The sequence below is a fragment of the Saccostrea echinata genome, unplaced genomic scaffold, assembly GCF_033153115.1.
Source record: "Saccostrea echinata isolate AGI-Se365-2 ecotype Australia unplaced genomic scaffold, CSIRO_AGI_Sech_v1 ptg000008l, whole genome shotgun sequence".
Taxonomy (NCBI): domain Eukaryota; kingdom Metazoa; phylum Mollusca; class Bivalvia; order Ostreida; family Ostreidae; genus Saccostrea; species Saccostrea echinata.
The window spans coordinates 682,641-823,119 of NW_026889757.1; the positions used below are offsets into that span (position 1 = coordinate 682,641).

Consider the following 140,479-nt stretch of genomic DNA (forward strand, 5'->3'; position numbering starts at 1 on the left):
AAGCCAAGTATTAACCAAGGATAATTCAGCCTAATACGTATGTCAGTTTACTAATTAAGGTTGTTCCTAAAGAAGCAAAGCTTTTAGAAACAAAAATTTACACTAATATCAACAACCCAGCTGTCATTGTCTTTGCAATTTTATTAACCAGGACAGGATTAACTTAATATATTTTATGGATCCCTGATATGGCGGTGCTCTGTTTGACACGAATGAAAACGCCAGGCATTCATATAAGAAAAATTACACATATTTCAATGACAACACGGATGACTCTGTATCAAACAGCAGAGGTGCTATTATGACATGAAACTCAAATCAGACAGATAACATTTTGTTTGATTATACGTGGGTCAATGTAAATAATCGTATCTTGAATCATATTATTAATGATCTGCTCTTTCAACTTTCGTTTTTTGATCAGAGTTGCTCAGCAAAAAAGGCCTATCTGAGTTACCTTACATAAAGAATACTTCCGGATTTGATCATTAGTGAATTTGGTATCATGGATCCTCGAGACGTCGCCTCGCGCGACTTAACTGGGGACAATACAGTGTTACAGAAAAAACTGATCGATGCAGTGAAAGAAGGAAGCGCCGAAAAAGTTACAGACATATGCGTTTCTCTCCCAAGGAATTTTGATATGAACAACGTTTTTGAAAAACCATTTTATGGAACCCGTAATGGGACACCTTTACTTCATCTTGCCTGTAGTACTAGAAATCCAGGGGAAATATTGAAAATTTTGGTCAAGTATGGAGGAAGTTTATGGTCGAACAAACTAGATGGTTTAAATTTATTTCATTATGCCTGCAAAAGGAGAAATGTGGAGGTTATACAATTCATTCTAGACAAGTGTCAGGATGTGTTATTCCTTCATAGTCTATCAGATGCTGGTTATGATGCACTCTTTTACGCAACAGAATCTTGGAAAAACGACCCAGAAGAAGGGAAAAATGTTATTGAACTCCTACTTTCCCAAGGAAATTTTAAGATTAATCGATTTCGAAAAGATGGATCGACTGAGGTGTTGAATGCTGTTATAGAAGGAAGATGCCAGTTAGTATCAATGCTCTGCAAGTTAGGGGCAGATGTGAATCTTGGATATCGTTCGTCTAAAAAGGCAATTCACTGGGCAAGCGAACGAAGTGGGTATCACGATATGATACAATTACTTATAGACCATGGAGCAAATAAAAACGAAGTTTGGCGCCACTGTCAGCGTCCTATACATTTGGCTCTCAAGCATAGTCTAACTAGAAATGCAGATGTTTTGCTGCGATCAGGAGTTGACATTTCTGGCTCAATAAAGCTTAATAACCCTAAGTACTTGTGGATTTCAACATTTTGTCTAGCCGCCATGCGATGCCCTTCACTAATTCCAGAGTTTCTAGCTCGCGGTGCCAACCCCCAAGAAATCCACTACACGAGTGGGTACTCAGTGATTGGATTTGCCATAGAAAATAGTGGTAGCCGAGAAGTGATAAAGTCCCTAATACAGAAAGGCGCTAACATCATGAAAGGATGTCATGGAAAATCTGCTATCAAATGCTGCAAAACATTAGGTAATTTCTAATTTAACTAGTGCTAATTGTAACGGGAACCGTTACAGATGTTCCCCAAACGGCTCCCCAATCCCTTATGATGCCCCATTCCCTACAAGCTTCAATAAATTAGACAATACTTTTGTAATATAGATGGACACTTTATTTTTCATGGTATTTCATTGGAAAACTACTCCGATATAGCCACATGGGTATTAGCCAATCAAATTTCAGCGCGTGTGCTTGCGCATGTTTTCTACATATTTCACATTAATTATCTTACAGTGTCTCACAATACATACATTTGTTTTAAATATTGAAGAATTTCATTGAAAAATAAGAGAGATATACCCTTTAAGTATTAGCCAATCAAAATTCAGCATACGCGCATGCATGGCCTTGCATTCAATTTTGATAGTATCATAATGTAGGAGCTCTATGTGCCTATCCATGTCATAAATTTCATCCTGTTTTGTTGAAAACCAAGGGAGTTATAGACATTTAAAGTTTCAACCAATCAGATTGCAGCACACCTGCATGCGCGTGTTTTCAAGAAATTTCCTATATAACATGTTGTAGCACCTTATAATATATACTTATATTCTAATTTTCAAAGTATTTTGTCAAAAAACAAGGAAATTATTGAGATTTTTGTATCAGCCAATCAGAGAAGAGCGCACGTGCATGTGCGTGAGGTCATGCTAATTTGACCATGTTATCTTGTCTAGACTACTAATATATCTTTATATTTTGAGTTTCAAAGCAATTCCTCAAGAAATATAAAAGTTACGGCTTCATCAAGTATATCAGTCATTTCACTCATTGCACGCGCGCGCACGTGCATGCATGTGCGCGCAAAATGACCTTCGTTCCGAACACCTACACAACATGCCTATTAACCCTAAAAAGGTTTCATGTCAATCAGATGAGTGGTTCTATGAGAACACTCCCGGACAAAAAAGTACCGGAGAAGAAAGTAGAAAAAAAGAATAATAATAATAATAATAAGAAGAAGAAGAAACAGAGTAAAAACAATATGTTCCCAAACTTCGTTTGGGGAACATAATAATCTGAAATGAAGAAACAGTTTATATTTGAAATCAAAAACGAAATGGCAAATATACGAGGAATATTAAATATCTGTCAATTATGCCAAAATGATTATATCTCTTTTAAATTTATACAATATTTTACTCCAAACGCAATGATAATTAAGTTTATGAGTACACATTGTGATAAAACGGAATAATTTAAATTTTTAACGTAAATCGTCGCTTTTTCAGCACAATTAAATTGGGCTTTAAGGTTTTCCATCCCTAAAAGGACCTAATTTGTTATCAATCACGTGCACGTATTTAATTATAACGCTCTGATATCAATTTTATAGCATTTTAAAGTAGAAAAGGATTTACCAAAAGTAATTTTCCAAAAATTTATTTATCTTTGCCCAATCAACGAAGATTACATTGATGTCTATGGGGACAAACGATATTTATACTTTGAAAATTCAAAAATAAGAATATCAATATATACATGTAAATGTTGTGGTGGAAAGATGCAATAAATCATTAAAAACAGAATAACATTTAAAACGATCCTTTTACCCGAACTAGAGAGTTCCAAGGAACGCGTGTGTCCATGCTTAAAAGCACCATTAAGGTTTTGCCAAAGGTCAACATGTCCAAAAATTTATTTTTACAATAGCTCCAAAACTATGTGGTTTATAAAATTAAAACTTTTACAGTTTATAAATATATCATTGATTAACGGATAGAAAGTATCACTTGATAACAAATACTTAAAGAAAGTATTTATCGAGAAAAATTCTTTTTAAAAAAATGCATATATTTTTAAAAAATACACCAAATTAATTCCATACTTTTAGTGAAAGCCATCATTGCAGAAACAATATGTGTTTATCAATGAAGGGCAAGTTGGACTCTAAAAAGTTGTTTTCCTTGTTTATTTTGTCCAAATGTTAAGATTTGAAACCGAAAGTACATTGCAAATGGCGGATTTTATAGGGGTCTTGTCTTTATACATGTCAAGCTTTCAATAACAGCCTTTCAGAGACCATTCACGTCCAACTTGCCCTTCATTGATAAACATATATTATTTTTTCAATGATGGTTATCACTAAAAGCACAGAATTAAGCAGGTGCATTTTTTTTAAAATATGCAAATTTTTTGGAATTTTTTTCCCTCAAAAAATATTTTTTTAAATATTTGTTTTTAATTGATACTTTTTATCTGTTAATCAATGATATATTTATAAACTGTAAAAGTTTTAACTTTATACCTCACATAGTTTTGGAGCTATTGTAAAACTAAATTTTTGGACATCTTGACCTTTGGAAAACCTTAAAGACGTAAATAAATCTAAGAGTGGTCATCTATTTATCTGTCGCTAATATTATAGTTCGTGCAAAGAAAAGATATCCACGGACAGAAAGACTTCGACAGAATATATGTGGTAGGTGAATAAAAATATGATTCCCCAACCCTGAAGAATAAAATGAATAATTGCATTGAAATTATTAGAAATACCAATTTGTCATTTAATTCATTGTTTAATCATTCAATACCCCAGATTCATGACTAGGGAGGTTTCAGTTTGTCTTTGCAATTGTCAGTCTACAACTTGATTTGAAGTACAGTCAATTTTGGTATGCCGATACCGATGTATTTTTATAGTATCTAAATTTCATTTTGTGTCGTAACTGTATATACAACAGTTTCAATGTACAGTACATGTATCACAAACTCATTAACATGTTGTGATATGTATGCTAGTTATCGAAATTTTGCCTCTCAAAATTCAAAAGGCGGGTTTTAAATTATAATATTAATAATAATAAAATTATTACATTGAACTTATTTTACAAAGTATAACTAATAATTTTTGGAAAGATACATTAATTGCCTTAAAAAATATAGAAGACAAAATGAAAATAGATTCCTGGGAAGATTTCATCTCTCAACCATTATGGCACAATAAAACAACCCTCAAAATTGACAATAAGCCCATTTTTTACTCTAAATGGTTTATCAATGGTGTACTATTTATTTCAGATTTGTTAGATGAGAAGGGAACTTTTCTAAAATTAAAAGAACTTCAAGCAAAATTTAATATAGAAACCAATATTTTAACCTATGCGAGTCTACAGAAAGTTATAGAAGTAGCTATGGCTGTAGAAAAAGTAAACAAAGAAAAATCAAACCCAAAGCCCATTCTACCTTCTTATTCAAAATTATTCTGTTTATCTAAAAAAGGAACAAAACCTATCTATAATATTTTGAACACAGAATATGCAGTACCTTTCTCAAAAGTGAAATGGAGTAAACATTTTGAAATTCAAGATTCCCTATGGGAAATGCTATACAAAATTCCTTTTCAATGCACAACAAGTTCTAAATTACAATGGCTACAATTCAGAATAAATCAACATATCTTAGTTACAAATAAAATTTTATATAAAATTGGTTTGAAAGATACTAAATTGTGTAGCTTCTGTCAGACATGTGATGAAACAGTTTTTCATATTATGTGGGAATCCGAATGTCAGAAGGTTCAGGAACTTATAAATAGTTTTACCATTCTTTGTGAAGCTCACAATTACATTTAAAGATACTCCTCTGTTATTTGATTATCTTCACTTTCTGAAATCGTCTTGAAATGTTACTTTGTAGCTCCGCTTTGACTCCAATTCTTAATATGTTCTTTAGATGGTTTACATTCATTCTTTATATCCTCTGAACCAGGTCACGGCACCAATGTGGTGACAGTTACAGTGAAGAAATACACTGCTACTCTACAGTGTTTATTCTAACTCATGAACTGTAAACTGTAAACAGTTGTGTACATGACATCATGGATACGTCCATTACGTCTTTCTATAATAAAGTCAAAATTGTGCATTGTATTCACTTAACATACAGTAAAAGGTATTTTGATACAAAGAAATATGGAGATAACGAACAGTATTCCAGCTCAAAAGTCCATTAAAACAATATAAATCGGGAGTAGAGCAAACACAGACCTCTGAAAATATCAGAGGTGGGATCAGGTGTCATGGAGGAGTAAGCATCCAATTCGGTATACTGATTCCGATTTAATTTCATACAACTCACCAATTTTTTTTTTTTAATTTCAGGTCTTGTGATAACATGTACATCATAAAGTTAAAAAAAAATACAGTTTAACATGCAACGCATAGAAATTAATTATCAAAGTACTGCTTCTCAAAATTCAAAAGACATCGTTAAATTAATTGTCTAGAAAAGTAGACCAAAGGTCAAAATAAAATGGACTGTAACACTGTTCTTTTATCAAAATGTTTGAGATAAACAGCGCACACGCTAAATAACAGGTACTTATTTCTCAGGGATCAAAGAATATGCTGTATATCAGCATTATGAATTTTTTGCAACATTGGTCAAAAGGTCAAGTTCAAAGGTACGAGATCGGTTACTTTAGCTTTTTACAAAGAAAAAACTTAATGCCAAACAATATTTGAGCATAATATATCAAATCAATACCTCTTGCAGTTCTCATGATATTAGGTGTGGCAGACATATGGACAGACAGACGTAAAATGATCCTTAAGTGTCTACAGGCCACACACAGGTTTTTTGTTTACCTCAGAATTTTTTGAATAGAGAGTACAATGCAATGATTGGCTTCAGAATAGGTGATACATGTATGTGTTGATTAAACTCATATCGGGTATTATGGACCAAAACACAGAGGGGGATAACCTCAACTTCATTTTTCTTTGCATGGGTCCTTGTAACCATATATTGACCCTGTTTTGAGTCCATAGATAAAAAGAACATAGTATTACATTAATCATTTATTACATGATTTTTAAAAAAGTATCCAATTTAATGATAACAACGAGACAGACAGTGCAGACATCTTACAGAGTTGACACAACTGATAAGGAATGCCTTTTCATAAGATTACGTCACAAATAACCAAATCTCTGAACAAGAATAGGTACGAATTCATAATTATTCTGCACACAGGGATATTCACGTCTGTGTGGTAATATTATCTAAACAATTTGATGAAAAACACATGACACTATCTCTAAAAGAATCTTTAAACTCACCGAAGTTCAGGAAAATATATATATCTATTATACCTCTATTAAGAATTCTCAAATTTGATTGGCTTGTTAGAAGGCTTTTAAACTCAATAATGACTCCAAAAAGTACCGTTTACAGCAATAATGACCTAGGAATCATTGCACGTGGGGTATAATGACCGGTCAATAAAATTAATGATCGCTAAAAATGACCTGTTAATCCAAATTCCATTCAAATTAAAAAAAAATATGCATACAGTAATGATTGTACATTACAAAAATTGCCGTTATAAAACTATGTATAGTATATTTAGGATACGGAACACGATTGGCCTTTAGATGCGTCATAACATTTATCGTTTTCATTGAAATTAACTTTCGTTACAATACAATGTCAAATTCAACGAACACAGACTCGGCTCTCTTGTACAGTAAAAGTCTGCACCAGATTGTCATTGTAGTCAGGAATGGTATCTGTGAATTTATAAAAATGCAATGTCACTGACAATCACAGAGTGTTTTAATAAATCGGCGGTGCAAAAACTTACAAGACTGGCAGCCGAAAAGTAAACAACTTCACTAGCAAATCCCGATCCCGATGGAACACTGATAACAGGTCTTATACATGTAATTGATTATTTTAGTAATTAAGCTTACAAAAATTGCCTTAACTTATATCGGTATAATAAAACAATTGATTACCCCTTATGAGTTCAACATGGTGAAATAAGGACCCTCGACCTGGCCCACTCGCTGACCTGACCTGACCTCGGCCGCTACGCGGCCTCGGTCAGGTCAGGTTACCTCGTGGGCCAGGTCTCGGATCCTTATTTTACCATGTTGACCTCATAAGGGGTAATTAATTGTATTATATATATATATATATATATATATATATATATATATATATATATATATATATATATATATATATATATATATATATATATATATATATATATATATATATATATATATTACATTTTCAATAGTGAAATACTGTGATTTATTTATAGAATAAAAGTGATATTCTCTCACAGTGTGAAAGAATACCAAAAATGATATTCTCTCACAGTGTGAAAGGATATCAAAGTAAGTAAAAAATAATTTCTGGCCTGTCATAAGATAGAGATAGTAACTAAGCATCTTGATAGAGCTGAAACTGCAAATTTCTTCCTAAATATGTTGCTAAAATCCATGCTATGTAATGTTTTCAATCTGACACACAATTTCTAAGCTATGACGTCTCAACCGCTCAACTATGACGTCAAGCTTATGACACTGTTAAGAAAAGACAGAGGCAAAGGGAAAATCATAGAAAATGTAATAAACAGAAAAGTCAATGTTTTGTAGATGAATATGGAATTTATTTCACTCGTGAGACAGGATTTTTTGATATTTTCACTCGTGCTTCGCACTCGTGAAAATATCAAAAACCCTGTCCCACTCGTGAAATAAATTCCATATTCATCTACAAAACATTGAATATCCTATATATATATATATATATATATATATATATATATATATATATATATATATATATATATATATATATATATATATATATATATATATATATATAACCTCTATTAAGAAATGAAGAATACTCAGATTTGATTAGAAGGCTTTTAAACTCAATAATGACTCCAAAAAGTACCATTTACAGTAATCATTGCACGTGGGATATAATGACCCGGTCATTATAAATAATGACCGCTAAAAATACCTGTTACTCTAAATTCCATTCAAATTTAAAACTTATTGCATACAGTAATGACTGTTCATTCCAAAAAATGCCGTTATAAAAATATGCATAGTCTTTTTATGATACGGAATACGATTGTCCTTTAGATGCGTCATAAAATTTATCGTTTTCATTGAAACTTTCGTTACAATGTCAAATTCAACGAATGCAGACTTGGCTCTTTTGTACAGTAGGCCTAAAAGTCTGCACGTTACTGACAATCACAGAGTGTTTTAATAAATCGGCGGTCCTAAAACTTACAAGACTTACAGGCATTGAAACATTTTATTTCACTTTATGGCCTCACTGCTCCTGGGTATTATTTAAACAAACAAAGTGCATGGTTATGATGCATAAGGATGCCTTTTAAAAAATTGTAAATTTCATGGCCCCAGGGTCAGGTTTTCTGGTGTTAGGGCGGGGCTCTATTGATTATATAGTGAAAATGCATTGATTCTTTGAAAATCTTCTTCTCTGCTACTGGAGATTATTTAAACAAACTAAGTGCATGGTTTTGATGCATAAGGATGCCTTTTCAAAAATTGTGAATTTCATGGCCCCAGGGCCAGGGGTTCTGGTGTTAGGGCGGGGTTCTATTGATTATATAGTGAAAATGCATTGATTCTTTGAAAATCTTCTTCTCTGCTACTGGAGATTATCTAAACAAACTAAGTGCATGATTATGATAGGCAAGGATGCCTCTTCCAAAATTTTTAAATATATGGCCTCAGTTTTTGGGGTTCTTGAGGAAAGGGGAGGGGGCTCTATTGATTATATAGTGAAAAAGCATTAATTCTATTAATTAATCAGTAATTAGTCCTGTCTGCTCCTTAGCGTTGTGCTGATAAATAAATTGCTTAGCTATGATGAAAATGGGAGTTTCGAACAGAATTTTTAAATCTTGTGGTCCTAGGGTCAGGGGTTCTGGCATAATGGGGGGGGGGGGGGGGCTTTTGATAATATAGTGGAAAAGTGTTAATACTTCGAAGTCCATAGTTATGATGATGAGGGTAACTCTTCCAAATTTGTAAATTTCTTGACCCTTGGTCTTGGGTTCTGGTGTTAGGGTAAGGCTTTGTTGAATCTGTAGTGAAAATGCATTGTCCCTGTGAAATTCTTCTCTGCTTCTGGGCATATCGGAAGAAAACTGAGTAAAAGTTTAAATGATATAAGTAAGCGTATTTTTACCAGATTTTTGAACATCTGGACCATTTGTCTAAGCATTCTAGTCCTGGGCAGGGCTCTATTAATTTGTATTCTACTGAGAGAAGTTATTCCCCTTTTCCGTTCACCTTTGATAATTAATCACTGTAAATAATGTATTTGAAAGGTTAATAGAATAAGATAATTATGCAAGAATGTTTATCATATAATTCAAAAAGTATTTTCTTAGTTTTAATAATCAGGTAGACCTGTAAGTAATAGATAAATAAAAATGGGACAAAAATAACTTATCTTATTAAAAGTTCTTCAAAGACCATAAGAGAGATCAATGCTAGAGGTCTTAATATGGGTTTAAAAATAGTACAGAAGCACTAATAGTTTGTTAATAGTCTGCATGGTGATAGTGTTAAGTGGGGGAAAGATTAGAACTTAAGTTATGAGTTGATACTGAATACTAGACTAATTATTTTGTTGATCCTGATCTTCCTACTTTTCTTGCTTTAGGGCAACAAAGCTTCATCTATCAGTGTATTTAACTTCTAAATTGTTGTATTATACTTAGGTGACCGTTAAGGCCCTTGGGCCTCTTGTTTTTTCTTTTGGGCAACAAAGTTTCACCTTTCAGTTCATTTTATACTCTATGCATCCTTTAAATTATTGTATCATACTCAGGTGACCGTTAAGGCCCTTGGACCTCTTGTTTTCTTTGGACTCTTTCTTGTGGAAATACTTTAAAATAATAAATATATTTTTGCGGCCGATTTGATGCTTTGCATCAATTTAACTTGTACATAAAATGTCACATGATCCATCGCTTCATGTGATTGAGAACATGGTGCAGTGGAAGTGAACCTTTTTGATCGAATTTCCTTCTATCTGCCTGGTAACTTTTCATTTTTAGCTCACCTGAGCTGAAAGCTGAAGTGAGCTTTTCTGATCATCCGTTGTTCGTCCGTCTGTCTGTCTGTCCGTCCGTCTGTAGACTTTTCACATTTTCAATCTCTTCTCAAGAACCACTGAGCCAATTTTAAGCAAATTTGTACAAAGCATCCCATGATTAAGGGGATGCTACATTCTTCAAATGAAGGGCAAAGCCCCCTTCCAAATGGAAATAATCAAGAAAAGACAAATATAGGGTGGGGTCATTAAAATCTTCTCAAGAACCACTGGGCCATAAAAGCTGGAACTTGTGTGGAACCATCCTGTGTTAGCGTAGATTCTAAACTGTTCAAATCATGGCCCCCGGGGATAGGGTGCTGCCACAATAGAAAATAGTATATAGGAAAAATCTTTTTAAAAATCTTCTTCTCAAGAACCACTTGGCCAGGAAAGCTGACACTTGAGTGGAAGCTTCCTAAGGTACTGTAGATTCTAAATTGTTTAGTTCATGGCCCCCAGGTGTTGGATGGGGCCACAAAAGGGAATCAAAGTTTTACATTATAATATATAGGAGAAATTTTTAACAATCTTATTTTCAAGAACCACTGGACCTGAAAAGCTGAGACTATATAATGTGAAAGTTTACTTAAGTAGTGTAAATTGTTCAAAAGCATGTCCCCTGGGGGCGGTTATGGTGGGGCCACAATACGGAAGTTATACATTGAAATATTAAGGAAAATTCTACTTCTCAAGAACCACTGGACCAGAACAGATGAAATTTAGATGACAGCTTCCTGAGGTATGTAGATTGTAAATTGTTCAGATACTAATCCCTGAGGTAGGGTGGGGCAACAATAGGGGATCAAAGTGTTAAATCGAAATTTATAGGAACAAATCTTAAAAAAAAATCTTTTTCACAAGAACCATTGGACCAGAAAAGATGAAACTTAGGTGAAAGCTTATTGAGGTAGTGTAGATTGTGAATTGTTTAGATCATGGTCCCTGGGGGTAGTGTAGGGCCAGAATATGGATTATGTAGGGAAAATTTTTTAAAACTCCTAAAACAGCAAAGCCATGATGAATCATATTAATGTGGAAGCATCCTCTTGTACCGTAGATTCATTTTTGTTCAAATCACAACCCCATTGTATAGGACCGGGTGGGACAAAAGAAAGGCGACAAATATTTTACATAAAAATTCCTGTTTATTGGGGAAAAATCTTATGCAGAACGGCAGGGCCTAATTGACCCAGGTGGGCATTGTGGTCTCTTGTTTTATTCACTTTAGATTTACATTTATTTGAAAGGCCAATTTTCCTTGAGCAGAGTTGGTTTATGAATGAGAAAACAAAGCTGGGTCATTTAAGAAACATTGAACCAAAGCAGACCTTAATACATCATCATAGTATAGATTCAAATTTCAAATCACAGTCCTTGGGTTTCATCAAAAGAAGGGGGCAAATTTGACAGAAATCTTTAGGAAAATATCTTCTTAAGAAATGGCAGGGCAATAGTTCATATTGATTATGTAGGTTTATTCGATATAACTTCTTTTTTTTTAATGCGATGTAACAATTTTTGAAATTTAAAATGGTTTCCTCTAATTTTGTCTGTGTTCACTAGGAAAAGAATAGAATCATTTTTTGATTGTGACGCAAATTGATTGCAAAAAATTACTTTGGGTTTGGATTACATCGCTTTTTTTCTAATTCTTGAAAGTTGAGATATAAGTAAGCGAGGATTATCATTCGGTTATGTCGTCAAAAGACACTTCTGTTGACGATATATGGATGATGATACATATTGGATGCACACTACCAGACTAGCTCCAGATACTGGACCTGACATAATTTTCCCGGAAGAGTGGCCAAAGTTAAAGTTTTAGTAGTAGGTTCATTCTTAAGTAACTATAAGCCCTATGTTGACCAATCTTGAGCAGATGGTCCATCTAAGAATGCACACTATCAGACTAGCTTCAGATGCTGGATCAGACCTACATTGTCCGGATGAATGATCAGGTTAAACTTTTTGGAGCAGGTCCATTCCCAAGTAACTATAAATATTTGGATCTAAACTTGTATGATTCATCTAGGTATGCTCACCACCAGACTTGCCTGGATGCTGGACCTGACCTACATTTTCCGAATGAGTGACCAGGCTTATGATTTTGGAACAGGTTCACTCCAGTGTTACTTTATGTCCTAGGTAGACCAAATTTGCAAGCATTGATGGTAAATCTAGGGATGCACACTACCAGACTTGATTGTGATTCTTGATTTGAGCTACATTTTCCAGATGAGTGATCAAGTTTTTGGACCAAGTTCATTCAGTTTAACTTAAGCCCTGCCTAAAACAAACTTGCGTTGATGATACATCTGGGAATGCACACAATCAGATTTGCTTGAGATGTTTGGTCTAACTAAATTTTCCGGATGAATGACCAGCTTAATGTTTTAGAGCGAGTCCAATACCAAGTAACTATAAGCCTATCTAGACAAACCTGCATGAATTATTCATCTAGGGATGAAAGCTATCAGACTTGCTTTGGATTCTGGATTTGACCTACATTTTGAGGATGAGTAACCAAATTAAAGCTGATTCGTTAAAGGCAGAGATCTATGTTTGTCCTCCATATTACTCTGCATTTTCCGTTAGCTGTATGGCCCTAATATAAGCTGTTCATTTGGTATAGGTTCAGTGTAAAAAGTTTTCATCGGTTTGGACGGACGTATTCTACATAGCTGTTACAAAACTCTCGGTAGCGACAAGAGTAAATGTGTGTTTTTTTTCACGACAGAAGGGAAAGTTACCAAAGAAACTTACATCAGTTGCACAGGTCAGTGCAGTACAAACAAACAGAAATACACCTTATCTGCTATTAAATGTAAGCAAATGTAATGTAATATAACCAATAAGAACACTTTTCGTCGATTCTACACAGGAATTCGACAAGAAAGCAGTCAGGTGTAAAAAATACGAAGGATTTACTTCAGTACTGATATCGGATATAGGAAAACTAATATGGCGTTTGTCTATTTACGTGTTTAGTTTTATATATTTTTTAAAAAAAGATTCATTCCAAGGTTAATAGAAGCCCTATTTCGAAACGTTTGAATGAATATTGCATCTAGGAATGCAGGCTACCAGAATATTTGCCTTCCTTAAGGAAACTAGAAAACCTACATTTTTATTTAAATAAAAGAAGTATCTGAAAGCATTAAAAATGCACATTTTTGGTAATCAGAAAGAAGATCACCTAAAAACTCATTCAAATGACATAGTTCTGAAATATAAATTTCCAAATAATTTGCAACTTTATAAATATGTTTAAATTTTGTTCATCAAGGAAACCATTTTACGATGGAAGCATGAAAAAGATCCAAAGTTGGAGTTTTCGTCCTTGCACAATTTTTAAAGAATAAATAATTATTTGATACAAAATAATAATTTTTTAGATTCTTTCCCTAAACAATATTTTTATTACATCTTTTGAAAAGCATTCTTCTAATCAATAAAGAAGATAGGCGAACAAGGCGAGTGCAATGTCTATAGTGCAACAAATAAAACATGAATGTGAAAAATAAATCTCAATTATAACAAAATTTTCCTTGATATTTTATCTAAAATTAAAGTATAATTCATGCAAAATCTCCATAATTTGCAAAAATCCCACTAGGATTGAAATTATTTGCCTTTGAAATATCATACACCAGTGTTTGAAATAACCGTGCGCCCGACCGACCGCCCGAGACGCACAAATTTTGCAGCGGGCGAAAAAATTTGCATGTATTGATGCCCGGCTAGACGAGTTAAAATTTTCAATAATTAAAATTCATATATTTGATAAATTTCTTTTATATCAATTAATAGTATTGGTAGTAAAATGAAACAAGCCAAGGGGAAGAATTTATCAATCTATAGTTTCTGGTTCGAAGTTATGGTGACTTGTTCCAGTCACATAATCAAATTTATAAAAGACAAGTATTTTCCCGGGCTAGTAGATCTTGGGCAGGACTGACAACTTTTACTAGTAGTCAGCCCTTAATGTCTGAGTTTTAAACACTGCATACACACACTAGAGAGGGCAAAAAAGATCATTTTCTCATACTATAACACAATTTTTCGATAAAGTGGATCCTCTGTCCTTATTTTTTAAAGTTTATCCTCAGAGTTTGCAAAAAAAATATCATAGTCTCCGTTTATAGAAGTGCAAAACCTGTAAAGCATCAGTTCTTGTATAAATTTTTGACAATTTTTTATCTTTAATTACCATCTTATACAAAAAAATAAAAAAAAGTTTTAACATTCTTGTAAACAATAACAAATTATGAAAAAGATTGATCCACTCCTCTGCTTCCCCAAACTGCGCGTACAGCAAGTCGGTGACGTCATACACGATCTGTTAGTACAGCAAGATCATACTCGGTGAATACAGGGGCGGCATTATTATGTTAAAAACAGGTCATTATCGGTATATGATGAAATATTTTTAGAAACGGGGAACACAAAAATTATTTTTGCATGGCTGATGACGGAAATCTTATGTAGGTATATCTTTTTTCGCTTTGTTAGCTTACGTGTGACGTCATAGTTGGTTTTTCCCGTACTCGAGAAATGTAAACATGACACGTTTTTGTCATGCTTATGTCCTCTTTAACGATGTCCTGTGCAATATTGAGGCCAGCTTCACCATTCAAAATTTTTACAGTTAATCAATATTTTGAAAAACTTGCATTTCAACGTAAATTTAAAAATATTGAATGATAGATTTACTTTGTAAATTACGTCTTTTGTTGTTGAACTTGTCTTAAAAAGCACGTAATTTACCCTATCCAGATGCAGTTTGATAGAAGAAACTTGCTTTTTCGAATTTTAAACCCTATTCATACTCTGGTATATTTTAAAAGAAACATATCCACTTACATATTTTTAATATATGCTTAAAAATCTTATTATGAACGGAGTAATGAGCCCGGAAACATGGAGAATTAAAACTCCACTTTGATACTGTAGGGCATAGTATTTGTCAATCAATATCTCTAAAATTAGGTAAGAAACCTAATGATATAACTGCTTTAAGATATGTAGGACATACTTATATAATAATTAGAAATATACAAAATATGAAAAAAATTGAATGACAAGTATTTTTTCAGCTCAAGGTCCTTCTTCCCCTTAATACTAAATTCACAAATTGATAATGATTTTTATATATCTGAAGCTATAGGCATTCTGCGCCACTTGTTCACCCATCTCCTTTATAATGAGCACAAAGTATAATTAATGAAAGATTTTGCAAAAACCTATGATGTCACATGAGGATGGAAAAACCTTAACTTAACATCTTTGATGGCTTATGTTTACAAATCAAATTAGTTATTTATAATCCAGTGCCTTTTGTTACAGAGGGGTGTCGTGTCCCCCTCTCATGGGTGCGGTTTCGGTGGGTCTCCCCGGAGAAAATTTTGTTTAAAAAGGCTCCAAGTGGTGTAATTTGAAGCTTTTTGGCCACTTTTCTTTTAAATGTTCTTCAAGACCGACCGATACAAACTTTCAAGAATTTTAAAAAAAAAAATGAAAATTTGGGAATTTTTTTTTAACTTAAACATAAAAAATGAGACGTTTCTAAAAACAAAAAGTTAAATATTATTATTTGAGAAAAACTATCATTTGATATATTAATTATTGTAAGTGGACGTTCAATGTGTAGCATCTCAAGCTCTGCCTACCAAAATACAACTGATGTCCAATTTTTTACACTTAAAAAAATTGGATTCCATGTAGAAACTCTTATTACTGCTTTTCCAACTCACATGACTATACTGTCAATATAATATGGAATGTAAACAAAAAATGCCATTTCATATTAAAGAATGAATATGAATAAGTTTGGAAAATTGTTGAAAAGGGATTTTGTGTAAATTCGTTGGGGGAGGGGGGGGGTGTTATTATAAATTCTTACATAAATGCACTCTTAAATTCTATTATTATTGTTTTACCGACCCAACTTTTTGGGGGTGGAGGGTGGTTTATAATATTAATCAATAAAAAGCGGTCAATTCTTGCTTTGGCAAGGCTTCTACTGGTCATATGCATGCAAGTTTTACCACAATTCATTATACAAAGTTGTAACCGTTAATTGGGTTTTATTTTTAAAAAAAATATTAGCAGATCATTTGCTTTTAAAAGGTTTGTTACATTGAAATTTCCATTCTACACAAGGAGGAACACTATGCAATACATTTTTTTAAAGAAACACCGTGAAGGAAAAAGGGGAAAATTGACAAAAGTAGAATTTTTGCATGACACATGCAAATTTTGTTCAATTCTTGAAGATATTAGGTTTCAGAAAATTACAAGTTTCAGAACCTAAAAAATTTACTTTGTGGAAAAAATAAAAGTAAAAATAATGTTAGTTTGCCCCAACACAAAAATATTGCTTCACTTCTTCCTCTTTATTGTACGCATGCGCAGAAAAGTTGAAGAATTTATCATGGTGTCAATTCCATAGATATAAATGTCGGATGACCGAGGATTTTGATACAATTTTCAATGATCAGAACTTATTCCTCACTTTTGCTTGCTCCAATTCAATGTTGTTTGCAAGTTTCACTCTATGAATATAAGTCGCGTGACCTTGACATTGTTGACATTGACGATAACAACTAAGCGATAGATACAACCTTTGCTTTTCGGCACTTACATTTTGCAGTTCTTTTCTTGCTTTACAGTGCAATTGAGTAGTTAAAACTTCGCTTTATTCATATTTTACATAAATTAAACAATTATCTTAAAAGAAATACATGATTTTGGCTCATTATGTAACTTTAATTACAGACTTTACCCTCTTGGTATAGGCCACAACGTAAACAACTGGTAAAACGTTACAACTGAGGGGTTTACTTTCCCAGTAATGAAGCCAATCTGATTGCGAAAATGTTGTATTAATTCAGTTAAAAAATGCTTGCAAGGATTTACTGTGAAGCAAATTATGAATACCAAAACAATATCGTAATTAACTATACGCAGTTTTGAATGCATTTTTGTGTCATATAGCTGCATATGATATAGTTATAGCATATGACTAGAAGTATTATGATCTTCTTACTACCCCATTACTGTTGATTACCTGTGTATTGTGTGCGTTCAAGCGGAAAAAATATACCGTTACGTGTAGTACATGATTATGTATAATTGTAGTCCATATGCTTTCATTTTTTTTTGCTGATATATTTTGCCATGTTTATAATTTAACTAAATTAAATTCAATGCTGAATTATGCATCATATTAAATTCATTCTTTCAGATCAAATGCTTGCGTTTGTGGACTGTGCAATATCACTGAAGACCCTCGAAAGTGAACTTGACACAAATCTCTTAAGAAAGGTGCTTTCAGAATACTTCTCATCTGAGGAAACTGTGGTTGAAAATGCTAAACTTTTGATATCGAAAGGTGCTGTTTTAGATGACCCACGAAATGCTAGTTCATTTTTGATTCATTACCTACAGAGAAGAAAGTACAAAGTTGCAGAATTTCTCATCGAAAATAGAATAAACCTGAATCAAAAGGATGAAGATGGAAACACAGCTTTACATATCATCTGTGAAATGGGTATGTTTGAATAGCATAAACCAGGTATTCTTCTTCAGATATATTTTTGCTCAAATGTTTAAAGCAAGTCTCATATTCAATTGGTTATTGCTTTTAAGGGTTGGATTGTAAGAGTATTGGCATTTGATTATAGTCTAACATATTGTCTATAATATAATTTTCTTCATAAAAGACTCTCGATATGTGAATAAAATGTTGAGATTATTTATATTTGTATAGAATCATATTTCCCAGAAGCACCTTTAACACTAGTTCAAAAACTACTAGCGGCGGGGAGTTTGGTCAAAGAAGTAAACAACGCAGGGGAATCGCCATTGCTCGTGGCACTTAGAACAAATTATCGTCATTCTTATAGACAACAAAAGAAAACTGACCTAATTAAATGTCTCCTCGACAATGGAGCTGACATAAATGTTCAGTTTCCTAAGGAACGAAAATCTACATTGGCCTTGGCTATCGAGTCCCAAGACATAGAGATGACGAAGTTATTGTTGAATGCTGGGTACGACGTCAACAAAAAGGAGGCTGATGGAGAATTGGCGATCTTTCATTGTTTCCCATTAGGTATATAATTTCTTTCATTTTTCAAATTATCAAGCTTCAACGTTTTACAAATATACATCTACATGGGAAACAATCACTAAAATTAATTAATTTATTAATTTATCTAATAACTTATCAGATATCCATTTTAAAAATACATTTTAAGCATCTCTTAAGTACAAAAAATAAGTCTTTGACCCTTATCGTATTGCTGTTTCCAAATAAGGGCGATGATTAACTGTCATATCAATTTTGTGAAACATATTTTCACATCGTTTATATTCAGTTGATTTAAAGTCACCAGTTAGCAATTTTGACATCATGCTGAAATTAGTCCTGCCACACAATTTTCTTTTTGTTAATGTACAAAATAAAAACTTGTTAAAAGACAGTACTATAGTACTCGGAGAAAAGGGTACTTTAATATACTGAAATATACTGAAACAATTGTCCGAAACAAATTTAATTTCCTTTAATAGACACACCAAAGAAAAGAGAGCTTTTTACTGTGATTTTGGAAGCAGGAAATGATTCAAATACCGTCGATAGCAAAGGAACCCGTCTCCTTGAACGCGTTTTTCAGGCTTTAGTCACTGTTCCTAGAAATATCAGAAGTAACTTTTACCAAGATGGCGAAACAAATGAGGCAAAAGTCAAAACAGAAACTGAAATAAAACAACTGTTCAGTTTGTTGTTGAACAAAAAAGCCGATCTAAACACAGCTGAAGAAGGCGAAGACTCATTGCTCATGAAGGCTATCAGATATGAAGCAGAAGAACTTGTTATCTTGCTTATCAAGGCTGGATCTAGCATAACTCATATTGGAGAAAATAAACTCACACCACTGGATGTATGTTGCAAGTTGTCAAAAAGAAAGGTCATGAACGGATCACAGGAAAAAAGTAAGTGAATCAAAGTTCAAATCGCCAACAAACTTTGCCAACCTAAAATGGCAAAGGGGGCTCTTACGAGGGTTGTTCGGAAAGTTCATGGACTGCCGTCATAAATTTTTTACTAAAAGTCATATTTTATCCAAATTTGGAATTATCATTTCAACAGTAAATTCAAATAAAGTGTATTAAAAATTTTTAAAATATCATGGTTTATTTCAAACTTATTTAGACTTAAAAAATGCGACAATCGGATCACGGAGCAGGTCAAAATTTTGCAATTTAAAGTCAAGACGCTAAATAATGTCTGAAGTCATATCTTCTGTAAAATGACACAAAAACGGAAAAATTCTACACATTCAAATTAAAAATTGCGTCATAGTTTCTGATTCCAAATTATGACTCAATATTTTGCTTCATTGAAAAAAAAAATCAGTTTCAGAAGATAGGTAGTCCTCATTGAAAAAGTCATAAAAGATTACATGTACGTCGTAGAACGTCACGGAGCAGCAGATAACCGTACAGTTTTGTGTTGTACTCTGGAAAACTCCAGATAAAACTCTAAAAATGCCAGAGGAAGTAGAAAATATGTCAAAAGCGAGCCATCCATGTGTGTGTACATGTTACAAGCGGTATTTGAATGATAGACTACTCTGCTTAGACGATGGTGATCTGTGAGAAAACGGATTATCTGTAAAAATCTTAATATAAAAAACATTGAAAAGTTAGTAACGTCATGCTAAGAGTTTGGCACTTCACAGATGCTGATCTTGTGAAAGCACACTTATGCAGTGAAAAAATATAACATTGACCAAGAAAATGATGCTACTGGAACAATTGTTAGCAATATAGATTTCAAGTGATAGAGAAAAAATTTTAATGAGTGCATTGGTATTGGGCAATACTGTGAAATGTATAGGGATAGTATTTTTTAGAATCTCATGTCGGTATGTTTTTGATGTTACAGTGTTGTTGAGTTTGCTCCGTAGTTACAAAACGTGCTTATTATAAAATTAAATAACATGAATTCTATCAGATCACATGGAATGAAACTTCACACTTAAACAAAATAAATATTTTTACATATGATAATGTGCTCGTTTTAAATTTCTTGAAGATAGTATAACGAAGATTGGCGTAGTCCACGAACTTTCCGAACAACCCTCGTATATACAGTTGCTGAATTTAATTACATGTATGACCATGAACTACATTTTAAGAAAACATTTTAAGATGAAACATTTCCTTGGCTTAAAGACGGCTTATAGGTGCTTAAAGTACGATAAAAGATCATCTTTAAGTTATCTTAAAATATATGTTGGTAATCTTTTCCTGAGCACCATGAGATCTGGTACCGAGCGAAGCGAGCTGGGGGCCTAAATCGAATGGTGAGAGAAAAGTTTAACAACATACTAAGTACATGTTTCACACGAAATTAAACCCTTTGTGTCTCTATTTCATTACAAATCTTTGTGTATTTCTTGTTATTAAATCAAGATAAAAATGATTTAATCATGACTGGTGCCATTTTGTTTAGGCCAAGATGTAATAATTATATCCTCAAGGGTTCATCTACCTGTCTGCAACAGGTCAGATGACGGTCTACAGTGAGTAGTTTTTGAACACAATAAGGTTTACGTTCATTTCTGCATATTCAAAATCTCTGTATGAAGATAGTCATTTCATTTTTAATGTATTTAATTTAGGACCTTAGGAATCTTGTGGACATTAGTAAAAAAATTGTTGTAGGAGGTAAAACGGATAAATTGTTCTTAAAAACCAAAGAATTTCACAGAAAACGAAAACAGAAAAAAAAAAGAAAAAAACCTGAATACGGTTGGATTGTCTCAGCTTACAACAATAACAGGGAAAGTTTGCACATAACTTGAGCAATTAATAGGACTTTCCCTGTGTATGTGTATTTGAATGGCAAATACGCATTTTCCATTATTCTAGTGATATTTGCCGCGATCGAAAGCCATGCGGTACAAACACGTATCTAGTTTTTGTGACAAAACAATTTGAACAGATTCAGAAAATATTCAAATCAAAGAGTTAATTCAATCAGATGTATTGGAGATTAACTGTCTCATGAAGAGAATAATAAACTCGTTTCATAATTAAGGAAACGTTTTTAATATCGGCCAATTCATAAAATGTTACGTTCGTCTTATATGATATGCATGTGAAAATGTTGAAATATCTAGCAAAAACAAACAAAACAAAACAAAACAAAACAAACAACTGAAATATACATATAAATCAACTTTTCGTTCCAATAAATTAATACTCTCAAAATAGATGGTTTCATTGACGAATTACAATTTTGTTCCAAAAAGCATTTACCAAAAAAAAAATTAAATAAAAACTCAATCGGGATCGGCATGAAGCCAATTACGGCTTCATGCAACGTTTCTTCATTCTCAGAATCATCAGATAAAGATTCAGAGAAAGAATTTGACGACGAGTCTTCTCATTCTGTGTCAGATTGTGACTAGGATGATTCGAACAGCTATTATACCTTTGGAAGTAAGACAGACAGCAATGATAATTGGAATACAGAGTTAATATTGCTTGACCTTGACAGCCAACCTAGCGATTTTAGAGATTCTGACTTCTTGAGTGAAGTTGTGGAAGACTTTGATGTTCTAGACTTTGTCGAGACTTCATCAGCTGAATTCAGATTCTCAGATTCCAATCTTTTGTTGTATTTTATGCTATTATTGGTTCTATTGACTCTTGAGGACAACTCAAACTTTTATTCTGCCCAGTGTGGAGCACAGGGGTGGATAGACACCACTATTGACGAGATGAAGGCTTTCTCGGTTTACAGTTTCTGAATGGAATTATTAAACTGCCTAGATACACTATGTATTGGCCATCAGATAAGTTTATTGGTAACATATCATATTTGCACATGTGATTTCTTCTTTAGACCACTTTCTGTTCATTAAAATATTCAAGTTTTCTATTTCTAAAAAAATGTATAAATACGTACCATCCTGTCCTTAAGAAGCTCAGCGGTATTCTTAAAAAGAGCCTGTCAATTCTTCACTCAGATAAAAAGAAATGGAAACCAGGAGTCATTCAGAAACCTCCATTGGCTGCCTAAAGGCCGAGGAACTTAAAGGTGCTTAGACACAGATTTGAAGTTTAAATTATATTTTCTCAAATTAATTGATTAACACATCCTTGCACTTTCACAATTTTTAACTCTATCCTTAATACTTAAGAAAAGTAGCAATTTTGTTGTGTATAAATGAATAATATTACATCTATAATCCAGAAAATTCAGAGTAAAAATGTGCGAAAGCAAAACCCACTCACTTAAGTATTGTCAGGCCGTGCTCAGTGTTGTGTAGTTGTCTACAGAGTTTAACAAATTGAATACACCCGTGAAGCGTAAACTGTTTTTATTAACAGGACACGAGCTCTGTTGTTAATGTTTACGTTTCACCGGGTGTGTTCAATTGTTAAACTCTGCACACACCACTGAGCACGGACTGACAGTACTGGTGAGAGGATTTTGCTTTCTACATTTCAACTCTGGAATTTCTGCATTATAGTTTTAATATTTTTCATTAATAAACAACAAAATTGCTACTTTTCTAAAGTACTAAGGATAAAGTTAAAATTTGTGAAAGTGCAAGGATGTGTCTATCAAACGAGTCCTGAAATTCGAAGTTTCAATAACTTTCAGATAAAATTAGATTTTTATCAAATTTTCTTATGAAATGCTATAGCAACATATAAGTCATGAAATTATACAGAAAATTTGAGTAAATATTAACTTCAAATCTGTGTCTAAGCACCTTTAAAGGATATGGTAGTAAGAACCAGATTGAACAACCCATTACCAACCTGGGGTTTAAAACTTGCGCTGACAGAAAATCACAGCTCTGACACAGACAGCTTTAACAGCCCCGTTACAGACCGCAGCTAAAGAATGCTACGGACTTTGTCATGTCGATCAGATCATCATTTTATCAGCTGTAAAGTTTTTTCTAAACAGTATGTTGGGGAGATCTACGCAGGAGAATTAATAATCACCGTTCAACCATTCAGACCAAGAATCTCAATGAACCAGTTGGGGAACATTTTGATGGGGAATTTGATTTTGTCATTAAGTTTCGTATAAAACGTTGGGCATACGTTTTAATTAATTTTTTAAGCACTAAAAATTCATTTAAGTAGATCAAAACTGTATAGGCGCTGGGACTGCACTGAGATAATACATGCCGTTTTATTGTGTTGAATATACCTCTCTAGTGAAAGAGCTGATAAACTTTGGCCATTTGTTCTCCTACACATTGTTGTAAGACCTGAATAAGGGAATAAGGCAGACAGTTGCGGGGGATAGACAGCTAAGTGTTTAGTAAGATCAAACACGTAAGAACTGAATAAGGCAGTCACTTGGTTTTGAGAAAGAGGTGGCATACCACAGAGGTGGGAGAAATGACAGGAAACTTGTACCCGTGAAGTGGCAGGACAAGAAGAAATTCTTTACGGGAGACACCTGTTGACCAAAGTTTGTGGTTAGCCAATCAAGAAGAAGCCCTTTGTATTAAAGTTGTATATGTATTATTTTTGGTCAACAAAAATCTGGGTTATAACAGATTAACGAACCTGAGTGTAACGCCTCGGTGATTCAAGACAAATCACCACACACCAGCTCGGCCGCGTTGCACGTTACAATTTCATCCTTGTAGGTAGCAAATGGGAGAACATGACAGTAGTGGTTATTGACCATAACCCAAAATGAGCCGATAATGAGAGAAAAAGCAAAGAAATATTCTGGATGCATACGCAAAAGTAATTCTGCCCTGATAGATTTAATAAACCGAATGTCGTTACCAGGATGAACTTGAATTAGGCGAAAATGTATGACAGTACCAAGCAAGACTATTTTCTCCACATAGTTAATCAAATCCTGGATAGAAATAATTCAATCATTACATGATATTTCGTACTGTGCTATGTACTATACATGTACTATGTACATGTATAAACATGCATTATATTCTCTTTCTATGTTTGTGTCTTTTCCTACCTCTTTTCTACAATGTGTGTTTGTACATTTAAGAGAATAAAGCCATGTTACTAACTACATTCCTATCTAAAGGAATTAGGCACTGTTTAGGCCTGAAAAACTCGTGGATTTCATGGAAGTATTGTTTATAGGCTTGTAAGTCTTGCCTTAGTTTGTGGAGAGCCGTGCGGCTTGCAAAAACGTAAGGTTTTAGACTTATAACAGGTCGGGTACACTGCCTTTTATTAAAGGCACTTTTCAACACGTGACGATGTTTTCGTCAAACATTATAAGATATTTTCGTTTTTTAAAAAAAACCCTTATATGTTTGTATTGTTATAAAATGATATGTAATTGAACGTTAAAAAATTACAGGTTTATCAAAATTGTTTATGATGGAACAGAAACTCTTGTTCAAGTTAATTAATTATACCCCCGCTCCAGAGGAGAGATGTATACTTTTTACCCTTAGCTTTTGTGTCTGTCTATCTGGCTGTGTGTTTGTGGGACTGTGTGTCTGTACGTAACAAATTTTTGTCGCAGTTTTTCTCAGCAACTACTCATCGCAGATGCTTCAAATTGTAGCACACTATTAGTGTAGGCATGTCATATGATGGGATTGATTTTTGTACAAATCCGATGTCAACTTCCTGTTTATCCATGCGTCTGTCCGTACCAAATTTTCGTCGCAGTAATCTCAGCAACTACTCATTGCTGATGCTTGAAATTTTAGCACTCTTTTTGTCTAGGCATGCAATATGGTGGGATTCATTTTTCTACAAGTCCGATATCAACTCCCTGTTTATCCGTGCACCTGTCCGTACCAAATTTTCGTCGCAGTTTTCTCATCAACCACTCATTGCAAATGCTTTAAATTTTAGCACACTGTTTTTGTAGGAATTCCATATGGTGGGATTCATTTTTTTTTTACGAATCTGATATCAACTTCCTGTTTATCCATGAGTCTGTCCGTACCAAATTTCCATCACAGTTTTCTCAGCAACTACTCAAGGCAGATGCTTGAACACACCTTTAGCACACTCTTTGTTTAGGCATGCCATATAGTGGGATTCATGAGAGCGTATATTCACAACAGAGCGGGGGTATTGCTAGTGAGCATTGGCTCACAGACTTCTTGTTTACTTTGATTTTTTATCTTAAAAACTGTTTGTACCAGCAGAAAAATGATCATAAAAATTAGTTATAGAGATAACAGTATTCATTGATGAAAGATAAAAAATAATCCAGTGGTATATGTATAAGTTTCAATCACAGAATTTTTAAAATCTCCATTAAAGAAAAGGACTCTGACCTTATTTGACTCCTAATGATTTCAGGAGAGGTTTGTGAATTTCTACATACGAAAAAAATGAACGTAAAATAAAATTAATATTGATTAATTCATAAAGTATACGTTTACGAGTTTGTAAAAAACAATTTGACATTATATTCAAACAGCATTGTAAATGTTGTTTTTATCCGAAGCAAAACGTCAAGGAAAACTGAGGGAGCAAATGTGTCCGCTTTACATTATATATCGTTTTCACAAAAATTAATCTGTTAATCTGTCATTAAGAACTGGCGAAACAAAATAGTTAAGAACGAATTCAAAAAATGACGAGCAAACTAAATTTTAAAAAAAAATCAACGCGTACATATATTGTATATACATTCTAGTTAAAATTTTACAGTTTTTAAGTTACAATAAAATTGACAATGCATAAAAAAGTTGCAGAATTTTTATCTGTATAACTTCATTTGAAAACAAAAGAAAATATAACTACATTCTAAAAGACTTTCTCATAATCAAAAGAAATTGCAGTCTTCTTTCGGGGATATTTATGTAAGATCTTAACCAAAACTGGGTTTCTTCTCTTGCATATGTGAAAAAAGGCTTTTAATTTGCTATTTTAAAACATTAATTGTCTCACTTTTGGTTTGAAAAGTTTTGATATGAAAAAACTTTAATGAAATAAATTCTCCAAAAATTACTTTTTTGTCAGTTTTGTCCATTCTTCAAATCTAAGCCAAAACAGAAGTTTGATATCGTAAGTTTTCTTATTTAAAAAGTTCGATTTTTAAAGTGATCGTATTTTACCTTATTTTGTTGCACTCCTGAAATCTGGTATGTTTTTTTTTATCAAGCATTGTTTAAAATATTTAACACAATATCTCATTCTAATTTTATATAGCAGTTCGTTGTTGATATTTCTTTTTATTTACAGAGAGTTTTTATATTTTCTTGACTTCAAAATTTGCTTACTAGTATTTGCTTATGTAATATATAAAATTTGCTTATGTAATATATATATATATATATATATATATATATATATATATATATATATATATATATATATATATATATATATATATATATATATATATATATATATATATATATATATATATTAAAAAATATATGTTTGATGATGAAAACTGTTCTGTGAATTGACTTAAAATTTCCAAAAATGTCTGTGATTTGTTGATATATACATAATGATTTCAGCTACAAATTGTATCAAGTATTTTCTATAATTTATTTTGTAGTAAAGAGAGGTGAACTTCATTGATAATTATAAAACAGTTTTGCTGCACTCCTGACTGGAGTAAAATTTAAAATCAAAACCACAAAGCACAAAAATTCATAGCGTTTTGGCAACATCAAGCTGTGATGAAACTGTGCAATGTCTTAAGTCCAATACGTCTTGGTTAAAAAATCATAAAATTGTTGCAAATTTTGCTTTATATCCAAAAATTATTCCCTATTTATATCGTAAAACTAGCTTGAAATAAGTAAGATAAAGGTTTATATTATAGACCATTTTACTTCATGGGACAAACACTGTTAGCAAATGAGATCAACCAAAAACATTCTACTCATCATTTTTTGTCTATATTTATTCAAATATGATCACTGATAATTCTAACATTTTTGTTGCACTTCTGACCAAGAGCATGTAAGACTTTAAAGTAGAATTGTGAAGCATAAAAACATCAGATCCATTGTATCAGTAAAACCATGGTGCAATTATCTGAATTTTATTACAAGTTTTTTTCAGCGTTGTTTTTAAAATTTCTTAGTTTTTTTTTTTTTTTTAAAAGATAAAAAAAACACAACTCTAATTAATTTAGTGCTAAATCATTCAAATAGATGCTTATTGATCAAACGATACTTGATAGTATGAATAGGAGTCTGTTCATCATTGAACTTGAATCGTTATATAAATGTGTTGCACTCCTGGCCGTGGAAATATGGATCCAAAACACGGACAGATCCTGTAAATGATAGATTAATTTGATAAAAATGTCCCTTTTGTCTTTATTTTCCATAAGGAATAAAGCAAAAGATTATATACTGATTAAAGTTTATCCGAGTTGGAGAGCAAAACATCAAATTATACATTCCTGACATGTGGACATGTTGTATCCAGAGATATTTGACTCCATTAGTGCTGTTTGTGATTCATACAACTTTTTAAGCCTTTAAATGGTCTATTGGATTTTGTTATACACTTTCTAAATTCCTTTTTGACTTAATTGTCATACAGATTTCTAAGTTCAGTATTTTTTGGCATCATTACATTTAATCTGTTGCTCTCCAGACATGGTATAAAAATTTTTTAGCATCAGCCGTGACCATACCTTGGTCAAGCAAAAGTTATTGCAGTCTTAATTTAAAGCTCAATACATTGAATTTAATCAGGAAAATCTTTATTTCCAACATAAACCATTATTATTTATTTAACAGATCTTCAAAAACTACGGAATTTTCAAAATGTCACAAAAAGGTGTTGCAATCTTGACATTTTAAGCATTACTTTTTTATTTCTTAAGATATCAATGAGATCTTTGCCAGGCATTTATCCAGTATTGAAAGGCATGTGTTGAGCTAAAGAAACTTATTCATATAGCCTGATTTTTTAGTGCAGGTTTATAATTATGTGTCTGGATTTTTTATTCGCCCGTCTTAAGACGGGACGTATTATGTTATAGCGTTCATGTACGTCCGTCCGTCCGTCTGTTAGCTTTTTCGTGTCCGGCTCATAACTTTAATACTATTAAGCCTAGAGTTATCAAACTTTGTCAGCTGATGCATCTTGGGTAGAAGGTGTGTCGCGCATTAAAAATAGGTCACTCTGACCTTTAATTAAGATGCTATGGCCAAATGGAAAAATCCTGTCCGGCTCATAGCTAGAAAACTGTTAAACTTAGAATCATCAAACTTGGCAAAGTTATGCATTTTAGGTAGAAGGTATGTCTCGACCTATTTCAAGGTCACTGTGACCTTTAATTTAAGTGAAATTAAAAAAAAACTGTATCTCTATACTATTAAAATACACAACCTCAAAAAATGTAAGAGTTTTGTTGGATCATTATTAAAAAAATGTTAAATCAAGAAAATACTCGAAGTCTGTGGGACCGAGGAAAAATTTCGAGAGATCAAGAGTTCGAGTTTTCAAGAGTCCGGAATTTTCTGGGTTTGTTGACAGGTTTTAAAATTAGTCTCACCGGATGTAATGATTTTCATGCAGTGCTAACCTCTTACATGTGGTTTTTATAAAACAACGATATTTTTTCATAATTTAGATGAATATTTCATTAAAGTGAGTAAAGGAAAAAATGTATATCGTCATTTCATATATATTTATTTATTCTTTGTAATACGGACATCATACTACACATTCGTTACATAAAAACGACATTTTACAGCGTCGTACATAGCATTGAATATTCCAAACATGATCATTGAACGCAATTCTGTATTTGTCTAATAATACTTGTCGTATTGACATTGAGGCTGTTTCTGCTTTTTCATATTTCGTTCAACTTTGACACTGACTCGAAATAAAAATTAAATTAGTATTTCGTCTTTGAACCGACTACTACTTTTCACTACACTGCGCCTCTAACTTATTGTAAGGCAGTCGTTGATAAATACTTAAACAGCATATAGGCTAAATATGATTAATTATAAACCAATTATCACCTCGCAGCATAAGTGTTACCTGAATAAACATCTCGTTCCTCGAGACCCGCGACTTCTGCCTGGGGCCATTGAAATGTCCAGGTAAAGGTGCTAATTATATAACCTTGTATACACATAGCCACTTCGAGTAATCAAGGGTAAATTCCAATAGAATATGCATAACAGGACCGCATTTTGACTTCGAGGGATCAAGGGTTTCGAGAGATCAAGAGTTCGAAAATCAAGAGTAAATTTGGTTATTATATAGGGGAAAAATTCGGGACCGGAGACTCACTTCGAGCGATCAAGAACTTCGAGAGATCGAAGTTCGAGCCATCAAGAGTTACCTGTATATATATATATATATATATATATATATATATATATATATATATATATATATATATATATATATATATATATATATATATATATATATATATATATATATTATTAAAATATTTTTCCTTAGTATTGGGGCAAAATAAAATCCAAATTTAAATGAAAAACTCAAACTTTCGAATCTACTAATGAGCCCGCATTGGGCGAAAGAGCTATATAATAAAGTTTGAGTTTTTCATTTAAATTGAAATATATATATAATAATCATAATAGAATAAACCAATTTTCTTCTGTTCCTTTTTTAAAATGATGATGATGATGATGATATATTCATTTTTCATTTTTTTCTCTTTCTCTTTTTGCAGGTTATAGGATGAAAGATGAAGGTTTGGGGATATTGAACATTCTACTTGACAACAATTTACCATTGGATGCTCCAAACTCGAAGGGAAAATATCCTTTAGAGGTTGTAATGGTTTTTGATAATGCAGAGACTGAAATTCAGAAAATGCTGTCTAAGGGTGCAGACCCAAACAAGTACGATGTCAGTGAAGAATGTCCACTGATCAAATCAGTATATGGAAGTCCGTCAGTAACATGGGCTTTATTAAAAGCCGGGGCCGATTCACAGACGACAGCAAAAGATGGGAGAAGTGTATACGATTTGTTCACTGGTGTGTTCTGTAATAAAAACTTTTTTGTAACTTAAAAAATATTTATATCCTGACGACTTTTACTAGTTCATTTGAATTTATCTGAGCAATTACTAAGGTGTTAGAAATTTAGAAATTCTCAATATGACTACTAGTATTTTTGGGCCATAGCGAGCGTCGGCATTTCGTACCTCCGATGGTAATGAAAGGGACAAATAAAAATGTCTTTTTTTAAATCTTAATATAATTATATATAATGAATATAAGCCTTTAACTAAAAGATTTATGAAAAAGATTAACCAGGAAAAAGCATAACTTATAACTTGATATTGTACTGTGTTATTGTTACTTTGCAGAAAGAGCCTTTTATGATGACAATTTATCTTGTCCTGGTAAGTATAATGTACTGTCCTTTTGTATTGGACTACTTGGATAAGATAAAAATCGAGAATGTCCATCATTATTTTTAAGGACAAATGATACTCAAAAAATGTCAAAGATAATGCCTTTGTAGGAGGAGTTTTGTAAATCCGTGAGACGAGCATCCAAAAATTCCGTATCAGAACTAATTGTACAAAGAGGTCTTTCTAAATTGTATGGAATATTACATGTATTCCTGGTGTGCCTAGGGTAACATGATTCAAATATTGGATATTTTATCCTAGAAAATTGATTCAAACCCGAATAAACGAAGCAAAATCTCACGAAAAAAGGTCTACTTATTGTTTAAAACAAGCCCATTAATAATGTCGTACCATACGTTTCAACAGTTCTATCCAAGAAATCCGGATAATTTTAACATAATTAGAAATAACCTTCCTATCTAAGAGAACGACCCAGACATGAAAAAGTATTAGGAACACACTTAAAGTAATATTTTGAGATAGCAGTTTAAATATACAGAGAAACAGTGCACTTTTTTGTGCACAATAAATATACATTTTTTTCAATCGGGGCACTGTAGCTCTCTGGTTATCCATCCAATTTATTAGGTCACCTGAGTCACTCAGGTGACCTATTGCTATCCGTTTTTGTCCGTCGTCGTCCGTTAATATTTAAACATTTTCAGCTTCTTCTCTGAAACCGCTTAACCAATTCCAACCAATTTTGGCCTATAGCATCTATGGGTAAAAGGGGACAAATATTGTGAATTTCATGGTCCCTACACCCCTGGGGCCTGAGGGGTGGGGCTAAAACCACCAAAATTAATGCAATCTTTAAAAATCTCCTTCTTTACTCCTGGACATCAAACAGTCAAATTGTTGGCATGATTGTAATAAGCATTGAACCCTCTACCAAAACTGTGAAATTCAAAGCCCCAGGGTCAGGGGTTCTAGTGCTAGGGTAGGGCTATCTAGATCATATAGTGAAACTGCATTATTTCTTTGAAAATCTTCTTCTCTGTTCCTGGGTATTAGATAAACTAAGTACATTTTTATGTTGAGCAAGACTGCCTCTTCCAAAATTGTGAATTTCATGGCCCCTGGGTCAGGGGTTCTGGCGTTAGGGCGGGGCTCTATTGATTATAAAGTGAAAATGCATTAAATCTTTGAAAATCTTCTCCTCTGCTCCTGGGTATGAAATAAACGAAGTACATAGTTATAATGAAAATGGCTGCCTCTTCCAAAATTGTGAATTTCATGGCCCCTGGGTCAGGGGTTTTGTTTAAGGGAGGGGAGAGGGGACTCTATTGACTATATAGTGAAAATTCATAATTTCTTTTATCTACTCCTGGTTATAAAGCAAAGAAACAAGTGTATAGTTATGATGAGCATGGATGCTTTTACAAAATTTTTAAAACTTGTGGTCCCAGGGGGTTCTCTTTTTTCTCTGAGGGGGGGGGGGGGGGGCTCTATTTGATGATATAGTGAAAATGTGTGAATTCTTTGAAAATGTTCAACTAATTGCATAGTTATGATGTTGAGGGTACCTCTTCCAAATTCCAAGGTCATGGGTTCAGGTGTTAGGGTAGGGCTGTGTTAAATAGGGAAAATGCATTATTTCTTCGAAAATCTCCTCTGCTGCTGGACATATTGGAAGCAAACAGAGTAAAAGTTTTAATAAGCAAAGGTATTTTTATCAGAATTTTGAACATCTGGACCATTTAGTCAAGTGTTCTGGTCCTGGCCTGGGCTCTATTAATTTGTATTCTATTGAGTGAAGTTATTCCACTTTGCCATTCACTTTTGATAATCGATCACTGTAGATAATGTATTTGAAAGGTTAATAGAGTAAGAAAATTATGCAAGAACATTTATTGTATAATACAAAAAGTACTTTCATAGTTTTAATAATCAGGTAGACTTGGAAATAATAGATGAATAAAAATGAAACAAAAATAACTTATCTTCTTAAATGTTTTTCAAAGGCCAAGGGAGGCCAATGTGAGAGGTAAATAATATAGACATATTGTTAAAAGTATGCATGGTAATAGTGATAAATGGGGGACAGATAGAAAGATACTAGACCAATTATTTTGTTGATCTTAGTCGTATTTTTTTCTTGCTATTGGGCAACAAAGCTTCATTTATCAGTTTATGAATCCTCTAAATAGTTGTACTCAGGTGACCGTTAAGGCCCTTGGGCCTCTTGTTTAGACCAGCGAATTACAGATCTGAAGCTAATAAGCTTTCTAAAATTTTCTTTTTTGATGCAATTTAGATGAAGGATTAGCAGCGGAAATTCAAATGAGAGCTCTAACAAGAAATCAAGTATCCCTCATAAAAATAGAGGACATCTCTAATACTTTCACCATATCAGAAAAAATTAGACCATTTTTGAAACAACTTCAAGTAAGAGGCTTTATTTGTAAAATCAATTTACATCTGGCCCATCAAATATTCCAGTTACGATTTGTACAGAAAGTAGTGTTAATTCACATATTTTTACAGCTAAAGAGTTTGAGGAAGCAACAATCTCTTTATCCCATATGATGTAATGCAAGCAAGACTCTATCCTTAAAGAAGTGTGTGTGTGATATACATAAATAAGTGTTCCATATTCAAAATATTTTAGAAAAGGCCAGCAACTAAAGTCTCTGGAAAATCAATGCTTGTTCAATTTGAAGATAGTCTTTCCTGTTGGAAAACAGTGCGATGGCTTGATAAAGTATGATTTTTATATTTGAGTACTTTGTTTAAGGAAGAATAATTTTCTGATCAACAAATCTCAAAGAGCGAATGATTTACTTCAAGACCTGTCTAAGGGTTTTACCTCTTGTCTTTGTCAACCCTCTAGATTTAAAAGACCATTCACTTCTTTAAAATAATATTCATTAGAAGAATTAAAAGCAACAGAGACTAGAATATATTTCCTCTAAATTAATTTTAGCATTGAGGTAAATATAAAATTTTAAAAAAGGTCTATACTTTCCAACAATTATACCTTTATTTATCCTTTACAGTTAGTAAAGAAAGGTGAAGTACGGAATTTGAAAGCCAAAGACGACCACATTTGTATGTAATATGCATTTCTTTGAACTTAAGTATGAAATCCAATTTTTGCTTAATTCTGTCAATGATGAAATTAACCCCAAAATAAACATGGTTGTATAGTTTTTGAAATGTTTCATCTGCCTTCTTCTGTTTAAATAACTTGGTCATTTGTAAACATTTTTAATTAATCAAATCACGAAGTGTTTAAATCCTAGCATTAGCCAACTCTATGTAGTGCAGATGAATATTACCATTGTATGACAATAAAATTGATCATAAAGGAATTTTGCTAGGAGAGAAATATTTTTTTTTTTAAAATCCAGTTTGATTTATAACTATTTTCCAATAAAGTGTTAAGTTAAACTACGGTTTCTATATATAAGCCTATAGTATTTTAAGCAGGTGGATCATATGAAAATTTTGTCTTTACAGTAGTTGTAAATATAAAATTTTGAAATAGTGAATTCATATCTGCATTTATATATCAAAGCTTATATTAAGTAATTCAGAATTTCTTGTCAGACTTCAAAAATCTAATCTATGGAACTGTTTAATTTTTTTGAGAAAAAATTAATTTGTTATAATTTTCCTATAGTTTGGAGAAATATTAAGCAGAAAGTGAAACTCCGAAGGTAGGTTATACGTATTCATGAGGAATCCATTGATAATCGTTTCCTTTCTTTTTCTAAATGTTTGTACTTCCAATCATCAAATCCTTTAAGTTTTTGATATAAAAAATTCAACATGCTTGCAGAAATAAAGTTTTCTTTATAATATTAGTATTTTGAGAGGGTACTTATGTAAATTTAATGTATGACTGAAAAATAATGTTTAAGAAATGTACTTCGAACGGGAAAAAATACCGTTTCAATGGTCATCTTTAACTTGATCTACTTGAATCCCTGCCCAATAGAGTTTCTCTAATTTAATTGAATATTGCTTTTCTTTTTTATAGAAGCATAAAAAAAGGTAAGGAAAAATCATTTTATGTATATTAAAAAAACCACATTTAACTTATTGTAAGTTTTACCGCTAAGCTCAATTTTAAGAATGTGAACTTTAATGTTAAGAAATAAATAATTACAAAATCCAGTAATTAAATGATGGGTGTAAAAAATTACCTCAAGGACGTCATGAGTCTATATACATGTAGGAATATACACTAACCAGTATATATATATATATATATATATATATATATATATATATATATATATATATATATATATATATATATATATATATATATATATATATATATATATATATATATATCCAAATATTTTTTCCTTAAAAGTCTGCAAATTGGAATACTGTTCATTTCCTCATGAACTACCATGGATGAGCATCAATATCTACATTGTTAGGTCATAATAACGTAATTGACGTCAAAACTATAGTGCAAACTGTTTTGCTTTAAAAATGACAGTTGAATGGCGTTATTTGTAGCAACTCATCAGAAAAATATTGTAAATATAATAAATGAATTTAATTTTTGAAGATTCACGAGCTACATGAACTACAACGCTTCGCGCCGGCGTGAAGCATCGTAGTTCATGTCCTCATGAATCTTCAAAAATTAAATTCATTTCTTATATATATATATATATATATATATATATATATATATATATATATATATATATATATATATATATATATATATATATATATATATATATATATAAAATATATATATATATATATGGAGATAACGAACAGTATTCAAGCTCAAAAGTCCATTAAACAATACAAAATAGGAGCAGAGCAAACACTGACCTCCAAACATCAGAGGTGGGATCAGGTGCCATGGAGGAGTGAGCATCCCCTGCCGACCGGACACACCCGCCGTGTGCTCCTTGTTATGATCGGGAAATAAGGAAAAATCCATCGACAATTCAGTGTGTAAATAATGGCCTAACAATGAGTATGAAAAACGTCAGGCAGCATTTGATTCAATGATAAATTTTATTTGCTTACAAGGTCATTGTATCCACCATAGAACTTACGAAATCAAAGTATCATTTCCAAAAAAAATAAAATAATGATCCAAGGTTTGAAAATCATAAAGATAAGATACATTTTTTTTTCTTTTATTAAAATCATAATAGGTCACAAACATATCATATATTAGTATATAGTAACAATATACAAAAAAGTATAGTAGTCAATTTTTTAAACCAAAAAAATCACCTAAATCATAAAATATTGCTTCTAATCTGACCATTCTTTTTGGAAATATCATTTTGAATATAAAACATAGACTTCAGTCTATGTAGGAGATTTCTCTCAGACATTTTCTCATTTTTTAATCTACATTTCATCTTATACATAGTGAAGCTAATAAAAGCTAACAAACTATTCTAAAGCAAAGGTTTTTCACTACTTTCATTATAAAATCCAAGTACAATTAATTTTTAAGTATATCAAATTTTAGAAAAAGGCTCACCTTTTCCCATATGGGTTCAAAAATTTTTAAAATCAAACAGGAGATGTTTTGTATCAAGCTACGGTTTCAATACAAATTTTGCCATGTATATATTTTTCTTAAATATGAAAGAGATGTAAAAAAAAAAAAAAATAAAACTCATGCCTTTTGAATCATTGCAATTTCATGCAGTAAGAAGATACAAATCGTTTTTGTCAATCACCTCCTAAGTGCTAATTGTGACGTTATGCATTTTCCCGTATCTTCTTAAAAAGTAGCAGAAAACATCAATTTTCAGTAGAATTTTCTATAAAGTAATATAGAGCACATGCATCGCCCACAAAGATTTTGATAAATGTGATTTTTTAAAGGATTTTACTCAACATATCCAAGAATTAATGTGGGTGACGGCTGTGGACGCCATTTTCTTAAGGGAAATAACCCCTGAAATGAGTCATTTTGTGGCTTTTTAGGTCACCTGAGTCACTCAGGTGACCTATTGCTATCCGTTTTTGTCCGTCGTCGTGCGACGTGCGTCGTGCGATGTGCGTTAACATTTGAACATTTTCAGCTTCTTCTCTGAAACCGCTTAACCAATTTCAACCAAATTTGGCATTTAGCATCTATGGGTAAAGGGGAATAAAAATTGTGAATCTCATGGTCCCTGCCCCCCTGGGGCCTGAGGGGTGGGGCTAAAACCACCAAAATTAATGCAATCTTTAAAAATCTTCTTTCTTACTCCTGGACATCACGCAGTCAAACTGTTGGCATGATTGTAATAAGCGTTGAGCCCTCTACCAAAATTGTGAAATTCATGGCCCCAGGGTCAGGGGTTCTGGTGCTAGGGCGGGGCTATATAGATCATATAGTGAAAATGCATTATTTCTTTGAAAATCTTCTTCTCTGCTCCTAGGTATTAAATAAACTAAGTACATAGTTATGATGAGCATGAATGCCTTTTCCAAAATTGTGAATTTCATGGTCCCAGGGTCAGGAGTTCTGGTGTTAGGGTGGGGCTATATAGATCATATAGTGAAAATGCATTATTTCTTTGAAAATCTTCTCTGCTCCTGGGTATTATTTAAACAAACTAAGTACATTGTGATGAAAAGCAAGGATGCTTTATCCAAAATTGTGAAATTCATGGCCCCAGGGACAGGGATTCTGGTGTGCTATGGCGGGGCTATATCGATCCTATAGTGAAGGTGATTTATTTCTTTGAAAATCATCTTCTCTGCCCCTGGGTACTATTTAAACAAACTAAGTACATGTTATGACTTGTTATGAATTTGTTATGATATGCCAGGATGCTTCTTCCAAAATTATGAATTTCATGGCCCCAGGGTCAAGGGCTCTGGTGAAAAGGGGGGGGGGGGCTCTATTGATTATATAGTGAAAAAGCGAAATTTCTTTGAAAATATTCTTTATTGCTTCTGGTTAAAAAGCAAAGAAGCTATGTGTATAGTTATGATGAGAAAGAGTGCTTCTTCCAGAGTAGTGAATTGCTTGAGCCCTGGGTCAGATGTGCTGGCGTAAGGGTGGGGCTCTTGATAATATAGTGAAAATGCATTAATTCTATTTAATAATCCTGTCTGCTCCTTAGTGTTAAGCAGATAAACAAAGTGGTTTCTTATTTTGAGCAAACTTCTGGTCCCAGGGTCAGAGGCTCTGGTGTTTCTCGGTGGGGAGGGAGGGCTCTATTGATAATATAGTGAATCTGTAGTAAAAATGCATTATTTACTTAAAAATCTTCTCTGCACCTGGGCATGTCAGAGGCAAAAAGAGTAAATGGTTTAATAAGGAAGGGTATTTTTTTTCCAGATTTTTGAACATCTGGACCTGGCCAGGGCTCTATTAATTTGTATTCTTCTGAGAGGATTTATTCCTCTTTGCCATGTACTTTTGATAATTAATCACTGTATATAATGTACTTGAAAGGTTAAAAGAATAAGAGAATTATGCAAGAATTTTTATTGTATAATGCAAAAAGTACTTTCATAGTTTTAATGATCAGTTAGACTTTTGAGTAATAGATAAATAAAAATGAGACAAAAATAACTTGTCTTATTAAATGTTCATCAAAGACCAAGAGAGGTCAATGTAAGAGTTTGCAACAAGGACTTAAATTTTGGCCACTTGCACATGTTTGGCTTAAGCCTGGATCAAGGTAATCTAGGCTTAAGTCAGGTTCAAAATTATCAAATCACTTGCAGACCTCTCTGATTTATCTGAGTAGAGCTCAGAATTGTGGTTTACTGTAAACCAGGTAATGGGCAGGTTTAAAGGAAGGTTTATATAAGGGATGGAGTATTATTTTTATGAGATAGAGCAAATTTATTTAGTGGAAAGATTTATCAGGCGAGAAAGAATGGTACGAGACAGGACAAATCCTTTTTAAAATTATTCCGAAGAGGAATTTATAGACAGATTTTGTATAAGAAAGGAATGAGTAATTGAATTATCAAATGAAATTGGGGAACACCTGGAGCCAAAACAAAAGAAGGTTTCATCAATATCACCTCTTGATTAACTACTAATAGCTTTACGGTTTTACGGAACTGGATTCTGGAGATCTCTTTGGAGTTCACGAAAGTTCAGCTTCTAGCATTGTGAAGAGAGTATCGTCTGCATTGGCATCGCTTTACACGAATTATATAGTATTTCCATCAGGAAATAAACTAACTGAAATCCAAAGAGGTTTTATGAACCATAGTGGTATTCCGGGAATAGTGGGTGCAATAGACTGTACCCATATCTCAATACAATCACCTGGAGGTGGCACCGCAGAAATTTTTCGTAACAGGAAAGGATTTTTCTCCATCAATGTGCAAGCAATTCATGACAATGATCTAATGCTTACAAACGTGGTTGCAAGATGGCCGGGAAGTACCCATGACAGTCGGATTTTTGAGAACAGTAGTGTCTGTGCTAGTTTTGAAAGAAGAAATATTCCTGGGATTTTGATTGCAGATAATGAATACCCTCTCAAACCTTTTTAGTAACATCCCTTCTTACTTGCCGGACACCACAAGAGAGACGCTTTAATTTTGCTTTGAGTAACAGTCGAGTTAAAATTTTAAAAATATGTATTTGGCATTTGGAAAAGACGCTTTCCTTGCCTTCGAAACCAGTTGTGATTTAAGTTTTCTACAACCTTGCACATTATTATTGCTTGCGCAGTATTGTACAATATTGCTAGGAAAGCTGCGATCCCGGTACCAGATGATGACGATGAAGGAGATATAGTTGTTCCAGTTCCGGTGCCAACAAATGCAAACCAAGGGGACAGGCTTTAAGAGCAGTTTTGATAAGACATTTTCAGTAAAAAACTGAACAAGTAAGTTTAATTGATTACAAATTTAATTTTTCAATTCTCAAATGTTTATCGTAAGCTTTATATTTGTTAATATGCAAAATACTATTCATTGTGCATATGGCTGCCAGAAATAGCCACTGTTGTTGTTAGAATCTTTACCCCCACATGTAGTGGTTGGAGGTACTGGCAAATTATGTTCACTTAATTTTATTTCGTTCTCTAGTTTCTGTTTCTTCAACTTTAGTATGTCCTCTTTCAACTGAAGGATTGTCACCTTTTTACTATGTTCTATTTCTGCAATTTCCAGAAGCCTATTCTTGACTTGGTCTTGACGTCCTCGACCAGCAGCTTTTCATTTAGTACCAGGAACTCTGGACGCTGGTTGTGGCGGTTTAGCGGATTCTTCCGACATTATCGGCACATCCTCCTGAATTGTGTTGGTTGTCAATATCTGTGAACAGTGAAGCATTGATTGTAATTATTATGAGTAAATAAAATATATTATTGATGTAATGGTTTTGTCAAAAAAAAAAAAAATACAATAAAGCATACATACAGTGGATTCCTCATGAAACGCGAGGAATTAATAACACTGTAAAATCGTGAGATTTTGTTTTCACGTATTTTAAAATCACGCTTTTATTTTAATAGCTGATTATTTATATAGAAATATTATAAATGTTGGGTGCGCCCGATTTTTTCATGCACTCGTAATTTGACAAAAATGGTAGGATCGCGGAATTATATGTACAGGTTGAAAAATAAGAAATCTACAGCGCATACATGTACATGTATGCAAAAAAATTTAATTAAAATTGTTTTAATGCAATAATGTTGACAAAATATACCTCGTCATTATCATCTGAATCTTCATTGTCATCTTCTGGTTCATCCCAATGGAGACTTGCATCATCGTCATATGGATTTGGCAAACTAAAAATTTGCTGTGGAAGCATTTCGGATATGGTGCTGGAAATTTTATCCAAGCTTTTCCCAGATGGTCCTCCGCCTGTCTTTTTCTTGTCTCTCCTCTCCTTAGGAACAGCAGACTTCGTTCTGGCTTTCAGATTTTTCCATAATGATTTCAACTGTCTTATGTTTCTCTTGTTTACACCGTGACTAGAATTAAATTCTTTCTCAATATTTATCCATTCTGTGTTCTTCTTACTAACCATTCTGCCATCATTCTGCTTATTTTCTATGATGTCCTTCCTACCATAGATAAGCTCTAACAAAATTTCTTTTTCTAATTCAGAAAAATTTGCTGACTTCTGTCTTGTTGCCATTATTTTCAAGGAATGAGATAATCTTAAGCCGTATTCAGGTAAGAAAGAGTTGAGTCACAGGTTTGCAACCCAAGTACTTCTCACCTGAGTACAGCTTAAGCCAGGTTTAAGACAGGGTTATCTGATCCCAAGATCACCTATTAAATCAGGGTTACCTGAGCTACAGGTATGCAAGTGGCCAAAAATAGTATAGAAGCACTGATAGTTTGTTAATATACTGTATGGTGATTAGTGATAATGGGGAACAGATTAGAACCTAAATTATGAACTGTTACTGAATGCTAGACTAATTATTTTGTTGATCCTGATCATCCTATTTTTCTTGCTTTTGGGCAACAAAGCTTCACCTTTCAGTTCATTTTATACTCTATGGATCCCCTAAATTGTTGTATTATACTCAGGTGACCGTTAAGGCCCTTGGGCCTCTTGTTATGTTTAAAACTTTAAAATGTAACAGATTAATGACGTCATATTTGCACAGTGGTCCTCCTTAATGCCAGATTCTTTCATGATTTTTCACAATCATCTACTCAACTCATATTTAAGACAATTTCATAACTTTTTAAGAACATAAAATTTTTAGGGCACAATAAAGCCCAAACCTTCTTTCACAATTTTCACACAAAGGAGAAATATCCTTATTCCACTTGCTTACAGAAACATTGTTGTTCAAAATACCATGTAATAATTTATAATTAAATTCTGATATTCTCCTCTCGTACATATTCAAAATCTTACTTTTATAAATATTTTTCTATAAACAGCCATCCAGCACATTAAATATTTTTTTTATCGGTTTTCAAACAATGGTTTTTGAAATTTCATGATAGTAATAAAATTGTTTCTTATCTCTCGTACTGATTTTACAACATTATTTTTAAATAAAAAATGCAAATTTGGTTTTACTTTCACGTATTTAGCAAAAGAACAGTCAAAATTTTGTTTATAATCTTAAACAGGTTTTTAAGCGTATAATATTCACCCAATATATTATTCTTTCTATTCAATTTGTTCAAGAAATAATTGATATCATATATTTCCCCTGATTCGTCAAATATATCTTTAATGTATAAAATATCACTTTGTATCCAATTTTTAAAACACAGGGGGTTTGAATTAAATTGAAAAAGTTTATTATTCTCTAAATTATTGGCATTTCTTTGCATTTTACATCTGGTAAAAACTGTAAACACATTGCCGTAAATTTCGGCAGATTTAATATTTTAAAAAACTCAAATTCGAAAAAGTAACACTCACTAGTTTTGATAATATCAAATTCTGTTTATTGTACTGTTGCAAAATATTATTGAGAACTCGATGTGTAACACTTTCTACATTAACCATTCTGCTAATCCACGATGTCTTTGCAGCATGAAATTTGCTTTCAACATCGACGATTCCCATCCTACCGTTCTCGACATTACCAACAAGCATTCGGAGAGTATTGCATTTAGCAATACTAGTCCCCTACCGGCAAGTGTAATCCGGTTCCCGTTAAGAATTGAAAATGCCATAATTCCGTCAAAAATTAATGAAGCGGGACGAAATGCAAACTTGATCTATAAGTAATCAAGGTAAAGCCACATACCAAAAATCAGCTCAATATCTACAAGCCTTTAGAAGAAAATTGCGGAAAACCCGTAAAAATTGAAAAGGCCGTAATTCCGTCAAAAATCAATGAAGCGGAACGTTAACGAAATGCAAACTTGATCTGTAACTCATCAAGATACACTCACATACCAAAAATCAGCTCAATATCTGCAAGCGTTTAGGAAAAAAGTGCGGAAAACCAAGTGGGACAGACTGACAGACAGACAGAGGGACAGACAGACTCAGAGGAAACCTATAGTCCCCTCCGGTTTCACTTGTAGGGGACTAACAAGCATTCTGTGAGTATTGCATTAGCAATACTAGTCCCCTACCGGCAAGTGTAATCTGGTTCCCGTTAAAAATTGAAAATGCCATAATTCCGTCAAAACTCATTGAAGCGGAACGGAATGCAAACTTGATCTATAACTCATCAAGATTAAGTCACATGCCAAAAATCAGCTCAATATCTGCAAGCGTTTAGAAAAAAATTGCGGAAAACCCTGAAAAATTCCGATAAAAATCATTGAAGCGGAACGAAATGTAAACTTATTCTGTAACCCATCAAGATATACTCACATACCAAAAATCAGCTCAATATCTGCAAGCGGTTAGAAAAAAAGTGCGGAAAACCAAGTGGGACAGACTGACAGACAGACAGAGGGACAGACGGACAGCTAGACAGACAGACGGACGGACGGATAGACTCAGAGGAAACCTATAGTCCCCTCCGGTTTCACCGTTAGGGGACTAGTAAGATAATTTCTTTTAATCCTATCTCTTTTTTCCATATGAAATTATATATGAGCTTCGAAACATTTTTTGAAAAAATCGATTTTTGCATTTTGTAATATACAATATCTTAGAAATAGATAATGTGTTTATGATGGTACATTTTCCGAATATTGTTAGATTTCGTCTTCTCCAGACACTATGTATTTTTCAAGTTTTTCAAGTTTACTAGTCCAATTTTTTCCTTAACATTCTACCTTATCATGCCCTAAATAAATACCGAGAGATTTTACACAAGTTTTCGCGATTTTAACTCCATCAATATATGTCTCATTGGCGTACTCATTTATCAGTGAGCCAGTTAATAGACATTCTGTTTTTTTCTAAATTAAGTCTCGGTCCAGAAACTTTTGAAAATTCTGAAATTATTTTCAATGCTTTTCTGAAAGACTGTGTATATTTTAACATATTTGTGCAATCATCGGCATGTTACATAATCTCTAGATCATCAATAGTAGTCACACTTTTCTGAAATGAAAGTCCTTTGATATCATTGTCGTTTCATATTAGTCCCCTATCGGTGAAACCGGAGGGGACTATAGGTTTCCTCTGAGTCTGTCCGTCTGTCTGTCTGTCTGTCTGTCTGTCCGTCCGTCCGTCTGTCTGTCTGTCCCTCTGTCTGTCTGTCAGTCTCTCCCACTTGGTTTTCCGCACTTTTTTCCTAAACGCTTGCAGATATTGAGCTGATTTTTGGTATGCGAGTGTATCTTGATGAGTTACAGATCAAGTTTGCATTTCGTTCCGCTTCATTGATTTTTGACGGAATTATGACCTTTTTAATTTTTACGGGTTTTCCGCGATTTTTTCTAAACGCTTGGAGATATTGAGCTGATTTTTGGTTTGTGACTTTACCTTGATTACTTATAGATCAAGTTTGCATTTCGTTCCGCTTCAATGATTTTTGACGGAATTATGACATTTTCAATTTTTAACGGGAACCAGATTACACTTGCCGGTAGGGGACTAGTATTGCTAATGCAATACTCTCAGAATGCTTGTTTGAATAGCTAATATTTCTAGTACAAAAATGAACAATAGAGCAGATCCTTGACGGATTCTTCTTTAGATTGTACGTGGTTTAGAGATCCACCCATTATTTTTTATTTTAAATTTAGGTGTATTAAAAGCGTTTTATCATCCCAATGAAATTGGGTCCGAAATTAAACTTCTCTAAGGTTTAAAGCATAAATTTATATTCAATAGAACAAAAGCTTTTTCAAAATCAAGAAAAAATAATATTTCATCTAAATTATTTGCTGAATTGTATTCGTATTCAGAAGCCTCAAAAATCAGTCGTGCGTTTTCGCCAATATATCGTCCTTTAATATATGCACTTTGTTCACGATAATTTTACCGTCTATCTTTTGTAGACGGTTAACTAATACATACTCAAATATTTTATAGTCAACATTAGTTAGACTTAGAAATCTGTAGTTCTTCAAGTTGTCGTTTTCACATTTTTTATAAACTAATGAGATTACCGCATTTCTTTGAGAAAGCGGCAGCATTCCTACTTCAATACTTTTGAGAAGAGAAGCATAATATAAATCTTTTAAATCATTCCAGAACTTTATAGAATTCTGCTGATAATCCGTCTTGTCCAGAAAATTTATCATTTTTCATGATTTTAACCACCATTTCACATTCTTGCATTGTAATTAATTCATTGCACGTTTTCTTTTCGTTTTCTGAGATTTTTGTGCACTTAACATTTTCAAGATAGGCTTAGATATCTTGAACAGATATATCTTTTCTAGTATATAATTTTTCAGAGAACTTAATAAGACAATCCATAATTCCTTTATTATCTGTATGTTCTGTTTGATTTTCATCAAAAATTATCTTTTATATGATAATAATAAGTTAAATAAAAAATATACAAACTCTGTTGATGATATATATGTGTGTGGTAAACATGTGAAATTAGGAATTTCATGTGTTTCCTTAACCTTTCAGTAGAAACCTGTTTTTACTGACTGCCTTAGGAAATACCTGTAATACTGATTTCATATATATATATATATATATATATATATATATATATATATATATATATATATATATATATATATATATATATATATATATATATATATATATATATATATATATATATATATATATATATATATATATATATATATATATATATATATATATATATATAGTCGGATGTTTTAGTACGAATTACGTGTATTTACGGAAATTTCAGTCAATTTTGTATGATTTTACTGCCCTTGAGGTGTAAAAATATTAGCCTAGTACATGTAAAAAGCAGGACGACTACAGAATGACTACAAGTATATATTATTAGAGTACAAATATGCATGCTTTTAAATCACCACCTTTACAAGAATTTTTCTACGAAGCTGACATTCGTCACACCTTGATTTAAACACAATGACGACATTAAAAGTAATGTGATATATGAGACCTTCATGTGGTAATTATACCCCCCGCAAACGAAGTTTAGGGGGTATATTGGAATCACAATGTCCGTCTGTCTGTAGACGAGATTTTGTCCGGACCTGCTCTCAGAGACTATTGCACGGATATGTCTGAAATTTTGTATACTTATTATTCACCATATGAAGGTGTGCACCTGGTATTTTCATCATGAAATCATCTGCATTTTACAGGGTTTTTTTTTATTTTTATTACTTGATTTTGTCCGACCTGTTCTCAGAAGAGACTATTGCATAGATTTTCTGAAATTTTGTACGCTCATTATTCACCATATGTGTGTTCACCTGCTATTTTCATCATTATTGGGTAATTTTTCTGCATTTTACAGGTTTTTTTTTTCATTTTTATTGACTTAAGTCATTTTGGGTCTATATAGGTTTAAGACATAGAATCTAGAACTGCAAGTTGGTACATCTGTACAAAAATGTGAACTGCAGCTTAAAACTACTCTTTAAAACTAAATATAAAATCACCAAGTATTAAAAAAAGTTTTTGGATAGAAAGTCCCTACAAATCCCAGAGTCATGCAGTAAAATTAAAAATGTTGCATCAAGATTACACAGTTCTTTTTTTTTCATTATATAAAGCTTTGTAGCAAATTAAAAGAAAAAAGTCTTTGTTTTCGATGGAATGACAAAGATATGCTTTTCTATTATACACAGTGCATTACAAGCAGTTAGTATAAATCCATTTATTCCTTGGGAGTAATGAGTGGACATGCATCCAATAAAGATTAATGAGTTCAGTGTGGGAAGCTATTAGGGCATCTCTGATCAAGCAGGTGTTATCTCTATCTCCTGGGAATTTGGCAGAAGAATTAAAGTTCTCTGTTCTCTAACTCTCTTAATTGTAATTTATAGTCTGTCAAAATACATATTTACTGGATGACTAGCCTTTTATTTTAAAAAAAAACTTTGATGTAAATTTATCAAGATAAATTTGATTTTGTATAATTAAAAATGATATTTCAATTTTTTTTCAACAATGAATTTGCAGAGTGTTATGTCTCACAAAGATGACAGATAGTTGCAATTTAATTTTTCAATATCATAAAAAAAACAATGTAATTATTTCTATTGATGTTTTATTAGGCTGCACTTAAGTTTCATTCATTAAAAAATATGTTTAATTATATTTTCACTCTAAATGTTTAAGCAAATTGTGAACACCTCTTAGATCCATAAAATATTAGTGATTTTGCACCTTTTTCTGAAAACCCAGCTGGGGGTATTTGTCCCATTTGGACAGTTCTAGTTTCTTTATTGTTAAATTCATTGGGGGATTCACTATAATCATTGTATTAAAATTTAAAGTGTTTTGTTAAGCTTAAGCAGTATTTATTTTGCCTTGTTTCAACTCAGATTTGGTTAACAGAACTTGCAGTATTACCGTTCATGTTTTGACATCCCCCATTTTCGATCATTTGTTTACAAATGTCATTGTCTAAATTCCTTCGTAAATACGGTAAAATGATAATTGATACTAAATTACAACTATCTATAATTACCTATAATTCTACTTTGTGCAGTATTGAGTTATTTGATTATTTATTTCTTGATGCAATCGTCATTTTACCGCTCTCGAACTTTTAAGTTGTGTACTCACTTGCGATTCTGCTGCCTGATTTTTTTATTATTTAACTATGTTGTATATTATTTTTTATCTTGAATCATTGTAATATGATGCTGACCCTATTTTTGCCTATTTTTCCCTAATGATGTGAACTGTTGTCTTTTTTATGAATCTCATCGACGCACTAAGTTGTGAAATCATACTTCCGTATTTACATATATCGCTGCGCGCACTACTTTAGAAGGCGCCTCGATTTTTACAGAAAAACTACATAGTCTTAGATATGTTTATTTATAAAACCAATAACATAATTTAGTGTCTTATTTTATTAAAATAATCCGGACACGGACTTGTACTGTTCATGAAATGTTTATAAAGGGTTTTAATCCAGCTTGTCCGGAAATCGGGAATTGTTGGGAATTTTAATAGATCCGTACAGCGTTTGGATTGAGTATAAATCCTCCGGACAAAAAAGAAAAACGCTGATTGGTCATAGAAGGTTATATAAGGAACACAACTTCAGCATCTTGACACTCTTGTTTCTTCATCCCTTTTGGCTGTTTAGTACAGAATATTATCTTAAGAGAAAGTCTAAGGTATTCAAGATGATAAATCTTGTTGAGGATAATGCTACTCTTTATAAGGAATTTGTGCATCCGGAAGTTCAGAGATTTATTTGTTAGTTTATGTGACATTTATGTTTACATCCGTAATTCCGAAAGCCAAAGAGCATTATTTTATAAAACCGTTTAAACAAAAACTTAACTGTTAAAATCAATTAATATCAAATTATTTTATTATGTAAATTCTACATTTGTAATTTTAAATTTGTAAAATCTATTACTGTGCATAAATAATAGGTGCTAAAATCTTATCAGATGAACTGTAAGTCTCTAACTCAGCGCCTCATAAAATTGTTATTATGTATGTTTAATTATGTTTAACGTGACCTACATAAAGTCACGAGAATAATGTAACGTTTATAATTTCAAATCTACTGATGAACCCGCATGGGACAAAAGCACTATAGATTAAAGTTTGAGTTTTTTCATTTAAATTTTGAGAATATATATATATATATATATAGAGAGAGAGAGAGAGAGAGAGAGAGAGAGAGAGAGAGAGGAAATATATAAATACCTGACTGCACAAATTTACGGTAAGATATATACCGCTAAAGATTTAACAGACAAAATAAATTTCGATCTCCCTAAGTGCTAGTCAAAAGACATAAATTTTCAAAAATGTTTTGATTTAAATTCTTTTATTGTCTTTGAAATTGAATAATGGTCATTATGTTGTAGAACAGGGTGGTCAAAAGGAACAGTCAACTGCTTGTTGTGAAGTAATTAAGACCCTGATAGAAGCTGGTGGAATTGATGTTAACAGTAAAACATCCCATGGTCTGCTTCCTCTTTGCGTAGCCGTGAGATTGGGTAGCCTTCCCTTGCTTAGTTTTCTGCTGGAAAAGAAAGCAGACCCAAACATATTGGACGCAATGGACGAAACACCTTTATCACTTGCTCTAATTGAAGGTGATATGGACATTGTAAAAGCATTGGTGGAAGCCAAATCTAACATAAACCATATAGGTGTTCTTCCAGGTAAAAGAGTTTATCATTTTTGATTGTCTTATTTTGTACTAATACGAAACTATCTTAGATTCACATGCCTCTACATCTTTGTATTATATTCCTAGGTAAAGAACCTAAATAGGAAATTATAATTTCTTAACCCCCACAAACGAAGTTTGGAGTATATTTGAATTGTGTCCAGCCGTCCATCTATCTGTCCAGCCACATTTTCCCAGACATTAACTCTTAAATTTTCATTTTTTTTCTCAATCTTTGTAAAAGTAATAATACCTTTTGAACATGTGCATTTTTTAAATCGACGAAAAATGGAGAAAACGCTTTGAAGCGTATGAAAACAATAAGAAATTCTGCAAACATATTTTGAAAAATGCATAGCACTTTGGTTATAATCCAGGTTATGTGACATCAAAGCACGGGGGCGTTTAAGGGATTGGGGGGAAAACCCTGAATTTGTTTCAAAATCGCTGAAAATCTCTGAATTTTCTAAATGCAAAAAAATTTTTGCAAACGAATCAAAACAAAAAGATTACCCCTTGATGATAAGTCAGGCAATTGGTATTTTCAAAATGAAAAAAAAAGCTATGACTTAAATTCTGATTTTTGATTATGCATAACTTTATGATAGGAGTAAGATGAATAATACTGTGAGATAAAGATATCTTTTAAACTAAGGTACTTTAGAATCTGAAAGGTGACATTCAAGTAGCTTGAGACTGGATATGCGTCTTGAAACTAGGTAAAATTACACGAGGATTAGGATAAAGGCTACAAAAGTATAAATTTATAATGTTCTAGTCACAACTTGTACAAGGTCAGGTCAAAAGTTTTATAAAATTCTTGATTTGGCCAATATGAAAGGGGAAAACATCCAAAATTACATTAGGCTCAAAATACAGAGAGTATGTAACATTAAAGTTTACATGTACATAAGGCTAAAAATACAGAGGGTTTGGTACAACCCTAACCCGTGTTATTTGGACAAGCTCAATATCACTTGCTTTGAAGAGTAAAAGATGCAAGTCCCTAGTTTCAATTTTTCTTTTTTGCCATAAACAAATTCTGCTGCAAAAATTGCAGTTCTTTATTTTTTTGAAGAACGATCATAGAAACTTCTGATTTTGTATGGAATAAGCAAGTGTTACGCCCGAAAACAAATCTTTTGCTCATTGTTCATGAATTCTGATTGAAAAGAATATTCCATAAGTTTTGTTTCATTTAGTACATAGACTTCAAATCTGGTAGCCATTTACTGCTATTTGCAACTACCATACTGTAAGTGTAAGGTGCCAAATTTCAGAGGTTTTTGGCTGAGTAATGTCTTTTGTATTTCCTTTTTTTGTAAGTACAGCAAAATACAATACGACGAGAATCATATTAGATTTTTAACATTCATTTTCATTTAAACACATTTCAGGAAACAGTAATGAACAGAAGGCCTCCCTGCTAAGCAGGTTATTGGATGAAAAAGGATCCTGTGCAGAATTATACAAAAGAAAAGTACTTCTTAACTTTCTTATTCAAAATGGCGCCAGTGTAAATCTTGACAAAGAGGGCATAGATTCTCCTTTGATCAAAGCTGTAAAACTCTCAACCGTACAGAAGACAGAACATCAAGAGGTGTCACCTTTAGACTTAGTTAGAGATCTACTTAAACTGGGATCGGAAATTAATCATCGAGGCGAAAGTTTGTCAACAGCGCTGCATGTCTGTTGCCAGCAATTGAGTAATGTTTTTAAATAAGTATTGACTCCTAAAAAAATATTTAGTACGCACCGAGATAAAGTTTATATGAACCATCAATGTTTTATATTTAAACTCGCCCATCTAGACTTATTATACCCCCGCTCCGAAGGAGTGGGGGTATACTGTTTTACCCTTGTGTGTCTGTCTGTCTGTCTGTCCGTAACAAATTTTGGTCGCAGTTTTCTCAGCAACTACTCATCGAAGGTGCTTGAAATTTTAGCACACTCTTTGTTTAGGCATGCCATATGGTGGGATTCATTTCTGTACGAATCCGATGTCAACTTCCTGTTTATCCATGCGTCTGTTTGTACCATACATAACAAATTTTGGTCGCAGTTTTCTCAGCAACTACTCATCGCAGATGCTTGAAATTTTAGCACACTCTTTGTTTAGACATGCCATATGGTGGGATTAATTTTTGTACGAATCCGATGTCAACTTCCTGTTTATCCGTGCATCTGTCCGTACCATACATAACAAATTTTGGTCGAAGTTTTCTCAGCAACTACTCATCGCAGGTGCTTGAAATTTTAGCACAATCTTTGTTTAGGCATGCCATATGTTGGTATTCATTTTTGTACAAATCCGATGTCAATTTCCTGATTATCACTGTGTCTGTCCATAACTGAACTTGTGTATTCACATCAGAGCGGGGGTATTATAAGTGTGCATTTTTGTTTTATCTAGCATGTACTAGTAGCTGTGAAAAGATAATCTTATCTTTATTTACTAACTGTGCAATAAGAACCTCTGTCCAAATCATATATCTTTGTGTTCCATTATTTTTATTTTATGATTATGGTAATATTATTGCAGTTAACCAAACATCAATTGACTTGTAACATGTAAAACAAAAGCAGATTGGAAAAATACATATTATTGTGTTGAATAAAATGAATACATTTCTATATCCGTATATATTTTTTTATTTGGTATTTTTCGTATTTGCTTCTAGGAGTACCTTTTCGTCAGGAGGATGACATTGATATGGAAATGTGGGAGGAAGTGTCTCTGGAGGAGGCTTTACTTGATGAGGCTTATTATCTTAAAGATGAATGTAAAAATGAAAACGTTGATGAGGAGAAGGATTCTTCTGACACCATATTTAACTTGTTGTTAAACTCGGAGGCTTCTGTTAATGTTCAATCAAAATGTGGAGCGACACCGGTACACATTGCAATCAAACGTAGACGTAGTTACCATGTTCTGGAGATGTTAAACCGAAATTTTGAAGCAAACACCAAGGATGCGTCGGGCGTAACCTGTGTAATGCTTGCTGCGGAATGGGGCGAAGAAAGAATTATCAAGGCTCTTATCAAACGTGGAGCAGATTTAAAGATAGAAGATAAAAATGGCAATACAGCATTGCATTACCTATGTATGTATAGAAATTTGTTATTCTGCATTTGTTTATTTTTTTAAAGTTATATATGGCGTATTTTTTAGAAGCTCAGGCTAACTAATATTAAAAAAATCTTTCTATTTGTTTTATTACCTTATAGAAAGATACTACTTTCCTGTAAATTACACAATTTAAATCAATCACGTTTCAAAGATATTAGAAATTTAAAACAATAACCGATTTATTTACCGACTCCGCATTTAAATAACAGATACAGTTTAAAGTCAATTCAACTATGGAAACACGAGGTTATTCAAGTTCAAAATCGGTGAAAATTTGAATTTGAACGTAAATAACATATATAATGTGTATCTACAATCTCGTATTTTTATTTTTTAGCTCAGATACGCCATATATAGCTTTAAAATGTTTGTCTTTTAAATCACTTTAAGATTTTTTTTTTTTTTTGATCCAGCGGGCCGTGTCAGCCACACACTGTAATTTAGTTTACATTTTCAGTGTCTTTACCTAAACAATGAATTATAATTACATAATAATTTTGTTTTAAGTCAACATGACTTACAGATAACCCTGTCGTTGTTTTTAATTTGGAATGACGTTTATTGCCACTGTTTTTCTGCTGATTGATATATATGTAAAATAAAGGGCTCAAGGCAGATGTTGCATGGTACCTGATTCCTCGTTTGTCCTGTTGACGTCTGAGAAAACATTGGATTGAAATTCTAGTACGAAATCTATTTTCAATCCACCTGAGCTATAATGCAAACGTTTCAAATTAATTATACCCCCGCTCTGAAGAAAAGGGGGGTATACTGTTTTACCCTTATGTGTCTGTCTGTCTGTGTGTGTGTGTGTGTGTCTGTCCGTCCGTAACAAATTTTTCGTCACAGTTTTCTCAGCAACTACTCATCGCAGAGGCTCGAAAATTTAGCACTCTCTTTGTTTAGGCAATCCATATTGTGGGATTAATTTTTGTACGAATTCGATGTCAACTTCCGGTTTTCCATGTGTCTGTCCGTACCATACATAACTAATTTTTGTCGCTTTTTTCTCAGCAACTATTCATTGCAGATGCCGGAAATTTTAACACACTCTTTGTTTAGGCATGTCATATGGTGGGATTTATTTTTGTTTGAATCCGATGTCAATCTGATGTCATCTTCCTGTTTATCCCTATGTCTGTCCTTAACAGAACTTGTGTACGTTCACATCAGAGTGTATATTCACATCAAAGCGGGGGTATTACTAGTGAGCCTTGGCTCAAAGACTTCTTGTTTATATCAGAGTTTTTTGCCAACGTCTTTAAGCACATGCAAAAGTTATAGAAGATAGGGATATTTCTTTCAGGGGTCATTTGATTCTTGAAGGAGGGGCTGCAAATCTTGTCGAATCTAATTATTTATGTTCATACCTTCACTTGATAGAATATATTCATTTTGAGGATAACAAGAGATATTAATAATTTTTTTCTTCACTGAAAAATGTTTGACAAGCAAAACGGGGAGAGGTGTCCAAACTACAAAAGAATCTTATTTCCACTTTATTTTAGCCCCCACTCCCACCCATCCCCATCAAACAGGAATCAAATGTTTGTCCCATTTATAGGTCACCTGAGTTTACCAGGTGACCTATTGCTATGTTTTCGTCAGCCGTTGTACGGGGGAAAAACTTTGATAAGTATGTCACTTCTTCAGACTCAATCAGTGGAGCTAGTCTCCTGCAGATTTCTTTTCATATAACAGCACCTTTAAAATGAAGATAATAATTGCACTACTTGTTTACATTCTCATTCTAGATCAGATTTAACAATAGACAACATTTCAAGAAAATTGAATATCAAAGTAATCATAAGGCCTATTGATATATGAATATTTATAAGCAACACTTTTTTCTGATTTTTGTAAATGTGCTGAAAATAGAGGGGGCCTCCTAATTTCCACAGGGGGCTTGTGGTTTTCATTAACTGGCAGGTCCTACGGGTCTTTGCTGCAAAATAGTTTTGGTACAGACTGTAGTTTCATTGCAATTTGTTTTATATAGATTTCCTTTTCAACATATTTGTCAAGGTAAATAAGATGTTATCTTCGAGAAAGTGCTTGGCCATAGTAAATTGATTAGGCACTGTGAAAATTTCTCGAAAATAACCCTATGTAAACAGAAATGCCGCCATCTTGTTCGGTCACTGTCAGCGTCGAATGTTTGTAAGATGGCAATACGACGTCTAAAGATTTCACTGATCTTCTGGTAGAATAAATTATCTGACGATTAGTTCTTTTACATTTCCGATATCAACGAAAAAATGTACATGTATGGACGTTGAAATTTTGATACGACCACATGCTATTTAAGCGATAATTTGTAGTAAATAAAATGCCCTGGCTTTATTTACTTTTCTGTCATATTTAATACTGAACTGTATTTGGTTTATAGGATTCCCAAATGTGGTTTATTCGAGGTGAAATGAGTTGACATCATTAAACAATATAATAATAAAGCTGAGTGTTAAGACATAGAAGCCCAGTATTATTTTTCTCATTCAAAAGTTATGTCCCAGGGTAAAGTTTTTGTAACAGCCAGCTTTCACAGACAATGAGATTTATTTTCCCTTCGTATTCGCAAAAGCGGGGGATTGAAAGGGTAATTAAGCCCTGATATCTTATGTCCAAGGAGCGAATGTATACCCCATCCTATTTTCAAACTATCAAACAATATGATGGATTTTGCATATGCCTAAATATTATGTTCCTGACCAAGCTTTGACAACATAAAACGTGATTATTAGGTCCCCAATAACAATTGGTGTATTACTCTTATTAACTTAAGAGAAGATTTAAAACTGGTTACATAATACTCAGGTGGTAACCGTGAAGGCCCATGGGCATCTTGTATTTCCTTCAAAAAATGGACAGAAAATTCTGATTTATATAATTTCAAACTATTCCTGAATAAAAATAATTTGTCTTCTGGATCAATCAGTAACACTGCTGAGGTGGATTGAAAATGAATTGGAAACTAGAATTTCAATCCAATGTTTTCTCAGACGTCCGCGTCTTATTTTACCCGCCCATGTCATTTTCTATCGTCAAATGCTTTGCCTCTAACAGATGGAAATGACGTAAGCTGCATATTTCCTATCTTGCCAGTTAATGTTCCGCAGTCTCATATATTAAGCAGATAAACTAGCATGAATGATGAACGAGGTGCCTCTTCCAAAATTATGAAAATTTTAATTTGGCCTTAAGGTCAGTGGTTCGGGACGGGGCACTCTTTTGATTATAGTGAAACTCTGAAAATCTTTCTGTCTGCTCCTGGGGTATTAAGGAAAACTTACTAAGTGCATAGTTATGATAAACAAGAATGTCTCTTTCAAAATTGTTGATTTCCTGGCACCTAGGTCAGGGGTTGAAGTGTTGGGGCAGAATTCTATTGATTATAGAGTGAAAATGCATTAATTCTTTGAAAATTTTGTTCGCTGATTTAGGGTATTAAGCAGATAAACTGAGTTCATGGTTATGATGGGCAGGGGTGCCTCTTCCAAATTGTGAAATTTTTGGCCCCAGGGTCAGGGGTTCATGGGGGGGGGGCTCTTGATTATATAGTGAAAATGTGTTATATCTTAGAAAACCTTTTTTCCTAGGTATTTATCAAACAAACTAAATGCAATGTTATGATAAGAAAGGTACCTTTTCCAAAATTGTGAATTTCATGGCCCCTGGGTCAGGGGCTTTGGTGTCAGGGTTGGGCTCTATTGATTATATAGTGAAAGTGAATTATTTCTTTGAAAATCTTCCTTCCAGTCCTGGGTATTCAGCAGATAATCTAGTGCAGGATTATGATTGAGCAATGATGTTTCTTTCAAAATTTGAAATTTCCTGGCCCCTGAGTAAGGGATTCTGGTGTTAGGACAGTGCTCTACAGATCAGATGGTGAAAATGCATAATTATCTTAATATATTCGTTTTTGCACCTGGGTATTTAGCAGACAAACTTTTTGCATGATTAAGATGAGCAAGGATGCTTCTTCAAAATTATGAAATTCATAACCCCTGGGTAAGGCGTCTTGGTGTTGGTGTCTTGGGGCTCTCTTGAATATATACTGAAAATGCATTATTTCTTTGAAAATATTCTTCTCTGTCCTTAGATACTTAGATATATACTAGGTACATAATTTTGATGAGCAAATTTTATGGCCTTTAGGTCAGTGATTCTGGTTGCACTGCGGTGCTTTGTTAATTATATAGTGAAAATGCATTCATTCTCTGAAAATCTTCTTCTCTGCTCCTGGGTAATTAACAGATGCGATAAGTGCATGGTAATGATGAGCAAAGTTAAATTGCCTCTTCCGAAATTTTTAATTTCATGGCCCCAGGGTCAGAGATTCTGGTAATAGGGTGGGACTCTATTGATTATATAGTAAATACACATTTTTTGTTTTCAAAATCTTCTCTCCTTCTGGGCATCCAAGGAATAGACAGAGTACATTGTAACAAACAAGGGTATTTTTACCCGTTTTAGAAATTCTGGGCCATTCAGTCAAGTGTTCTGGTGCTGGGCAGGGTTCTATTAATTTGTATTCTACTGAAAAAAATTATTCTCCTTTGCTATTCACCTAGATTATTAATCACTGTAAATAATGTAATTGAAAGGTCCATTGAACAAGAGAATTATACAAGAGTTTTTTACAATATCCAATACAAAAGGTACTTTCATATTTTTTTATTGGTCAGGTAGATTGTAAATAATATATAAATATAATTAGACAGAAATACCTTATCTTTGTACATTAGTGCATGTTCGTCAAAGAACAAGAAATGCCAGTGTAAGAGGGAATTAGTTGGGTTTACCTTTGTTTTGTTAAATTTGCTTAATGATGGTCAAAAATGGGGGCAAATACAGGAAAGTAAATGGATCTTCTTGAAGATTTGTAACTTATTATTTTATTTATGCCTGATCATCCTATTTCTCTTGCTTTTGGGCAATATAACTTCATCTTCCAGATTATTTTGTTTTATTTTATATGGGTTCTTTACAGTGTCGTATTATATCCAGGTGACCATTAAGACCCTTGGGCCTCTCGTAAAGGAATATGATTTAAAATTATTGTGAATCAAATTTCTGTTTTGGACATTAATATGAGTGCAACATCATGTAAAATAAACTCAAAGTTTGTTCATATTATGGTCCTTGGGGCTCAGGCAAGATGTTATATATGGCTTCTCAGTTTTTGCATAGAAAATGTACGATCTTTACAATTTTTTTCTCCACAGAATGACAAGGCTACAACTGCGAATATTCTAATGTTATTTGAATTAAAATTAGATCAAAGCGTGTGCATAGGAATATTTTGAAATAAGAGAAAAAAACATGTAAATGTGTACAAATTTCATTTTAAAGTGCAAGATTTTTCATGTACTCTAAATGAATGTTTAAAGAGGGAGGGAGGGGTTTGTTTGTATGTTGTTAAACGTCCCTCTCGAGAATTTTTCACTCATATGGAGACGCCACCACTTGCCGGTGGAGAGCTGCAAATTTTGTCCTATACTTGGCACTTACGACCATTGAGCAGTGAGGGATCTTTTTCGTGCCAGCACCTACTGTGGCACGGGACCTCGGTTTATACGGTCTCATCCGAAGGACCGGTCTCCACTTCCCACAGTTGGATTCGAACCCGCGACGTAAGGATCAACTCCTTACTTCGCGACTCTAGAGCAGACGCTCTAACCACTGCGCCACTCGGGCGACAGGGAGGGTGGGATAGTTAAAATCCAGTATGTTAATAATAATAGACGAGGGCATTTAAAGTTCTGAGAACTGTTTAATAAAATATTAACCGTTTAACGAAAGTTTATGAGTTTTATATCATTGAAAAGATCAGAAAAAATATGTACAAATTCTAAAATCTCCGAAAATGACATCAGAATCCCGGGTGTCTAGTACACTGGACATAAAAATAAGGTAACAAGAGACACAATTTCAGCGAAGTAAAATTTTTAAACTCAACTCTTATTCATTACTTGGATGCACGCTAACGGACAGAATTGCCAGGAAGAATTTTTACATAGATTACAATCTGTAATATGTATTTATATTCAGGATCTACTACAGTTCTGAGGTTGTTTAAGAGTGTGTCAAACTTAGCATGTTATTATCGAATCTCGCGCTTAATATTGGGTAAAAGAGACGATACTGCGAGAAAATGACAAAGTTGATGATCACAGGAGAATAGAGGACGGTGTTGCAAAATTTGCTGGCATTAATTCGTCAGGTGTTTTACAGCAGTTTGCGGGAACAGTGAAAACTTGGGAGAGGTTTAGCTAAGCGTGTTCCATATATGTTCATAAAGATCAAAATGGCGCCCAGGTAGTTGAACCCCACTGTTACACGATATGTTCGCAAATTTTAACTCCTGAAAAAATAAATAAGGCTGTAATTAACAATGAAACTCATAGTTATTTTTCTGAGTTGAAAGTTGAAAGTAATAATGAGATTTGGATCACCTAAGTTGAAATATTTTGAAAAAATACGCACAAAACAAGTCTAAAGGAAGACTTGAGTACGTTTTATTCATAAGGGTCGTGTTACTCAAGATACATTTGTGGAAAAACTGTATTGTTACTCTTCAGATTTATATAGAATATGTTTTGTTAAATACAGTGGAGAGCTATATAATGGACCAAAAGTCCGGCTAAATCATATAAATAAATATCTTTAATAAATGTCTTTGATACCTTTTCGGTCATAAACTGTGCTTATAAACCAACCATAAAATAAATTATGGAGTTGCTGATTTAATTTACCATTCTTACAGTCATACCCTAGTTCCATGCAAAGTTTCTTTGAAAAATCTTTGCTTTAAAAAACCATTTGACATCCCTATTGCGTTGTTCTCATGTGGACAATAAAACGCGATATTTCAGTATAATAAAAACACGGGATTTTGACATCATTTTGGAAGTTATTACATTAAAAACATTTAAAAAGTGACGTCGAAATAAGTGCAAAATTTCCAGCTCTCCCCTCCTAAAAGGTACAATCATGTAGTATAATTTTAAGGTAATACAATTCACAGGTCCACCAGAGTCAGCGTTTGACAGTGAAAAGTTTAAAAGTTATTAGAATGTAATAACTTTCTCAAGAACAACAGTACACACTAATTATTATTAATGAATACATGTATTTTCAAAAGACCACTTTTTTATGAATTTATATAGCTATCTTCAAAATCATTTGTCGCAAATAAGAATGTGAAGAGTTTAGTTCTAAATTGGCATCATATGATTCACAGAGCAATCACTTGACGTTAGATGATGTGACAACCTGATTCAAAACTTGTTAAGCTTTTTCACAGTTCTAAATATCTTTCATTTCTATTGAATTTTCTTTTCTTTTTCCTACTTAAAAGTTGAATAACTATATCAAGACATATCCAGAAATGTTTTTTGTGGTGTTTCGGATAACAGTGAGATCTTTTAAAAGCATTGCCTACGCATTTAAGCGATCAGGTATGGAAAAAATGCAAAATTCATAGGCCTTCGCAACTTCCATGCAATAAGAGGGGGTATTGGAGTATCGCAGGAGTTAATAATCAAAAATTTTAATTCTTCCATTTGTACAAAGCTACTACTATTTGAAAACTGTAATAAATGAAAAAGACAGTTTCCATCATAATCTTTCTCACATTTCATTTGTTTTGAGATGTTGTAAGGAATAAGCTCTTTTCCAGACTCTTCTTAATGATTATTCTATACTGAAAAATTGTTCTTCACCATTGGGGAGAACTAGGCTGCTTTTTTATGCATATCAATGGTCGTAAGAAAATGTTTAGATTCTAAAAAATTCCACATAAGAAGCAGAATGGAGGTTAGTAGTTATTACGGGTCTAGATAGGCGGGTCAACTGAGTGCACTTTTTTTTTTACCCCCGAGTTCTAAAAATAGACCTGTGGATGGGTCTAAAAATAGACCTGGATGGGTGTGTTTAGTGCACTTTTATCCCCCAGAGTTCTAAAAATAGACCAGGGATGGGTGTAAAAATAGCTACACCTGGGGGATCTAAAAATAGACCCAGAATTGATTCTAAAAATAGACCCAGAATTCATTCTAGAGTGTACAAAAAAACCAAAACAAAAAGGATTTTTGAAATATTTATATCATTTAAAGAACAATAATAACAAAAAAAAAAAACACAGATCACCTTCTTTGGATTTTTGCTTTCAGTTTATCATTTATATTGGTATTTTCAAGTTTTCTTTTGTTACTCACTGTGTTAAGAGTGTTTTGTACATCATATAACATCACACAAGGAGTGCTTTTTTGTTTCTGAGTCTTTTTTTCGTGAGTTTTCACTAAGTGTTGATCTTCAATACACTCATTTCTGAGGGGTGGTGAGTCTTTTCTTGTCTGGTTCATGTTCTTTTCCATCATGTTGACTTGCCCTTCTAATTTGGATAATCTTTCTTGTATTAAACCCATGCCCGTGTCCTTACTTGTTTTTTTGAAATCCTCCAGTAAATTAGCAATGTCATTCATTTGACTCCTCAGGATCCTCATATCTGTTTTGGTCATGGATTCTGTAATGTGATATATGTCCAAATCCATTCCAATGGGATCTTCTTTAAGGTCATTCACTATCCATTCCATATCTTCTTTGCTGATTAATTCTGGAAGATTCTCATCTGAAAAAAAACATCATGAAGATTTATCATTGCATGTATCCTATGTTTGCCTATTTTTTAAAAAAAAATACTAATTCAAAGACAGATGGTATGTTATGTGTTTTACATACCTTTTTTCCTCATCTCTTCTTTGGGTTCATGAATGAGGTAGACCGCTAAATCCAATGCAATAGAATCTTTAACATCATTGACAATCCATTCCATATCTTCTTTGCTCATCAATTCTGGAAGAGTCTCAGATGAAATATCTTCTTTGGTGATGGGTTCAGGAATGTACTGATACATGTCCAAATTCATTCCAATGGGATCTTTAATCTCATTTATCATCCATTCAAAATCTTCCATGCTGATCAGTTCTGTAAGATTCTGCTCTGAAACATCATTAGGATTCATCATCATTGACTTGTGTGTCCTATATCTATTCTCTTTGCCAAAAAAAAAAGTATTCACTGAAAGACTGATGCTCTAACTGACTTCACTCTTGAGTTTATATACCTTTTTTAGTTAAGGGTCTCGTGCAAAAAGCACGAGATGAAATTCTTAAAACACCTGCACAGAGGGTCCTGTACCTAATCTTGGCTGGGTCTAAAAATAGATACACCTGTTGTGTGTATAAATACCCACGCTGGTCAGCTGTTAACTGTCATTCCTTAGCTAGCTGATTTACTAAGGACCAGAGACGATGGCTGAGGAATTCCACGAAGATTTATTTCTTATTCCCGGAATCGAACTAGTCTGTTACTACTCGGTAAGAAGAATTTCTGATGGGGAGGAATTGGTGAAATGCCCTATGATGCGAGTTCAGCTTAGTACCGACACAAAAGCAAGAAGAAGATATATTACCCCAGAGGAATTCCACGAAGATTTATTTCTTATTCCCGGAATCGAACTAGTCTCTTACTACTCTTTAAGAAGAATTTCTGATGGGGAGGAATTGGTGAGATGCCCTATGATGCGAGTTCAGCTTAGTACCGACACAAAAGCAAGAAGAAGATCTTTGACCCCATTTGGTAGGCCAGAGCAGACCAGATCATCATCGCCTCCACCCCCCGAACGCTGAGATGTTTTTTTGTCTTTTTTAATAAAATATAGACTTTCTCATTGGAAATAAAGTGTATACAAATTGTTTTTAAACCAATCGGATTCTATTCATCTTAAAAATTTTATCTTAAAAGGTCAGGATTGAAAAGAATCTTATATTCCCTATACAAGTCTATACATTTAGACGCTGAGATGTTTTGGTCTTTTTTATAAAAATCTAGACTTTCCCATTGGAAATAAAGTAGATACAAATTGTTTTTATAAGTTTCCGATGGTATTCATCTCAAAATTTTCATCATCAAAGGTCAGGATTGAAAAAAATCTTATATACTCTATACAAGTCTATACAGTGATTTTCTGAAAATGGCTGACCTTTGACCTCCCTTGTGTTTATGTTTAGACCGACGCTAAGTTTATTTCTACACTTGTATGAATTCTTTTGATTTAAAAACCCTCTCGACACTTTTCCTTAGGTTCGATCTTAGGATAGACATTAAGTTTTCTTGGTGTCACACTTTTAAAAGTCTAAAACTCCTTATTTTAGGTATTCAGGTCAGTCAAGGTTAGGCCTTCGGTTCGGCATGAATCAGTCTGTTCTAAACAACGCAGAAATGTCATGTATGAAAAATACTGTGAAATCATCCTCAAAACTTACCTTCGTTCTTTCACTAGAAGGTTTGAATGGATATATCATTCCATAATATGTTATTTAATCCAATGTATGTATTCACAAACACAAAATAACACAAATTTGAATTCTCCATGATTTTTTGAGCTCTGTTTCATCCGGGCTTTTAGGGTGCTCTCTTTTCGGGTCGCGCTGTGTGTATAAATACCGACGCTCGTCAGCTGTTAACTGTCATTCGTTACTAGCTTATTCCAGCGACACTTACGATGGCTTCCCTGTTCCATGAGAACATTTGGATTGAACGGGGCGTAGAAGTAATTTTACAGATGGTAGTGAGGGACCAGAGAACGGGAGAAGAGTTTGCTGTCCTCAACATGGGAAGAGTCAGAGTGGGTGATGTTGCCAGCTTTTCCAGCCGGAGATCCAGACACACTCCATATTCCAGGCACAGTCCCTACAGGAGACCAACACCAGCAGATTACCCTGACCCAATATACCATCCGCGGCCGGAAGAGGAAGGACGAAACTTTCACCTACCAGATTCTCCAGAATCCCCCCCCCCTTCGTCACCAGCAGCAGGGGTAAGAATCCAGCAGCTCCTCAACGCTGCAGTTCCACCATCACCACAGCCGCAGGACCGGGCCGTGTTCCAGGGTTGTATCCCCGGGTGGGGGATACAAGCACCCGTAGCGGAGGGGTATTGTGTGCTCTGCTTATGTGACGGTGAACAAAGTAATTTCTTCTGCGGCCGATGCCTGCAAAGGCCTGCGTGTTATCTCTGTGCAGCGCGACTAATCGACAGAGGAGAAGGCTGTCCCCTCTGCCGGTATGGCTGCCCAGAGCCAGCCCCTGTGCCTGCGCCCCCCACATCACCACCTCCACCACCACCGAGGAGACCTCTCTCCCAGAGGAGAGAGTTTGGGGAGTACAGCCGCCAGGCTGAGAGAGGGATTTCAACAGGCCGAGGGCGAGGCCGACGTCCCAGGGAGTAAACCCTGTAGAAAAAAAAAACAACAACGGTCCTTTTAAGGACCAACCAGGGAGTAAACCCTATAAAAAAAAATCAACCAACGGCCCTTTTAAGGGCCACTTTAATGATTCGAAAAGATACCTTTTTTGATACACAGTTGGTTATTAAAGAAACGTCTCATAAAAAAAACACTCAAGGGGTCACGGTTGTTTTAAAAAATTAAAATTAAATTAATTTTATTAACATTAATTTTTAAAAAAAAAAAAAAAGAAATAAGAATTTTTTTTTTTAATTTTTTTTTTATTTTATGAATATAGAACTCTTATTTTTTTTTATGAAAGATACTTTTGAACACCTAATGATTTTTTATTTATCACATAAAACACTTATAATAAAACAGCAAGTCAGTTAGAAAAAAAAGGCTACTCATTGTGACGTCATCAGTCCCTCTAGAAAGAATAACAACAAGTATATATTTTTCTTTTTGTTTATTTGTGAGAGCAACAACAAACAACAATAATAACACTCAATTATCGGGCTTCTAATATCGTATCCTTAGAGACTTTAGAAAAAATGCTCAAGAAAGAAATGGATGAAGTCACAGTGTCTTATCCTTATAAAATACAGAGGACCCGAGATCATCAAGTCAAGACAGTACCTTTAGATAAAAAGTATAGAATTGTCTATGACAAGAGACAGATCTTGAAAAATTATAACACTTTACCTTATGGTTATTAAAAATGATAGTTATTAACTATAAATAAAGCATTGAAACTACCTTTGTCTTCATTTGTCATCATGCAACCTGAGGAGACACCTCTCCCCTCTTTTCTTTTAAAACATGAATTTACCATGGTGGTAGCAGGACCTTCTAAATCAGGCAAAACGGAATTTGTCAAGAAATTAATAGAAAATTTACATTGGATTACCCCCCTTCCACAAAAAATTGTGTGGTGTTATCGGGAATGGCAACCTGCTTACACTTCTTTAACAGATCGGGTCTCCTTCATTCGAAATATTCCCGAAGACGATGAGAAATTAGTGGCCAATTTAAGTATTCCTCACTTACTCATTTTTGACGACATGATGGGAGGAAAAGCCATTGAATCGATCGTGGATTGGTTTACCCGTAAAGCTCATCATCGGAATACTAGTGTGATTTACATCACTCAGAATTTATTTGATAGGGCAGCATCACATCGCACCATTAGTTTGAATGCTCATTATTTAGTCTTGTTTAAAAATCCCCGAGACAAATCTCAAATCAGTGTCTTGAGTCGTCAGTTAGCTCTACCTCATTTGATGTCCGCTTATCAAGAAGCTACCAATGTTCCTCATGGGTATCTCTTGGTGGATTTAGGTCCACACACCCCAGACGAATACAGATTGAGAAGTCGATTGTTTGATTTGTTAACTATACACATGCCTCAAGAGTATAAATAAAAATGTATCATCCTCATCCTTGTCATTTATCATTCAACTCTGATCATGGCACCATCAGCCAAGAGTAAATTAGTGAAAACTTTAAGACGTTTACAGCGGGAAAAAGATCCTGCTAAGCGAGCTCATTTAATTGAATTAGGGCGTAAAGCCTTATTGAATTGGTTTGCTATGGGAGCTCGAAATTTAATGAAAGGAGTCTTACCCATTAATAAACAGACTCAGAGATTTATTGATCATCATCGTCAAGATTTAGGTATCATCGCTGATAAATCAGCTACTGAGGAAGACAGAAAAAAAGCTATTTTAAAACGTGGCGGAGCAGGATTTTTAGGAGGAGTCATCATTCGTCATTTATTTAAATGGAATACCCCTAAAAAACGACGTGCTCGTCGTTTGAAAAGTGTAGTGGTAAGAGTCAATAATAAGAATCAAAGAGTGTTTCCCGACTGGATGGTCCGAGTAGGAGGAGTGGCTCAAAAAAGCAGAAAGAAGAAGAAAAAACCTACTCAAAAGAGAAAAACTGCTGCTCAAAGAAAAACCCCTACTGGTGTTAGAAAGAAAAAAACGACTCCAAAAACTCCAGCTCAACGTAAAGCTATGCCTGAAAGTTTAAAAAACGAAATCAATCAGTATTATAAAGAACAAAGACAAAAAACTATTGGGGAGTTATTAAAAAAACAAGCTGAAATGAGAATGGGTCGTGCTATGGCACCCATAGGCAGTCAAAGAGCCCCGGATTTATTTCCTCAAGTTAATGTAGGAATTCCTTCTCCTGGAATTAAACTACCCATACAGACTCCTAAAATAGCCCGCTTTCAACCTTTATCTGCTTCTACACCTAAACTTCCAAAAGGAATGAGATATAAATGCCGATATTGTTCCAAAATCTATGTCACCGAAAAAAATAGAGATAAACATGAGAAAGACAAACATGGCATGTATGCTCCTCCTCCTTAAAAAGAGTATAAAAGGAGGACACAGTGAGGGACACCTCTTCATTATTTGAAAAGGATGGCTAAGAAGAAGAAGAAGAAGAAGAGTTGTTGTTCTACAAGATTAAAATCTCATGGGCCTCTTTTAAGAGTGTTATTTAATCCTCATTATTCTTCACCCTTAAAGAAAAGTATTTTAAAACATTGTTCTGGAGATTGTATTCTGAAGATTTGTGAGATTGTCTACAACCTATTAAAAGGAGTGTTACCTCTCAGTTCGGTTCAGAAACGAAAACTAGCTCCAAAGAAACACATCTTAAGGAGACTAATTCAACCTCAATCTATTCAGAAAAGACGAGCTTTGTTAGTCCAGCAAAAAGGAGGCCTCTTCCCTCTTTTACTCGGTCCTTTACTTATAGGAGCAGCATCTCTCCTAGGGGGAAAATGAGTCGTAAAATGGTATTAGTTCCTGAAGTCTTATTGAATGAACTTAAAGGAAAATTACCGAAACCTCCCGAATTTCAAACTACTCTCAGTTTAGGTCAGGAATTAGAGGACATTACAAGACGTGAAGATTTAACCCCAGAAGAAAAAGTCGCTTTATATGGTCAAGAACTTCATCGCTATAGAAATTATTTAGAAAAAGCTAGACAACAACCTACAAAAACTCCATTAGCTCAACCATCAGCTCAACCACCAGCAGCAGCAGCAGCAGGAGCTCCAGCAGCAGCAGCTCCAGCAGCAGGACCAGTTCCACCTGCCCCAGCAGCAGCAGCAACAGGATCACCAGCAGCCCCAGCTGAGATTGAAGATGAAATTCTTGAAACCGTCAATAAAAAAATGAAAAGAAAAGCTGGATTATTATTAAATCATTTAAAGAAAAACCCTAAAGTGTTAACTTGGAATAAAGAAGGTGAAATTAGTTATCGAGGTCAAAAAGTTGCCAATTCTAACATTGTGGATTTAATGGCTGATAGTATGAGATCTCAGTCTCGTAAAAATCATCCGGTTCCTACAGGATTAGAACAATTTGCTCAAGCTTTAAAAGAGTCCCGTACTCCTCTGGAATACCTGAGTAATGGAAACCTTATAAAAGCCATGCAGAAACCTGGAAAAATCAGTACTCCTAAAAGTATCTTCAGTGATAGTGAGGACGAGGGTGATAGTGGATTTAAAGATGCTTCTTCATTTTTGACCCCTATTAGTAGACCTGTAGGAGATAGAGGAATAAAAAAATCCACTCTTAGACCTCTGTTAAATTTAGCGAAGGCCATCAAAAAATCTAAATTCAGTCCAAGTTTACCTAAAAAGAGATTAGAACAGATCGAGGAAAATTGGCTTCAATTACCTAAATAAGATATGAAAAAGAAACCAGTGGAAGACATTTTAAAAGAGATTTATTATGATCCTAAAAGAGGGTACGGAGGAATACAAGCTTTGTATCGTCAGGTCAGAAGTCTGGGACATAAGATTTCCTTGAAAAGGATTCGAGAATGGTTAAAAGAACAAGATACTTATACTTTACATAAACCCATTCAAAGAAAATTCCGGAGACAACAAACTAGAGTGACCGATATAGACGAACAATGGCAATTAGATTTAGCAGATGTGTCCAGTTTAAAGAAACACAATGACGGATATACGTTTTTATTGTGTGCCATTGACGTCTTATCTAAATATGCCTGGGTGGTGCCTTTAAAACAGAAAACGGGAAAGGAAATGATTCGAGGATTACGAGAGATTTTTCAACAAGACGGACGACGTCCCATCCGCATTCAATCTGATCAAGGCAAAGAATTTACCAATAAAGAATTCTTACAAGCTTTTAAATCCATTCATTTTTTTACCACTCGTAATACGGACACTAAAGCCAGTATCGTGGAACGATTTCAAAGAACCCTCAAAGCACGCATGTGGCGTTATTTCACTCGTCATAAAACCAGACGGTATGTAGACGTCTTACCGGATTTAGTATATGCTTACAATCATTCTTATCATCGAAGTATTAAAAGAGCACCAGCTCAAGTGAATGCTTCTAATGTATTAAAAGTCTGGAAAACTTTATATGGGGAAAAATCTCAAACATTCTCTAAAAAACCTCAATTTAAACAAGGAGATCGGGTCCGCATTAGTAAAGCTAAACGCACTTTTGAAAAAGGATATTTACCCAATTGGACTACGGAATTGTTTACCATTTCTAAAAGAGTGCCTGGAAGATATCCTTATGTGTATAAAATCCAAGATGATCATGGTGAGGAATTAGAAGGCACTTTTTACGAGAAAGAATTACAACAGATTAATAAAAAAGATGATGTGTACGAAGTAGAAGAAATCTTGGGGTATAAAAAGCGACGTGTAGGGAAAAAAATCATTCAAGAAGTCAAAGTGCGGTGGAAAGGATATCCTCCTAGTTTCGATTCATGGATTCCCCAAACGGATCTCATTCAATAACTCCTCATTGGAAATTTTGTGGAGAGAAAGTGCCTCGAGAAGAAATTGTTTATTTTGCCCAATTATTCATTTGTGTATCTCTTATCATTACCAGTGTGGTCATGTTAGCTTTACATGATACTAATCGAGAATATTGGATGGTCTGTGTGAGTTCTTCCGTAGGATACATTATGCCTAGTCCTACGATGATGCATCATACCCCTAAAAAGACTACAAATACACAAACAGTAACCTAGTTTTTTTGAATGTTTGTTATTGTTATGAATAAATATGTTTGTTATTCTGAATGATGTTTGAAATTATTTGTTCTTGTTATGAATAAAAATGATAGAAACACAAATCTCTTATTCTTTTTCTTTCTATGACCTCACAATGAGTATGACGTCACAATGAGTAGCTTGACTTAGCCATAAAAAAAAGTTTTTTTTACAGGTGTTTTAAGAATCAGATCTCGTGCTCTAATTATAGTAACCAAAAAAAAAAGGGTCTAAAATTAGTATCCTTCTTCTTCTTCTTCTGCAGGTGTTTTAAGAATTAGATCTCGTGCTAAGTACGAGGGGAGTTAGGGAGTCTAAAATTAGATACACAAAGGGTATAAATAAAGGGATATTTTGTTAAAAAAACAAAAAAATCTGTCATTCTTTAAGAGAGAGCATAACAATAGTTAGGGATGGAGTATCGTTGGTCTTGTCAGAGTTTATTTGGATGTATTGACAAGGAGGGACCCTGGATGAAAACTAAAGTAGGAGCCATCCTGGATTTCTTTGAAACCCATCCAGGACATTCTATTCATGATGTGTGGATGGAAAAAAGAGTGAAATTCTTACATCCTAAAGCTTCTAAAGTGAGGGTGAGAATGAAGGACTGCTATTATGAATACAAATGGGCGATCACAGGTCATGGTAATCTTCAGACTCCCTTTGTTCTGGAAGAAAGTAACTGGTGGTGGAATTTAGAAGACTGTCTTCGTGATTTATTCCACCGGAAGCAGAAAAAAGATCAACTGGGGATTCCAATCCATTACGGCCGTATAAACTACCTGTACTGTCGCATTCCTTTTTCAAAGATTAAAGACCAGATGGAACAGGAAGACGAAGCTGAGGTGTTTCAAAAAGTGATTTCCATGACAGATGTGTAAATATATCAAAAATAAAAAATTTGTTTAAAACAAAAAGAAATATTGTTTGTTATAAATAGAAAGGTCAGAAGTAAATATCTCTCAGTCTCTTACTGAACATGGCTGAGAACAGTGGTTTTTACATGACATTACCCAGTGATAGCTCCATGCAATCTTTTCCGGGGAATACGACCGCTCAATTTAAAACTTTATTACCACAATCTGTGGATTTAACGGATGGTCAATGGGAAGTAGCATTAACCGAAATGATCTACCCTTGTAGTATAGAAAATATAAGTCAGGATGAATCTTATATCGAAGTGTGTATAGTGGAAAAAGTTCCACCTTTTTTTAAAGGCGTTTCACCATCAGAGAAACTGGATCTCGAGGATCCCGATAAGTACCAGTGGGGACGGTTTCAATTATTGAAAAGTACTCCCATTAATTTTCAACAAACCCAGCTTTTAGTAGATTGGAGTAAAGCTTATTGGTTAATCGGTACTTATGATCCTAAAGAGAAATTGAATTTGTATCGACTTCGATTTAGACCGGGACCTTATCCCAACCCTACAGCTATCCTGGCAGAAATCAATGAAGGTTTAGTACAGACCATGAAAAAAATCTGGAAAAAGTATCACAAATGGACCGAGAAAAAAAACCCCACAGATCAAGGAAGTGATGACGATGATGATGTGTATGGAAATTTAAAACAGAGCTTAAAGACAGTGATACAAGACCTGAAAGAAGAAGAAGAAAAACCCTCAAAAATTGAGATGAAATTTAATTATCGGAAGGATTTCAATCGAGTGAATTATGTCACTCATTTACGTCAAATTCCCATCTTTCTACGTTTTCACTTAAGTCTGGCTTATAAATTAGGATTTCATGATTCTAAATTAGTCCCGGAAAATTGGACAGAAGACACGACCAAATGGATTAACATCAGTTATCTGGCTCCAGACACTGTAGATTTATATCGAAATTTAAAATCCATGTATGTGTATTGTGATCTGATTCAACCCCAGACCGTAGGATCGAATGCCTTGAAATTATTAAGAGTGGTCCCTTGTCAATTTGAACACAAAGACAATCAATGTAAATGGGAACCCATCCGTGCGGAATATCTACCTTTGAGTAAAAAACATTTTGATACCATTGAGATACACATCATGACACCTTTAGGAAAACCCATGCCCTTTTTAAGTGGAAAAACTCTAGTCAAACTTCATTTTAGAAAAGTGTACTGAGATGAGTGTACAGCTTTTTTGTTACATCTTATTGGGAGTCATGGTTTGTCTGATATGCTGTCTATATTGTATTCAGCCCTAAAAAAAAAAAAAGGGGGTATAAAAGGAAGTCCTCAGAGTGCAGAAAAGTCAGTTTTTAAGAACAGTGATCACCATGCAGTATCATCCAGGAATATTAAGACAGAGAGGACACGGATGGACTTATCATAAAGGTTTATTAAGACAAAAAGGACATGGGTTTGGTCTTTTAGCTCCGGTGTTAAAATTAGCAGCTCCACTAGTCAGTAATCTATTAGGTGGAATATTAGGAGGGGGTCAACAGCAACCACCCCCACCCCCACCACCACCAGCTTATTATTATTCACCCCCAAAAAACCATCAAAGAGGGGAAGGATTTTTTACGGATTTACTGAAAACGGGAGCTAAACATGCCTTGACCGCTGCTGCTAGAACGGGGTTAGATGTGTTAGAAAATAAGAGATCTTTAAAAGACGCTATCAAAACTCACGGAATACAAGCCCTGAAAAATACTTCGGGAATGGTGAAACAAAAAATGAATCTAGGAGATAGTAAGAAAAGAAAAAGAAAACAGACAGAAAGAGTTTTGTTGGCTAGAGGAGGTCCTAAGAGAAAAAGAAAAAATCAAGGAGGTAATGTACCATTAACAGCCCCAGTGAAGAAGAAAACACGGTCTTTAGAAGTCTTTGACTGAGAGAGACTATAAATAGAGGAGTGTGAGGGAAAAGAGTTTCATTTGTGAAAAATCAATCTTGGTAGACAGACATCATGTTACAACCCGATTCCTGTGCCTGTGGGATGGACAATTTACAATTGTTCCAAGTCCCTCCCACTAATATTGCTTTAGAAGAGTCCAAATGGGAAGAATATTACCCTATTTCTAGTACTTTAGATTCCGAGACAGCTCCGATCGAATTTGAAATCAAAGGACAAGGAGATCAATATCTAGATTTATCTCAAACTTATCTTCAAATGGTATGTCAATTTGTCCAAAATGATGGAAGTGATCTGGCTGGAGATCCTGCTAAAACAGCCCCAGTGAATAATATCTTACATTCCTTGTTTACGGAAATTGATGTCAATGTCAATGGAAAAATAATCACTCCAGGGACCGATACTTATCCTTACAAAGCTTATCTGGAGAAATTACTGTCTTACAAACCCAGAACTTTAGCCACACAAATGAAAGCTTGTAGTTTATGGGAAAAAGATACGGCAGGACACATGGACGAAAGGGGGCTAGCAGATCTGGGGGTGGCTGATAATCAGACCTTTGCTGCAGTTTCTAATAATGTGACCATTAACAAACCCATCATCCCAGCATACCCAGCCAATTCTAAAAACGAAGGATACAGAAAACGTCATGAAGCCATAGATGCTAGTAAGAAAATTACTTTGTTGGATCGTTTACATCTGGATTTGTTTCAACAAGATCGATTTCTACCGAACGGAGTGGACGTCCGTTTGAGATTTAATCGAGCTAGACCTGATTTCTACATGATGACGGCTCAAGCCAATACGGGAAAAGTCAAAATATTAAGTATGGTCTTGTGGGTGAGAAAAGTGAAACCTTCCCCTACTTTAATGAATCAGATCAATCAAACTTTGAATACTCACAGAGCCAAATATCCATAAGAGTGGAAGTCAAAAGTTTTACCATACCTACAGGAACTCAATCTAAGATTACGGATCATCTGTTTCAAGGCCAGATGCCAAAAAGGCTTATTTTAGGGTTTGTGGAGAATGCGGCTTTTAATGGAGATAAAACTAAAAATCCCTTTAATTTTCAAAATTTTGGGATTAAAAAATTAGATGTTAGTATCAATGGAGAGACCATGATGACTCGTTGTTTCGAACCTAATTTTAATGAAGATTTATATCTGAGATCTTATCTGAGTATGTATCAAGCTTTGGGAAAATTAGGAGAAGATTGGGCTCCGGACATTACCTTAGAAGAGTATAAAAACGGATACACTTTATGGGGCTGGGATTTCACGAAAGATCAAGAAGCCCAATCGGATAAATTCCATCTCATAGAAACAGGAAATTTAAGAGTAGAAGTCCAATTTACTAACAATACGGCTACCACTTTAAATTGTGTGGTGTATGCAGAATTTGATAACCTCTTAGAAATCAACAAACAGAGAGAAGTGAGCATTGATTACTAATGGATACAGGACAGTTGAGAGAAGTGTTATCTAGAGAATTAAAGAGTTCGTTTGGTGGAGTGTATCCTTTAGATTTATTACCAGATCAATTAAAATTTGGAGAAAAAGCCATTGTAGTCAACACAGATCCTCAAGATCAACCTGGAGAACATTGGGTGTGTTTATATGTAAGCAGTCCAGTGGTAGAATATTTTGATTCTTATGGATTTCCTCCCTTACAAAAAGAAATTCAAGATTTTATTCAGCGTCATGGTCATCAATGGATTTATAATCCGTATCGATATCAAGATTGGAATACCGATGTGTGTGGACAATATTGTGTATATTATTTACATCAAAGACATATGAAGAAAATCAAAGCAGATGAATGGTTATTTCCCTTTGACCATCCTACAGCTTTACAAAGAGATCATTATGTAGCTCAATGGTTTAAAGACACTTATCATAAAAGACCAACAGGTCATGGACAAACTTGTCAATGTTTCTATCAAAATGTATTGTAAAAAAAAAATTGTGTTATTGTTGTTATTATTGTTGTTTGTTGTTGTTCTCACAAATAAACAAAAAGAAAAATATATACTTGTTGTTATTCTTTCTAGAGGGACTGATGACGTCACAATGAGTAGCCTTTTTTTCTAACTGACTTGCTGTTTTATTATAAGTGTTTTATGTGATAAATAAAAAATCATTAGGTGTTCATAAATATCTTTCAAAAAAAAAAATAAGAGTTCTATATTCATAAAATAAAAAAAAAAATTAAAAAAAAAATTCTTATTTCTTTTTTTTTTTAAAAAAATTAATGTTAATAAAATTAATTTAATTTTAATTTTTTAAAACAACCGTGACCCCTTGAGTGTTTTTTTTATGAGACGTTTCTTTAATAACCAACTGTGTATCAAAAAAGGTATCTTTTCGAATCATTAAAGTGGCCCTTAAAAGGGCCGTTGGTTGATTTTTTTTTATAGGGTTTACTCCCTGGTTGGTCCTTAAAAGGACCGTTGTTGTTTTTTTTTTCTACAGGGTTTACTCCCTGGGACGTCGGCCTCGCCCTCGGCCTGTTGAAATCCCTCTCTCAGCCTGGCGGCTGTACTCCCCAAACTCTCTCCTCTGGGAGAGAGGTCTCCTCGGTGATGGTGGAGGTGGTGATGTGGGGGGCGCAGGCACAGGGGCTGGCTCTGGGCAGCCATACCGGCAGAGGGGACAGCCTTCTCCTCTGTCGATTAGTCGCGCTGCACAGAGATAACACGCAGGCCTCTGCAGGCATCGGCCGCAGAAGAAATTACTTTGTTCACCGTCACATAAGCAGAGCACACAATACCCCTCCGCTACGGGTGCTTGTATCCCCCACCCGGGGATACAACCCTGGAACACGGCCCGGTCCTGCGGCTGTGGTGATGGTGGAACTGCAGCGTTGAGGAGCTGCTGGATTCTTACCCCTGCTGCTGGTGACGAAGGGGGGGATTCTGGAGAATCTGGTAGGTGAAAGTTTCGTCCTTCCTCTTCCGGCCGCGGATGGTATATTGGGTCAGGGTAATCTGCTGGTGTTGGTCTCCTGTAGGGACTGTGCCTGGAATATGGAGTGTGTCTGGATCTCCGGCTGGAAAAGCTGGCAACATCACCCACTCTGACTCTTCCCATGTTGAGGACAGCAAACTCTTCTCCCGTTCTCTGGTCCCTCACTACCATCTGTAAAATTACTTCTACGCCCCGTTCAATCCAAATGTTCTCATGGAACAGGGAAGCCATCGTAAGTGTCGCTGGAATAAGCTAGTAACGAATGACAGTTAACAGCTGACGAGCGTCGGTATTTATACACACAGCGCGACCCGAAAAGAGAGCACCCTAAAAGCCCGGATGAAACAGAGCTCAAAAAATCATGGAGAATTCAAATTTGTGTTATTTTGTGTTTGTGAATACATACATTGGATTAAATAACATATTATGGAATGATATATCCATTCAAACCTTCTAGTGAAAGAACGAAGGTAAGTTTTGAGGATGATTTCACAGTATTTTTCATACATGACATTTCTGCGTTGTTTAGAACAGACTGATTCATGCCGAACCGAAGGCCTAACCTTGACTGACCTGAATACCTAAAATAAGGAGTTTTAGACTTTTAAAAGTGTGACACCAAGAAAACTTAATGTCTATCCTAAGATCGAACCTAAGGAAAAGTGTCGAGAGGGTTTTTAAATCAAAAGAATTCATACAAGTGTAGAAATAAACTTAGCGTCGGTCTAAACATAAACACAAGGGAGGTCAAAGGTCAGCCATTTTCAGAAAATCACTGTATAGACTTGTATAGAGTATATAAGATTTTTTTCAATCCTGACCTTTGATGATGAAAATTTTGAGATGAATACCATCGGAAACTTATAAAAACAATTTGTATCTACTTTATTTCCAATGGGAAAGTCTAGATTTTTATAAAAAAGACCAAAACATCTCAGCGTCTAAATGTATAGACTTGTATAGGGAATATAAGATTCTTTTCAATCCTGACCTTTTAAGATAAAATTTTTAAGATGAATAGAATCCGATTGGTTTAAAAACAATTTGTATACACTTTATTTCCAATGAGAAAGTCTATATTTTATTAAAAAAGACAAAAAAACATCTCAGCGTTCGGGGGGTGGAGGCGATGATGATCTGGTCTGCTCTGGCCTACCAAATGGGGTCAAAGATCTTCTTCTTGCTTTTGTGTCGGTACTAAGCTGAACTCGCATCATAGGGCATCTCACCAATTCCTCCCCATCAGAAATTCTTCTTAAAGAGTAGTAAGAGACTAGTTCGATTCCGGGAATAAGAAATAAATCTTCGTGGAATTCCTCTGGGGTAATATATCTTCTTCTTGCTTTTGTGTCGGTACTAAGCTGAACTCGCATCATAGGGCATTTCACCAATTCCTCCCCATCAGAAATTCTTCTTACCGAGTAGTAACAGACTAGTTCGATTCCGGGAATAAGAAATAAATCTTCGTGGAATTCCTCAGCCATCGTCTCTGGTCCTTAGTAAATCAGCTAGCTAAGGAATGACAGTTAACAGCTGACCAGCGTGGGTATTTATACACACAACAGGTGTATCTATTTTTAGACCCAGCCAAGATTAGGTACAGGACCCTCTGTGCAGGTGTTTTAAGAATTTCATCTCGTGCTTTTTGCACGAGACCCTTAACTAAAAAAGGTATATAAACTCAAGAGTGAAGTCAGTTAGAGCATCAGTCTTTCAGTGAATACTTTTTTTTTTGGCAAAGAGAATAGATATAGGACACACAAGTCAATGATGATGAATCCTAATGATGTTTCAGAGCAGAATCTTACAGAACTGATCAGCATGGAAGATTTTGAATGGATGATAAATGAGATTAAAGATCCCATTGGAATGAATTTGGACATGTATCAGTACATTCCTGAACCCATCACCAAAGAAGATATTTCATCTGAGACTCTTCCAGAATTGATGAGCAAAGAAGATATGGAATGGATTGTCAATGATGTTAAAGATTCTATTGCATTGGATTTAGCGGTCTACCTCATTCATGAACCCAAAGAAGAGATGAGGAAAAAAGGTATGTAAAACACATAACATACCATCTGTCTTTGAATTAGTATTTTTTTTTTAAAAAATAGGCAAACATAGGATACATGCAATGATAAATCTTCATGATGTTTTTTTTCAGATGAGAATCTTCCAGAATTAATCAGCAAAGAAGATATGGAATGGATAGTGAATGACCTTAAAGAAGATCCCATTGGAATGGATTTGGACATACATCACATTACAGAATCCATGACCAAAACAGATATGAGGATCCTGAGGAGTCAAATGAATGACATTGCTAATTTACTGGAGGATTTCAAAAAAACAAGTAAGGACACGGGCATGGGTTTAATACAAGAAAGATTATCCAAATTAGAAGGGCAAGTCAACATGATGGAAAAGAACATGAAAAAAAGTTCTTACCAGACAAGAAAAGACTCACCACCCCTCAGAAATGAGTGTATTGAAGATCAACACTTAGTGAAAACTCACGAAAAAAAGACTCAGAAACAAAAAAGCACTCCTTGTGTGATGTTATATGATGTACAAAACACTCTTAACACAGTGAGTAACAAAAGAAAACTTGAAAATACCAATATAAATGATAAACTGAAAGCAAAAATCCAAAGAAGGTGATCTGTGTTTTTTTTTTGTTTTTTTTTTTTTTGTTATTATTGTTCTTTAAATGATATAAATATTTCAAAAATCCTTTTTGTTTTGGTTTTTTTGTACACTCTAGAATGAATTCTGGGTCTATTTTTAGAATCAATTCTGGGTCTATTTTTAGAATCAATTCTGGGTCTATTTTTAGATCCCCCAGGTGTAGCTATTTTTACACCCATCCCTGGTCTATTTTTAGAACTCTGGGGGATAAAAGTGCACTAAACACACCCATCCAGGTCTATTTTTAGACCCATCCACAGGTCTATTTTTAGAACTCGGGGGTAAAAAAAAAAGTGCACTCAGTTGACCCGCCTATCTAGACCCGTAATAACTACTGAGGTTGATTATTTACTCGTCATTCCTAACATTGAAAGATCAGATTCACATTCTCTTGTTGTTTGGGTCAGAAAAAAATATGGAAAATAAACAATCATCGATATGATATATTGTTGGATGAAAACTTCTTATATGTAATCAATGGAAAAGGTGATAATAATGAACTGTGATTAATCTTATAAATCCTGTAAACAATATAAAATATAAACGGGGCAAAATTCTGAACCCTTTGAAAACATCAGATGTGGGATCAGGAAACATCCCCTGATGATATAGATGATATAGAAAAGTTAAAACAGGTGTGTTCAATAATAAGGCCATAAAATTCATTGTTAAAATGATGATTATTTTAGGTTCGGATGGCCGAAATATGGAACTTTTAGTTACCCTTGTGGACTGTGGATCCAATATCAACGCTGTTAACAAAAACGGGTACAGCCCATTGAATTCCTATGTCAAAGACGCTGAAAAACTTAAAAGCAAAGATGTGATTGATCTGATATCTAAGGGTGCAGATCCGAATTGTTGCCCAGAAGGATGTGAATCCCCCCTAACTAATGCTTTAAAGAGAAAGCAGTACGAAATAGCAAAAGTTCTTTTGGAATCTGGAGCGCTAGTTAATCATGTCAGTAAATCTGGTATTACAGCGCTTTCCATGGCTGTTTCGCAAGAAAGGACAGGTAAAGAACTGTAACATGTATATAGATTTTAAGGTCACATGAGTTTACTTAGGTGACCTATTGCTATCTGTTTTCGTCGTGCGTTAACATTTAAACATTTTCAGCTTCTTCTATGGAACCACTGAACCAATTTCAACCAATTTTGGCATATAGCATCTATGGGTGAAGAAAGTAAAAATTGTGAAATTCTTGGTCCCTGCCCCCCTCCCGGGGGGGGGGGGGGCTAAGGTGTGGGGCTTAAACCGCCAAATTTAATGCAATCTTTAAAAATCTTCTTCTTTACTCCTGGACATCAAGCAGTCAAATTGTTGGCATGATTGTAATAAGCATTAAGCCCTTTCCGAAGTTATGAAATTTATGGCCCCAGGATAGGGGTTCTGGTGCTAGAGCGGGGCTCAGTTGAATATATAGTGATTATTTACTTGAAATTCATCTCCTCTGTTTCAGGTATTAAGGAAACAAGCTTAATGTAAAGTTTTGATGAGGTAGGGTGTCTCTTCTAAAATTGTGAATTTCATGGCCCCTGGGTCAGGGGGTCTGGTGTTAGGGCGGGGCTCTAATGAATAATAGTGAAAATGTATTAAGCCGATAAATTAAGTACAAAACTATGATGAGGAAGGGTGCCTTTTCCAAAATTGTGAATTTCATGGCTCCAGGGTCAAGAGTTCTGGTGTATTATTGCGGGACTCTAATTATTACATAGTGAAAATGCATTAATACTTTAAATCTTCTCCTCTGCGCATGGGAAATAAGCCGATGAATTAAGTACATATTAAGTTATGATGAGGAAGGAGGCCACTTAAAAAATTGTGAATTCCATGTCCCCAGGGTCAGGGTTTCTGGTTCTAGGACGGGTCTCTTCAATATATAGTGAAAATGCAATGTTTGTTTTAACGAAGCCGAGTCTAATTATTGCTACCCTAGATATTTTAATAAATTTTCTTGAATGAAGTTTTACAATTATATTAAGTATTTTAAGATAAAAAAAAATCAAATGTTTACCATCCCGATTTCTTAGGGGGCCATCTCAAAAGTTGTCAAATTTTACTATTGGACCCTATGGAAATTTGTTGGAAAAGCTCCAAATTATCACATTTTTCTCATATTTTTTGTATTTCTGCCCTAGGGATTTCCATTTCAGTCAAATACATGAAAGTTATTGTAAAAAGTCACCAAATTGTGAAATTTCAAAAAAATTGACCATCTGATTTGGTCTAGGAATTATTACAAAGTTTATTTTTTTTCGATGCCATATACATGTACCTCTAAATTTGCCATATTGCTTCATACATTTTGTATATACCGGTCAGGTGAATTATTTTGGTAAAAATAACGATGTTTAGATTGCTGGTATGTTTCTTCTAATATTCTGTCAACGATTTTTAATAAAATGTCCATGGACGTCTTGAATACTCAAACGAGTCATGCGTCATTCTTCAGCGTCATGCATTGCTTACAGAACCAAAAACAGTGACGTCGTGAAAGCCATTTCAGCGTTTATTCCTAATTATTGTCTTAAGGACATACGCAACGTAGTTTAGACTTTATTGTCTTTTTTCCCTGGAGTTGAAGAGTTCCAATACTAAAAGGAACTGTGTGCTGCATTTTAATGTCTATATATTCTGTTGTACACTTCTTCTTAAACAAGTTTGGATAAACAAAACATCTAGAATATATGTTGATTATTTTCAGATATTTTTCTTTGAATTATACAAGTACGCAGCTATGTTAAGGATGTCCGAAGGCTTAATATGTATTAGATACATGTATATACTATTTTATGTTGAGCTATGTTTTGATTTCAATTTGTAATCTATGTATACATACACAGTTAAGTTGTAAAGAGAGCTGAATAAGGTATTATAAAAAAGCATTTTTGTGATGTCACATGACTGTGTTGATCACGTGACGGACACTTATAAATTTTCTTAAATGTTGCACAAAAATCGCATCGGCACAAGTGAAAAACAAAATTATTGTGAACGGCTTGTTACATAAATTAATTAAACGTATTCTTGGGTATATAAAAAGTGCTGGGGGCAAGTATGAATTTTATTTACTAAGAAAATATTTCACGAGAAATTCAACTTAACCACATACAAGTGGTCATTTTCCACTCTTCATCGCAATTTATACAAAATGGGATAAATTACATGCAATCCCCCAGCAAATCTCAGTTACAGGACATATTTCACCCAGAATATCTTTAATTAATCCTTATTATTCACTTGTGCCAGTCTAATATATATAAGATTTATGAATTCTAAGTCTGTCTACGGGCGTGTATGGGGGAGCATTTCACATTCTTTTTTTGTAATTATTTGAATACGTACATGTTAGACAAGAAAAAGTAATAACGATATTATACTGCAAATATTCACCATCATAACAGCCTTAAAACAATAATCTAGACACATGAATTAAACATCAACGTAGAAAATTCTACATGTGATGTGAAAGGAATGTAAAAGTTATGACACTGTCCCCGTCATTTTTGCAGTGACATGACGTCATACGCCATTATGACGTCATATGTAGATAGTTCAGAGAAGTTTTCACGGCTGGTACACTGTGACATTCTTCGGACAGCCGTATCCTAGCTGCGTAGTTCATCAGCTGATATCTTTTTAAAACCCCTGGTAATGCATACTGATTTTTTTGTCTATGAACATCTGATGGCACTATAATCTTTAAATTAAAAATATCTTGAAAAATTATCAGTAGGTAAGGTAGGTTGCGTATGTCCTTAAAAGCACATTTTAAGGAGGCTGGGGGTCAACAAATTAACCATCAGATAGAACTTAATTTTTTAGATATGATATCTTAAGCTGTCAACTATCATTTGGCAAACACAAATTTCACACATTTTAGTTTTAAAATTTGATCATTTTTGTATACCTCTATAGGGAGCTCTTCTTCTAAAGGAGATCAATATAGTCTGAAAATGGCCACAACCACCCAGCTCTCTTAAGACCCATGAACGTTACAGATAATGTAAAATAATTTTAATTTTGTATCAAAATTATAATACTTAGGATAGGTGTTGTGTTGCACCTACGACTGCCTGAAACTAAAAACCTGCGCAAAGTCATGCGCACTCGAATTATACTCGGCCTCGTTAAAAAATCTTCTCCTCTGCTTCTGGGTATCAAGGAAACAAATTAATTGCATAGTTATGAAAAGGTAGGATGTCACTTCCGAAATTGTGAATTTTATGGCCCCCAGTTCAGGGGTTCTGGTGTATTAGGGCGGTGTTCTTATGAATAATAGTGAAAATGCATTAATTCTTTGAAATCTTCTCCTCTGCTCCAAGGTATTAAGCCGATGAATTGACCATATAGTAATAATGAGGAAGGGTGCTTTTTCCGAAATTGTGAATTTAATGGCCCCAGGGTCAGGGGTTCTGGTGTTACGGCGGGGCTCTAATGATTATATAGTGAAAATGTTTCAATTCTTTTTAGGAGTTCGGGGGGGGGGGGGGAGAGAGATTATTTAATACATACTGAAAATAAATTCTTTGAAAATCTCCTCTGCTCCTTGGTATTAAGTAAACAAGGTAAATGCATAGTTATGATGAGGAATTGTGTCTCTTCCAAAATTGTGAATTTCATAGTCCCTGAATCAGGGGTTCTGGTATTTGGGCGGGACTCTATTGAGTATATAGCAAAATGCATTAATTCTTTAAACAAACAGACTAAATGCAATAATATAAATATAAATGTATAAATATTAGTAAATGTTTTTTTTCTCTGCTCCTTGGTATCTAGGAGGCAAACAGATTACAAAATCATAGTAAGTGAAGCAAATGAGAATTACTCCCCTTTGCTCAATTGTGTAAAATCAAGAAATCCTTGTATCTAATTTAATTTACGTTATTGGTTGAGATTACAAAACAAAGAATGTTATATATATATATATATATATATATATATATATATATATATATATATATATATATATATATATATATATATATATATATATATATATATATATATATATATAAACAAAATAAAAATGATTGTTTGGTTTGAGAAAAGCATGCTCAAATTCGGATTCTTGCTTGAAAGGCATTATAAAAGAGTGACATAAAGATTATTTATGTATCAAAGGGCCAGTTATATTTAGTATGTGTACATGTATACTGTTGTGTCCTGTTTGACAATTGATGATTTATTATCAGGTTTATGTTCAGAGTTTAGGTGGCAACAACCTAAAATTGTTTTATACTTTATTGAAGTGAACAAGTGATCAGAAAGCCGAGGTGACAAATAGCCACGTTGTATAGCCAAGTGGCGAGTGCTTGTAACAATATTTAATAATAGCTTCTTTTGTATGTCCAAGAGGAAAGTATCTGTACCAAGTGTTACCAAGTTGCAAGCAGCTACATGTAAGTTGTATGTGTAGCCAAGAGCCATCATCTCGAGTAAATGTACAGGAATTAGAGATTTCTCTTTGTACTTAATTGTAGCACTAGGCAAGTGACAAAAACTCTGTTTGTATATTTTGAATACCTTACAAGTGTCCCTTGTATTTGTATATTTTGCATTCATTATCATCCCTGTAACACTTGGGAAAACCAAAGTACGATCCCAAGGATATCACTCATGTCTCGCACGTTACAATAAGCAAGGGTATTTTTACCAGATTTTTGAAATTCTTGGGCAGAATAGCTTCATCTATTATTATTTTGTTTTATACTTCTGTAACCGGTTCTTGTAGATCAAATATAGACAAGAGTATGTAGGGTTAGATTCTTATTTATTCCGTGGAGATAGACGTTGATTTCAAACTGTTGAATTTATAGATTAAATAAATGTTTTAATCAACCCTAAAATAACAAAAAGAACATATGAATACATAAACAACATATAACAAGCACATTCACTTTACAACACAAAACGGTCACAATTTAAACACATAAAACATTCATTTAGGTCATTACTTTACACTTCATACAAACGCATTCAAAGGGTGATAACTCTTTGAAACTCAGATTGAATTTATTGATATAAATTATATTTCTCTACACTGAAATATTTACAATACTTTAAAAATATGAGTTTAACATACCAGTGTTTGGAACTGAGTGATTACACAGTATTCTCTCAATCAGGATGACTTAATAAGAGTTATTACATGATGATCTAATAGATTAATAAATTATAAAATCATAATAATTCAAAGCCAGATCTTAATTCCAAAGATCTACATGAATTAGCTAGATTAAAACATAACTAGCTCCTACTTTACAATATCAATCTTAACTTTAATAACTTTAGAACTTTCTTCTAGCACATTCATACTCATTTAGCAAGTTTAATTTAAAATACTTTATTTTCATTCATTATCTTTATTTTTTAGTGTATGATCATTAGATGCATTTTATAAAAGTTTTACTTACAGTTTATGGGTGTTTGATATACTCCAAAAAATCAAATCTTAATAAACAGACACAGAACTCTGACTACACCCTTCTGAGACAAAATCTCTAAATGGAATAGTAAAACAAAGGTTTCTCGCCTGAATGGACATCTCTGACCAAACAATGCCAACCGACCCATAGAATGTATGAAAACAGATAATACCCTTATTTATAAATAGACTAATCCATATATCTACCTTAACCTATAGTCTTTGGGTAAAACCATTATTTAAATAAGGATGTTTATGATTTTAAACAAAAACTGAATAATAACACATTAGTAATGCAAGCGCAGCGCTTATGTAAATGTATTGCTGAATTAATTGTCGACGGATTTCCGTTAATTCGCGATCATGGCAAGGAGCACAGCGGGTGTGACCGGACGGCAGTGGATGCTCACTCCTCCATGGCACCTGATCCCACCTCCGATGTTTGGAGGCCCGTGTTTGCTCTGCTCCTATTTTGTATTGTTTAATGCACTTTTGAGCTTGAATACTGTTCGTTATCTCCATATATTTCATGATGAATGAATGAAATTCCTGAAATAAAATATATAGCATAATTAAAAGAAAATAAAACTAAGTACAACTACCACACTTCTGTGGATCCTTTACAGTGTTGAATAATACTCAGGTAACCGTTAAGGCCCTTGGGACTCTTGTTAAGATTCTATGTCCTCATTTGAGTAATGGATTAACTGACTCTATCTTATATTTATATTCTATTTCGGCAAAACCGTTTGAATCACTTTGAACACCATTTTTGGGTTGAAGACGTCAATTTTCTTCTACAACTATAATATATATATATATATATATATATATATATATATATATATATATATATATATATATATATATATATATATATATATATATATATATATATATATATATATATATATATATATATATTTATTTATTTGTTTCCAGGATATTTTCGTGAGCAGGTTTCCAGTTTTGCTGAAGGAAAAAGTAGGTAGTTTAACATATCTATGCAAATTATATATATATATATATATATATATATATATATATATATATATATATATATATATATATATATATATATATACATGAATATTTTTGAATCTCAAAAAAATTCAAAAAAATTAAAAGAATAGTTTTGTTTGTTCAAATGTTTTACAACTGAAAAACGCTTACATATTTGCAGATATAAAGTCTTTCAACATTTCATGTTCTAACAATTATTTTTGTGATAAATACAAATAATTATAAAGATTTGACCAAAGGTGTACCCTTTATTGGTTCTTCAGCATGTTTTTAAGACTCATTTTAAGCCTTTAAAAATTACTAGTCAATTGAAATTAAGATCATTTATTTGCAAAAGTTGTAATTTTCATATGTTGTACTGTTGATATCTGTTTTGAGAATTCCTAGATTAGTACAAAAACAAAAATACCTTTCCTCATTAATACCCTTTAGATTAATATCAAAAGAAGAGAAGTTAGCTATCACTTGCTTTCTATGAACGATCGATCACTGTTTCTATTATTGTAGCATACAAAACAATGCGAGAAGAGATCGTGGATTATCTTTTAGAGGCTGGAGCTGATGCCAATATCCAGACAGAGCAAATGACCTCTCCGCTTTGCAATCTGTTGTCATGTCCATTCAGATCAGATACCTTGGCAATTCTTTCTAACCTTTTACAGCATAATGCCGATCCCAACATTGGGACAGAAAATCCGCTATGTTTGGCATCAAAGGTAAATTCAGATGCTGTTGAATTGCTTTTGAAAGCTGGGACCAATGTCAATAGAAAAGGGTCAGACGGAAACACACCATTAGTAAAATGTTTAGATTCCAAAAATGCGGGTAAGTACACGACATGTTTGAGAATCAAATATCAGCTTTCTTAATAAGTAAGTTAGTCATTTATTTATAGTGACATATTATAAATAGATGTACTATATTGTGTTACACCTTAACCACTACGGACTGTGAAATGCATTTATAAATTATCAGATTTCATACATTCAATGACTTCAAAAAGTAAAAAAAAAACGATAGGACGATAAACAATTCTCTTCAATTTCTGTTTTAATCGATCTGTATAACTTGAAAATCTTTTGCAGTCTTTAACTATTGACCATAAATTGTCACATTAATTCAACATAGTGAAACTAACTCACTGTCTATCCTAGATGACATGGTAGAGACTTTGAAGGCTTTGATAGAAGCCGGGGCAGACACAAATATAGCAAGCAACACTGGAAAATACCCTTTAGAAATAGTCCTTGAAAACTCTGTTGTTCGTGGTAATATACATATTGTTAAGGAATCACCACGTCCAAGGTTATGGGCATCAATGTATTCCGAAGAACAGACCGAATTACATTTGGAAAAACTTGTATCTCTGTTACTTGACGCTGGAGCAAAGTCTGATCAATGTAAACCGGGTGTAGATTCCACTCTACATATTGCTGTGACCATTGGAGAAACAAATGTTTTAAAGTTGCTCATTAGCAATGGCGCTGACGTGAATCATATTGGTGAAAACCAAGAAACACCTCTACATCGATATTTAAAGAAAGGTAAATTTATCTGCAAAATGAAGAGGTTATATAGGTAGTCTTACCCAATTTCAAAATATTAAAATACAATTGAAACTTACCTCATGAGATTACATTTAATTTAGATACCCAGAATAGAAACCAAGAAATTCTTAAGACAACAACGAAATGGTTCGTTCGTACAGTACCAATATTGGACAGCAACCTAGATACTGTATTGGATATTCTACTGTCATGCAAAGCTAATCCAAATACAAAAGATGGAGATGGAAATATTCCATTACGACTTGCCCTAGAAACAAATGCAGAGGACTTCCGAAAGCTACTAGCAGCAGGAGCTGATCCCTTTTATGAAGGAGAAAATATGTTCAAACATTGTGTCATTTTGGGTAATATATCACAGTTATTAATGCAGCTCATGTTTAAGTCACTATGATTCTTTTGAAATGATACCGTAATTCGTTTTTCAATAATTAATTGAAATTATATTTTATTTTTATCTCTTCAGATGATTTTACCTTCCTTAACGTACTGCTTCAGGAGAAAGGGACAGCATGTATATGTGATAGTCTATTTTCCTCATTTTGGGAGAAACAAAATGATGCTACACTCTACAAAAATAGATTACAAATTGCAAATGTGACGTTACAAATGTTAAGTACGCCCCAGGAGCTTGACGTAGATAGGAAAAATCGCTCTGGCAAAACACCTCTCCTCTACTTTTGTGAACAAAATGAAGACATGGTTGTAGAAAGGTTGTTAGAAAGAGGAGCAGATGTTAACATGGTCGACAATGAAGGGCGAACGGCATTGCATACAATATTTGACTCTAAGGGTTTGGGTAATCTTTAATACTTATTTGAATTACTATTTTGGATGCATTAGTTTAATTAAGAATCATTTTATGAGGTCGCACAGAGTACCTTTAGTTGATATAAAAAATCAATTAAAGGTGGAAGCTGACTTAAGTACTATTGAAAATTATATAAAAGTACATTGAAATAGTTGGTTCAACATCTGTATAGAAATCAATAATATCAATGTACTTGATTATTGCCATTTCAATTTAAGAGAAAGAGAATGACAAAGTCATTACAAATTCGTTTTAGCAATATTCATCGAATGAGCTCTTTTAAGTTTAAATAACGCAAAAAATCTTGATATACAAATTCTTAAATTATCTTAATTTTCAACTTGTAGGTGAGGATGTAAAATATCATATTCTTACGCTACTGATGAAGAAGAAACCTGATGTGAAAATTAAAGATGCAACTGGGAAGACAGTTTTCCAGAAAGCAGAGAAAGTATACAAAGAAAACCAAGAACATTACTTCTTCAGATACAAAGACACAGACTACAGATGGTTGTCGTTTCTAATGAAAGAGACGTTGCTTACAGGAGAAATTTGCGAAAAACATCATCTTACTTCCTTGCTTTTGCTAGCAGCACAGAGAAAACACTTTGGTTTCATGACGTCGTTGGTAGAGAAAGGTGCCGATTTGTCAATCAAAAAGGATCGAAAGGGAATTTTACATCTGTGCTGGTCACGTCAATACCATTATGAAAGTAATTTAATTTTTAGGTCACCTGAGTCACTCAGGTGACCTATTGCTATCCGTTTTTGTCTGTCATCGTGCGTCGTCCGTGTGCGTTTAAATTTGAACATTTTCATTTTCTTCTCTGAAACCATTGAACCAATTTAAAATATTTTGACATATAGCATCTATGGGTGAAGGGGAACAAAAATTGTGAATTTCATGGTCCCTGCCTTCCTGGGGCCTAAGGGGTGGGGCTAAAACCACCAAAATTAATGCAATCTTTAGATATTTTCTTCTTTACTCCTGGACATCAAGCAGTCAAATTGTTGGCATGATTGTAAAAAACATTGAGCCCTCTACCAAAATTGTGAAATTCATGGCCCCTGGGACAGGGGTTCTAGTGCTAGGACGGAGCTATATAGATCATATACATGTAATGAATTTCTTTGAAAATCTTCTTCTCTGCTCCTGGGTATTAAACAAACTAACTAAGTATATAGTTATGATGAGCAAGAGTGCCTCTTTCAAAATTGTGAATTTCATTGCACCTGGATCAGGGGTTCTGGTGTAAGGGCGGGGCTCTGTTGATTATACAGTAAAAATGCGCTCATTCTTTGAAAATCTTTTTCTCTGCTCCTGGATATCAAATAAACTAATAAAGTACATAGTTATGATGAGCGAGCAAAAGTGCCTTTTCCAAAATTGTGAATTTCGTGGCCCATGGGTAAGGGTTCTGATGTTAGGACAGGGCTTTATTGATTATATAGTGAAAATGCATGACTTCTTTGAAAATCTTTTTCTCTGCTCCTGGGTATTAAATAAACAAACTTAGTGCATAGTTATAATGAATATGGTTGCCTCTTCAGAAATTGTTAATATCATGGCCCCTTGGTCAGTGGTTCTGGTGTTAGGACAGGGCTCTATTGATTATTTAGTGAAAATGCATTAATTCTCTAATATCTTCTTCTCTGCTCTTGGGTATGAAATAACCTAACTAAGTTAATAGTTATGATGAGCAAGGCTGCCTTCTCAGAAATTGTGAATTTCATTGCCCCTGAGTAAGGGGTTCTGGTGTTAGGGCGGGGCTCTGTTGATTATGTAGTGAAAAATGCATTAATTCTTTAAAATCTTCAATGCTCATGGATATCATTTAAACAAAGGATTGCATGGTTAAGATAAGCAAGGATACTTCTTCTAAAATTGTAAATAGCATGGCGCCATGGTCGGGGGTTCTGGTGAAGGAAGGGGGGGGGTATATTGATTTTATAGTGAAAATGCATAATTTCTTTCAAAGTATTTTTTCTACTCATTGTTATAGAGCAAAGAAACACTTGTATAGTTATGATGAACAAGGGTGCTTTTTTCAGAACTGTGAGTTTCATGGCCCCTGGGTCACATGTTTTGGTGTAAGGGTGGGGCTTTTATAATAATATAATGAAAATGCAGTATAATTCTTTTAAATAATCCTGTCTGCTCCTGGATATTGAGCAGATAAACAAAGTGAATAGTTATGATGAACAAGGGCGCTTCAAAACTTGTGGTCCCAGGGGTTCTGGTGTTTGGTGGGTGTTTGTTGATTCATTGATAATATAATGAAAATGTGTGAATTCTTTGAAAATCATCAACTAATTGCATAGTTATGATGAGGAGGATATCTTCCAAATTTATAAATTTTATGACCCTGGGTCATGGGTTCTGGTGTTAGGGTATGTGAATATGTAGTGAAAATGCATTATTTCTTTGAAAAGCTTCTCTGCCCCTGGGCATATTTGGAGCAGACAGAGTAAAAGTTTTAATAAGCAAAGGTATTTTTTACCAGAATTTTAAACATCTGGACCATTTGGTTAAGTGTTCTGGTCCTGCAAGGGCTCTTTTAATTTGTTTTCTACTGAGCGAAGTTATTCCCCTTTGCCATTCACTTTTGATAATTAATCACTGTTACAGTAAATAATGTATTTGAAAAGTTAACAGAATAAGAGAATTATGCAAGAATTTTTATTGTATTATACAAAGAGTACTTTCATAGTTTTAATGATCAAGTAGACTTGGAAATAGTAGATGAATAAAAATAAGACAAAAATAACTTATCTTTTTAAATGTTCTTCAAAGGCCAAGAGAGGCCAATGTGAGAGGTAATGATATGTGGTTAAAAAGAGATATATGTTAATAGTCTGTGTAGTAAAAGTAATAAATAGGGGACATCAAATTACTAGACCAATTATTTTGTTGTTCCTAATCATACTTTTTTTTGGGGGGGGGGGGGGGGGGCAACAAAACTTCATTTACCAGTTTATGGATCCTCTAACTTGTTATATTCTACTCAGGTGACCGTTAAGGCTCTTGGGCCTCTTCTTTACTCTTAAATTTGTTTTTTTCCCTTCTGTTTTAATTTTTCCCGTTACTTTTTCATACAGTCTGTTCAAACGAATCCTCCCATGAACTTTTGAACGATTTCAGCTTCCTCACTTGAAAAAGGTGAAGATAACTAACAGTGATCGATCTAAAAAAGCAAAAAATAAAAGCTACAAACAATAAAAATCTGTGAACTGGAATCCCAAGGAAATTTCAGGGGTTGGATCAGGTGTCTTGAAAGAGTAAGCATTCCTCTTCGATCGGTCACAATCGCCACGAGCCCTATGTATTGATTAGGTAGGCGGAATATTCCGTAATCAAAATTAGTATAAAAACAAAGACCTAACAAATGGTATGAAATATGTAAGCGAAATCAAACCCAACGATGGGTTATGTTTGCCAAAAAGGTCATTATAACGAGCATTGAATTCACGAAATGCTGAATTTAAACAACGTGCTGAAATTTATGTGACATCAATTTATCTAGCTGCAATAATGTAGCCCTCTCTGATTTTATTAATCTGATATTTTCCGAAAAGGGTTACAATTCCACTGCATCTCCGTAATGGTGCAAATATATTTTTAGATACGGGCGACTGCAGGCAAAATAAATTGTTTTTTCATTCAACTTACTTCCAATAAGACGGAATTTTTATTCATTATCAACATCATAGCCATTTATACGCGAAAACCAAGTAAAATAAATCTGCGTGTTTTGCAGTAGGTCTCCCAAGCAGCCATGATAGTTCTCGCGTGATGAACTGAGATTTGCGCTTGAAATTTAGAATCACTTGATAAAGTAAATGTCGGTGTTGATAAATGTTTGTGTTGTATGATATCACTAAACATCGATAAATAAAAGCATTCCATGTGATCTTATCTTAGTGTCAGACGCAAGATGAAGTTCATGGATCTTTTTCAAGTTGTGTTCTATTATAGAGAAAAATTAGTTTTCTCGGCCCTTTAGATCGTCTCTCGTTCAGGATCAGAACCAACATTTGTTTGGTATTTTCTCAAAATGCCTATACGGTGCCGCTTGATGACGAGATAAAAAAAAATTGTTTGGACGAACAACATATTTTTCGGACAATATAGATATTTGTTCGGACAAATAAGAAAATTTGTTCCGACAAATAAAGTTTCGTTCGGACAAATTAAATATTCGTTTGACAAATTAGATATTTGTTCGTGCGAATTAGATATTTGTTCGGACAAATTATAGTTGTCAGGTACAAATTAGAAATTCGTTCGGACAAATAAGATATTTGCACAGGTACTAGTAATATTATCTTGAGAGATTTATACCTCCTTTTGGATTTTGCAGGATTCATTCCCTGATGTATACATATATTATAGGGAGTATGAAATCCATAATATTTGTTAAACATAAATGGCTCTTTGGAGCAAAGACATACACATGTCGTAACAAGACATGTTATAATGGAGTCAGATAAGTTGATTCCGATAATTCGGAAGTTTGAATATTATATAAAAAGTTTATAAGGTTTAAAGTCTGCCATTCTGAAGGTACATTATTCCGAAATCCCACTCGTTCAAAGGGTCCGCCACTCCAAAATTTATTGGATAAATCAAACACATTTTAATTATCTAAATATATATTATTGAACATGTTGCTAAAGCAAGTGCTCGTGCTTTTCAACATCTGTGAGAAAAAAGAGGGTTATCCCACTCCCATACCTGACACGCGCATAAGCTTTGTCATAAATTAATATCATAAGCTTCTATCAAAGCACTATTTTCTGGTAATGCCAAACTTTTAACGGTGGGGTTCTAGTTGTAAGTTAACCACTTTTATGAAAAAATTGCAAGAGCCATCCCTCAAAGTTTCTTTTTGTTTTTTTGATGGTTTTTTTGTTTGTTTGTTTGTTTGTTATTTTTTATTTTGTTTTTTGTTGTTGTTGTTGTTTTTGTTTGTTTTATTTTTGTTTTGTTTGTTTGTTTGTTTGTTTGTTTTTTTGATTGGTTAGGTTTTATTTTTTGTTTGGTTTTGGTTTTTGTTTGGTTTTTTAATTTTTTTTAATATATATATATAACGCTTTGCGTTAAAACGCAATAATCCTTCCTTTTAAGGATTCGTTTTGCATTTAAACACAATGATACTGTAGTTTCAAAATTAGACATCAATAAGCCAAAGGTTATAGTTACTGGGATCCGACACTTCAAAGAACCGTTTGGTTCTGTCTTTTTTTGCAAAGTTTTCCAATTTTTGAAAATTGTAGTAAAACAATGGCTTCCTAACAATCAGAATGTCTTAAACGTATTAGAACCCAACACTCTTAATTAAGCCGTTGGTCAATTGCTTACGTATCACATAAATAAAGAACGTTTCAATGGTATTAAAAAAAACCTTGTCAATTTGCTAGTACACATCGATCAATCTGTTTCATTTGATTTTGATCTCATATGATTCAATCACCTGTGTTCTTGTGTTTACTGTATACAACCATAGGAAAGGTCTAAATACTTCATCATGTTGTACGTAATTCCAACATTTCATTGATCTTTTCCTGAACCCATTTATACATGTGTTGAACTTCGTGACCGCAACGTGGGGGGATAGTTTATTAATCATTTTTTCTCCTTTAGTCTTTTATTTAGAAGATCCATTCTAATTGTTTGAAGAAATTGTTTCAAAGTAGAAAAAACAAAGAGAAAAGTGATTTGTGATTGCAAGCAACTGACCAAGTATTCATTAAGAGTAAAGCGATCTAATCAGTTAAAAACATGTCACGTTTTTAGGTTGCCTTTGTTTTTACAACCCGACATTTTTTTTCTCCTATATAAATTCACATCAGTGATTTATCCTTTCAAAGAGCGTTTGCTCGGAGGAATCTGATTCTATAAAGCTAGACAATACACATTTTCCTAATAAGTAAAAAAGAGAAGGAAATAAAATATGCGTGGGTCCGTTGTATTCTGCAAGGTTTGATACAAATGATTGCCTTTAAATACAAAGATTATCGCGTTTAATCTCAAAATTATTTCCCTTAAACGCAAAGATTATTGCATTTAATCGTAAAAGTATTGCGTTTGATCGCAAAATTATTGTGTTTAACCACAAAAATTATTGCGTTTAATCGCAATATTATTGCGTTTAAACGCAAAAATTATTGCGTTTAAACGCAAAAATATTATTGTGGTTAAACGCCAAAAGTATTGTGTTTAAACGCAAAAGATTGCGTTTAATCGCAAAGTGTTTTGCCTTTATACGCAAAATTATTGCGTTTAAACACAAAAATTATTGCATTTTATCGCAAAAGTATTGCGTTTAAACGCAAAGATTATTGTGATTTAACGTAATGTTTTGCATTTAAACGCAATAGAAGTATTTCTTTCTCTGAACTGGCCTCAACGGGCTCCGTACATGTAAAATTCTAAATTGTCCGAAGGAAATTTTTAATTTGTCTTAACAAAGACAAATCTTATTCGTCTGAACGAATTTTTAATTCGTCAGAAGATATAAATTTTTTTATCTGGCTATCCAGCAGCTCTGTATTCCTAGATTTTTGGCCTGATTTTAGTTAAACTTGGCACATAAAGTAAAATAATTCCGTTTCCATGTTTTTGATTAAAATAGAAATCAAGAATTCATTTAAAACGCTATTTCTCCTATATTTTGAAAATAAGGAGAGGCATTGATTCACTTCAATTTTTTATGGGTTTTTGATGTGCACGACCGTGTTACCATTAGTACTTAAATAGAAATATCCGTAATAATTTAATTAATGAAAATGCTAATTCTCCAGGTTTAGTCTGATTTCAATAAAAGTTGGTACACTTGGATACTATACATACTGTACCTAGATTCATATTCTGTTATTTGTTGATGCCATTGCAACTTTAAAAGATTGTGAAAACCTCAAAAGCTACTGTTGTTACATTTTTATTTGTGTACGTGTTGTTTATTAGTTCATTTGTTTATTTACTTTTTTTAGAGCCAGATGTCTCTGACGAGACTGTAGTTCCACTGGTGTGTACATATTATAAAGATGTGTCTGAGTTTATGAATCTTAGTTTATTTGTGTACCTTCCGCCCAAAAGTGTAGGAGGAGTAATATTTTGAAAGAATTTCATAGAAATTTTAATACTAAGACATGGCAACATCAAATGTTGAAATCAAAAACCAATGAATGGAATTATTTATTTAAGTATAGTGTACCTGTGTACCAAATCTGAAGGAGGAGGAATCGCACAGATATTTCTAAAAAAAATTTGTTACAATCTCAACATCGTTTGTCGTTATTAAAAACCAGTAAAAAGAAATATGTTTCCTAGAGTCATCTACTTGTGTAACTAGTCTTACTGAAACCGAACGAAAATTGTGAAAGGAGTAGGTTTTGGAAAAAAAATCACAGAAATTTCTGTTTTAGTAACCATGGCAACACCAATTGAAAATCAATAACCATATTCAGAATCATTTGTACTATTATTTGAGACCTCTTATGTACCAAGTCATATTGAAATGGGACCAAAACTGTTGGAAGAGTAGGGTTTAGAAAGAATTTCACAGAAATCTCTATTTGTAATAACCATGGCAATACCCTGTGTCGAAATCAAAAACCGATACGTAGAATTATGTATCTCAGTATAGTCTACTTGTGCACCAAGTGGTATTGAAATCAGACCAAGTCTGTAGGGAGAGAAGTGTTTTGAAAGAATTCAAAGAGATTTATATTTTTAGTATCCATTACAACAACGTTTGTCAAAATCAAAAATCGATTTTTGGAATTATGTATCTTAGTTTAGCCTACTTGTGCACTATGTCTTATTGAAATATCGGACTAAAACTGTAGGAAGAGTAGCGTTTTGATAAATCATATAAAGACAAACGGACACCTTATTAATGCATAAGCTCTTCTGGTTTCTGACCAGTTGAGCTAAAACTATTCGTCACATTTGAATTCCGTAGTATTAGAATGTTGAAGCTTTATAATTAAAAATTAACTTTAAATTTGATTTTTTTTAAATCTAGTCGAGAATAGATTTTCTTTCCCTCTACTAAAAGGACACTACGTTAAAAGCTTCATTAACTGAAAAAAATGTGGACATATATGAAACTGTATAATGTTCTGTCAAAACAGTATAATGTTCTGTCAAAACTGCATAATGTTCTGTCGATACATTTTTCAGACAGACAGAGTGTATCTCATGAAGAATGTCTGAATTTCTTACGGATATACAAAAAACACGGGGGACGATTAAATGAAGTGGACGGCGATGGGAACACACCGCTAATGTTGTTTTTGAAGCAGGGGATTTACGACTTCGACGACACTCAGGATAAACTCTTGGGTTTGAGGGACGAGATAGTGTCAGTTCTTGCTTGTGACAGATTAACAGTAACAAAACGAGACAATACAGGATTATCAGCTATACATATAGTTTCATCGAAAGGATGGTTAAGCACGATGAAAATTCTAGTGAGTAAGGGAGCCAATCTTTGTGAAAAAGATGACCTGCAGAATACATGTCTCCATCATTGCTTAAAAGAAGGTAAACTATGAATTATCTGATAGAACTTATCATACTTCTTAATTAGTGGATTTGATAGAGCTGAAAAAGAGTTTTGTGTTTACAAATAAATACAGGTGACTGTCGATGGCTCGAACTCCGTCTCTCGAAGTGAACCTCCGGTCCCGTTTTTTTCCTCTATATAACTAAGCAAATTTACTTCTGATCTCTCGAACTCCCGATCTCTCGAAGTTCTCTATCTCTCGAACCAAGACCTGGGTCCCGTTACACATATTTCATTTTTTTTTTTTTATTCTCTCGAGAAGTTTTGAATGCGCATATATGCACGTCAATCAAGCGTAAAATTAATGCAGTTTGGACTTACCTAGATAACAGTGAACGCCTGGGGCTGGGATGGACAATTGGATGTTTACATAGATGATACTACATTTTTGAGTCGTCCGAGTGTAGATATAATTAATTGTTTAATTGGTAAATTATAAACAAATTGCTTCACAACTTATTTTGACTGGACGAGACGATAATTTTGAGAAAATAATTTTAGGACGTGTCAGTAATTTTCCATTGATTATGAACTTTAATATTATTAAAGTCTACACAAACCCAGTTTGGCAAATATTGTACAAGATATCCTATCTCAAGAATTACCCATTACGAGCAATCTTGTGAAGGACCGATCAAGCCCGCGCCCGGGGGATAGCAAAAGCGACAATTTCTATTCAGGTTTCATGTAATCATGAAATGAGAACAAATAAATATTAAACTTAAAATAATCATTTTATTTATTCAAAATACGATCATTGTTGTTGAAATGAAGTGAATTATCTGTTATGACATTTATCAACATACAATTCCGGTATGTGTAATTGTAGAACAATGATGGTCGGAACTGAAAATTCCGGATTTTATTCACTTTCTATCTCTCGAACCCCCCGATCTCTCGAACTTTTCTTACGGTCCCTTGAACTTCGAGAGATCGAGAGTCACCTGTAGAATTACGAGATTTTTCGAACATTGTTCAACAATGTCAAGTCCTTCAAAAAATTCCAATTTTTCCAAGTACATATGAAAAATAAATTAATCTTTTCTACACTTTCTTCATATCTGCTCTGTTATGCAACACATACGTAAAGGATTTATTTTTATTTGATGTATGATGAGTCGGGTCGTAAGAAAAATCATTTTTGAATAATGTATATATTTCGCCTCTTCAACAAGAAAACGTAGCATAATTAAGCCATTACAATGTTTGTCATGAAAAATGTATAAAGTTGGTTTAGTGTTCATCTGATTTCTTCGATTTTCAAGTGGGTCTTTTTCTATCATTGCAGTAGTCTCGATGCTAAATTTATATTAAAACACACTGATGCCATCTTTACATTTATACAGTATTTAATGAATTTAGAAACTTTCGAATTGCTGAGATTCAGAATCTCACTGAACCCACCCCTTACTTAAGCCTTTCCCCGGACCAACTGAGAGATTCCAGGCAGCTCCAAACTCTTTGCATTAATTAGCTGTCTACGTCACTGAGAATGTAATATTAAGTTGCCAAAGCTCTTTTGGAACATGTTTATGAATCATTTAACGGGTGCTTTGTACTTGTTGCAAGCATTTCTATCAAAGCTCTGTCCTTGTGGTTTGTAAATGTAAACCATAAAAATAAACATCCTCTCCTCAACCTAGCTATATATCTGCAGCTGACTGGTCTCTGAACCAGATGTCTCTGACGAGACTGTAGCTCTACTGGTTTGTATTTATAACAATGAAATATGTGGAGATAACGAACAGTATTCAAGCTCAAAAGTCCATTAAACAATACAAATTTTGGAGCAGAGCAAACACGGACCTCTAAAACATCAGAGGTGGGATCAGGAGCCATGGAGGAGTGAGCATCTACTGCCGACCGGTCACACGCGCCGTGTGCTCCTTGTCATGATCGGGAAATAACGGGAAAATCCGTCGACAACTCAGTGTGTAAATAATGGCCTAACAATAATTATAAAAAAAAAAACTTCAGTCAGCATTTGACTTCATGATAAATTGTATTTTCTTACAAGGTCATTGTATCGACCATATAACTTACGAAATGACGACTTTAAATGAGAATGCTGATATTCTTGTTTCATCAATTTGTTTGTCAATAACTTTCCTTCTTTCAGAAATTGTTCATACGTAGAGCGTGCTCTTGCGTATCGAATCAACTGAAAGATATAAACCCCATATGCAGGTAAAGAAGGTATATTGCTGCATAAGTAAGGGAAGTTGACGATAGAAAAGTTATAATCATCACGTTTATCATAAAGTTTGCTTTTTAGATAACCATTAACGTCATTTTCTGGTAAAATATCCAAATATGAAACAGATGTGTCAGACTCTATGGTATCTTTTATTTCAAGCTCACCGGGATATATCGTATCGACATAAGAATGGAAATAACCATTGTTAATTGACAATACGTCGTCGATATATCTAAATGTCGAGTTGAAGGCCACAGCAAGTGTTTTCTTCTTTTCACGTATAAAATTTTGAACAAATTCTGCTTCATATGAATACAAAAATAGGTCTGTTAATAACGAGGCGCAATAGGTACCCATGGGAATTCATATAGATTGTTGGAAGACCTGGTCTTCAAAACCACATAGATATTGTCAATCAGAAACTCAAGCATCTTTTTAATATCAACTTCAGAGTACTTGTGTTTACAATCAGAATTTTTTTTAATAAAATAATTTTGCAAATGACCAATGACAAGGTAAGTAAATTAACGAGTTCCATTTTTATTGAAAAAGCAGCTGTCAATGATATCAAGAAGTCTGGACTTCAATTTGTCGTGGGGAATGGTTTTATATAAGATTGAAAAGTCCTAAGTTTTCATGTTGTTGATTTTGGTAAAATCTTGTGATTTAAAATTTTCCAAAAGTCCCTTGGAATTTTTAGGTATCCACATCTGATTTACACCACTTCTCAAATACATTGTTGCACAGTGCTCCTGAAGTTTCTTCTTCACTACTGTTAATATTTTAGTGAGGAGTAAAGAAAGAGGCTTGGTAGAACATTTACTGGAACCCGCTATGTATCTTTGTTTGTAAGGATTTTTATGAAGTTTCGGAATCCAATATAGATATGGTAATTAAAATTCATGTTGGTTGTTGGGAATATTAAAATATTCAAAACTGACATATGATTTTGAAGAATTTCCTCCTTAGAAATGGAGCTATGGGTATAAGTTGGATAACCACTTGTAGAATTAAATCCCAGTTCCTCTAAAATACAATTATATAATGAACCTTACAAACAAAGACAATGTTGTTACCTGCTTTGTCAGCAGGAACCAGTACATTCTGATCGTGTAATCTATTTAATTCTTTTATCACATCTGAATTACTGAACACAGATGAAAGTAGCATTTGGACTTGAAACTTTGCAACAGCAATGAATAGAATAATGATCCTTGGTTTAGTCTCTTTTTGTGGCCAAATTGATTGCAATCAGACTAAAACTGTTAGAGGAGTAGCCTTTTAAGTTTTTTAGTTATATACTGGGCACTAAATGGCCTCAAGCTTGAAAATATAACATAGACACACATCCCAATAATGGATAGACATAAGAAAAATTATATGTCAACATGCTTATTTTCTGCTATTGCCTCTCACACAGTACATACCCCGAAACGCCAAATATTGAAACTTAAGAAAATGCACCTGTCTTCAAATTTGTCAATAAATAAGAATTAAAACCTAGATAGACAGTGAAACTACTCAAAATTGAATAGAAATATGTTACTAAATCATATTTAATCATTGTTTGGCGTATATTATTATAAATATGTACACTTTCTCGGGGCTAACGTATCAAAATGTTGCATGAGAAAATAATAGTATGCTGCATAGGTCAATCTTGATCATTTTTAGATATTTTTATGGACTCAATCTTCGAGAAAGTGTTTTCTATTTTAAAAATAACATCTAAGAAAATGATTTACCTAAAAAAAATTAAACGTTGACGCATTCCTGTTCATGGCATAAGCTCTGCACTATAAGGACCCAAAAATAATATCTAGCTATATTTTACTATACATTTGTAGTTTGAGTGTATTTATCAAGTTGTACATATGTGAAATAATAATTAATTACATCCAATACCTACTGTCCCTAAAATTCACTTTGATTTGGATTTTAAAAAGTATCACTTGTCAGTAAAATTAGAGACCATGAATCTGACAGTGATTGACCGATCCTAGCAAACTGAATGATCTGGGTACAGAAAGTTGGTGTGCTGCAAGTGAATAAACTATTTTCATTTAATACTATTCTTTCTATTCTATAAAAAATATTTTTGCGTTGTGCTTTAATCCGATGGGTTTGCAGGACCAGGGGTTGGGGGTGTATGTGTCTATAAAAGTGATAATTATTCAAAGTTAATATTTTGATGTATGAAATAATGAAATTTATTAAAATTGTCGCTGTCAAATCGAAGCCAATTCCTTCTTTTGCGAGCTATCAGTATTAACTTCAACTTGCCCGCCGACAGTATTCTTTGACTGTCTCGCATCGGCTTTGATAGCATGCTCGTTGTCCATGTTATCGGCACATTCTCATCCACAGAAATGTCGTTTATGGTATATCTTTATTACCCCATCGTGTCTCTGTCAAGCTAAAATTTTTTCCATTCTTTTCTTGTTACTTAATTTTCGTTGACGAGACCGATTTACATCAAAACCATTATCAGATATTTAAACGCCGAGTAGGAGTCAAACCATTGTAGTTATAAAAAAATCAAATCTCGAAAAAAGGAAGCGTGGTTCCGATTTTACAATTTGTTAATGACACAGTGCGAAAATAGATCTACTTTAAAAGAATTATACAGAAATTTCGATTTTAGTAACCATGGCAACATCATTTATCAGAATAAAAAGAACGATAAAGACAATTATATATATCAAAGTAGTATACTTGCATGCCAAGTTATATTAAAATCAAATAAAACTTGGGAGGAGTAGTGTTTTAAAAGTATTTCACAGAAATTTCTTTTGTTTAGTAACCATGGCAACACTTCGTCGAAATCAAAACCCGATTTACAGAATTATGTATCTTAGTGTAGTCTACTTGTGTACCAAGTTAAATTGAAATCAGACCAAAACTGAAGGAGGAGAAGCATTTTGAAAAATTGTTTACAGACAGACGGACGACGGACACCTAACTATCGCATAAGCTCTTCTGGTCTCTGACCAGTAGAGCAAAAAATTGAGTAGGACGATTAGAGACCTAAGGATCCACTCTTATTGCACACAAAAACGTACTCATGTTTCTGAATTTATATCTCCATATAATTAAGCTTCGAATTCTACATGAATCTCAAAATATAACTTAGCATGTATTTCTACTCCTATAAGAAAGACGCTTGTTTACTGTCCCTACGCTCCTATTAGAGACACAAAACGACTCAAAAACCTCTAGCATGCTGGGGTACGTATATTCCAAATATATTCTTTGCTACCTGCAGAACAAAAAATTCCCAGACCGTTCTTTATAGCCCTCCATAGACTGAAATTGAGATCATCGAAAAATTTGCCTATTTATACTTTCATTTTGTGTGGCATAACAATTTGGTCCAAGCTTCATGCAAAACATATATGTTCAATCATACTTTGCATATTGTTTAAGTCTTTATGTCTGTTATTTCTTTCCCTATGACGTTGTTAAACATGTTAATATTCTTATAATTTTGTAACACATTTAAAGTTAAAAGTCAACATTTAGCAAATTCTGTGGTCAATGCAATGACCTTGTCAGCAAATACAATCTAACATTAAGTCGAATGCTGACTGACGTTTTTCATGCAAATTGTTAGACCGTTATCTTCCCACTGATTTGTCTACAAATTTTTCCGTTTACCCGATCATGACAAGGAGCACATGGCAGGTGTGACCGGTCGACAGGGGATGCTTACTCTATGTCACCTGATCCCACCTCTGATTATTTTGTTAGAGGTCCGTATTTGCCTAACTTTTCATTATTTTAATGGACTTTTGAGCTGGATTACTATTCTTTATCTTCATATTTTATTTTATATATACCTGATTTATCAGTATTTGAATATTTCAGATTGCGTTGACGGAACTTTTGCAAACACATTGCTATATTAGTTCAGATTTATATGTTAGAGACGAAACGTATTTTCGATTAAAATTAGAATTAGATTTAGTTAATCAGAATTAAATGTTTTGTATTCTGAAGAAACGTTAACATGGTAATATCAACTTGTGAAGCGATTTTGGTCCGAATTATTTTGCCTCCCAAAAGGCAGTAAAAATGTGAGAAATTTTCGATGATCTCGATTTCAGACCAAGGAGGACTATTAATATCAGTTGTGGGAAATGTTGTGGAAAAATATGTTAGGAACACAAATTACTAATTTTTTTAGATGGCAGCTTAATTATATAGAGATTTAAATTGAGAATTGTGCGCACTTTTTTGCGCAGTAAATATACATTTTTTAAATTGGTGAATATATAGCTCTCTGGTCGTCCATCCTAATTTTTTTTAGACCATCGAGCTACAGATATGCAGCTAACTGCAACCCTACCCCATTTTATAAATTTCTAAATCCGGGGCTATTTGGGGGGAAAATTCTAAAATAAAGGGAAAGGTGTGTCTATGAACATGTATTTACATAAGAAAAATTACAGTAAGTTGTATATAATCAATTTCAGTTTATACAAGATCATTAATTTTATACATTTGTTTCAGCTCCGGGTGAGGTTGTGTATGACATGGTCGTATATCTTGTTGAAAAGGGGATATTGGTAAATCAACTTAACACCACGGAGAAAAGTCCACTTTTTATTCTGGTCGAGAGAAGGGAGACTTCTGAGATTGATTTCGTCACTACTGTTGAATATTTATTGAAAAGTGGAGCTCTTCCAAATCTGCATCTCAATCGCAATAACCCTCTTGTAGCAGCGATTCGCTCAGCAAATGTTAAAGTAATCGCTCTGCTCCTGGACTACCACGCACACGTAAATAAAATTGATGATGGTCCAACAGCTCTGCATGTTTTCTTCAGATGCTTTCGCAACTACATTAGAACAAGGAAAGGTAAATTGATGAATATTAGGACATTAATAGCAGAGAGCTCACAATTAGAAAATGAGGAATAATAAAATTCAAAGCAATGTTGTTGAACCAAAGAATAAGTTATCGAATCCATCTTAGAATAATTTCTGTCAAATTGAAACGCTGTGAAAGAAATTGCATTTCTGTGTTTGTTGATTAGGAATAGTCCAGAATAAAGTCTTTGCGAAAGGCATTAGTAGATGCATTTTCTTATTGCAGTTTAAAGTCTTGATATTGCAAATAGTGGATAAATATAAATACAATGTATCATTTTTTTCACGTTTATTAAACAAATAAGTCAATATTCTAAAAAACAATTCAACAGAGATATTTAGTAATGTTTTATTTACCAATTCATCTGGTGGCATAGTGGTCATGGATTTTTTGCATCTTTATCAAAAATGGCCTCAATACTACTTTTTATTTGCTATTGGTTGTTAGATTTAACTGTGCTGGTGTGTCATTAGGACTATTTATATAACGTTTCGTAGATTTCGTAGTCTGTGATTCAAGTAGGAGAGACAATTCTTTTCTGATGAAGCACCTTTTATTTCTTCAAGCCATTCAATTCTTAATAAAAGTAAAAGTCATTATTACACTTTAGATGACATAGAGAAAGTGGTACACAGAATTTTGGAAAAGGGAGCAAAGGTGAATGACAAAGATAATGATGGAAGCACTGTTCTTCATCTTGCCATCAAGGCTTTTCGTATGGTAAAACAACAATGCAACACTGAGAGTATTATACAGCAGCTTCTTGATTTTGGTGCAGATATAAATTGTGTAGACAACAGCGGACAGACCCCATTGAGCGTAGTTTGTGAAACTGGAAGTCGTGGTAGGTATTTTTTTTTCAAGAATGTAAGGTTTTCATTTAAAATCCATCCATCTGTATTATTTTATAGGGTCTTTTGTGCCTCTTACACGTCCTATTACTGTCTTTTACCATTAGCTATTATTAAACTTGATTAGCCTTTCCAAAACTTTAGACTGAAAGGAAGTAAAAAACCTATTGCAACTTAGCTATTGAAACATCATTGTTTCAGTACCTCTGCTTCTCATCTTGGAAGATTTTCTTTTACCATTTGTAGCACAACTTAGTCAAAAACAAAAATGAACTTTTGTGACGAAATTATGTCCTTATCATATATTTATGTATGTTTGCTATATGGTCAATATCCATTACATTTTTCTCGAGGATCATTGGGTCAATTTCAATCAAACTTGCTACGAAAATAAATCTTTGTAAAGGAAATTTGAATTTATCAGATGACAGGCCTTGTCTTTTCTCCAAAGAGGTAGTTAAGAAGTATAGATCTCACCTCTGATATTTTTTATGTCTGTTATTGCACTGCAATACCTTGTCTTTCCAAAAAAGAGGTGGTTAAGAAGTATCTCACCTCTGATGTTTTTGAAGTCCATAATTCGTATTGTTTATTTGAAGTGTGAAAACTTTCAATGAAGTTTAAGCTTAATTACTATTCATTATTTTCATATATCACAAAAGAAATGTGATGTCATTCAAACAGATACTATTTCCTATTTAAACATACCAAAATTACATACATGTTATAACCTCGATATTTTTGTGCAACAACTTTTGATCATATTTACTACGGCTTCTTATAGCGACCTGAAAACTCAAGAAAGTTTTCCAAACAATAATCGTTAATTGTAGGTCTCATTTTCACATTTTTCAATCGAGAAAGAATGGACCAATTTCTATTTAGCTTGCCAGAGTATATTCTACAGTATTTGAAATAAAAATTCAAATTATTAGAAAGAAAAATTATAAATATTACGAATAGGATGGAGCCTTGTAATTATCTTTTCTCCAGGAGTCACTGGGTCAGAAAAAACAAACTTTCTGTAGAAGTACCTGATACGTAGATTCTTTTGGTCACATGTGGCCAAACCAAGGCTTTATATTAAAGGTTGTAAGAATGTATAGTGTGAAAACCTTTCAGAACAACAGGAACCGCATTAGTTAATTTTTTGAAAAGATTTTCCATTACTTGTTGCTTCACATTTATTCAAATCATAATTTCTTGGGCAAAGATTGTGACATAAATGGAGTCCAAAGCTATACAAGGAATATATATAGAAGTCATTCATATATATTCATATGTAACAGAAATTTATTTGCAATTATGCTCATAGTTTGAGATGCAAGGCTTTTTAATCATGAAATATGTGGAGATAACGAACAGTATTCGAGCTCAAAAGTCAAATAAACATTACAAAATAGGAGCAGAGCAAACACGGACCTCTAAGACATCAGAGGTGAGATCAGGTGCCATGGAGGAAGGAGCATCCCCTGCCGACCTGTCACACCCGCCGTGTGCTCCTTCTAATGATCGGGGAATAACGAAAAAATCCGTCGACAATTCAGTGTGTGAATAATGGCCTAACAATTATATGAAAAAAGTCAGTCAGCATTTGACTTAATAAAAGATTGTATTTGCTGACAAGGTCATTGTATCGACCAAAGAACTTACGAAATGATGACTTTAAACGAGACTGCTGATATTCTTGTTTCATCAACTTGTTTGTCACTAACTTACCTCGTTTTAGTTTAAATAATAATAGTTTAAGGATCGAGGGCGAAGAGCGGGTCAAATATTCAAGTACAACTTACTTACAAATTTATTTGCAAGCATTCTTGTTTACTTTTGTTTCAAGATTGTTCAATGACAATGGATTCAGGCCAGGGACTTGACTATAAAAAGTTTTCATAAAAAATATACTAGTATGGGGGAAAAGACTACACTTTCTGGCATAAATAAGCTTTTTAAGTTGACGAGTCCATTTAGTTTGAATAATACCCAAATACAAATTAAATGTTTAATGTTGTAATGAAATAGGTGAAGATAACAAACAGTGATTGATCTCAAAAAACCTACAAATGAGGGATTATTTCACCTAAAGAAGAACAATCAACCAACGTTTTTAAAAGTTCTAACTTTGAAAATTGAAGATGTTATTGTTGGGATGACTTTGAAGCAGACCTTCTTCTATGAAAGCTGCGTAAATTTGCAGCTAAAAATGGTGTTTGAAAATTGTGAGTGTGTTTCATTTACTTAATTTTTTCAAGCGTTTTCCTTTGCAATTATTGATCGATTAATCATTTAGCATTTGAAATTCCTATTTTTATTTATCTTCAATAATATAGGGTCACATGTATCTATAAAATAAGCTGTCTTGATGCTTATTCCAATCAAGAGCATAATTTTGTTATTTAAAACGTCCATAAAACGAACTTTCATTTTGCATTATTTTACCTCCTAAATTTGACAATTTTAATCATTTTGCTATATTTAATTATCGGATTTAAATTCATATTTAGACAAAGATACAGATGAGCGGTAGTAAAATTGATCAAACATTTCATTATCTCATTGTCTCTTTGACTGTTTATGAAATGCTTTAATCACTTTGAAGCATTACATCTGTCGTTTGGTCGATTGTTGACTGACGTTTTTTTTTTACAATTGTTAGGCCATTGTTTACAAACTGCATTGTTTACGGATTTTTCCTTTTTTACCGATTATGACAAGGTGCACACTGTGGGTGTGACCGGTGGGCAGGGGATGGTAACTCCTCCATGGCACTTGATCCCACCTCTGATGTTTTTAGAGGTTTGCTCTGATTTGTATTGTCTAAATAGACTTTGAGTTTGAATAGTGTGCGTTATCTCCATATTTCATTTTAACCACCGAACATGTATCTCTGCTGGTGGACAGTCTGTCCCCGAGGATACTTGTCGTTCGGTACTTGTTCATTCATGAAAAGTATATTGCATAACGAAAAGATACTGGCAGACGCGTTGCCCAGTATAAAAAAGCGTCAGTCTTTTTGAGGTCTATAAGGGGTACATACTCTAATAGTTTTATCGGTGTCCCTCGGATTATCCTCAGGGATATTAAACCTATGTCTTATGTGCAATTTTCAGATTCCCATTTTTGGTACAGAACCAACAGTTAATTAAAAAAAATTGAAGGAATGTGAAGATTCTATTAGAGATATATTTTCCTATCCCATGTGTTCTATTTCAAAATATTCTGTCAAAAACGGTAAAACCTTTGATATTTCTATTACTAGCTCTTTGTTTATTGTTAATCTTACTGGACAGAGCTTCTATACCAAAACTTGGGGAAATCTGAATTACAAATCTTCTAATGTTGTCTACGGAATAGAATGTACCCTTTGTGTGCTTGTTTATGTTGGTGAAACCAAGGGTTCACTTAATAAAAGAATATCGGGGCATATATTTCAAATTAACAAGGGGACCAGCAGCTTCTATACAAGCATTTTAATTTACTTGCAATTGATCAATCTATTTTGTCAATGAAAGGTAGAATTCTAGAAAAGATTTCGATATGGTAGTAATGACAATGTCGATAGAGTTGGGAATCTTTCAAGTCCACAGTGTAGCAATGTGAATGCAATGGGACTTTTTAACAATACTCATAGACATAAGCGTTGTCATGGACATCGATCTTACAATAAAACTATTATGCACGATGTCTCCTTTATGTAAATAAACACTTAGGCCTTCATCACATTCGCACCAAACTTTACTCTGTCCCTTTGAAAGTTTGAATGGTCTATTTGTAAAAGTCCAGGAAAGTCCATATATGAATTTTTCGACACCAGAATGCAGACTGGGATCTGTGATAATGGATATTACAAATCATAGGCTGTTTAAATCGCCACGTTTTGCGTAAGAAAATACCGCTCAAACAACCTGTTTGTTCCTTCAACTTCAATATACCAACAAAGGAATTGACGCAGATAATATACGTAATATTCTTAATCACCATATTTCAGGTTGAAGTCCACAATGCATCTTGTATGTCTTTCAAATACTCTTGCTTCCAAACTTTTAATTTATATAAAAAAAAAAAATTACAGTGCCTAGATATCGAGCATCTGCCTTGTCATTGGTTATTTGCAAAATTATTTTCTTAAAAAGCATTCTGATTGTACACACAAGTATTCTGAAGTTGATTGATTGATTGATTGTATGTTGTTTTACGTCCCATTCGAGAATTTTTCACTCAGAGAGACGTCACCATATACCGGTGAAGCGCTTCAAATTTTGACCTTTACTCGGCACTCATGACCATTGAGCAGTGAGGGTTCTTCATCGTGCCATCGCCTACCGTGACACTGGGCCTCGGTTTTTAAGGTCTCATCCGAAGGACCCGCAACTTTCACTTCAAAGTGCCGAGCGCTTGGCTCTGATATTAAAAAGATGCTTGAGTTTCTGATTGAAAATATCTATTTAGTTTTTGGAGATCAGGTCTTTCAATAATCTGTTGGAATTTCTATGGGTACCAATCGCACCCCATTGTTAGCAGACCTATTTTGGTATTCATAAGAAGCAGAATTTATTCAAAAACTTCTACATGAGAAAACTCTTACTTTGGCCTTGAACTCGACATTTAGATATATCGACGACGTTTTAATAATTAACAATAGTTACTTCCATTTATATGTCTACTCGATATATCCCAGTGAGCATGAAATAAAAGATATCACAGAGTCTGACATATATGTTTCATATTTGGATATTTTATTAGAAAAAGACTTTAATGATAACCTAGCAACAAAGCTTTATGATAAACGTAATGACTTCAATTTTCCAATCGTCAACTTCCCTTACTTATGTAGCAATATACCCTTATCACCTGCATATTGGGTTTCTGTCTCCTAGTTGATTCGCGCATACTCTACTGATGAACAATTTCTAAAATGAGACAATTGCAAGCTATTGACAAAGAAGTTGATAAAACAAGGATATCTACAGTCTAGTTTGAATTAATCATTTTGCAACTTTTATGGCCGATACAATGATCTTATCAGCAAATACAACTGGTCATTAAGTCAAATGCTGACTGACATTTTTCATATTTCATACTAATTGTTCGGCCATTATTTACACACTGAATTGTCGACGAATTTTTGCCGTTTACCCGATCATGTCAAGGAGCACAGGGCGGGTGTGACCGGTCGACAGGGGATGTTCCCTCCTTTATGGCACCTGATTCTACCTCTGGTGTTTTTGAAGGTCCGTGTTTGCTCTCCTCCCGATTTGTATTGTCTAAATGGAATTTGAGTTTGAATACTATTCGTTATCTCCATATTTCATTACTCCTCCATTGCACGTGATCTCGTCTCTGTTTTCGAAGGTCCGTGTTGTCTCTGCTTATATTTGTATTGTTTAAATGGACTGAGAATGATCACTGTTCGTTACCTTTGCATTTCATTTACAAATATTTTTAATACAAAGTTGTAATACATATAAATAGTACCATAGCTTCTCCATTATCTGTAAATTTGTTTTTAGGTTCTGTTGATCAAGCTTCTTTGGGATGTTATTTATTATCGAAAGGAGCGGACCCAAACATCGACTTTGTATTGAATCAGTGTATGCGAAATATTGATTATTACGGCTTAAGTGCCGAATGGAAGGTTTTCATACAATCTTTGATACAAAACGGAGCTGACCCAAATCTCTACAGAGATGGCAACCCACCCATTTTATTGGCAATTAGGTCGGGACTTCAAGATTTAGTAAAACTGTTTCTAGAGAAAGGAGCAAGTATTTACTCATCTGATAAAGATGAAAACACCTGCTTACATTTAGCATGTGATTTAAGTAAGTATTGAAATCAATTGTTATCCATTCTACATGGATAAATTAATTTTAAATTCTTCCTAAAACCCTACAAAATAAATGAAAAATACAAACTTAAGTTTTCCTTGATATCAGAGTTAAAGAAAAAATAAAGCTGAATTTTCAATATTGTTAAATTTTTCTTGTCATTACAAAGCAGCTAAAACTACTTCAATCATTGGAATATTTACTTATTTGAGTTGAATACCATGGAAAAAAAATCTGAAAATCAAATCAAAATAAACATTAATTGATGATTTCTGTATCCTTTACTCTTTATTTTTCAGAGGCAGAGTCTTCAAGGAATGAAATAGCATCACTTGTGCTTGAGCATGGATGCAGTATTAATAAACAAAATAAATGTGGAATAGCACCATTATCAAATCTGATAAAAAGGATAACGGAGGACGCAGACTCAATGAAAATCGGTCAGACAGAAACAGCTATCGTTGCAAAAGTTGACCTCTCATTGTTTAATAGATTAATTTGTGGTGGAGCTAAAATGGATCCTGCTATACAATCAACATCATAGTTAGTAAAACATTAAATTAATTCATTATCATCTTGTTTTTTTTTTTCTCAGGACAGAAATAAAAAGTCCTTGGCTTTACTTTTAATTCTTTTTAACAAACTTTTTTCTATACAAGAACGTGTATACTAAGAGTTTAAAATGCTTGAATTTTTGCAGTCATTACAGAAAATCGATATTGGCCACCTTGCTGAAAAATGGTTTCTTTGGGGCTGCAGCTACCTTGCTTAAATGTGGATATAACTTCAAACTCGATAAAGACTTTAAAAACGTGGAACTATCACATCTTGAAAATTCAACAATTTCAGTGAAAGGCAAAAGTTACAAAAGAATAAACTACGATCAAGAGAAAACTGAATTCTTCAATGTTCTGAAGAAATATGAAGTAGAAGAGGAGTCGTCGCTTTCATCTTTATGCAGAAATACTATACGAACACATTTAATTGATGTTCGACAAGGAGCCGAGATAGAATCTAAGATCATGTCTCTTCCTATTCCTGGACGAATTAAAACATATCTAGCTTTAAGGGAATACACACAAGATTTTGAACAAATTCAGATAGAAGAAAAGAAAAGGTAATAAAATATACATCCTTTATTTTTTTTCTTGTTACTTAGCGGGATGACTGTGATGTGCATCTTTTGTCTGAGTAAAATAATTGAATGTAGAATTAATATTTTTTAAAGGGGAGGAAGAAGTCAAACCATTAAAGTGGAAGCAAGTTTGAGACACAAACTTTAGAAATGAAATTGTTACTCCTTTGGGCTTTCAATATCTAATCCTTAGGTGTAGGGAACAATTTTGCTTATAATGATATATATGCAGTAAAATAAAGACATATTACTAACACCCCCCCCCCCCCCAACTAGGAGAAATATTCCGATAATTCACAAACTTCATAAACAAATTACCAATATTTTAAATTCAATGTTTAAATTCAATTTTCAATGTACAAAAAGTTCTAAATTACAATAGCTACAATTCAGAATAAATCAACATATCTTAGTTACAAATACAATTTTATATAAAATGGGTTTGAAAGATACTAAATTGTGTAGCTTCTGTCAGACATGTGAGGAAACAATTTTTCATATTATGTGGGAATGCCAGAAGGTTCAAGAACTTATAAATAGTTTTACCATTCTTTGTGAAGCTCATAATATAGAATTTCCAATAGATAGTTGTACATTCATACTTGGAAACCCAATACCCAATAGTAAGGATTAAATACAATACTGTTATGTATTAAATCATTTATATACAGAACTAAATGTCGTAATGAGGTTTTGAGATTACAAGGATTACGTGGAGATGTTAAAACATTACTATTTACCATGAAATATAGTCCAACAAAAAGTAATCAAATTAAAGAGTTTAATAATAAATGGAAAAATTGGCTTTCACTTATGTAAGACCCTGCGAATAGGCACTTAAAGACATTTTGCACAATGCTTGGACATGTTCTTACCAGTACTTTAATGGAAAGACATATCTTTGATCATGCTCTTTTCTTTCTCAAACCCCTCCTCTCTCTCTCTCTCTCTCTCTCTCTCTCTCTCTCTCTCTCTCTCTCAGTTGTCACAATTATAATTTTTTTTGTATTTGTTTATTATATTCATTAATGATATAAAATTGTAATCCATTTTATAAACATATATGTGACAATTGGTATTAATAAAAAAAATATTTTAAATTGGTTTCCTCTAATTTCGACTGTTTTTACGTGTAAAAGGACTGAGACCTCTTTTGATTGTGATGCAAATTAGTGGGGAAAAAACTTACTTGGGATTCGGATTACCTCGAACTTTTTCTAATGCGTGAAGTGCAAATAATGGAGAAGTAGCATTCAATTGTGACGTAATAAGGCACTTACGTGTACGTCGACATCTACCTCTCCGTTTCTCTTTATAGGAATTTAAAGATTCGCCGAGGTAGAATAGAAAGTATTCCCTTGTCATCGAAATTGTTGGAGAATATACCCCTCAGTCTCGAGATTTTGTTGGCAGATAAAAACCTCGCCCTTTGAGCTCGATTTTTATTTGCCAACAAAAGCTCTCGACTATTGGGGTATATTCTCCAACAATTCCTCCCATGAGGAAATTATTTCTTTAATAGTGTTAAAGCGATTATGTCCAGAGGCCTGAGTTAGAAGGGGATAAAATGGTGTAGGAGAAAGGGTGTTGGGGTTGAGAAGGGATGGGGGAGGAGGAAACACTGAATTTAATTAGCAAGGGTGGATTCGAAAAAGACAAAACAAAGTGTTGTGAAGAGGGAGAAGGAGAGGGATAGAGGTGGGGATAAAAGAAATTAAAAGGCAGAAAAGGGAAAAGAAAAGGTCATATCTTATATGTGTCTTAAAGGAGATGGGTGAACAAGGCTTGCATAATCCCTATAGCTTCAGATATGTAAAAAATCAAATTCGATTTGTGTAATTAGTATTTAGAGTAAAGTTCTCTTTATTGAAATTCATGAAATTATGATGAACAAAACTTCTGAGGAAAATTTCCCGGCAAAAATTATTCTGTTATCAAAAAATAATGTGGTATTCGTGGGGATCGAACCCCTAGCAATAAAAATCCTGAGTATCATTTTCCTTTGAGATCAACGCGCTAACCACTTAGCTACACAGCTCCTAATGAACAGTGGATTTTAAATCATGTTTGTGATATGACCTTTGACTAAATGGACTTCAGAAGATGCGAATGTTGTTTCTTACAAGTGTATTTTAAAGATATAGTGGGTCTTTACTCCATGTTTTTGTTGACCAAAAAAATGTATATTTTTACGCAAAACTTTGATGGTAACCTTTCAAAAAAATGGAGCGAGCGAAGACCCACTCATATCAAAAACTTGTGTTATAATATGAGAAAATTATCCTTTTTGCCCTCTTCAGTGTGTGTATCCATTTCATAGGCAAATAATTTCAATCTTCGTGAGATTTTTGAAAATTGTGGAAATTTTACATAAAGTATACTTCAATGTTAGATGAAATATCAAAGAAAATTTTGTTATTATTAAAATTTAATTTTTCACCTTCATGTTTGTTGCATTATAGGCACTTCGCTCGCCTTGTTCGCCCATCTTCTTTATACCACACATGCTGCAACACTGCATAAACAACACTTCTAAATATATGAAAATGTAAAAAAAAAAAAATAAATAAATAAATAAAAAGAAGAAGAAAAAAAAGAAAGAAAACGAATATTTTTCAGTCCCCAATCCCCTGTATACAGAACTGCAGAAAGCAAGGAAAATGAAAACGCAGAAAACGGATACATCTGATATTGATTAGCACATTTATCGAAATACATGCGAACCCAATTTTCCCCTGATCTTTTTAGTAGTAAAGATGTTTTGGAATAAATGGGCTGTGTTAGAAAGTCATACCTTTTTAATATGTTCCTGTTTGCTTATTAACGTATCTTAACACTTAAGCTAATAAGGCCTATAAATTTGCTTTGTTGGAGATTTATTCTTCAGGTGATGATTGATTCATGTTGGAATCTCGTGGTACATTTTGTGCATTGAATGAGAACATGAATTAGTCAAACTTATTTTCTCTCAACAACTTGGTGACTACATTGTACATGTATTTCATAACATATTGCATAATTAACAAATAAATAATCAATATTAATAACTTTTTCAGCAGTCCAATTGGTTTTAACATACGGACACTCTTGGATGATTACTATGATATGTACCACTACGGTGCTGCATATTATGGAATGGATGATTCAGATGTTGACGAATACTTACATTACTACAGAGACACCAGTGATTCAGATGACTATTACTATTAATCAACAGTATACTCAATAGAGTTACAGGCTGTTTCATAAATCTTCAATTTAAAAACATACTGATTTCGTATTGTCATTCAATGCCATTATTTTTTTTTAAATTCAGAAATGACTCATGTGTATTAATTTTTATCACAATTATAATTATTTTTCTTTTTTTATAGATTGGCCTGGAAAAAAAAATTATTCTATAACAGAGGGTATTTGAATTGATATGTAAATGTTTGACTGTCTAAACATATTAAGAAACATTATTCTTCAATTGTATTTTGTTTTAATATATATTGTATTTTATGTTCAATTGCATATCATATCCATATCTTGAAGACAAAATAATTATAATAATGTATTTGTTTATCAAATTTAAGATCAGATGACACGTTCCTCAATAAGATATAACTTTTCCCAAGAATTTGTGATTGAAATATTGCTGCTTAACAAGTTTCATCACAACAAAATTTACAGGCATTTGTGCAAGATACCAGAGGATGAATTTCCTATATAATCCTACTGGATATCACTTGAATTGCTAATATAACAGTATTTGATGTTGATATTTTAAGACATTTGAAAAGTGTTTAGAAATAACAAGAAGTAATTATTGTAATGTTTTTGGTATGTAACAAAGAGATACAAAATCAGATATCCGAGGAACGTATCATCAGAACTTAAATGTTTTTATTTTTTATAGCTATAATTCTCATAAATTTAATAATAATGAATATTATGGGGAGGGGATTGATAGATTTTTTTTAATTATCATTATATTTCGGTGTATTTTACGAGTTTTCATCTAAATGTACATAGTGATCTACAATTTGTTGTTGACCTCGCACAATTTGCTGACAGTTTTGACCAGGTGAATAAGTACGATTAAAAAATTTAGGGGTAGCAGCAAGTGTAGAAAAAAATGCTTTTTCAGTTATGAACCTTCTATTTTTTCGGGGGGGGGGGGGGGTATTTACAGAAGGATTCACATGTCAAGGCTCACAGTGTCAGCTATTGCTTTTTTCTGTGACTTTCATGGCTGAATAGTGAGTGGAATCATCTTAAAGGGAATGGAAAATGCCATTAAAAGTCACTCCACTCGGTCAGCGTATAGTACGAGGACAATGCCAACTGTTAGGGTGATGTGGTCTGTTACCTGACGTTTAAGTCGACAATTAACACAAATTGACATCAATATTTTACATGTCTTGGTTAAGCGTAAGATGATTGTGAAAATCGCAAAATTCAAAACCTCAGATTTCTAGGGCAAAGGGAAAATTAAACGAATTGCATTGGAATTAATCTTTTGGAATTAAATAAGAAAATTAGAATAAATACAATGTCTAAGCATGAACTGAACACTTTATCTAGAAAGAGATTTAAATATATGTATAAAAAGATGTCAAAAATGATTTGTTCCATCCAAAAATGTTTGAAGAGTGATGTCTCTCGATAATTATATTCTTGACATCTTTGAAAAGCAACATGCCCATGTAATGCAAAATCTGTTTTTGAAAAAGATATAAGAATTAAAAAGACAAACCTTAATAATATTTTCAATTTAAACCACATCAGCGAAATAAGCTACTGTAATTAACAACCATACCTTTTCATGCTACAACACTGTAATAAATTTATTTGGTGATTTCATACTTTGTTTTGTTATCATTTATTTACATTCACTAGTGAAATACATGTACGCAAGAATTAACCTACCTTCCTACCATTCATATTTTCCAAATAAATGCAGAGTTTAAATTTATACATGAGATTCAAATGAAATTCAAATAGAGAATGTAATAATTATCAATTAATACTTTACATGTAAGTCGCCCGCGTGGCGCAGTGGTAGAGCGTCTGCTCTAGAGTCGCTGAGTAAGGAGTAGTTCCTTACGTCGCGGGTTCGAATCCCACTGTGGGACGTGGAGACCGGTCCTTCGGATGAGACCTTATAAACCGAGGTCCCGTGTCGCAGTAGGTGCTGGCACGAAAAAGATCCCTCACTGCTCAATGGCACTGAGTGCCGAGCATAGGTCAAAATTTGCAGCTCTCCACCGGCAAGTGATGGTGTCTCCATATGAGTGAAAATTTCTCGAGAGGGACGTTAAACAACAAACAAAAAACTTTACATGTATATGAACAGAGTCGAACAATAATATTGGAAGAAGCATCTTCCACTTAATAGGAATCAACGACAATGTGGAACAATGCTTTTTGCCATTTCTCTTCACCTTTTTAGCGAAGTAAACCAAATAACATGCATAAAAACTACAAATTGGTTACAAAGTAAAGTTCTATGTTAGTCAGATAACTCAGGTTGTCCCTTTTATTTTGCATAAAAAAGAATTTATAAAATATCACATTAAAATTTCCTGATATATTATTAGTGAAGCGGCTAGTTGAAAAAATACATTTAGTTCACTTGGTGAGACAAGCACCAAATTTGGCATGAAGGTTCCCTGCCTAGTACCTGAAAAGGAAATATCGTTGGCGATTCAAGTTTCGGTCATTTTCAAAATGGCCGCCACGATTTTCAAAATGGCTTTTTTTTCTTATATTGCATATTCAGCATTTTCATTTTTTTTTAATCAAATATTTTTAAAATCTTTCAAATATTCAAACCGTTCACGGTAGCTCAGTCGGTAGAGCGCTCGCTTCGTGATCGGGAGGTTGTGATTTCGAATCTCGGTCGCGACTGATCTAAGTCGATAAAAAATGGGTAGCAACTGTTCCTTTGCGCTCGGCACTTTGAAGTGAAAGTTGTGGGTCCTTCGGATGAGACCTTAAAAACCGAGGCCCCGTGTCACGGCAGGCGTTGGCACGATAAAGACCCCCTCACTGCTCAATGGCCCTGAGTGCCGAGTAAAGGTCAAAATTTGAAGCCCTTCACCGGTATATGGTGACGTCTCTATATGAGTGAAAAATTCTCGAATGGGACGTAAAACAACATACAATCAATCAATCAAATATTCAATCAATTATTGGTCCAACATACGATGAAAGTGTCATCACGCTTAAGTACAGGTTGATGCTGTTTTATAGTACTTATAAGACTTAATCTTCTGAGAAGTTACAGCTGCATAGAGCAGTACAAGGTAATTCTTGCCTGAAACATTTGTAGTTACCTAGATAAGTAATTCTACACCTATTCAAGTACATCCTTGCATGAGGCTGCCATTGGCGCCAAGAATGTCCCGTGTGGGACCCAAACTCCACTGTCTTTTCCATATATTACTTTAAAGGTGAAGGTAAAGTTTGTGATTTCATACCAGCTGCCTCATGTACATTTTGCCTCCAAGGCAGATCGTTTATATGCTCATGAAGAGCAACTCTTTGGAGGAGAAATGCCATCAAGGGAACCCTGTATGGGATAAAGATGTCAAGAAAGACTGATTTCATGTTGGTGCTGAATATTCTAATTTTGACGTTCTTTGACGTTGCTGTAGACTTCAATGCTGATCGTAGAATTGTAATAGCCTGAATTCCTTTGCGCACTTAGGTTAAATGTTTACGTCAGTTCTCCTGTTTTTTTATGATACAACGAAGATAAGAATATTGATTGACCTCCTCTACGAGGGTCGTTCAATAAATAATGCAATATACAGTATATCATAATAAATGTAGAAATGTTTTATTTCATTTTTCACAGTTGAAAAGTTCTATAAAGAGCTAATTATTACAGAAAATCCCATGATTTTTCCTATTTCCCTAGCAAAGAAATTCACTTTTAAAGTAAGCATGGTCACTACACTGAGCTGAAAACTGTTTTAAAATTATCTCTGCCAAGAAGAGGAAAATGGAAGCTTATGTGAAAACTGTGCTTTTACTGAAATCGCTGAACTCATATTTAGGATATGATTTTTATATATAGAAAGAATTCGCGAATCGCCGCACTTTCTGTAAGCCCCGCCCCTTTTCACAAACTACGTCACGGATGCTGAGGTTAGACAAACATCTCTTTATAAACATGGCGACAAAGAGTAAAGATCAATACGTTTTTTGCAGTTTTATCCGACTTGCCTACGGACATATCCGAAAATTATATAGAGGGAGAAATTTCATTGAAAGCAAAGCAGCAGGGTTTTAAATATTACAGCGAGAATTATTTCGAGAGGGTGAAAATGTATAAAAGCGACAAGGATAATGAAGTCCGAATTTCCGCAAAATGTCACCGCTCCCAACGGAAAAACAGCTCTCCGCACTCTTTAAATCTAGACGTATCGTCAGGTTCCTTGCAATTGGCGCATTGTTCGTGCACAGCTGGGTATGTTTTCTTTTTTTTCAAATTTGTTGCATAAAACGTTCCGATATCTTTGCTATGAAAATTGTAAAATCAAACCTGGCAATCGTGTTTTTTTTCCCAGAGCCAGTGGGTCATGCTCTCACATTATTGGCTTGCTGATGGCTCTTCAGCATTGGATTCTTATGGGTTTTAAAGCAGTCCCTGATAACCTAACGTGTACTAGTTTGCCCCAGCAATGGTCTGTGCCAAGAGGAAGCAAGATTGAAAGTTCAGCTACCCCCCAAATTTGCATTATTAAACCCCATCCTGATAGAAAACAGAAACCCGTAGAAAATGTGTTGACAGAATGCAGGTAAACAAAAATCACATTAAAACCTTATTATTAAATGTTAGCAATAATTTAAACTTATAATGTGTACATGTATTTAAATATTATAGTTGTTTGATTAAAAGTGATTATTAGGAAGTTTTATGTGAATGGGGAAGATGTTGACCATTTAAAAGCCTTAAAAGGATTGCCAATCAGTTACTTGGTGTCAAATCCCATGAAGAAAAAAGTGACGCATTTGGGTGAAGTTGGAATAGGAAGTGGTTTAAGCACACATGTACGTATTGTAATATAATTTAATAGATTACTTCTCTCTCTCTCTCTCTTTCTTTCTCTCTCATATATAACAGATATTATATTAATTTAGTCAATCTTTTTAATACTTTATCATATGTGATATATACATGTAATTATATTTCATCAAATAACATCAATAATGCATGTACATTATATACTGGGGTAATGCACTTTGACAAGAAAATGCTCTGTAATGAAATTGCAGGTTAATGTCTATTCTTTAAAAGCATTGACTCAGGTTTTGTTTTTAATGCAAGGAAGAAAAAAATTTGAAAGCATTGCACAGACATACCATATTTGGTTAATCAAAGTGAATAAAGAAAGTTTAAATTTTCAAGATAAAATTTTAAAACGTTTGATTCTCTCAATAGCTCTTTCAACATGGACTCTGTGTTTAGCAATTTTCTTGGTAAGTAAAGCATCGCTCTTGGACATTTGTTTTCCAATGGTTGCAAAGGGTGGTATGTTTAATTGCAGCCCACATTTCTCTACTTCCTCTTCAATGTTGAATCCTTTATCTGCCATGAGTCCATCTCCTTGGAGTAGGTATCCCTCATCCAACAAGTCTCTGAGCAAGTCTTCAAACTTCGGGCCTTAAGAGATGATGGTTTGTTTATTTTTATTTCCGTACAGTCAAGAATACCAAAAGTTGTCGGAAATTCTTCTTTAAATTTGGATGGCATATTTTCTTTGATGACATTTCTATGAGGCCAGATGGAAAGCTCTCCAAATCTCAAAAACATGTAATTGATCCAGTATGTAAAAATAACGCTTGTTGTCTGTTTACTAATTTTAAATCTGAAAGCCAAGTCAGAATAATGAAAATCGTGTCTCAATTTCATAATTGTTAAAAATAAATGATTTTTCAAAGTCAATGTCATGACTTCTTTTGTTCTGTTAGTTGGAAACTGTATTGGGATAACTTGCTCATTCGGTACCAAAAAACATATACACCAAGGAACTGATCAGGTGTTAAACCTGTGTAATATTTGAATTGTTTTGCGTCATGAATGATGACATCAACATTAAATTCCTGTGAAAGTTCAGCTTGCAATTTTACATTTCTCTTCTCTGTGTAGGTCTTCCGATGAAGTTGATCATATGCTCCATATACAGCCTGAAGTTTACCATTTAAGCTTTTATTTTCCTCAAAAAATTTCTTGTTTTCTGCAGCCAGTAGTAAAACATCCATAGGTTCAACCCCTGGAAATAAATTGCAAATAAATGTAGTTAGTTTTTTTTTAATGATACTTCATGTAATTTTTTTTTACAGGCATCCTTCTATGAGCCACATGTGCAAAAGACAGTGGATGCAAAATGTAGAGATCTAAAATTACCCTATATCTGTCCAGTTTTACTTCCAGATGAATATAAACATCTATCAGAATCTCTAGCAATAGACTTCAACGAAGCTTATAAAATTCAGGAAGAAACACAAGAACAGTATAATTCACAGAGATGGCAGTTAGAGAGAAAAAAAACGCCTTACAGCATCAAAATTTTATGAAATATTACACAGAAAATCTATTTCTTTGAAGTATGTCAGAACTATTTTAGATCCAAAACCATTTAATTCTACTTCCACCTCATATGGAATTGCAAATGAAAAGAAGGCCAGGGAAATGTATGTCAGAAGGCAGGGATTACATGTACATAACTGCGGACTCTGCATTAATCCGGAATTTCCATTTCTAGGGGCAACACCAGATGGAATAGTCTGTGACGGAGGTGTAAGTGGAATTATTGAAATCAAGTGCCCATACACTGCCAGAGATTTGACCATTGAAGAATCTCTCTCCCTCCCAAATTTTTGTTTACTTGAAACTGATGGAAAAATTTCTTTGAAAAAGTCTCATGCTTTCTATTTTCAAATTCAAGGACAACTATTGGTCACTGGAGTTACTTTTTGTGATTTTATTTTATTCACTCGAAAAGAATTACATGTTGAAAGAATACATCCCGATGTTGACTTTATGAAAGAACTTGGTTCAAATTTAAGTGAAATATACTTTCGTTACTTTCATGATTTAATTGAATAAACTGTTGTCTGCATTTATGTTGAATATTGTCTGCAATTCATAATTGGCATCCATGCACTTACATTTTTCCTCAGTTTGAGTGCATGTTGACAAACCAGTCATATGCTGAGTAGATTCATCATATTGTTCTCCATGGTCTTCATGATTTTCTAATTTACTGAAATTATAAAACAAAGATCACTGCAAAATTGATCTGCCAGCAAAATGTTTCACATATATCAACATAGAATTATAGGGCTAACTTTATTTAGACCATGAAGATATTAAAATAAACTACAAGTTTTATAAAAGCTACAAGTTTGTTCAATAAATAGAGTTACAATTTTTCAAATTTAAATTTAAATTTCTTTTTATAAAATTTGCATGAGAATAACATATAATGATAAGTTTTTAACTTGACTGTTTGTTAAGGATTCTTCTGTTCTTTGGAGGGGGTCTGGATGGCTTGGGTGTGCTGCTACTGGTAGTCAGAGGAATGGGGTCAGGATATGTTGGTGTAGGACCACAGCCATTCATAAAGTGCTGCAATCAAATTAGCATGACTCTTAACAAACATGAATTTTCATTTAAACACATATTCATAATGTTCTGCATATTTAAATTATCTTTATCAGTTCATAGATATGTGTAATATACAGAATAGGTCCCAATCCATATGCAAAATTTTCACTTCTCAAGGTTTTATCATCTTATGATGTGAAGTGCATGTTAACCCCTTACACTATAGAACACATCTTAGTTAGACAGTAACCCCGGCACACACGTACGAGATATTGCTGACATAACAGACGATGTTCAAAAACAGCAAAGGAAATTCTGGCTGATTTTATTAACACTCTACGTAACTTCTGTTAAAATACGCAAAATCTTTTATCATAGCGTGGATTCGTAGACTACATTCTGTAACTACATACCTTAGAGCAGACATAAGTGTTTTTCGTTATCCTGTCGACGTTGAGTTGTGTGTGTGGACGATTACACGCCTTGATCCACCGTCGACATTTGTCTAAACTTGTTTTGGGTTTAGGGAACGGGTAAAATATCACCCCCTCATTTCGACCCGGATACCGACTATCACTGTTGCAAAGTCCGAAAGCACATCTTTTAACCATAATAATCTCTTTATATTGAAAATAAATGTACTGTAGTAGTTTTGTTTGTCTAACCTTCCGCCACGCAACTTTTGGTGACGCTTACTCTACGTCATACATATTCTCTGATTGGTCAGGTCAATTATCCCGGGAAAATTGGCGATTCGCGAATAGTCTTTAATGATGTATAGTTTTCAGATTGATTCAGAAATTCAAAAGTAAAAAAGGAGAGTTAAAATATAATGGTCGAACTGGTCGATTGAAATATTTAGGGACACCAAAAAGGGTCGATGCTGTGTACAATATGATATCTGAAAATGCCAGATTTACACTGAAAGACATTGATAAGACACTAAACATTTCATCATCAAACATTTTTGTAGAATTCTGAAAAAGGAAATTAAAGTAATCATATTTCTATTAGATAGGTGCCTTATTTTCTAAGAAATGCCTAAGAGAAAACAAAAACAGGCGTTAATTTTTTTTTCGTTATTTTTTATGTCATGGAGTGTTATATAAATCTTAAAATCTCCTCTTTGGGTTGCCAGCTTAGCTTTTAAAGCATGCTTATTTATAAAGTCTCTTTCCTGCCTGCAGTTCTGATCGACCTCTTTGTCTTGCTCCCGATATTTAGTTTGGAGCTAACGTCTCCGCAATCTTGTTTTGCATCCTTGAATTGCTTTTTTCTTTAGCTTCCTGCCATTTTTAAGTGACAACAATTTCTTCATTTTATTTAATACTTTTTATTAGGATTTCAGCACTTTTGTTTTTGAAAATGTCTTTGCTTGTATCCCATTCATTTATCGAGATCTTGTTTGGTATCTAGAGTTTGATTTCGATTCTTAAATTGGACTTGGAATTTTTCTCTATTCGTGTCTTTCAGTTTTTCAACAGTGACATAATGCGATTATTTCCTTTCTGAATTTGTGAGTCTTATTTTCAATTTGCCAGTAGTAGATGTTGGTCTTAGTTTACGTATGTTACTCGTTTTACTCTTATGTAACTGAGGTCTGAGTTTTTTTTCTTTGACTTATCATGACAAGATTTATGTGGGTTTTTTTTTATAATTCCATCTTGCGATTCCCATGTTTCTTTTAAGAAATTCATATGTTGGAGCCTCGGATAACAATTGCATTTATTTCACGAAATTCAGCCAGAATTCAAAGGGTTTTTTTCGCATTCAAATCTCCGGATGCAGCATGCCCTCCAATTGCCTTCTCTCTGTTATTTCTTTCTTGACAATCTTTGCATTCATGTCACATTTTGTTTTAATGTGTGTTTTTGCGATTCTTTCTCACCATCGTAGTGCACGCAAATCTTGACTGATTTCCAAACTAGAAACAATATATTGTGGAATTGAAATGCTTAAGAAACGTCTTTCGGCTTTTGTTTTAAGTTATGATGTTTAAGATGTCTTTTACAAAGCTTAGTTATAACTAAAATATATTACAAAACGGCCAAAGTGTGATATATATTACAGTAAATCGATCGTATGCAAATCCAAGTAGAATAAAAATGTCGCTATTTTGTTTTAGCGGCAGCCTTGAAAATGGTGGAAATTGCGATAGCCAACGATTATTTTAGAAACAGTGTCATCTGACAGAAAATTGTTCCAAATTCCTTATTTGTCTCCACAAGTGAAATATTTGGGTAATGTTTTGCTGTAAGCTGCAAATAGGACATGACTTCCGGTTGTGTGGCAGTGGGTGAGTTCATAGCGGACTCCGTGAAATGTAAGTTCTTATAATGTTAAATGCAAAAAATGACCGTAAATTGATGTAACAGACTAGTAAGATCAATGGCGCGGAAAAGAAAACGGAAAAACAGTAATCAAACAAAAATGTCAGACACAAGCTATACCTAAGTCCAGGGTACAAGCAGTTTGACCTACCCAACATGGCGAATATGAACATGGAAATAGATCTTAACTCAGAAGGAAATACCAAAAAACGAGGAGGGAGAAATACATTTACAGTTAGATCTAGATACGAACAGTGGTGAATGTGATGATTCATTGTTTCATTTGTGTAATAAATAAAATGCATCACCCGCCCATTCGAACACGTATCCATACGACATACAGGGGCGGCCTAGTTGGGTTGGGGGAATTTTTACAAAGCTCACAATCATCGATAAAAAAAACTTTCCAAGATAAATGAAATAAATGAAAAACTTGAGAAAGTCATACAGAAAGTTCATACAGTTGAAGCTGATTTAGCTAACCTAAAGAAAACATCAGGAAATATGGGCAAGGCAATAGGTCGGCAACCATTGGCTAGCGAAGATGATATAATGCTGCCGAGCGTGTTACATGTAGTAGTATTTCTCTTGAGAGTTTGACATTTCCGTTAATAATGGGGTATCCAAACCTTAAAATATGTGGGGGGGGGGGGGGGGGTTCAGAGTTAACTTTTATTTCTGAAAATAAGTACTTTGATAGAAAAAAAAAAGACTGGAGTAGCCTTAAAGTCAATGAAACGTAGTTTTGAACAGTAGAGCAGGGGGATTACAAGGTCGGCAAACTGCATTTTATTTCTTTTTTCACATGAGATATACAGTTCAGATTTTAAGATTTTTGGAATCTCTGCATTTTGGACTGAGAGGGAAAATATCTTCAATCGGTGTTTTTTTTTTCTATCAAATTTTATTAAATAACAGTCATACCAATATAAACTCTTGCATCTTTCTGCATACTAGTGTTACTGTTCTAAACTGAAATATGGAGATAAGCTATAATTTATTAAAATGAACTGTAGTTTAAAATAGTTAACTTTGCTAAATCATAGTATTGTCAAAAAATAAAAAAATATTAAAGATTTTACGATAGTGAAACAAAGTTCCATAGTTTCACTATAGTAAATCAACGTTTTTACTACAATTAATGGAAGTATCAAAGTTATTTCTATAGTAAATCAATGTTCCATAGAATTCTCTCAAGTCTGAGAAAACGGTTAAGTGAAAAAGTGAATATAACGAATAGTAAGTTTTCTAAAAAAAAAAAAAAAAAAATCCACAAACAGTACAAATGCAATCATTACAAAACAATACAAGGTTACCTAAGATACTTTATATCAATTGCGTATGTCAATGCATTACTAAGTGAAATAAACACAAATGCACGTTTAGTGAAATAAAACGTCAACAAAAAGGACAATGTTCGATGTACTTCACGCCGCAGATTCTAGCTAAAAGCAATCGGGTACAGAGAATGCGAAGGATTTAGATACCCCCGTGGCTGATATTTAAGTAATCATGAAATATTATTTGCTTCATTACACACGAATGTGCTATGATCATTTTTTGCACTTATTACTCATATGTGTACACTCACGTGCCAAAAGAAATCAATGTCAATTTTTTTTTCAAGAAGGCCCCCTTTTTTCTTTTTTAATCGATAATTTCATTTTTTCTTCATAAAATTTTCGTTTACATTTACGAATTTAGACATTTTATTTAAAATTCTTTGAAAACCGGAAGACATCATAACTTCTGCTGTTTTTACAATGTCAATGTAAACACCAAGCATGAGACGTCTATCTAAAAGTTATTTGTTGTCATTTGCAGAATAAGGCTCTTCCATTAACTTTATCATTAATTCAACCAAAATAACCATGTCAAAATTTAAAAGAAAAAATAATCATAAGATGAAAATTGTTTTGAAATATTTTTAGATGAGACTGCTAGTAACATAGCATAATGCAAGATCACACTTCTACATGTGCATGTTCATTACATTGGCGGTCTAGACGTTTTGATTAGTATCTGAAGATAATGAAGAGTAATCATGCTCAATAGTCCATTTATACAACACCAATTGTGAGTAGAGCATTTACAGACCTTGTAAAAACAATTGAGGTGGGTTCAAGTACTATTAAGGTGTTAGCATCCCCTTGTCGACTGCTCTTATCTATCAAAAACGCATATATCAATCTAGCATGATAGCCGTATGGAACCGTTTTGTAGAAATAAAATGTGCCTTTTTTAAAAACTTGTAATTTTATAAATTATGAAAATAATAATGATAAAATACAGAACAACAGCTACTGATTGTTTTCTGCGTCAAAAAAGTGGTGGCTTAGCGCCTTGTGTATGAATGTCAATTTAGTCGGACCATAGAGTTCAATAGCAAGAAATGATTGTTCCTCCACCTTTTGCTATGTAATAGAAAGTGAATTGCATTGGTGTTTGGGGAATTTTTGTCATATGTTCTAAATTTTGAATTTACCGGTGGAAATAAATACAAAGTTTAGAACATGACAACTTGTTATCATATTCTAAATTTTGTATTTATTGTCTTAAGTTGGTGGCATAGTAAAATCTGACAATTTACCTACAGTTGCTGACGTCTCGATATTAGTTAGGGAAATCGCTTAGACTTTACAGCATATACAAAACAGGTTTCACTGTACTTCTAATCTTCAATGTCTCATTATTTCATTTCCTTTCTTATCCCATGGTTAGAAAGTTTTATTTCTTCAAAAAATAATTTGTGATTAAAAAAAAAACTTTTTCACTGAAATGTGAAGATAACGAACAGTAATCAAGCTCAAAAGTCCATTGGAACAATACTAACTGGGAGTAGAGCAAACATGCAAATCTAAAAACACCAGAGAGTGGATCAGGAACAATACTAACTGGGAGTAGAGCAAACATGCAAATCTAAAAATATCAGAGAGTGGATCAGGAACAATACTAACTGGGAGTAGAGCAAACATGCAAATCTAAAAACATCAGAGAGTGGATCAGGAACAATACTAACTGGGAGTAGAGCAAACATGCAAATCTAAAAATATCAGAGAGTGGATCAGGAACAATACTAACTGGGAGTAGAGCAAACATGCAAATCTAAAAATATCAGAGAGTGGATCAGGAACAATACTAACTGGGAGTAGAGCAAACATGCAAATCTAAAAATATCAGAGAGTGGATCAGGAACAATACTAACTGGGAGTAGAGCAAACATGCAAATCTAAAAATATCAGAGAGTGGATCAGGAACAATACTAACTGGGAGTAGAGCAAACATGCAAATCTAAAAATATCAGAGAGTGGATCAGGAACAATACTAACTGGGAGTAGAGCAAACATGCAAATCTAAAAATATCAGAGAGTGGATCAGGAACAATACTAACTGGGAGTAGAGCAAACATGCAAATCTAAAAATATCAGAGAGTGGATCAGGAACAATACTAACTGGGAGTAGAGCAAATATACGGATTCTAAAAACATCAGAGAGTGGATCAGGAACAATACTAACTGGGAGTAGAGCAAATATACGGACTCTTAAAACACCAGAGAGTGGATCAGGAACAATACTAACTGGGAGTAGAGCAAATATACGGACTCTTAAAACACCAGAGAGTGGATCAGGAACAATACTAACTGGGAGTAGAGCAAACATGCAAATCTAAAAATATCAGAGAGTGGATCAGGAACAATACTAGCTGGGAGTAGAGCAAACATGCAAATCTAAAAATATCAGAGAGTGGATCAGGAACAATACTAACTGGGAGTAGAGCAAATATACGGACTCTTAAAACACCAGAGAGTGGATCAGGAACAATACTAACTGGGAGTAGAGCAAACATGTAAATCTAAAAACATCAGAGAGTGGATCAGAAACAATACTAACTGGGAGTAGAGCAAATATACGGACTCTAAAAACATCAGAGAGTGGATCAGGAACAATACTAACTGGGAGTAGAGCAAATATACGGACTCTAAAAACATCAGAGAGTGGATCAGGAACAATACTAACTGGGAGTAGAGCAAATATACGGATTCTAAAAACATCAGAGAGTGGATCAGGAACAATACTAACTGGGAGTAGAGCAAATATACGGACTCTTAAAACACCAGAGAGTGGATCAGGAACAATACTAACTGGGAGTAGAGCAAACATGCAAATCTAAAAATATCAGAGAGTGGATCAGGAACAATACTAACTGGGAGTAGAGCAAACATGCAAATCTAAAAATATCAGAGAGTGGATCAGGAACAATACTAACTGGGAGTAGAGCAAACATGCAAATCTAAAAACATCAGAGAGTGGATCAGGAACAATACTCACTGGGAGTAGAGCAAATATACGGACTCTAAAAACATCAGAGAGTGGATCAGGAACAATACTAACTGGGAGTAGAGCAAATATACGGACTCTAAAAACATCAGAGAGTGGATCAGGAACAATACTAACTGGGAGTAGAGCAAACATGTAAATCTAAAAACATCAGAGAGTGGATCAGAAACAATACTAACTGGGAGTAGAGTAAATATACGGACTCTAAAAACATCAGAGAGTGGTTCAGGAACAATACTCACTGGGAGTAGAGCAAATATACGGACTCTAAAAACATCAGAGAGTGGATCAGGAACAATACTCACTGGGAGTAGAGCAAATATACGGACTCTAAAAACATCAGAGAGTGGATCAGGAACAATACTAACTGGGAGTAGAGCAAATATACGGACTCTAAAAACACCAGAGAGGGGATCAGGAACAATACTAACTGGGAGTAGAGCAAATATACGGATTTTAAAAACATCAGAGAGTGGATCAGGAACAATACTAACTGGGAGTAGAGCAAATATACGGACTCTTAAAACACCAGAGAGTGGATCAGGAACAATACTAACTGGGAGTAGAGCAAACATGCAAATCTAAAAATATCAGAGAGTGGATCAGGAACAATACTAAGTGGGAGTAGAGCAAATATACGGACTCTAAAAACATCAGAGAGTGGATCAGGAACAATACTAACTGGGAGTAGAGCAAATATACGGACTCTTAAAACACCAGAGAGTGGATCAGGAACAATACTAACTGGGAGTAGAGCAAACATGTAAATCTAAAAATATCAGAGAGTGGATCAGGAACAATACTAAGTGGGAGTAGAGCAAATATACGGACTCTAAAAACATCAGAGAGTGGATCAGGAACAATACTAACTGGGAGCAGAGTAAATATACGGATTCTAAAAACATCAGAGAGTGGATCAGGAACAATACTAACTGGGAGTAGAGCAAATATACGGACTCTAAAAACATCAGAGAGTGGATCAGGAATTTTCCTACCTTGCATTAGTAGGATAATATGAAGTAGTGTGGGTTTTTTTTTTTCATTTGCAGCTATAATGGTTGGCATCAATGTAGTCGTTTTGCTGAATTCGAACTCAGGCATTGATTATCTATTTCAAATTATATATTAAAAATAATTTTTATTGGTTGTTTTATTTAAGAATTACTAAAGTATTATATTTCAAATCTATTTAATGTTTGGGGAAAAAAATTCAGTAAGAGTACTTTTGAAATGATTCATATCATCGTCATACGATGCAGAGATTGTGCTCTGAGGGTTATTAATTTAAAGGTGAGAAATAACCTAGTATAAATGATAGACTCTCGATATAGGAAAACATCTTCAGTTATTCCTCTAGAGTGATCTTTGATCAAACACACGAGAATCTAAAAAACAGCTTAGGAAATTGTTTTAGTTTTTTCCAGGAAAAATTTATAACGAAAGCGAGAGGCATAATCAATCACTAGATTTTAATTTACAAAAATCCTTCTCACTTCACATCGGTTATAATTTAAGGTCATTGTTTGTTTTCTTTAATCAGTTTATGTGTTTATAATGTATTCTATGAAAACAAATATTATGTAAAATCTTTTTCAATGATTTCTATCGTTATATTGATTTTAATAAATGTACAAATTGTTAACTTGAACTTATTACCTACCACCCACGATTTCGAATTTCTTTCTAAAATAAACGAGTAATATCATTGTTATTGGTTTCTGTTTGAATAAGAGTAAAATGTATTAATTAAACGAAAACTTTTTTAAAAAGAGCATATCACTGATTTATTGTTACGTAAAATTTAATCATATTTTGAGGAATATGAATTCAATTAAGAACCTTTTTGCATGTGTACTTAAGCTTTTTTTCATCGGTACAATTATTGACAATTTCAAAACATCGATCTAAGTATCCCACTTTCATTTAATTTTCTTTGATGTAAAACTAATTCAAACAATCGCTTATAGAAATGTAATGTCTTTAGAGTATATTTAATCATTAGATTATTTAAATTCTAATTTTCTCCTCAGATATTTTCCTAGATGACTTGGGTAAAATTTATGAAAATTCACAGAAATGATAATTATTAAGTCTACTTAAGCATCAAAACATATATTTTTATACTGTTTTAGAAGGTTTGGTTTATTAAGCACCATTGTAGCGAGTTAGAAGCTAAACCCCTCATAATAATCAAGATAAATATCAAAAAGTACTTACATCTAAAAGATAGAATTAATGATGATATATTCTATCTAATTTTTTTCACCATGGTAATCAGGATTTTCTTTTTTACTAAAGTAACATGAAAATACAGTACTTTTTCGATTGTATTAACTACTGATTATTAGTCACTGTAGCCTAGTGGTAGGGCGTTCGCTTCGTGATCGGTAGACCCGGCTTCGATTCTAGTTCGTCGCGCCGCGTCAAACCTAAGATTAACCCGCGTCAAACCCTAAACATAGGTAGTGACTGTTTCTTCGCCAAGCGCCCGTTATTGGAAGTGAAAGTCACGGGTCTTTTGGATGAGACCTATACCACCGAGGCCCCGTGTCACGGCAGGCGTTGGCACGATAAAGAACCCTCACTGCTCAATGGCTCTAAGTGCCGAGTGGAGGTCTAAATTTGAAGCCCTTCACCGGTATATAGTGACGTCTCTATATGACTGAAAAATTCTCGAATAGAACGTTAAACAACATACAATCAGTCAATCAAAACAACATACAATCAGTCAATCAAAACAACATACAATCAGTCAATCAAAACAACATACAATCAATCAATCAAAACAGCATACAATCAGTCAATCAAAACAACATACAATCAGTCAATCAAAACAGCATACAATCAATCAATCAAAACAACATACAATCAGTCAATCAAAACAACATACAATCAATCAATCAAAACAACATACAATCAATCAATCAAAACAACATACAATCAATCAATCAAAACAACATTCAATCAATCAATCAAAACAGCATACAATCAATCAATCAAAACAACATACAATCAGTCAATCAAAACAACATACAATCAATCAATCAAAACAACATACAATCAGTCAATCAAAACAACATACAATCAATCAATCAAAACAACATACAATCAGTCAATCAAAACAGCATACAATCAATCAATCAAAACAACATACAATCAGTCAATCAAAACAACATACAATCAGTCAATCAAAACAACATACAATCAATCAATCAAAACAACATACAATCAATCAATCAAAACAGCATACAATCAATCAATCAAAACAACATACAATCAATCAATCAAAACAACATACAATCAATCAATCAGTGAACTACTGATTACTCAAACTTGATCCTTGTTTGAATGATTACTACATGAACATTAAAGAAGATCCAAATTAATGCCTTTCCTAAACCACCTATAAAATTTTCAAATAGTTTTCTGACTTCACAGGAAGACTTAGGGAGCCGACAGTTAGAATGAATGAAGGTGCTGTTTGCCTGGCTTTTCTTAACAAAAAATATTAGATTATGGATAGGTGTTTGCACAAACTTTTTATTATAAACGAACAGAAAGTTTCAACTTCCAAAGTGTGCACTATCACCGGTAAAAATGTTCCTTTTTTGACTACCAGAAGAGCTTATCCATTAGTAGTCTGTAGTCCGTCTGTCTGTCTGCCTTTCCGTCTTGAAACAATTTTTCCAAACGCTAATGCTATATTTTTAGACCAATTTCAATGAGACTTGGTATACAAGTAGACTATACTAAGATAAATAATTCTGCTTATCGGTAATTGGGTTCTAACATGCTGACATGGTCTTACAATAGAAAATTCTGTGATATTCTTTCAAAACGGTACTTCTCCTACAGTTTTTGTCTGATTTCAATAAGATTTGGAATACAAGTAGACTATACTTAGATACAAAGTTGTATGTATATATTTCATTTCTGATTTTGACGAACGATGATGCCATAGTTGCTTAAACTAGAAATTTCTATAAAATTCTTTCAAAACGCATGTACATATTCAGACTTATATTCTCCTATTGATTTTGTTCCGATTTCATTAAGACTTGGAACACAAATAAACTAGTCTAAGATACATCTTTTTTATTATAAGTACACACCAGTAGAGCTACATTGTCGTCATAAACTTCTGATTATTAAGAATTAGAGAGCAAATTGTTCAGTTACATGCATTTTTTTTAATCTGTAGTCAATCTATGAAGGCGTAACCCTGAAATAAGCATATGTTTTTCAGATTTTTTTTCATTCTTGAAACAGTCTTGAACAACTTCTTCCAGTACACCCATGCCATCACTCAAAGAATTCTAGAACCTGAAATTCACATTCATTGCAGTAGTAGACATAATCTAAGCATCAAAATACTGCCAAGGAGTGAGTACCGATTTAATGAATATATAATAACACAAATAGGATTTTGTACGCTTAGCAGCAAAACAAAATTTAAGAAGCTATAATTGCAAGCTACAGAAGTGCATGCAAAATGTTCAAGTAACAGAATATCTCAGAATTCAAAGTTTTTGTCCTCATCCAATGACAACATAAATAGAAGATAATCTAGATTTGGCTCATATCAAACCAAATTTTACAATGCTGTAATAATTCTACTTAAGAGCTTAGTTAAGAGATACGACCATTTTTATTCCCAAAAGATTTTTTCACATTATTACAAGAGTAATATTTCAAAAATTTTCAATTGTTTTTTCACCCATTATCTGCGACACTGCTCAACTCAACGCGATTACAATTAGTGTATACAAAAATTTGTCAGATGCAAGGAAACTCTTTTTCATTCTCATCAATGGGTCGATATCAATTTTGATCAGATCGCATTGTTGTTTCAGAGGTATTATGAACAGTGATTCTTCAAAGAATACTGAGTCCAAAGATACATTTACTGATTAATAGTGTTATTGACGTCTGCTGAGATTTTGTGAGCAACGCCAAAAAATTCTGTGTAAATTAATCAAAGATTTCACTTGAATATCAACTGTCATTTTAAAACAAGAGGCCCATGGACCACATCGCTCACCTGAGTAACTTTGGCCATGCTGTACTTTACCAGATCCCCCCCCCCCTTGTTATACCTATTGTGGCCCCGCCCTACCCCCGGGAGTCTTGTACTTGAGGATGCTTCCACATAAGTTTCAGCTTTTTTGGCCAAGTGGTTCTTGAGAAGATTTTTAAAGAATTTTCCTATATATTTCAATGAAAAACTTGGATTCCCTATTGTGGCCCCGCCCTACCCCCGCAGGTCATGATTTGAACAATTTAGAATCTTTACTACCCCAGGATGCTTCCGGACGGACAGACGGACGGACCGAAGGGACAACGGGTGATCAGAAAAGCTCACTTGAGCTTTCAGCTCAGGTGAGCTAAAGAAGATGCATACTTTAATGTAATTTTTCAGACTGTCATCCTCACAGTGACAGGGGTCCTGAGTCCATTCCTGGACGTGGAACCCCTGATGACCTTCGATATTATTTAACAGGCTTGCTTCTCTCTTTGAGAAGCACCAATCAGATTGTGGCTCTCATAAGATGACATAAAACGTTAAGAGAAGGTAAGCAGGTGACACATCAATGCACGTGTAACATGTAGTTATCACCAAAAGGCTCAATCTGATTAGTCAAGAAAAACATTTATGATTTGTAATTTTCCCTGAAAAACATCGCTGTAGTCATCCTGTAAAATATCAAATGAAATTTGTCCACGAGTGCACTCAAGGTCTCTGGCGTTGTGAGGATGCGAGTCTGTCTGAAACACATTTAACTCAAAAAGAAAACTAAGAAAATGTAATGCAGAAAAATGTATCTACAATTCAAATTATGAATATAAATATGCGTTGGTGCGTAAAGACTAAATTCATCTTCATTTAAAACTTAAATATTTAAATAAGATGTTTCTCTCTAAGTAATCTTTATTGACAGATGATACAAACAAAAAATGGGTGCCTGGATTGGTATATATTTTTAGACCTATTTTGGTTGTAAATGATGCGAATAATAAATTTCTTCAATCTTAAGAAATTGTAAACTTTCTCTGTTGCTCAAAATTCTACCTTTCTGCAACCATCCTTATTAATCTATACAACTTTTGTCACTTTAAACCTCATCGTTGTGAAGCTTAGAATGAAAAATTTTAAAAAAAATATGGTGAAACTTATTCATTTTACTTAAATGAACTTGACTTAAATTGTTTTCAAGATTTTTGATAAAAGTTTGTTTGTATCATCTGTCCTTAAACGAAATCCCCCAAGAAGTGTAACGTAACAACCGATGAGACGCAATATTGATTTATATGCCACTACTTTTAGCTAAAATGAGGATATAAGCCCTGGAGAATTTGTCAATTGTTGTTTTCTGTTTGAATAATGTAAATGATGGTTGGGTGTAATATATTTAATGTAGTTCAGATTTAAAATTCTTGAAATATAACATGCTGTTCGCCCAAAAAATATTTTTCATGGAACATTTTAAATGTAGCACATAACAAATAAAAGATTTTTACTGTTTTCTTAAAATCATTTTCTTCCTAATCTGTGTACTAGTATACATGCAACAATTTTGCTTAGGATAAGCCTCTAATGTCTGAGTTTATTTCATTGATCAGAAAAGAGATACATTTCATTTTTGCCTTTGACGTTCTACATTCTAAAGTGAATTGATTTCAAAGAAGTATGTTTCAGATATTTTAGAACAAACGATATGATGACCACACGAATATGGACACATGTGTCAGCCCTTCCCTACAATCCTAAATTAAAGTTTGTGTTTCAGCGGAATTAAACAGTCGTTAATAATGGAACGGAATGGAATTCCAAATTACTCAATCGATATCATACAAGGCTTTATTTAAAACAATAAATTCACCGGAGCAGGAACCTGTTCTTCAAAAGAACACCGTTAGCTGTGTATGATGGAGCTCCATCTGCTTATGATAGGGTGTCTCTTTGGACAATTATACATTTTGCTTGGTAAGTTTACATAGATCCTAATGATTATCGAATGAGATTATATTTGAAATGATCACTTTCTTAACGTTAAAAAAACATTTTTTTTTTTTTTTAAAAAAACTACCACATTAATGCCGCAGTAATGCAATTGTCACTTTATACCAATGTATGACTGACAGAAAAATCGAAAAATAAAACTAATATAAGTTAATATGCATAAAACTTTTACAGCTTTTTATCTTCACATTTCACTACCCGCTAGATTTTTAAGTCAGGCGTGGCCAGATTCGGTTCTTAAATTTAGAAAAGCAGCATGTTAAATATAGGGTTTTTTCTAAAGCCCACCTGTGTACTCTCCCTTTTATATTCTTAAAAGAATTCCAGTCAGCTCACATGGTCAGCTCACCACAATGTAAGTAAAACGGTTTTAATGGTAATCCAAATGTTACTGTTTTATCATGGGAGGACAAGCATGGTACTGCTTTTCATGTATTCTTTTCATGAGAAGCCCCTGAAACTCCATAGGTGGGATCAGGTTCTTCGATGAGAAATCATCCCTTTTGACAGGTCACACCCATCGTGGGCCCTTTCTATTGATCAGGTTAACAATGTAATCTGAAGTCAAAATAAGTATAACATCAATGACTTAATAATTGGCACATAACAAAGCCCTGAAACATGAACCTATTTGTCAGTAGTCTGTATTGATTTTAAAATTGTTTTCACTATAACACGCTCTTGCGTACCCAATAAGTTTGGAAACCTAAACGCCATAAGCAGGTATTGTAAAAATACTAAAACATGTACATAAATAGGAGAAGTTGACGATGGAGAAGTTGAAATCATTCCTTTGTCATGCAGTTTAGGTATTAGATTGCCATGAACGTCTATAGTCAGTTAAACACTCAAATAGGAAACATGTGTCAGAGTCTTGGGTATCTTTTACTTCAATTTCACTGGGATATATCAAATTAATTTGTTGATGAAATATATGGAGATAACGAACAGAATTCAAGCTCAAAAGTCCATTCAAAACAATACTAATCAGGAGCAGAGCAACACGTACCTCTAAAACATCAGAGGTGGGATCAGGTGCCATCGAGGAGTGAGCATCCCCTGCCGACCGGTCACATCCACCGTGTGCTCTTTGTCCTGATCAGGAAATAACGGGAAAATCCGTAGACAATTTAACGTGTAAATATTGGCCTAACAATTAGTATGAAAAACGTCAGTCAGCATTTTAGTTAATGATAGATTGTATTTGCTGACAAGGTCATTGTATCGACCATAGAAATTACGAAATGATGATTTTCAACGAGACTGTTGATATTCTTGCTTCAACGACTTGTCTGTCAATAACTTACCTCGTGCTAGAAATTGTTCATACGTAGAACATGCTCTTGCGTATTGAATCAACTGAGAGATACAAACCCCATATGCAGGTGATGAGGTTATATTGCTGCATAAGTAAGGGACGATTGAATAGTTAAAGTCATCACGTTTATCATAAAGCTTTTTTGTTAGATTACCATTAACTTCTTTTTCTAGTAAAATATCCAAATATAAAACAGATGTGTCACACTCTCTGGTATCTTTTATTTCAAGCTCACTGGGATATATCGTGTCGACATATGAATGGAAATAACTATTGTTAATTGATAATATGTCGTCGATATATATTAATGTCGAGTTGAAGGCCACAGTTTTCTTTTTCTCCTATATAAGATTTTGAATAAATTCTGCTTCATGTGAATACAAAAACAGGTCTGCTAATAACGGGATGCAATTGATACCCATGGGGATTCCAACAGATTGCTGGAAGACCTGGTCTCCAAAGCTACACAGATATTGTCAATCAGAAACTCAAGCATCTTTTTAATATCAACTTCAGAGTACTTGTTTGTACAATCAGAATGTTTTTTAACAAAATAACTTTGCAAATGACCAATGACAAGGTAAGTAAATTTACAAGTTCATATATTTTTATTGAAAAAGCAGCTGTCAATAATGTCAAAAAGCTTTAATTTATTGTGGGGACTTTCATTTATCTTGGGGAATGATTGTATATAGATTTAAGTATCCACATCTGATTTACACCACTTCTCGAATATATTATTGCACAGTATTCCGAAAGTTTCTCCTTCACTGTTGTTAATATATTAGTGAGGAGTAAAGAAAGAGGCTTGGTAGAACATTTACTGGAACCCACAATGTATCTTTGTTTGTAAGGACTTTAATGAAGTTTCAGAATCCAATATAAAAATGGTAATTCAAATTCATGTTGGTTGTTGGGAATATTGAAAATATTCAAAGCTGACATAATGGTAATGAAGAAATTCCTTGTTAGAAAGCTATGGAGCTTTGGGTATAAGTTGGATTATCACTTGTAGTATTAAATCCCAGTTCCTCTAAAATACAATTAAAATCATGAGCCTTACAAAGAAAGACAGTGTTGTTACCTGCTTTATTAGCTGGGGCCATTAATACTGATCATGTAGTCTATCTAATTCTTTTTTGACTTCTAAATTGTTGAACAAAGAAGGATAGATGATTTTCATATTGCCCTTATCGCTTAATACGAGATTTTAACATACATCTGATACAATTAATCTATTTTGACAAGGTGTCAAATCTTCTTTTTCATGTCTGACCCATCGCCTGGTGTCATAAACCATCATAAACCATCGTCGATATATCGAAATTTCAAAATGAAGACCACAGGAAGAGGAGTTTTCTTCCTATGTAATTTTTTAAAATAATTTCTTCTTCATAAGAATATTAAACAGTTTAGCTAAGAAAGGAGCACAATTGCTACCCATCGATTCCAACAGATTTTGAAAGAAGGTCTTCAAAGACTGACTACATAATCTTTCTTAATATAAACTTCAGAGTACTTGTGTGCAGTATCAGAATGATATTGAACAAATTACCCGTAATTATGTAGATGACGAGTCACAAGATATTTAAATATGCGAATTCCATTTTTATTGCAGAAGCAATTACCAATTACATCAAAAACACTTATTTGTTATTTTTGCCTTATAACTGAGAATTTTTGCAAAAAAGTGTTGAAAAGTTTTAATGTTAATAATTTTGCAATAATAATAATATGTAATAATAATAATAATAATAATAATAATAATAATAATAATAATAATTTTTCAAAAAGTTCTTGGGAGTTTTTGCGAATCCACGTCTGATTCTTAAAACTTCCTAAATATATTGTAGCATAAGACGTCTATTAAAAGAATTAATGAAATAGCTACCCAATTTATACTGTTTAGCCTTGATTTGGACAATTTATGCACTATATAAACCGCGAAGCAGTTTGTATGAAGCGTAAACTGCTCCAAACCTGATTATGAAGTACAGATTGGGTAGCTATTAGATTCAGTCCTTATAATCTAATTTTCTTTCACTTAGAGTATAAGAAATAAAGAGCGTTTCCCTCCCTCGAGGAATGTACAACATTTAAGGCAAACTTTTTTCTGGTTTCTGACTAAATGAAATATTCGAAGTATATTTGCTTTAAAGGTGCTTAGACACAGATTTGAAGTTAATATTTTCTCAAAATTTATGTATAATATCACGACCTATATATTGCAGTAGCATTTCACACCAAAATATAATTAAAAACTTATTTTATCTGGAAATTATTGGAATTACGAATTCCTGGACGCGTTTGATTCACACATCCTTGCACTTTCACAAATTTTATCTTTATCCTTAATATTTAAGAAAAGAAGCGATTTTGTTTTGTATTAATGAAAAACATTACATCTATAATCCAGAAAATTCAGAGTAGAAATGTGCGAAGCAAACCCCCTCATTACACAGGTAAAATTGCAACGTATGTTCAACATATGTTTCGAAAAACATATGTTGAACATACGTTAAACATATGTTGACCATATGAATTTTCGACAGTATGTTGAACATATGTTTAAAATATATGTTGAACATATGTTTCAATTATATGTTGAACACATAGCAGACTCAAAACATATGTTGAACATATGTTTGTGGTAACTATATGTTTAACATATGTAGAACATATTTTAAACATATGTTTGTTTCAAACATATGTTCAACATATGTTTTAAGTTTCACATAAAATTCATACTGAACATCATATAATAATCAATCGCCTTTTCACATTTATTTCATTTAATATTAAATTAATGTTATCGTTACATTGTATTTGAATTAATTTTATTCAAATTTAACGAGATAAAAAAAAATGTTGATTAATTTAATGTTAATCAGTGAACCAACAATAATTTAATATTAAGCGTAATGTAAAAAACACGAGTTAAATTTTAATGTGTCAGGGGCGGGTCCAACAAATTTTGAAGGGGGGGGGGTTCTAGGTCGGTGCCCCCAACACATATGCATAGAATCGCACCATAGGCACTTCAAGCCCGTACCAACCCCCGGACTCACCCCCCCCCCCCCCCGCATCTGGATCCGCCAATGCAAATAGACTGCATGTTAATTTCAATAGACAAGTATCAAGATCAATTTGAATACATTTGTTAAAAAGAATGGTCATTTCTTGTAGAAGCTTACATAAAAGGGGGAGGGGTTAACTACTCTGTTACCCTGCACCCCCTCCCCCACTCGTTTCTTCAAATTCAGCCCCCTCTTTTCTTCAAATTCAAAATTGTCTTCTTGAACATGGTATTCCCCAAATCAAGAATTAATAAATTCGTACTTTACCCCGTTTTGTTTGGATTTATTTTATGAGTAAAATTAAAATCATTCGACATCTTATTTCCGGACCGGTTTTGGTTTTTATCGGATGAAAGTGTACTACGTCATTTTTGACGTCACTGCTACAGCAGAAGTGTTGGGTGTAAGAAACAAGTAAGTGCTATAAGTATGTTTTTAGAATTTAGTTTATGGTGTTTTAAGAGAATTTCTTAAGTTTACAGTTACAGATTCATACGAACTTCTAGTACTCTCGTGACTTGCATAGCATCTAACTGTAGTTGTAATTAATGCAGTTCGTAAAAAAACGATACACCTAATGATCTTATCTAGGCCTACATGCTACATTATTTTGGATTTGTTTTCGACGAATGTAAAAATTATTTAGCATTGCTAATTTTTCAGATTTGTTTTCCTTTTGTCGACAGTTACGTTTGTATGATCTTGATGAAAGTGAGAGTAGAAATCTTGCATTGCAGTTTGTGCGTAGCCTATGTTAGATGGTTAAATCCACTCGACTCTTTTATCAAATTATTAATGGAAAATGTTTGGGTTTTAGAACCTAAAGCTGTTAAGACTGACGATTCAACCCAAAACTGATTTGACTGAAGATTGCACAATCACAATATACAGGTGAAAATAAATACATATAACAATCACATTAATTACAGGGTGCATATACCCCGGTAAGTAAAGACTCTTTAATAACAAAATATTTTTTGAGAAATTTCTTTTTGCTTCTTAATTCTACACTGTTTTGCTTTATCAAAAAATTAAAACTATAGAATATCTGAAAGATGCTCAATTTCAGCCTAATCTGTCATTGAAGATAATAGTGTAAATGTACTTAAAATGCATCAGCTAATTTATTACTTATTTATATATTAATTAACATAGAATTTTTTTTCAACACTAGCGAAAGTAGAGACTTGTACTCACTCTCTTTCGAAGTTTCTTTTAAGTTTTGATTGGAATTTGATTAGAAAATATTTACTGTATTTATTTTGTAATTTTTATAGGTTCAATATACAGTCTCTCTGCTATGAATAACATGGAAGAACACCACGACTCTAGGCTTGCTTCAGAATAGGTAAGTACACCCTGTATTACAGGCTTTGTTATTTTCTTCCTAACAAAGTTTTTGGATATACTGGAAACAAAATGTCTATTTCTCTGCCTGTATTTTTATGATATCCAAACATACATTTGTATCTGATTATCCATTTAATATAATATATCATATTATTTCAACATTCCAAATTCATTTGTATACATTTAGAGAAACTAATTGTATTTTTTATGATTTTATT

At 33.7% G+C, this 140,479-nt stretch overlaps 6 protein-coding genes, 1 long non-coding RNA gene and 1 pseudogene across 7 annotated transcripts; 7 read left to right on the top strand and 1 right to left on the bottom strand.

Moving 5' to 3' along the window:
- Positions 1-505: 505 nt before the first annotated feature.
- Positions 506-33,395, top strand: LOC133181121 (ankyrin-1-like). Its single transcript, XM_061315663.1, has 8 exons — positions 506-1,565; positions 17,731-18,036; positions 18,256-18,600; positions 19,059-19,481; positions 30,175-30,483; positions 30,819-30,854; positions 33,124-33,254; positions 33,354-33,395. The coding sequence occupies exons 1-8, from the start codon at positions 506-508 to the stop codon at positions 33,393-33,395; spliced, it is 2,652 nt and encodes an 883-aa protein (XP_061171647.1).
- Positions 33,396-33,460: 65 nt separating this feature from the next.
- Positions 33,461-34,538, top strand: LOC133181204 (uncharacterized). Its single transcript, XR_009720438.1, has 3 exons — positions 33,461-33,570; positions 33,866-33,917; positions 34,492-34,538. It is a non-coding gene; the product is annotated as an uncharacterized LOC133181204 (long non-coding RNA).
- Positions 34,539-38,593: 4,055 nt separating this feature from the next.
- On the top strand, positions 38,594-39,649 carry LOC133181205 (putative nuclease HARBI1; annotated as a pseudogene).
- Positions 39,650-39,746: 97 nt separating this feature from the next.
- LOC133181206 (myb/SANT-like DNA-binding domain-containing protein 3) lies at positions 39,747-41,063 on the bottom strand. The gene is given in 2 exon segments (XM_061315740.1): positions 39,747-40,091; positions 40,489-41,063. Coding segments are annotated over 2 exon segments (783 nt in total). The 5' UTR covers positions 40,927-41,063.
- Positions 41,064-45,595: 4,532 nt separating this feature from the next.
- LOC133181122 (ankyrin repeat, PH and SEC7 domain containing protein secG-like) lies at positions 45,596-59,159 on the top strand. Its single transcript, XM_061315664.1, has 5 exons — positions 45,596-45,605; positions 48,648-48,947; positions 50,353-50,622; positions 51,637-52,059; positions 59,113-59,159. Exons 1-5 carry the CDS (start codon positions 45,596-45,598, stop codon positions 59,157-59,159), a joined length of 1,050 nt encoding a protein of 349 aa, XP_061171648.1.
- Positions 59,160-72,273: 13,114 nt separating this feature from the next.
- LOC133181123 (uncharacterized protein F54H12.2-like) lies at positions 72,274-72,732 on the top strand. The gene has a single exon (XM_061315665.1). The coding sequence runs from the start codon at positions 72,274-72,276 to the stop codon at positions 72,730-72,732; it is 459 nt and encodes a 152-aa protein (XP_061171649.1).
- Positions 72,733-76,017: 3,285 nt separating this feature from the next.
- Positions 76,018-113,661, top strand: LOC133181124 (serine/threonine-protein phosphatase 6 regulatory ankyrin repeat subunit B-like). Its single transcript, XM_061315666.1, has 15 exons — positions 76,018-76,303; positions 76,415-76,843; positions 77,628-77,954; positions 84,900-85,217; positions 85,547-85,936; positions 86,041-86,304; positions 86,424-86,756; positions 87,116-87,406; positions 94,957-95,319; positions 102,051-102,398; positions 103,021-103,254; positions 108,769-109,080; positions 109,386-109,629; positions 109,787-110,203; positions 113,278-113,661. Exons 1-15 carry the CDS (start codon positions 76,018-76,020, stop codon positions 113,429-113,431), a joined length of 4,710 nt encoding a protein of 1,569 aa, XP_061171650.1. The 3' UTR covers positions 113,432-113,661.
- Positions 113,662-117,421: 3,760 nt separating this feature from the next.
- LOC133181207 (uncharacterized) lies at positions 117,422-120,327 on the top strand. Its single transcript, XM_061315741.1, has 4 exons — positions 117,422-117,683; positions 117,784-118,014; positions 118,126-118,267; positions 119,561-120,327. Exons 1-4 carry the CDS (start codon positions 117,541-117,543, stop codon positions 119,792-119,794), a joined length of 750 nt encoding a protein of 249 aa, XP_061171725.1. The 5' UTR covers positions 117,422-117,540; the 3' UTR covers positions 119,795-120,327.
- Positions 120,328-140,479: the final 20,152 nt, after the last annotated feature.

Excerpts from the sequence above, each read along its gene's own strand:
- LOC133181122 (XM_061315664.1), top strand. Across the intron at positions 48,948-50,352 it reads CCATATAGGTGTTCTTCCAG|GAAACAGTAATGAACAGAAG; the intron begins GTAAAAGAGTTT and ends AACACATTTCAG. Across the intron at positions 50,623-51,636 it reads AATTAATCATCGAGGCGAAA|GAGTACCTTTTCGTCAGGAG; the intron begins GTTTGTCAACAG and ends ATTTGCTTCTAG.
- LOC133181123 (XM_061315665.1), top strand. The coding sequence starts at position 72,274 with ATGCCAAAAAGGCTTATTTTAGGGTTTGTGGAGAATGCGGCTTTTAAT.
- LOC133181121 (XM_061315663.1), top strand. The coding sequence starts at position 506 with ATGGATCCTCGAGACGTCGCCTCGCGCGACTTAACTGGGGACAATACA. Across the intron at positions 30,484-30,818 it reads TGTATACGATTTGTTCACTG|AAAGAGCCTTTTATGATGAC; the intron begins GTGTGTTCTGTA and ends GTTACTTTGCAG. Across the intron at positions 30,855-33,123 it reads TGACAATTTATCTTGTCCTG|ATGAAGGATTAGCAGCGGAA; the intron begins GTAAGTATAATG and ends GATGCAATTTAG.
- LOC133181207 (XM_061315741.1), top strand. The coding sequence starts at position 117,541 with ATGTATAAAAGCGACAAGGATAATGAAGTCCGAATTTCCGCAAAATGT. Across the intron at positions 117,684-117,783 it reads CATTGTTCGTGCACAGCTGG|AGCCAGTGGGTCATGCTCTC; the intron begins GTATGTTTTCTT and ends TTTTTTTCCCAG. Across the intron at positions 118,015-118,125 it reads AATGTGTTGACAGAATGCAG|GAAGTTTTATGTGAATGGGG; the intron begins GTAAACAAAAAT and ends AGTGATTATTAG.
- LOC133181124 (XM_061315666.1), top strand. The coding sequence starts at position 76,018 with ATGATGAATCCTAATGATGTTTCAGAGCAGAATCTTACAGAACTGATC. Across the intron at positions 76,844-77,627 it reads AAACACTCTTAACACAGTGA|GTTCGGATGGCCGAAATATG; the intron begins GTAACAAAAGAA and ends TGATTATTTTAG. Across the intron at positions 85,937-86,040 it reads ACATCGATATTTAAAGAAAG|ATACCCAGAATAGAAACCAA; the intron begins GTAAATTTATCT and ends CATTTAATTTAG.